The 112,851-nt window shown below is 42.0% G+C and overlaps 2 protein-coding genes across 2 annotated transcripts; both read right to left on the bottom strand.

The window, feature by feature from the left end:
- Nucleotides 1-3,374: 3,374 nt before the first annotated feature.
- On the bottom strand, nucleotides 3,375-95,486 carry uvrag (UV radiation resistance associated gene). The gene is made up of 15 exons (XM_026183038.2): nucleotides 95,141-95,486; nucleotides 88,641-88,758; nucleotides 88,266-88,300; nucleotides 86,975-87,136; nucleotides 85,120-85,194; nucleotides 84,908-84,993; nucleotides 75,345-75,450; nucleotides 71,217-71,343; nucleotides 64,631-64,715; nucleotides 61,975-62,062; nucleotides 60,070-60,130; nucleotides 57,293-57,458; nucleotides 46,846-46,921; nucleotides 15,750-15,841; nucleotides 3,375-5,742 (listed from the first exon to the last, which is right to left on the bottom strand). The coding sequence occupies exons 1-15, from the start codon at nucleotides 95,243-95,245 to the stop codon at nucleotides 4,890-4,892; spliced, it is 2,235 nt and encodes a 744-aa protein (XP_026038823.1). The 5' UTR covers nucleotides 95,246-95,486; the 3' UTR covers nucleotides 3,375-4,889.
- A 1,865-nt stretch (nucleotides 95,487-97,351) lies between these two features.
- On the bottom strand, nucleotides 97,352-107,216 carry dgat2 (diacylglycerol O-acyltransferase 2). Its single transcript, XM_026182233.2, has 8 exons — nucleotides 106,943-107,216; nucleotides 105,160-105,288; nucleotides 104,864-104,971; nucleotides 103,651-103,721; nucleotides 100,993-101,197; nucleotides 100,443-100,617; nucleotides 98,934-99,118; nucleotides 97,352-98,747 (listed from the first exon to the last, which is right to left on the bottom strand). The coding sequence occupies exons 1-8, from the start codon at nucleotides 106,980-106,982 to the stop codon at nucleotides 98,593-98,595; spliced, it is 1,068 nt and encodes a 355-aa protein (XP_026038018.2). The 5' UTR covers nucleotides 106,983-107,216; the 3' UTR covers nucleotides 97,352-98,592.
- Between the last annotated feature and the right edge of the window lie 5,635 nt (nucleotides 107,217-112,851).

The following is a 112,851-nucleotide window of genomic DNA, read 5'->3' as shown; positions in this document are numbered from 1 at the left end:
TTTGACCTGGGACTGTGTGTCGGACGATATGGCTGCTGTATAAATGAGCTGCTGATTTATTGCAGCTATTCTCCTTCCTGTGCGCTCTGTTTATCCTGCTCATGATATTTGCTAAGATGGATTCTTCTCAGTCACAGCATGGCCATGAGGATTTGACAGACAGGACAATTTAACCAGACTGTTTAAATCGATGATCTGAGTTAATGAGGACACTGCTGTGGACGGACACACACACACACACACACACACACACACACACACACACACACACACACACACACACACACACACACAGGGGTGTAAAGCCCAGAGACAGGGGCTTAGACAACCAGCAGTGCTGGTTTGGCTGATGTGTATTTTGTGAGGTGCCTGTGAAGATGAACAGCACAGCAGACCGTGTAGTTCAGCTGAGCACTCGGCCCAAAAATATCCGGACATCCTTGCGAGCGAGGAACGAGGCCTGCTTACTCTCATGCTCAGCGCCTCGGTTCATTTTTCTCATAAACTTTAAACTACAATAATAACCTGCAAACTCTCAAAACTAAAACCCATGCACCTGTGCACAGGCACGCACACGCACACTGCAGATCTGCCTTCCATAGTGGCACAAATGTCCCGTCTCGGCCTCAATGAAGTGTCATTACCAGAAGTGTTGAGGCCTGCTGACACCTGTGGAGCCAACAGCCTGCATAGGGCCACAAGAAGCTTAAAGGACTGAGAAAAAGGAAACTGGTTTATGTAAAGCTGCAAACAGAGAGGACACGGCAACAACTATGAACAATCCAGCCGGTGATTCTGAAAGAGGAGCAATTTCCATGAGTAATAAGTGAAAATATATTGATCTGCTTCAAAGAACTACAGGAGATGTGAATTAAAGGCACTCAGTTTGCTTCAAAGCCTTTAAGTTGCTGTTTTCCGGCTCTTAATGTGAACAAATTGATACATTACCTGAAGCAGGGACAAAAATGATGTGGTAATACCACCACACAGGCTGCACTTTACTCAGTTAAGTGCATAATGAGGTAAAGGAAAGCAGAAGGGTTTACTTCATTACAAAAGGGCTTACGTCAAGCACTGACTGCATTGCACAACCGTGTGTGTGTGTGTGTGTGTGTGTGTACACACTTAAATGTATTCAAATACACGGCCAATTGGAAAATGACTGACAAACTGTGTTTTGCTGTTAAGGCTATGGATGCCTGTAGTTTGGCATGGAATGGAAAAAAATCTCTCAATGAGTTGTGCATGTAGGACTGGTCACACAAGATCAGCTCAGGAGCAGACGCTTTCATGCAAAAAGAAGAATCAGAAATAATTTGCAGAAATTTGACCTACAAAAAACATTTTTTGTTCAGAACAAAGAAAGGGGGGAAAGGCAGAGTACACCCCAGGAATTACTCCTGCTAAAAGTGGCGATACTAGCTACTGATGCCATGGGTGTACTTTTGCACAGAAGAACATTACATCTATAGATACAAGTTTGTCGAGTGAATCATTGAAAAATCCCATTTTCTTTGTGGTGTCATCATGTATCACCATGCAGACGTAGTTCAAATTTAAAAGGAAAAACAAGTTGAATTCCATTTGAGAATGAGCTGCTCGTCTGAGATGTCTGCAAGAGTAAAACAAGGTTTAAATAATGATCCATGGCCCTGAAAGCAATATATTAATAACTAATTAATAACTAACTAACAAGGAATACAAAGTGCAGCTAAAGAACCAGTCAGAAGCACCAGGTGATAAAATGGCACGCAGCCATATGTGAAATATTTCACGTGGGATGTTTTCTAGACAAGTGCAAAAGATTAAAAGGCCATACCTGCCAGGTTAATGTGCTTTTGCATGTTAAAGGAGGAAGAACTCATTTCCCTGTCATTACATTATGAAGCAGTGTTGTCCTAACCATAAACATATCAACATGCTACATAATGCGATGTATTAAAGAGGCCCAACCTCCACATTATTAGGCTGCTTACGGATAATGAATACTTTTACTGTTGCAGAGCCAAACTGGCCGGTCAGTTCACCATGTCTGCAGCGAAACGTGTAAATAACTGCATGAAGATTCCACAGTAATTTTGGGAAAAGCCCACCTAGGGAGGGATTTGCCTCCCTGCTGGTAAAGATAAGTCAGGTTGACTTGTATTGAAATAAACATTTGATCGTAGCTCCCAGGATTCTTGTCCGACCTCAGGTCTGATGAGTGTGATACGAAAGGACAAATAATAGTCTCTCAAAGTTATAGTAATGATAGTTTCAATGTTGGCAGTCTACGGTGTTGCGAGGCATCCGCACAGGACGTAGCAGTGATGCATCAACACAGATTGGAATATCTATGGAAGCGGGCAGGTGGAGACTTGAGGCTTTTATTATATTAACTCATGCAGTAGAAATGTTTTCTGTTACTCGCCCAGTCTTAATGCATTTCCCACCAAATAATTACACGGAACAAATTTATGGCATTTACTTTTTGGATTTTTGGCATGCTAATGAGCCAGCCCACTTGTTGCTCACAAAGCGCACCAGCACTGAACATACAAACAGTAAAATAATCCTATTTTACCTGAGACACACAGCCAGATGCTGCTCTGGCTCAGCCGCCCCTGAAATGATTTCTCTGCCTCCAACTCTGCTAATAAGAGCTCAAACTGTCCCCCGACATCCTGAAATATGGACAAAAGTGGTTGTGATACAAAAAAACCTTTTTTGCAGTTTTCTTGGTAAATCTCAAGAAGCTTGGTCTGTGTGTACATTACACAACAAAGTCACATCTGGAAAATTTGGGAATTTCTGTTGATTTTTTAGCCATGGAGCTCCGTGTGTGGAGACCTTTAAATTTACTGTCACGCTGAAGCAACTAGCAGTGGGAGTGAAGGAAACCCACTGACCTCTACATGCTGGTATGGTAAATAATTATACTGTCAGCACCTACACGGGTATTTTGGTAAACAGCTTTGGCTGTGCATGTTGGCCTTTTGTCTACATGTGAACTGTGTTTGAGGTCACTGAAAGCAGAGAAAAACACCTCCAGGGGAAAACGTTCAAAAACTCAGTTTCGGTGCTTAGATGTGGACGAGGAAAACCAAGATGGTGTCAGTCAGTTGTTGCCCACTAGTGTCCGGTGTCAGCTGCAAAGGGATTATTACAAATCGCTTCATGGGGATTTTGAATGGATGGACAATCTTTGGAATCTCTTAGCATTCCCATGCTAGCTCAGGGCAGTTGTGCAACTGGAAAGTTGGTGGCTCCAGTTTCCCCAAACACTTCCATTGAAGTGTGAATGCTTCTGTGTGTGAATGAGATGCTTGAGACAGAATTACTGGTGTTTCTACTTTTGATAGGAAACATTCCAAACAAATGCAAACAGACGACTCTTAAATGGGATACATACACCCATGCCATTGGACCGCAAGTCTTTAATAACGCCCCCAAAAATCTCCATACAAAAGTATATGTACATGGTCACTTAATGAACTGTATGGTTATAGAAATGATTTAATATGCTTCACCTTTTAGTTTTAAATACAATAAATCCCAACAATCAGCAAACACGGTACTGCATCGGGAACACGACGTGCGCCGCCAGTGGAAAGTCCATCTTCATCAAGGCCAGCGGTGCAAAGCAGCTGTCCAAGTCTGGACCCGGATACTGGTTATGACATCAGTCTACTACATTTGACAACATTCATGAGTGAATTCAAACTAAATATTGATTTCTTCACACACACAGTTGCTGAGACATAAATAATGCAAAAACTGAATACCAGTGCAAGAAAGCGTTGGGAGCAGGGAGACGCTAAATCACAGACGGTGGGATTGAGACACTCGTTGACAGTTAGAAGAGAGCCTGAGTGACACTCCAACAGACGACGGACACGCAGTGACAGGTTTTGGTCTACTGAATGTAAGAATCAGCGGACATGTCGTTAAATTTATGCCGATGGGGGACGATAAACTTAAAAGGTAAAAGCTGAGGAAAAAAAGACACCGTATCCCTGCCAAGATCTGAAAGCTTCGACCTGCCACTCTTAAGATCCTCATTTGAGACCTGAAGGAGAAACTCGAGCCCGTGAGGAGAAGGACGAGTGGGTCAGCCTGTCGAAGCCGAGGAGATGCAGCGTGTCACAGTTAACGAGTCTCTGACTGGGCTACGGGTTCCAGCTCCCACCTCGCTCTGTGGTAGCAGAATACTGCTGTGTCCTTGGGGTCACTGGTGGGATTACTCCAACTGTGATTGTGTGACTATGATGACATGCTGATGTGTGGTGTGTGCACACTCACACACTTACTTCCAACTGCCCACTGTCATACACCCTGAATGAAGGCTCGGGAAGCATTTTAACATTTGCTTGTACAGTCAAAGGTGGAATTACTGGGACATCCGACTCTCAAAAGGAAAAACCGCACTAATTCAAAAGACTAGCAGAGTGATCAGGAGGGAGCTGTGGAGGTACTGAGCTGCACTCTGGCTGTGGATCTAAAAGGAGGCAAGGTCAAGACTGAGCGTCATTTTACTGTAATGGTCCCGTTTACTGGAACAACAGAGGGGGGATTACTTAAGCTGAGGCTAAATCCTTCTGTGAATCTAAAAGGTCTTAAAACTGCTTTCAATCTGTTTGTAAAATATATTAAAGTTTGCATGAACAGTAAGAGCAGTGCTTGTCCCAGTACTTGCACTTTCAACTGCTTCTTATTTAAATGTTTATTATGGAAATGTTTACAATAAGTGCAAATTGGTTGTTTTTCCAGAGGAGCTCCTACGATGTTTTTATGCTATGGTTAAGGAGCGAGCGCCACACGTCCTCCACGTCTCGCATGCCCTGCCTCGCATTTTTTCCAAAAGCATCTGTGCAAGTTTCCTGCCTTCGTCTCTCCTCGGGTCCTCAGCCTTACTTCTCAGAGTTCTTGCGTGGCCGACGAAAACTGGACATGTTCTCATTCAGTGCATAGATTCGCCTGGAAAACTCCTCGAAGCCAGCCATGTCCAGCTCTCCCAGCACTTGTTCGTCACACTCCACAGCTACGGCATGGTCTACGGGGATGCAACGGTAGTCATCCAGCCGGGCTTCATCTGCTAATCCCAACCCCATCCCCAGACCTAAACCAGTGGCCTCTGTGCCCATGATCTCCTCAGCTTGTTCCACTGAGCAGCGCAGCTCTGGGATCAGGCTGATGGGCGCCTGTTCTAATACTAAAGAGCCATTCATGGCACCTGGGTGCTGGGCAGCGGGCATCGTTTCTTCATCAGTGTCCTGCACTGCAGAAGAGTTTGGTATCATTGAGCTGCTGGACGGGTTCTCCTCCATCTCATCACTCTTGTTCTCTTTATGCCGTTCGCTCTCTCCTTCAGCAGTTTCACGTCCTTCTGCCTCCACCGCTGTGCCTCTAGCCTCCTGCTTCTCTTCCTTCTGCTCTTCCTCCACAATGGTTTCCGTATTCGTGGAGAGGTCAAGTGGGGCCTTGCTTGGATCAAGGGAGGATGACAGGTGTGTGGGTGATGGTGACGGCGAAGGCGGTCCCAGGCCAACCTGGGACTTTCCCTCACTGATGGCTGTATTGTAGCTGGGTGGAGGGGTTGCTGGCTTGTATTTAAGCTCTGCTTCAGCCTCTGAACTCGCTCTGTTCCTCAAGCCTCGGTCTGGGGAGCTGGTGTGGCAGGGATAGGCCAGCTCGGAAGCTGCAGACACACCGAGCTGAGACTTGGCGGGCACTGGGATGGAGCTGGAGACATGATGTCGGTCACTGTAAGGAGAAAAGAGAGATATCGAATAAGCAAAGACATTTAAAAAGCTACAATAACAAAGTGCCTCTCTATATAACGGCACCATGTTTAAGATGAAATATAGAGCTGTGCTCAGAGGTTTACATGCACTCATCATTGGTCTGAATAATTGTACACTGTACACCTTTAATGACAACAACTGCTTGAGTTTGGATTCATTTTCTCTGATCCACACGGTCAAAAGTACACAGGCCTACACTCACACACACTTAAATCTTTTTAGCACTTGTGCTGAAGGTTCAAACATTTAACCAAAGCTAATTTAACCAATACCAAGACCTCTCAACCTGTTTTTAGTGAACATGATTGATTTGCAGTTTCTCTTTGCCAGCAAGCATCAAAGGCATTTGTTTGACAGCACGTGGATGGACCAATATCAGGAGATCTAAGAAGAATGAATGACTTGCACAAGTTGAAAAGGTCTCTTTTTCTAAACAACTGCTGATTCCAAGATCATTAGATCAAATAACTGCATGCAAGTACATGTTAATTGGATGCGTCTCCACTTTTCTATGCTCTGGAAGAAACTGTCACCTTCAGATAAGTGAATGAGGCCAACATTAAGCTTGTGGAAGGGCCTGACCTCGTTAAAAAATTGCAGCCTATTTTTACAAGCAGAGTCTGTTGGAAAAAGAATGACCGTGACTGTATGTGCTGTAAACCTCTGGCCACATTTATAGTAAGTGGGGTATTTTAGAGTGAAGAGGCTGTTGCATAAATGTGATATTGTCAATGAAAGCGTCTGCAGGCCATCAACTAACAACACACAATTTTGTTAACATATATGCAGCCAGGTCAATTCAACAACGGCCAGTGCAATCTCCCAGAGCAGAGCGGACCTGATGATGAAGTGAGCAATCTAACGTCACAAGTAAAGCATAGAGTTATGGAAGAATCAAATGACACCACAACTTTCAGTGCTGAACTTTTATCATTGCTCCTCTTTGATAACAAACAGTATTTTTCAACGTCAAAAGACTGTTTTACACTGACACAGTTTGTTAAAATCTGTTATAACATATTGTTCGTATTTGCAACAGATCAAAGATCAATTCTGCAGCCAACAGAAGAAAGTATCCTAAGAAGTCTTTCCCCTGGTCCAGGAGAGCAGCAGCTGCAGCTCTTTGTAGGTCACTTCCCCTCACACCATTCAGAAAACATTTGTGCAGTCTGTGCGAGCACTATACATTCAACTTCTGCTTGCTGGGAAAAGCAGCAGGCGCCGACCCAAGTATGTCAGACATTTTCTTCCATCGCAGATAACAGTCTTCGGATCGCCCCGCCCATGAACTGGAGCCATAAATCTATTTAAACAGGCGCCTCGCCGCTTCTTCCGATAGCCAAGGCCACGTATACTCTGCTAAAAATGACCGTTCTGGTGCAGAACAGCCGGGGTTAAAGCTGAAGCAGGACCTTCCTGTGAATCGCGGGTAAATCTCTGATCAGTCAGACATGCAGTCGTAACAGACGTCCTTCCTGTTGCTGACACTCACCGAGGAAGTCTTCTTTGTAACATTTGACATCAGTAATGACAGCACTGGCTGACACGTGCGTTACCCAAAAGTCTGATGGACAGTTTCACCACCAAACCCATGACAGCTTGTAAAAAGGACCTTGGGTCTGACCCTCTCAGGCACCCTGCCAGGGTGGTCCTGACAGGGTTCACGGGCAGGACACCTCGCTAAGCAGAGTGGAGAAGCTCGTCTAGTCTTAAGAGAAACGTGTCAAACTTCAAAGTGCCTGTGATGCAGTAAATGAGAAACATTCACAGTCTGAAGCTCCAGTATGAAACTGCTTATTGTAACAACCTGGAGATACTGTCCCTCATGGCTCACATTTAAGCTAATTGGAGGCTTACGCGGAGATGTACACGTTGGATCGTCAAACAAGGCCAGGTTTAAAAAACAATAAAGGGAAGAGGTAATGACGTTATCCAGTGAAAGAGTTCCTCCCAAGTGTGGTCGACAGGAGCTAGGCTCTGCTTTACTTGGCAGTACAGGTCAACCAAAACACATCATCTGCTACAACTGCTCTCCTCCAACAGGCACATGGTCAGTCCTGAGGCAAAGCGTATTTGGGCAAATTGGAAACAATGTGCTCTTTACCACCTAATTTTCTGGAAAGATCAATAAGAAGAAGGAGCAGAGCGAGAAGCTGAATGATTTGCCATCTCAAACACTTATCTGTAACTTTCCAAATGGAACCATCATGGCCTCCTTGGAAGCCAGTTCAAAAAAAGATTCAAAACCTGAACCAGTGGAAACGCATAAAGACAGATGCCGTGAGAAGTCATTTTCCATTTAAGTAATTGGAAAATGTTGTTCAGACTGAATTGTAATGCACATTTGGAAACTGAAGAAGACTGAGTAAAAATCGGAAGATTTCCGCGCATCATTTATAACAAGCTAGTAAACGATTACTATGTTTTCTAGTTTGACCGATTGATGTCTGTTCGGCAGCGGCTGATTAGAAGCCTCTGACTTTAATTGTTATCGCTTATTTTCTTCCACTCCTCCCTCCAGCTGGCTCACCATTTAACCTGCCTGCTCCGATTTCATCTATGCCAGAGAACAATGCATTATTGACACTGGCATAGAATCACACGGTCACCATACAGTCTTTTACAGAATGAGGAGTTTTGTATTTGGACCGTGTTACTTTGTTCCACTCAGTTTCAAGGTTAGGCTCCTATTACTGTCATTACTTGTGTCAAATTGTGCGGCAGAGTATTAGCAACAGAGGAGACTGGGTGTGTCGGGGAGGAAGCCAGCCAAGAGAACCTACGAGCAGGAATACATTTCTCTTTTTCGTAAAACATTTTAACTGTTACAGCTATTTCGTGCTATTTAATACTGGCAATTAGGTTAAATGTGTATGACCATATGTGAGAATGTGTCGATTAATCATGCCATGAAAACACTTCCTAAAGCTGTCTGGAAAAGCCGGAACTTAAAGTGGTCGTATTTAAATAATGCCAAGTGCTTATAGTAAGCAGCACAGGACAATTATGTGTTGTTAAATAGATCCAGAGCTTATTATGAGTGGGTTTTTTTTCCAGGAATGGGGTGTTATTGTCTGTTTGGTTAGTAGACACTGACCTCTAGGTCTGTAGTATATGAAGATGTACTCAGGTAAGAAGTAAACTGCCTGCAGTGCAGTAAACCAAAGTTCTGCTTTATGGCACTTCCATTTGGAGTTACTATATAAAAATATCAGATTAACCTGAAATTCAACAGTTTTGTACGAGAACGTCAGATGAGTTACTAACCGCGGGTGACGCACAGATATTCTTCCACGCCTCGGAGCTCCTTTACCTCTGTTTAAACATATTTCAGATCACATACTTTTTTGGGCTTTTTCCAATAATAGTGAAGATGATGCTGGTGGTAACTTAGAAGTGCTGTCATTACATAATGCAGCTCTGACTCCATTGTTTACAGTATTCTCTGCAGTCTGCAGCACGTGAAGGATCACAGCAACCTGCCAACTGAATGCATTGCTGGAACATATATACAAACTTATTGTTTTACATACAGTATAAACACCAATGACACCATCTTTTCCTCTTTTTTGACACAATATACATATATAGTATGTATATATAGAGTACTGGCCTCCACGTGTACACCACTTATGAAGATGAGATGCTGTAATAGGCTTGAGGTCTCAAACTTTCTGTGCAGCTTGGACTCATACGAGGAGCTTGACATTTCACGCTGACTGGAAGAAGACCTGTTGCTCCCTAATGTATGCTGTGCAGCTCCACAGTTAGCACAAGCTGCTCACCTACAGGAGACATTTAAGTCTCACTGGGCCCCATCCTCAAACAAACTACACATTATAAAGGCTACGAACAGGCCTCTGTCTAAATCATCAAGCCGAAAACTTGACTTGCCAAGCCAGAAATAGCTGCCTTCCCTCTTAAGCGTTTTGCCTTCTCTCTTCCTTTCCACTGCTGTTGTCAAACCTGGCACATTTCAAGGCGATTCAGGAATTTGGTGAGTCAAGCCTTCTTACTGTCTAATCCCCTGACAGGCTTCACAACACGCCCCCGATCATATCCAAATGCTGCTATGGCGTCACAGGTTTTGGGCCAAAGCTAACAACAGCAGATAAGACTTGTGCGTTTGATGTGGTTTAGTCGTTTCACAGGGATTTCCCTAAAGTAAACATGACTAAAAACCTGATACGTGGTATGGAGGAAGCCAAGTTTTCTTTTTGCTTTATTAGAGTGGCTCTTATTGACTGTCTGGCCTTTGAAGACAGACTGACCACAGCACAGCATGTGGAACAAAAGCTGAGAACATCCTCGCACTACTCAATGGTGCTGATGTGCTACAGAAATTACAAAGACAAAATCTGCAACACTGATATACTGCGTATGCAGTATGCATGTTGCTATCGTCTTCCTGTGATCCAGTCCCCTCAAAACATCAGTACTCTCTACTATTTATGACGAGCAGTATACAAACCCCACTTATGATGCATAGAAAGCCTGGGTTGGGTCAGTGGCTGTCAAACTCAGGTGTCTGGGCCACAGACGACCACGCGGTGTGCGGAGGGGTATTTATATTTATCTTACATATTGTCAGAATGTAAGATATTAAAAAACCAAAACAAAAAAGTATCACAACTTTTAAAAAAAGGTGAGAAAGAGAAAATGTATTCCCAAATAAGGAGGAATGGACGCTTGGAGAACACGAAAAAGGAAATGATCAAAACCACAGAGAACCTGTCAAGCTTAACGTCCCTTACAAATGCTTATTTTAGGTGTATAACTCAAGAATTTCTCTTCCTTTTTTTTTGCACTGACAGGAGCGCAGCTGTCTAAATATTACAACCCTCGGTGTACTTCATGCAACACAAATCCTTTTGCTAACTTCAGTCACTGTGGGGTTTGGGGAAGATTCACATCCACCAGCTGTGGCGTTGAATGTGCATGGCTAGGCGCCCTGCCACACCTTGCTCCCCCCACACACGTGTACGTAGCCCTGCTTCCAGGCACCGGAGTGGGATTAGGACCCTGTGAACTTCTGCCAGGCCCTCAGCGGATGTGGAGCGGCAAATGGGACCATGTTGAACGTGTTTGCTTTGATGTCGACAGACTGCGTAGTTTACAAAGAACTGGTTTCTGGTGCTGTCTCTATATGCCTCTCGATAATAGATTCACCATTTCCCCCACTGTTTCCCATCCTTCAGCGAGATTAGAGGAGAAAAAAACTATACTGCTCATTTTTCACCAGGGCTGCATTGTATATACTCTGACATGTTATGATGTGTTTCTGAGAGAGAACTGTTTGGAAATCTATTAAGATATGATCAGCAGTTTCCCAGATGAGCATCACGAAGCCCACTGTATAAAAATGACATACGCTCTTTTCGATTCTTACACGCATTCTTTCTGCTTTTCCATTCGGTCTGTATAAAATATCCAAGATGAACCCACTATGCACCCGTGGTGTGGGTATGAATTATTTCTATATGTAGGAGGCAAATGTTTCCAAATCTGTTCTGGAAACAGTTCCCTCTGTCATAGCCTTCACCACATCATTCTTGTTTGGATGTGTGGAAGGAAGGAAAAGGTGGCAAAGAGGAGGATAGGCAGCTGATTAGCCTGCCTCTCACGGGCTATATAGCAAAATTACCTGCAGCTGTCACGTAGCCTCTTAAAAACATCCATATTTCATAAGCCGAGTCCCAGCTCCAGGCATTCCTTCTGAATTCAGCCTTTTTAAACCCGGCAGGAAGAAGAACCGGAACTGACACGGACAGAAAGCAACAGTGCGTCCAACAAAGCTGTACTTTTATGACAAAATGTGTGGGTCAACTTATTAAGTAACACAAATGAACAAATAAAATGTTGAAAACATACATGTACGCACATTACGATCAAGGAGCAATAAAGGTGGATAGTTTCTTTTTTCAAGCAGCAGTCAGAAGTTGACAGATTTGTTCATTCACACCACTTTACAGAGGATTCTTTCATCAGAGCCCTGTGTCAGGCCGGACTTTCATCTGGGCGAATCCAAAAAAGACGGAATGTTCCATTTATAGAAGTTATACAAGTAACATTACATCAGTGAAATACTGGAACGTTTGTCTTATGACTACACTTTGTTACTAAGCTGCTTTTTGCTGTTTTAAGATTTTCATTTTTCCTGTGACTTACTGCAGGTTTGGGTAACAGTAGGTTACAGAAGCAACCATTTATTTAGCCAGGGGCGCTCAATTTAGGTGGAACACCTAATGGAACGATTAAAGAAGGAATCTAGTTTTAGGAACGATTTTTTTGGGAGGCCTACAATTTGTTTTTATTCATTCCACAATTAGAAGAGGAGGCTGTGGTGCTCACAGGGACTGGTTTCTATTTGTGAAAGTCAGAGCAGAGGCAGAAAATCCAAAGAAAGAAACTAAAAAGTAGAAACTAATAAACTAAAAAGATGGAAATCTAAGGAGCTTAAAGTGGACTTCTTCAGGTTTCAGACGTTTCAGCTCCCATCTGAGAAGCTTCTTCAGTTCTAAGAGCTCGGTGGAGAGTCCGAGGTATTTAAGCCCTGATGGGAGTTGCTCCTTAAGAGGGTCCCTGACCCACTATTGATCATGTTCCTCATCATATAAGGCAGTGTGTGAAAACGGGTGTGGTCATTATCAGCAGAGGTTTCAGGGGACACCACTGTGAGACAGTTTCTGACCATTAAACTGACCTCACAGCCCGCTGTTCACCAGCGGTGCTAGCTTCAACTATGCAAACACAAACACTACGTTAGACGAACAGAATCGACTTCTTTTATTTGGTTTCTCTGTCCAAAATGTGAACATTGGCATCCTCGAAAGACTGACCCAATGTGGATCTGTCCATTCTGCTCACCCTAGCTGGTGTCTGACCTTCTTTACTGTGCATCTCTGCTGATTGGATGAAAGCCCAGTTGGGACAACCACATGTTTAAAGAGCTTTCTTTACATGCGTTCCTTTTCTTTCCCTTCTGCCTCAGAGGGGACGTTTTCTGCCCGGTGATGCAGAGTCCTGATTACTCCAAGTTTGTGTTCCGGAGGGTGGTGGGAGTCAAAGAGTCGATACTGGTCTGCGTGTGTGGGCTTCCGATAAACTTCAGCATTGAGGTTTCCATTCTCCTCAGTGTACACAGCACAGTGCAGAAATGGCAAACTATTATTCTTTGTATGGTGAATTTTATGTTTCTATTTACTGAGTTGATGTGAACAGTGACGGATTCTATTTCTTGGGTTTTGATTTGTCATCAACGTATTTGTACCAGTGGTTAGGTACTGTCCCTTCAAAAGAGCAAAGAGCCTCACTTTCCACTTCCACAAGGTTTGCCACAGTGGGTGACACTGGGGAGCCCGTGGCACATCCATGTTTTTGTCTGTAGAAACCTTTATTGTATTTCCACTGCATGTCTTTATCCTGTCTTCCTTCTCTCATCCCAACCAATCACAGCAGATGGCCCCGCCCCTCCCTGAGCCTGGTTCTACTGGAGGTTTCTTCCTGTTAAAAGGGAGTTTTTCCTTCCCACTGTCGCCAAAGTGCTTGCTCATAGGGGGTCATATGATTGTTGGGTTTTTCTCTGTATGTATTATTGTAGGGTCTACCTTACAATATAAAGCTCCTTGAGGCGACTGTTGTTGTGATTTGGCGTTATGTAAATAAAATTGAATTGAAAAATTGAAACTGAATATTTAAAATATTTGTTTGTAAGGCAGAGGTCTGACAGTGATGGGGGTAAAGCTAATTCTGTTTTCTAAGGCGCTGTCTTGCTGTAGTCATTTTCTGACCGTCTCCACTGTCTCAGTTTTGGGACTGCAAGTGAAGAGTGAGACCACAACAAAGGGCTCTATGGTTTCATCTGGATCAGTGTAAATGTCTGAGTTTCTGATTTGGTCTTTGAACTGAAGAAGCTTCTCGGATGAAACAGCATCAAACTCGTCTCTGAAACTCGTAGAAAACCATGACCTGTAAGGCTGGGAACCCACACCAACATAAATCCAGTGGAGTTGAGTCCCAGAACATAAACATGGACAGCATACCATTGTAGGTTTCATTTAAATATGTACATATTTATGTCTAATATTGGTTACAATTTCCTGTTGTACTCTGCTGTATTGAGTAGCTAAATGGCAAAATATCAAAACGTAACTAAAATAGTTTTGCTCAATATGTACGAGAGGTTTAAAGACGACTTAGTGTTGTGGCACGCCATCAATTATTAGTCTTCAGAGGTGCCTGTAGGCAGACAGAGTGCGCTTCCAGTCTTTGTGCTAAAATAAACTAATCAGCTGCTGGCTGCTTCATATTTACTCTACAGAAACGAAAGTGAACATCAATCTAGTTCGTACGTATTTTCTCCAAATGCCGAACCGTCTAATCGCTGTGGCAACATAGCTGAAGCTCTATATCTTCTGACAGTGCTAATGACAGATAAATCTGTAACATGTGTTTGTGGCTCAGTGCTGCTCAAAATGATGGGAACGGCAGTTTCTTTCACTCAGCTGATGGCTTCTGAGTCAGTACAGAGCAACTCCTCTCTGTCACTGTGGTCTCGTTGTCACACAAGAGCGTGGCTGTGGAAAACCGCTGCAGAAGACTTCCACTTTCTTTAAAACCTCCCATGCGCTCGCGCACACACAGCTCCAGGGTTAGCAGACCCACGCTTTCATCTCATCTGTCTTTGGGCTCTTCCACTTCCCGTGAAGATTTTTTGGGAGTGGGACAGAGTTGAGAGCTCGAGCTTTTCATGGCGTCTTTCCTTTCAAAACAAAAGATTATTCAATTAATGTGTGTAATACACATTTTCCCCTTTGCTGACCCTGGGAGAGGAGATCAAAGACAGCTTTTTCTTTTATAGGGAAGTGGAGCTGAAGTCTGATGGAGACCAACTCTCAGGTTTTAGTAAAGGGTTACTCACAGGCCATAAGACTGGAGCAGAGATCTAAGCATTCCAGTGGACAAAGTAGCTGCTGTAAAACTCATTACCCACTCCTTTTTTTAGATGTAGGGGAATGATGATGTGCAGGGACGTTACATCATCATAACTTAAAACAAAGTATTCTTTTAGCAGCACTTTCAAAGTCTTTTGTAAATAACAGTCTATGTGACAAACGCAACGAATGGCTGCATCAGATCTTTATTTTCATTTCCTACTAATGACCCGACTACTGCGCTGTATATTCTGTATTAATCTGTTGTTTAAGGCAGCGGCCCCCAACCATTTTTGTGCCACGGACCGGCCTGTAAGGTGTCGCGGATAAATACAACAAAATAAAACCGGTACCAAAAAAAAAAAAAAAAAGACGATTTATTCATAACATGCGGGAAAAGAGCCAGGGAAATTAAGTTAACGATAAAAACCCTGAAAACCATAAATGTCACACCCGAGCGTCAACTCTTGCGGCCCAGTGCCAAACGACTCGTGGAGCGATACCGGTCCATGGCCCGGGGGTTGAGGACGCTGGTTTAAGATACAAAACATGAATGGCACTATTGCTGAGTAGCTGACTAATTCAAAAGTAGTCTGTTTGTTTTGGCAGCAGTGCTATTAGCCTACTTTGGCCCATTTCATGGTTAAAATCACTAACAGGGACAAAAGTGTTTGTAAGTGAGTGTTGAAAAGTGTCAGACTGAAGACTTTGTCCTTTTTCTAATAGTTCAGCTTTTGAAAAACGTGCTGGTCATTACTTATGTAAATTGGCAGCTTGTGTGTTTAGAAATGTGTGCGTTGTTAGCAGATCTCCAGCAAAAATGTCGACTCCAAAGTTGCCGTTTTTCAGACTGTCCATGTCCATTTGCCCTGCTTAGTAAACTTTACAAACTATTAACTTGGAGCATGGCCTATACTTTGAATCTAGCTAATCACAGATTGCATGTGAAGCTGCATGTGTCTCTTGCAAACACAGAGCAGATTTCTGAATCATCTTTAGAACCCACTGTAGAAAGTGTCTGCGTCATTCTTACCATCGCACCATCAGCCCATGTTCCAGGAAGTTCTTCAGGTTGGGTAGTGTCTGCTGCAGGTCTGGGGTGGTCAGTCCATGTTGATATCTCAGCTGCAAGACAAGGGAGCCACATGCTGTGTCATTAACTCCTGACAACCTACCACGTTGTACTGAGCCACACGTAACCTTACACGTAGCGTATGGTGGGCCGGCACAGTCGCATTTAACTCTGACACATGTGCACAGTCTCCATGTTTATAGGAGATAGAAATATTACCTACAGAAGAAGTCTGCATTCTTTCACCATGACACAGTACTATTCTCCCCTTCAGACTATTATTCATCTGGACACAGAGTGGGCAGTCTTCCCTGATAACAGGCATGTGCGCTAATATGTAAAGTGTGTGGAAAGACAGGAGATGAGATGCGGGTGGCAAGAAACAGCAAACACGTTACTGAAACATCTGGATGAAATGGGGCAAAGACAGGACATTAGAAAGCCCATTACATTCTCCCATGATCTCTCTCTCTCTGACTTCTATATTTGGCCTTGAACAGTCCCCTCCTTTTAGCCACAGCACTTTATTTCATGATGATACAATCAAATCTTACAAAAAAAAAAAAAAAAAGAAAGAAAAAGTTTCAAGGCCACTTTGAACCTCCAGCACTCGTGTCTCCTCCAACAGTTGAGTGATGTCACAGCAAGCCATCAGTTGTCCCGGGGAGTTTATTTAACCTATATCACTGAACAGCAGAGGAGCATCATGCCACACGTCTAGCTTATATCTCAGAGGCCCCTCTATCACATACACACTGCCTACATCGGCTTACATCTGTTTTGTTTCCACTTGGGTGCCACAGCAACCACTCAAATTTCTTTTTTAAACACTTCTGTGGTGAAGAGATGAAGCGCACATGACTATGGCAGTCCACTCACTCAGGATGCACTCAGATGCAGCTCGTTGATATACGAGCACTTAATGGATAAGCGGCCTAACTGAAAAAGGAATTAAGGAGAAATAAATGTTGAGGCCTCTGAGGTCAAAGATTAGATTTACCTGAAGAAGAGAGATGTTTTCAAGGTCGTCAGCAGGCCTTCAGACACATCCATACAAGCTTTTTTTTTTTCTTGTGGTAAATTTTGTTGTAGTGGCACAGTAGCCACACCTAACATTTAGGTTTCACAATCCGGTGCTTTTGTGGGGCTCTCTTAAATGAAGTGTGCGAAGTGATTGTGGTTACAAAGCACAATTAAATAGTGTATTTTCTGCACTAAAAATCCTTTAATTTTCTCAAAAATCATCAGTGCGCCTCATGTATGAATTCTGGTCGTGCTCACTGACCTCAAACCGATTTTCTGTGCTACATGGTGCTCAAAACTCTGTCAAAAATGTTTTAGCACGACTTTGCTAAGCTACGAAGCCGCACCGCTTGATGGATTGTTGGAGCATTACAGCTACCGTAGTCAGGAGCCTCGCAGAGGAATCTGGGTCCTAAACTCCGTCCGTTTCAGGTCCCAAGTCAAGCGAACACTGCAGCATCACTGAGAGTTACAAACTGTCTAAATTCTTTCATCTTTAATAAAATCATCAGCGTTGCTGCTTTACCAGGTGTAACAATTAAGTTTAACATCCAGGCATCCATGAAAACAGAATGTATTACATCTAACAGAGTTAGAAGTTAGCAGGAAGTTAGCTCGCTAGCTTCCACCTAAGCATGATATAGCATGTTCTGACTGAGAGGTTTCTGAAAGAATTCAAACGTACAGCTCTGCTATCACTTCCAACATAAATGAAGACAGAAAAATAAACAGCAGTGACGTTTGTAGGGTTACTGAAGTTGGGCTAGCTGGTATACAATGATGTGCAACGTGATTGCTAGCTACACAGCTATGTTAGCATAACATAAACACAGTGAAGCTGGAGGATGAACGCTAACTTTTTTCCACTCGATAAAAGTTAACGTGAAGGTTCCTGGTGGTTAGGGACAAATGCAATCGCATGGCAGGATGCTGTAAACGGACCAAACTTCAGTCAGGAGAACAACTGAGATAATCCATCCACAATGCGAGGTTAGTCATTAATATACTGCAACAACATGGGAATAGAGCAGCTGCCAGAGAACGCAGCATTAATGAATCAATGGTACAGAAGTGGAGGAAGCAAGAAGAATGAGTTGAGGAAAGTTTGACTTATCTGACTGTTTTTGTTTCACTTAATGCGCCTTATGGTCCGAAGAATACGGTATACAATAAAAATTCCCCAAATTATATTTATATGCATTATTTACCCAAAGACATAAGTTTCACTGTGTAACCAACAGGAGAGCAGTGAGGCTTTGTAGAGGACTGCTGCACACTCGTCTCTCAGCTCACAACACAGAGACCAGTGGTAACTGTAAGGATATCCATCTGAAGCCAGATTAGGACCCGTAACAGCGTTGATGGAGCTGATCTGTTCAATTCTGCATTTTTCTGTGTCAGGATGATGTGGTACTGTCACCCCACCTGGCAGGTGGACGGTGTGAACACAAGTTGCGGTTTGATAAGGTTTAAAGCAAAAATATGTTTGGCAGTAGAAGCTCTTCAAATATGAGACACCCAGACAAAGACCAAGCGTGGCTCTTGTAAAGCTTGCTTAATAGCAAGTAGAGGCATAAAGGCACTGAAACAAAAAGGTCCACTCAACATAAATCCCCTTCAATGTCAACAGCTGCCAGAATAATGTGCACACTGTATGGCATGAAGGGTACAGTATGTGTATGATGGACTGAAGTGTTTTGCATCAATCTTGCAGTGTGTTTTTGCATGTGTGTGTTCTGGTCTCAAATGGTCCGTGTCTGTTAGGGGAGCACCAGAATCAACAGCTCTGACAGTATCAGAGGGAGGTTTTATCAAACACAGCTCATAGTGGGGGAGTCGGAGACAAGGGTGACACCTCAAAACCCAGCTGATGATGGAACGGTCCAAAACCTACGAGAACAACACAGAGATCCCATTCATGGATCAAGGTAAACATCGGGGTTCTGACCAAGAGATGGTGGAACTGGGTTTGAATCGGTAGGCCAAGATCAATAACACCAACAGATTTAGACCCAAAGAAGAAAAAGCACAGCAATGTCAGCAAAGTGGGGCTGGCTGCTAAATGCTACAAAAATTCAAAACCCTTTCCTACCTCACATCAGTCCCAGAGCTTTAAAAAGGAGAAAGCAGGAATCATGAATCAGATATAAGTATAAGGTTAAAGCCTTTGTAGAACATAATGTATGTTTTCCCTCTCAGTTAGGCAGCGTAACAAAACGCTATCTTTAAAATCCCAATACTTGGCCTGTGTGCTTGAGTGTGTGAAAAACACTGATGTCAAATTACATGGCTGTAAGTTCGAGTGCGTGTGGAGGAGGAAAAGCATGAGCCTGCATTTGGATTTGTTCCTTTTATTGTTTTCCTTATGATTAGAAAGTATGCGACGTGCAGCAAGCGGATATGAGCGAATACGAGAGACTGATGGGTGACGTCACAGTCTCGCTCCCAGTGATCTTCAGCACTGTGGAGGCTGCCGTGAGCAATTCAACTTCTGATGTGTTTGGTCTTGTTTTGTGCGACATACAGTCGACCCCCCGTCTACACCTGCCTCTGTATGACATCATTGAGAATAGGGCTGGGCCATATTATACCGTTCACGGTAATACCGGTATAATGTTAGGCAACGATAGGAAAATGAAATATCGCGATAGAATGGGAGTAAAACGCGCATGCGCAGTGCCTTTGTTTTCATACGCACATGGCCGATTGTTGAGTGAAACAGATGAACCAGAATTGGTTTGTAAAAATGGTGCAACTTCAGTGATGTGGAACTGGTTTGATGTTTGTCCGTCAGATACACGACAAAGCACATTTTTTTGCAGAACATGCAAGCGGCCGTTGTTATTGTCATATTTGTCGGACTAAGATGCTCTTAAATCTGGGAGTAATCTGGGTCCTAAACTCCGTATCCTTCAGGTCAAACAACACTGCAGCATCACTTAGAGTTAAAAACTGTCTAAATTCTTTCATCTTTAATAAAACGATCAGCATTGCTGCTTTACCAGGTGTAACTATAAAGTTTAACTTCCAGGCATCCATGAAAACAAAAGTTATTACATTTAACGGAGTTAGAAGTTAGCAGGAAGCTAGCGGAAGTTAGCTCGCTAGTTTCGCTAGTTACCTAAGCATGATATAGCATGTTCTGACGGAGAGATTTCTGGAAAAAAATCAAACGTGCAGCTCTGCTATCACTTCCAACATAAATGAAGACAGAAAACTAAACAGCAGTGACGTTTGTAGGGTTACTGAAGTTGGGCTAGCTGGTATATAATGATGTGCTACGTGATCGCTAGCGACACAGCTATGTTAGCATAACATAAACAGTGAAGCTGGAGGACGAACACTAACACTTTTCCACTTATAAAAGTTAACGTGAAGGTTCTTCATGGTTAGAGACAAATGCAATCGCATGGCAGGATACTGTAAACGGACCAAACTTCAGTCAGGAGAACAACTGAGATAATCCATCCACAATACGAGGTTAGTCAGTAATATACTGCAACAACATGGGAATAGAGCAGCTGCCAGAGAATTCAACATTAATGAATCAATGGTACAGAAGTGGAGGAAGCAAGAAGAATGAGTTTAATAAAGTTTGATTTATCTGACTGCTTTGTTTCGCTTAATGTGCCTTATAATCCCGTGCACCTTATGGTCCGAAAAATGCGTACTGCACACTGCAGTTTAATGTTGCAAAGCACCTCTTTTTAACTTCAGTGGATATTATACATGGTTATGCTCAGGATATGTCAGCCCATTTCTACTGGAAATGCCTTTTGGTTAAACTTTCAGAAAGGAATTTGCATTTGCACTGTTACATTTTTATAAAAGCTTTAATGTACAAAAAAACCAGCTTCTTGTTTAAGTGAAAATGAATGGAAGGTTGTCTTTTTGCGCTAGTAATGTTGTGGAGTTGTATTTTGTCTCGCATCAATTATATCGTCGGTTATATCGTTATCGCAAATTTTCAAATATATATCGTGATAAATATTTTTGGCCATATCGCCCTGCTCTAATTGAGAAAGAATATTCCTAATATAGTCACATCAGAAACATAAAGACACCTGTGGGCACAGAAACCGTCACTCTACCTGGTGTTCAAATCTTCTTTCTGCAAGGGGCAGCCAAGCAGAAGAAAGTAGGCTTAATAGGAAAGTAGGAGCGAACAGCTTGTTTCAGAGGATGAGGGACTGCACCAAGACGTAGTACGATGTAAGAAAGGTTATTACTGAACTGCAAATCATGCAAAACAGCTCTAGTACCATCTGTAAACAAATACATTGTGCTGGAAATGAGCACAGTTGGTATAAATATGTCCGTCCTGAGGAAGCCCATATGTGGTTGCCTTGTATTCTGATGAGGAACATGGCTGATCCTTTATAATGTATGCCTCCTACAAGCCAACGCTGAAGAATTCCAAACTCTACCTGCATGGATATTCACTCAAGCCAAATCTCTGCCAGTGTGCACCAACAACACTTGAGCTAAGTGTGTGCTTGGCAGCAGTGCAGAGCCACCAGTGCTGGGTGACTGCAGCTTCACACAGTCTCTGTAATGAGGTGTTAAACACATTCAGACAGTTTGTAAGGCTGAACGCATACAGCCCTACAGCTGACCCAGTGCTCAGCCAGCCAGACTATCAATATTCATAAACCAGTCTGGCCCTTCCTGGTAGAAGCTGCATTAAGTTTCTCCTCAGGGTTCACAGGGTATGTGTATATATATATATATATGAGTGCTGCTTGTGGCCTTTGTGTAGGGAAGACATTTTTCCTGTAAGCTGGCTTCCAAATATGCAAGCATCAACCCTCTTATTTCTTCTTCTGACCCGCCTTCTGATCTCTAGACACAAACAGAAAATCAAAAATGGAACGTAGAGAGCTGAAAATACTGCAAAAGAAGATGAAAATTGTGAGAACCCAGCAACAGCGGGCCACAGGCCTGGGATCAGCAAAGCCATGAAGCTATGGCAAAGAGGTGCTGAAGCTAGGTTAAGAAGAGAGGTGGTGATCAGTGAGCAGTGGTGTGGCTTCATACTGAGAAAGAACACTACAGATGTGATGTTTGTTTTGATTGATGGAGACGTATAGAGAAGTTAAGTAGGAGTTGCATTGTGTCTGTGGAGCTAAAGAAAGCATATGATAGAGTAAGACAGGAGCTGTGGTACTGAATGAGCAAGTCAGGAGTGGCAGAAAAGCATATAAGGCTGGTGCTGCACATGCATGAGGACGGTGAGGTAACATATGGGTTTAGAGGTAGAGGTGGGACTACATCAGGGGTCTGCGCTGATGTTTGCAATGGTAACTGACAGGCTGACAGACGAGGTCAGGCAAGAGTCTTTGTGGAGTATGATGTTTATGTGATCTGCAGTGAGAGCAGGGAGCAGGTGGAAGAGGGCCTGGAGAGGTGGAGGGATGTACTGGAGAGAAAAGAAACCAAAGTCAGTAGATGTGAGACAGACTACATATGTGTGAAGGTTTATGAGCTGAAATACCTTAGTTCAACCATCCAAAGCAACGGGCAGTGCACAAGAGAGGTGAGGAAGAGAGTGCAGGCAAGGTGGAGTGGGTGAAGATTAGCGTCAGGGGTGAAATGTGAGAGAAAGATAGCAGCAAGAGTGAATGAAAAGACTGGTAGAGATCTGCTATGGTGTATGGTTTGAAGACAGCTGCGCTAACAAAAAGAAGGAGGCCGAGCTGAAGATTAAGAGCGAGCAGAATGGACAGTATTAGAAATGAGTACAGAGATGACAAAGTTAGAGAAGCAAGGCTGAGAGAGTTTGCAGACCTCAGAGGAGGTTTACAGATGTAAAGTAAGAGGACATGAAGAAAGTTGGTGTGTCAGAACAGGATGCTGGAGATATGATGAGATTGACGCAGATTCACTGTGGTGACCCCTAAAGGGAGCAGCTGAAACAGCAGTAGTGAGAAAGACCTGATGCAGCTTAATGGCTTAAAGCTGGGTGTTATTTCCAACTCTGTGCTCCATGAAAGCTTCGACTGCAGGATGGAAACAAACATCTAAACAGGAAGGTTTAGATTCTGGTCTAAAAATTCAAACTGTTTTTGGGAGTGTGTCACTGACACCAAATAAAAAAGGGCTTGTTTTCTGCTGCACACAGCAGGATTGAACTTTTGCGCAAACCAACAGCATGCAGAAACAATCTCAGTGTTTCTGTTAGCAAATACAGAGCCGCTCAAACAATTGCTCAGAATCAGATCACTTGAGAGAGCTTGTCATTTCCAGTTTCCCTTTCATACCTCCTTGTGATTTATGCTGGAGTCGTTTACGTGTTTGTGCACGAGTGTGGATGCGTGCTTTCATGCTGCCCACAGGGTTCCTTGTAATAGGGCTAACCATGTCGTGGCAAGAAATTCCCAGGGCCCATTGAGGACAGCTGAAAGGTGAGAGGAGCTAGTTCGGGGTGGGGGGTTGGTGGATTGGGGACACCCACTGGGGCTTTTTCAAATGATGACATAGTGAAATCGATCTAGCAAGGGATCCTCCCTGCTGCACACGGTTGTGGGTATGTGTGTACATTCCCTTCAACAAAACCCACTCAGGGCTTTGGAGACTCTGCAGCGCGTCTAGTGGGTAATCAGTCTGTATGACAGCAGGGTTTATTATGAGTGTGTGAGTTTAGAGAACGAGTGCAACTGACCCATCACATCTGAGAATTTGGGGACTCATCCCTATTCATCATCAAGATAGAGGAACAGCCCCAAGAATGCAGCAGTGTATACAGGCCCAGCTTGCCAATCCACTGGAGCCATGACCACACACAAACACACGCAAGCTGAACAGGGCTGGCGGGAACCAGTCAGTTTACAGTACATGCCACCCATCATTTGGCAAAATCTGCTTGTTTGCTCTGAACTCTGTAAAGACACTAAACAAGCACAGTACTAATCACATTCAGATTAAAACCACTAATATGGGCGTTTGCTGAGAATTTTGAGGTTTATTACTGACGACGCGTTGCAGAAACGGTCGCCCAGGTAACTGGTTTCTGAAGTCTGATTTCGAAACCTCAAGAGAAGAAAAAACAAAAACAAAAGTCACCATATTTAGGTCAGACAGAGTCAAGTTATCAAGCCTGGTGAGCAAGCTGCATCCCTGGTGCTAAATAATAAACTAATAAAGTACTCGACTTTAACTCATCACAACTAAAGCACAAATTTTTTGAATGGACTATACTGCACAGCGAGACATATTATTTATCATGTAACTGTATTAAAATGCTCCAAAAGGCTGCAAAAGTGCAAAGGTGAGAGGTCCAGTTCAGACTCGAATTAGCAAAGGTGACGTCTAGCAGACAGCTACTGCCGACAGCTGAACACCTGTCAGTTACAGCACACTTCATTTTTCGCCCTGGATTCGCCTGCCATGAAAGGGTAACTATCTGTAGTGGAACCAGGCTACAAACATGCTTTTCATGTTAAGTTTAACATGATAGTCTCTGGGTTTCACCCGTTTTTCCACTCCAGGAAATGCCATTTTTGCCATTTTTCAACTAGCATTGTGTTTCAGGATCAGAGGTTGCTATCTGTTGCAGCCCAAAACCTGAACTTGATGAGTTAAAAGGTGAAAGTCTCCAAATGAAACTCTGCAGTATCATATGCATGACTAGCCTGTCCACTGGGGTAAAGCCAGGAACGGTTATTTTACAGAGCACATAGGTTTTACATGCTCCCTGGGGAAGGTAATCAGGGAGCTCATTAGGTCCTATGACAGCTTGTTATAAGGGGGCTAACCAGGGGTTCCTCCCTCCACTGTCCCTGTGGTCAGACTGTGTACGGGATACTTCAGCAGAGGCAGCGAGGCTGACCCAGGCATTCGTTTTCATACTTAGACCTCATATGTTGAGAATTGGAGCTTTGGGAGATAAGTTGCCACAGACAATTTTTCAGAGCCGTGCCTTTTCTGGTTAAGATGATTGATTCATGAACAGCTTACATACCAGTGAATTACAAAGAAACGGAGCATACGTAGAAATAATATTACAGGAGCTGAATGATATTTTGGTGTAGCAAAATCCCCTGTAACAAATGATGACCATTAGTGTGGACTAATTTGTTACAGCGTAATTAAACTGTTCCCGTCACTCCTCTCATCATGATAGATGGAATTCAGTAAAGCCTACAGTGCTGTTTGTTAAGCCAAAGCTAACACACAGACCAAGTTTTAAATTACTATTAAAATCTGGTCAATTCTAAAAAGCCCAATGAAACTGTGAAAAAGCGTTACTGTACTTAATGTTGCATTTACCTCAATTTGAACCAATATGGGTTGTGATGCATATGGGCCGTCCCTCTGTTCAAGTGAGACATGCAATAAAAACAGCAGTTTCTTGGCTGATTAGAGCAGCTTTGGGGCAGCTGTGGTGTCTTTTCGGGTCGTTTGGCTGGTGCGTGAAAATCACCCGCCCCACACGCAGCACGCGTGTGTGGCCAGAACTGCTTTGCAGATGATTTTGCTGTTCTCATTATAGCTGCTATTATATTAGCATCTGTGTTTTTGTACAACCAGCGCACGCAGTGGCACGTCAAAGTACATTTTGTTCATTTGTGTTTGCAGCGATCCACACATACAGCTCTGAATCTCTTTTCTCTGTTTGCCTTCGTATCTGCTGCAGCCAACGGCTTCAAGGTCGAGTCCAGCCTTCAGGAAATAAACATCTGATTCACCTCAGTGGGCTGATATGGTGGAAATGTCAGAACACCATATTTACATATGGGGAGATTTCATCTGATATGTTATTTTGATGTTTCAATAAACAGTTTAAGTCAGGAGAAAGATTACAGCACTGGCATTATCTTTGTGGCTAAGCTGCAAAACCAGGCCGCAAAAATGAACATCAGGAAGAAAACAAATTATTCTGGATTTATAACTTTGAAACTGAACCTGAAAGTGAAACTTTCCTAAAGGGACAACTGTGCCCTTACATCCCATTTGAACTTCCCTCTTTGCCATGTTTGCAGCTGTGAGCAACAATTAAAAATAAAAGCAAATGACATTTCTGCTCTTACGTGACAACGTGACACATCTGTGTTGCTGTTGATTCATCTTTTCTTTGTCTTTCTTGGCAACTGCAACCAGACAAGTGCATCGCTAAGAACGCTGAGTCTAAAGTCCTTCGGGGAAGTGTTCGCTGTTACCAGTGTTTCCCAGTGTTAACTGACCAAAATCTCATATCTCGATATAAGACATTTATCGTCCCGACAACAATATAAATCACAAACATGTTACATTTTCTGTAAATTCTGTGAATCTCGGGCAACTTGACTTGTGTGAAGAGTCTTCAGCTGGGCGTCGTGCACCTGGAGTCGAGTGTTTTGACTGATGCGTGAAACTGTACACTTTTAGACATAAACTGTAACAGCCACCAGTATCTTTGTATTTATTACACGGCGTGCTGCGGGGGAAAGCCTGTTCTAAGCTTTGAGTCTGAGGTCATTTGGAGCGCCCGACGGCTCTTTTTTTGCTTCTCGCCCATAAACTCTCTCCACACTCTTTCACGTGACTCTTGCGTAGGTGGTAGAAGATGTTTGTCGTGTCGAGTCTGAGGTGGGGGCCGGTTTCCTGCATAATTTGCAGAGTACAGTTTTCTGGTCCATGTCAGACTTTTGATAACCAACCCATGTCCGTGCTACAGAGGCAGCCCCTCGTTTAGGAATAAGGTCCTGGTTTGTTTTGACTGGTCCTTCTGTTTGTCATCATTTTAGTTTATTTTGAAAATCTGAACTGGATCTTCAGCTTTACTGTGAAAGGTTTATGTGGAAAATAAACAAGACGACGGCGGAGCCACACGCTGGGTTTACCATCGTTGTTGCTAACGACAACGCGTAAAAACAGTCGCTTGTCTGTCCGTAGTGTGGTTATTTTAAATATAAGAGAAAGAGAGAACTTTTAGAAATTAATATAGCTGCTGCAGTGACCATCAAAACGATGAAATATTGCCGTAAACAGTTTATTTTGGGACACCATGAAACAAACGATAGCGTAAAATGAAACGATGTTTTTATATCGTCATCAGATACATATCATCATATCGAACAGGCCTAGTTTGAACCTTCACTATCAGAAGAGCCATTTTTGAGCAATTTTTGATTAAAAAACAAAAGAAAAACTCAAAGCCTGAAGTACCATTGAGAAAACTGCAACGCACCAAGCCATGTTTTAAACACACACACACGCCGTCCTGTTTTCAGAGTGGTGACCTCATGACTCCCTTAATGTGATGCATTTCAGGGAAACCTGGAAACTGTAGCGGCAGAAAAAGCTTTTTTACTCTCTCTCCAAACAGGCTTGCTAGTAGTTGGATGTGAACTTAAATACATTACTGGCATGTTGTAAAGCTAGTATTAGCTTCATACTGGTGTAACTACGGCACCTCTAACAAATACCAGAAACCAGCAGTTACACTCAGAAATACCTTCTGGTCTTATCTCCAAGTTTTATCTTTTTTTGCCTTTTCCCCTCCTCAACCCCGTTTGCTTTCCATTAAACAGAACGTCCCCTCTGAGAATCTCTTTCTAGCTCACTGGTGGATTAGAAATGGTTGATTATGTTTGGTACAGTATGGTGCTCCTATGATTCCACCCATCTGGCCTATTCTATCCTACACAGTAGGCCCATAATGAAAATCAGCCTGTACAGCCATCAATCATCCACTAAATGAATTATATTGAAACGGTGGGCAGGATGCACGCAAAATGGCCGAGACAAAAGGGCAGCAGATGGGAGTAGTGAGAAAAAGTGACGTTTCACGGAAGGACGAGCATTTCTAATGTTGTACGTGGTCGTGTTAATCGCCGACCTGCTGTTTTTAGATTCTGCATTTGCGGCTTTGAGTTATCCGACAGGAAAAACGTCAAGTGGCGCAATGCAGGTTCAAAACCTCAACTGTCGTGCAGCACAGCGCACAACATGAAGTCCAAGTTGATTAATCACCAGAGCCTTTCATGTGTCTGAATAAATATACAGAGGAGGGCTGAAAAGTTGTTTGAGTCTGGCTAGGGTCATTCATTCACAACAAAAATTCACTTCCCTTAAGTTCCGAGCAGCTCTCCGGCCTTGAATACACGCCACGGCTATCATCATCCACTCTTTGAGCCAAGCTTAGAATTCATAAACACTGCGAGCGTTTGCTTACCAACGAGAAAGACTTCCCACATCTTTAGAGTTTCAAGAATCACCACCATGTCATTCACAACTTGTAAAAAAAAAAAAAAAAAAAAAAAGCATGACTATTTTCTAGCCTAAGTATTTCTTTTATTTCTTAGTTTAAAACATCAACCCAGTTACATTCGATTAGAAGTGGGCTGCATGCAAACGCAGGCAACTCCATTCATAGCTCAAACACCAGTGCAGGGCAGCGGTCCACCCACGTCACAGTTCGAGTGAACAGCTCCAAACAAGAAGCCAGTCGCATCAACAAAGCAGAACAGTAATATTTCTTCAGGTGTTGTATACTTCAAAAAAATGGTGCTTCACATGTTTGTTTGGTTTTCTTTTAGAAAAACACGATTTAATATTAGACTTCCTGTTGTCCTTCTGGACGTGCGTAACCATAGAGGAGAGGCTGAACAGCTACAGCGTCTGTGTGGCAAGGATAATGATTTGACTGTTATAGGAGCTCATAATTCATATTTCTATTTTAGGAGTTAAAGAATTACCTATTGCTTAAAAAAAGCAGTGTAGACTACTGAGTAATGTTGTAAGCCCTCCATTTCTTCTGTTTTTCTTGGAGGTGGGAGCATCTGCACCTTGGCTGAAATCGAAGCCCATATTGAGGCAAAAATGATTTGCGCCGCCACAAACACATACCGATTCAACACGAGTTGGATCGTGTCTTTCAAGTCATTATCAGATTTTTTGTCAACATTAAGCGCTGACCAGTTGATAAACTGCTTCCGTCAATTCCAGAAAAGTGTCAACACATGCAGGCCAGGCGCTATAAAAATAAGTTAGAGTTTTACTCTCACTAATTAAATCAACCAAACATTAAATCATGCTTTTTATTTTTAGACCTGCCTCAAAGCGGCTGATAGAAAACAGACTGAGACCACATTCAGGCTTAAACAATCAAATCCCTTTCTTCTACTGAGCAGCCCTTCATGTAGACGAGGAGGTGCACAGCATAAGCAACAGTGAGAACTTCCAAAGGAGCTGAAATGTAGCTAAATGTTAACATCTATCTGAAAAGATGTAACGCGACTCCTTCCGTGGTAAATGAAAGTCACGGGTTAATCATTGAAGACTTTATCTGCCCTTATCATCTAAAGCTCCACAGCTCAGCTCGCAGCGGCCTGTAACTAATCTACAGCACATAATGTCTAACATCCAGGATCCGGGTACCTGAGCGAGATCGGAGAAAAGTGACGGAAAGGAAAGGGGAAACAGTACTTATAGACTCTAAACATTTTACTTTAAGAATCCACTGGGGAAAAAAAGACAAAAACAATTGTGTCTCTAAATCATCTTGGGTGTGCCCAGACTTCAGCTGAGTGCAGGAGGCTCGACTGAAGCCTGGGTTACATTAGCTCCTACTGGCCGACATCCCTAAGCGTGTGACCACACCGTCAGAGGTCACGTTACAGTGTGGGTAATGCAAGTGGACGGTTTTGCAAACAAGAACCCCGAGGACTAAAGAAACAAAAGTCTCTCATTTTCCACTTTGCTACAGTTTAAAGTGTTACAGCACTGCATCCTCTAATGTGAAACAGTTTAAATGAGCTTTAAATGTCCTCTATCTACACACTTATACAGTGCAGCAGTATGTTTCAGGTTAAGGTTTTTGACCAAATTATTGGCTTTAGCACAGTGGCAGCATCGCTTAAAAATGCATGAAACCCAAAGCAAACCACTGATATCTTCATGGGAACTGCATGACTGCATATCGTCACACAAGAATTTGAAATTCCTCCTTTAACGGTTGAAATGCAGTCATTTTTGTCAGTTTTGTTCCCGTCTCTTGTGTCAAGCAAGCGTGTGATAAAACAGCTCTTAGTATTTCATACTGAAAGCTCTCCCACTGCATTTAACATTTTTTAACTGTGTTGGCTTTCTCCTTTTCCCCTCTCCGCTCCCTCCCTCTGTCTCCTCCACACTCTGGTAATGTAATACAGGTGTGGTGTACTCACTGAGCCTGGGTCCGGTTCAAATAGAGCCCTAATTCAAACCAGATTCTTCTGTCGCATTACTTGTTGTTACACTTTGCCGAGTATCGTGTTGCTGCCAAATTCAGTCAACAGATTTACATAATTACGGGAAAGGCTGTATGAGACGAATAGGAAATTCAGTTAGGGACACCACTGGTGGCAAGAGACCAATGGTAGTCTCCTCTGAGCCCGAGCACTGCGAGGACAAGGTGGGTGCTGCAGTGCCATGATGTGGTTCCTGAGTGAGTACTGATCAGTGCAGCAGGCAGCTTGTCTAACGTGCTACAGAGTCACTTATTAGAGGTGCCACCCTCCTCGAGCGTCGCTCCGGCCCTCGAGCTAATGACCCTCGCCACTGTAACACTAGACAAACTAAGAAACCCAACACCTACGCGTGCTAGCTCTCTGTGTGAAATCACAACACCGACTCCAATTTCCTGTCAGCAGTACTGGCATGGAAGGCTATCATCAATCCTCCATGGCAGCTCTCATAAGGACTCCCGGTGCTTGGATGAGGCACACCTAGCAGAGTATGGTAATTCACTACTTTGTAGTTTCTAGTACAAAGCACACAAAGCTCGTGAAGCCACACATGTCCGTGGAATGAACAGCAGCTGGTGCCAAAGAATGAAGGGCACAGGAAACTGGAGCTTCATCAGAGCTCATCGCACACATCGACCGTACTCTTCGTTAGACGTAGTGATCCAGTGAAGGAGGACGCTTCTCCTGAATCGACCACAAATACTCACGACAACTTACTTATTTCAAAAATAGCGCGAGTCTGATCACACTCGTTTTATTACTTGGAATTAAAGCGCTGCGGTGTTTTACAGGGGAAATTTTTCTCTCCCTGTTTTTTAATACATGTGTTTCCACAAGGCCCCTGGAAAATACTAGACCAGAGGATGAATATATGGTTTGTGGGCAGGTGCCTCTCCTAGCTTCACGCTGCCCACATGTTCTCTCCGAGTCTATTTAACTTCTGGTGAATAGGGCATATTATTTTCTTTTCGTTTCCTCTTTATTTTGTGCATGTCTTTACGACTGAGATTTTCTATTAATTTTACCGCTGGATCCGAGGTCACAGGGAGAGCCTGGGCTGGAAAACTCTGTGCACATTTTTCATCTGTCCGAATTACCAGCTTGGAAATGTATTGCTTTCAGAGTGATGCTTGAGAGAGCTACTTATCCAAATGTCTGCTTAGTTTAACTGTCTATTTTTAAGTCTAAAGCATGAGTGAGCCATGACAAGAACTGAAGAATGAATAATAAATGATGTGGGCTTTGGTTTGGCTGTTTAAAAACTATTTCACACTACATAAAAACAGCAAACATTTGCATCTGGCAGATAGTGTTAAAACCTCTTTCAGCCTACGTCACCGAAACAGTTTGTCAAGTATGAATACAACCTCGATGACAGTAAAATGACTACGTCTGGGCTGCAGTACAGCTCGCTGGCCAAGTACATGCCCTATCAAAACAGTAAGCAGAAAGCTGAAGATGAAATCTTAGACTTTCAATATTTCAGAGAGTTCAAAGGGACTTGCAGTCAGATCCTGCTGCGAGTTTACTGGATAAAACGTGCCACATTAAACTGCCCCGTGGAGCAATTTGACTCTGTGAGGATAAAAGGAAAACAAGAAGAATTTCATATATCCACTGTATGTGTACCACTTGTAATATGGACATCTTCAGTAGAAAAACTGCACTTTGGATTTGAATAATAGTCTAAAAATGTATTTATACATCAGCCACGAAGATGCAAATATTAAATATTACCAGTAGATTGTAGTAAGAACTACAGGCAAAGACAAAATCTTCATTATGCTTGAGAAAGGACACTTATGTAAAAGACTTCTAATGGAAGGATTAAAGACTGACTTGTGTTAATGTCGTTTGGGATTTAAACCATCAGATGGCACATGAGTAATTAAAGTGCCGCAAACCAGGACCGACAAATACGACTATGAACAAAGTGTGTTGTAAAACACAGCAAATACAGTAATGCACGAGAAAAGGAGAAGCCTCGGCTTTCACCGGTTCCAAGTATCAAATTAAAACCTGCTACGACATAGGAAGAGGATCGGCTCGGTCCCGTTTATTTTGGAGAGCCCGGAGCATTCCCGATCATCTGGGTTCGTTCAGCTGTGACCCAGCAGAGCGTTAACCATGTTTAAACTGTTTTGTTTTTTTTACATTGCCAAAGGGTTGAAATGTTTGAATATGAAGCAGTCCAATAGAGAGAGAAAAAAAATCGCTGATTACAACTTTGTAATTCAAATGACATCATATTTGATTACACCTGGATGTGGAGTGTTTAATGCATGATTTGCTTCACATCAGGTGAGGATTAGGATCTAATCTGGAAGTAGAATGTCTGAGTCATACTTCTAATTAGTTTTTATTTCATTTTTATTTTCTGTTTATAGTTTTTAAATTGTATGAAAATATTAGTTTGAGTGTTAGTTTTGGTCTTCAATTATTATTCGGCATGTGTCGGGGGCAAGATTTAGGAAAATCCGTTCATGTACAACAATACAATGAAAATAATTAAAATGTTTTCACATCTGGTTAGGTTACTATAACAACCATCATTGATACCGTCCTCTGACCTGCTTGACTGTGTGCTTAGTAAAAACTGTTCACGGCTCTTTATCTACCTAGAATACAATAATTTACTCAACTTCCTGTTGAGTAACTGCCAGCCTCCATCTGCTAAGGCAAGACAAATATACACACAATATGAAACGCACATCAAACATTTCATACCTTTAAGTTTAATCCCACAGCGTGAAAGCACCAAATAACTTTCCCAGACACATCTGAAGTGCATTGATTACTTACAAAAACACACACTTGAGATTTTCATAGTAAGAAAACCAACATATTTTTAAGATATGACCTAATTCCCAACCAACCAACCATGCCTGGGATTTAAAGAGAGAGAGCAGAGATGGAACAAGGAACAAATAGCTATTGTGTGGACAAGTCCCCCCCCAACACACAGACACACTTATGTAGGCCAACTATGTAGATTGTTCCATTAATTCAGCATGAGGGGGGAAAGTGTGAGGCTGAACGTGCGGTTTCAAACTCTCTACTAACCTGGACGAACGCCACCGCTGCACTGAAGGCTGCAGTGAAATGTGAGGGAATCCAGCTCTCATAAAACTGCAAATTCATCGACCCGACTAAAACATCTTCTCACAAAGAAAGACGAAAATTGATCTGATGAAATTTGACAAAATAAAAGCAAAGCCAGGTAATCCAAATAGCTGTTCACACAGCACATCTCATTGGAGCTGCTCCAGCTGATCACAACTCTAAAAAGTGCCAATAGATGAGGCCATCAAGTGGAGACAGCCAAGCAGACACAGCAATGCATTTTCACTTAAACAAGCAGCTGTTTTTTATCTGCATTAAAGTTATAGAAAAATGTAACAGTGCAAATGCAAACTCCTCACTGACAGTTTAACCAAAAGGCATTTCCAGTGGAAACTGGCCGACATATCCTCAGCATAACCATGTATAACATCCACAAAACTTAAAAAGAGGTTATACACACACAATACGGTAACATTATGTTGAAGCACAGTACATATCACTCCGCGAGGCTCCGCCTACGACAGCCGTAATGCTCCGACAATCCATCGAGCGGTGCGGCTTCGTAGCTTAGCAAAGTCGTACTGAAACATTTGACAGATTTTCGAGCGCCGTGCACATAAAATCGTTTCGAGGTCAGTAAACACAACCAGAGTTCATACATAAGGCACACGGGATTATAAGGGGCTCTGTCGACTTTCAGAAAAATCAAAGGATTGATTTTAAGTGTGCTGTATTTTCCAAACAACACGGTAATAACGACGGCCCGCTAGCATGCGCTACCAAAAATAGTGCTTTGTTGTGTATCTGACGGACGAAAGCCAAACCAGTTCCACCACTGAAGCTGCAGCATTTTTTACAAACCAGTTCTGGTTCATCAGTTTCATTCAACGGTCCGCTTTCGCCCTCCTCTTTCTCCGTCGCCGGCATGCTTTTTCCGCCATGTGCGTATGAAAACAAAGGCAGTGCGCCTGCGTGTTTTACCCATATTCTATCGCCATATTTCATTTTCTTATCGTTGCCCAACATTATACCGGTATTACTGTGAACGGTATGATATGGCCCAGCGCTAGTCCTGACAGGTGAACTTCTCTGGTCGTTCAGCTCTCCCAGCAGTGGTAAAGAGAGATACCCTCCAGCTCTCAAGAAACACTAACCTGCTTCACTCTGACTGCTGTAACAGTTGTAAGGCTGAGGCTCCAAAGACATAAAAACATGTGCGCTGACGCAGGATTACACCATGTGTATTTGTGTTTATATTTATAGTTGGATACTGAGGCAGGACGCAACCGAACTGCTCTGAAAAGCACGAGCCAACAACTTGGCTGAGACATGTTTTAGCATTCAAAAAAAGGTTGGTGGGTGTTTCCATGGCACTGGTAGTAATTTGTCCACTAAAATTTTAGAGATGTCTGCTTGGCGTCATAACGGGTGAGTAAAAACCTGAAGCACCAAAACAAACACAACAGTTGATATGCAGTAAAGTAAAGCTGAATATATATATGTAATATAGCTTATGTAGAAGTAGAAAGAGGGACATTATAAGAGAGAAATGTAGAACTCAAAGACTCCTCAGCAGAAATCTAAAGAAAAATTACACAGTGCAACGACTAATTAAGTGTACTTATAGTTTTTCTTGGCAATTGGTGGGGTGGGTATTAAGAAATTTGACTAATTATTCTATAGATGCAGTTTTCCTTCCTCTAAATAAGTGTGTTGCCATTATCAGGATGGCTGTTAAATGGAAAGCCTTTCCTCTAGAAGGAAGTTAAAGAAGGGGACTTCCTCTAACAGTGATCATTACTAACAGCTGAACATGCATAAGTAAATATTACGGTTAAATCTACACCGACAGCTCAGAATGTTCAAACTGAATTTGCCTAATAGGCTATTGGTCCTTTGCGTGGCTTCATCCCACTGCTTAGAAGGTGCCCTGTGGTATCTGGCAACAGGATCAGAGCAGCGGATCCTTTATATCCCACAAGTTTTGAGCTGGACCCACTGCAGATCAGACGTGGTTCAGCACATCCCCCAACATGATGCTGAATTGGACCACTGTCTGTAATTACTCAACACTGCTGGTTGAGAGCAGCCCATGAGCCGAGGTGTTCTGGCTATAACAATTTCACCCTTGTCAGAACAGATAAAATCTTTACATAAGTCCTGAGCTTCCACGGTGAGTATGTATGTTTCAGCTCATCAGTGTGCAGCTGCTTCTTGCACTATATATCTGATCGTGCATATGTTTGCATCATGAACTAAAGCTGTAGGTGTCTGCAAGTGCTGGGAAAGTCTTGTCTCAAGACCACGGTGAAAGAAAATACGTTATTTAGATTTACAGAAAACAGCTTAGACGAATTATTTTCAAAGACAGAACTCCCTCAGTTTTTTGGTTTTTTTTTACGTGAGCTGGTGTTTATTTAACAGCTCTTTCATGAGCCACTTAGCCTCTTTTCTTCAACAACTGTAAAATGGTTACGTGACCTCTGGGGCAGCAGGCTTGGGCGCATCATAGACGCTTCATTAATTAAAAAAACAAAATAAAAAAAGCTTAGCTATGGCTGGATGGCAGGGATGATGACATGACAGTAAGGACACTCCACCCACATCCTCTCACCTTTGCCAGCTAATTGAAGCTGACACCAGGGGCTGATGGAGAGACACTGCCCTAATGAGGTGAGACTGTACATGGCAGACGGGAGTGTTGGAGAGAGTGGCATTTCAAGAAAGAGACTAATTCTGAGATTCACTTGACAAACCTAAATTAGTGATAGAGGCAGCGATTTTGCGATGATAAGCGCCCAACGTACAGACTTTGTGGACCACAGCCGCGGTGCTAATTCAGATCAAAGGCTGCCGACTGGCCAGAGTCAAAGGGCTGTAATGAAATCCACATGGAGGCAGGAAAAGCACCGGCTAGAGGCACGAACGCAGAGCTGGAATGGCTGATATTTTTTCAAATACTGACCACCTGGGGCCAGCATTGTTTTATTCTCAGAGCTGTTTAATATCACTGAGCTGTAATGAGGCCAGCACTCAAGAACAAATACCTCTACTCACATAAGCCCATATGAGAGCACACAAGAGGCTTGATGAATTAAAAAGGAAAACAAATTGTTCTAAACTTGCTGATATAAAATACACTCGTTCTCTGCCCCGTCTTCTCTTACGACGAGTTAACAGGGACCTCTGGTGCTAAGCTTGGCCTCCAAAAGCAGAGAAAATCCTTTGGTTTGTGTGCTTTGGTCTGCTTTTCAAGAGGGAAACAGAATGGATCCAAACACTACAGATACTGTAACACACCATCAAATAACCACGATCAAAGGAAGTGATAAAACCTCCAGTCAAACCCCCGGCTTCCTCCCATTCCATTAATCTGTTGAGAAGTTTGTTTAATTCTAACCTAAGTCAGCATTTTTAGACAAAAGAGGAGAGAGGCTTCGACGCTCTAACAGAGTGCTAGTGAAACGAGGCGAGCTCCAAACACACAGGCCTCGGCTACAAATTCCAACCAGCTGGAAACTGCAGACACACTATTAAGTAAATGATGGAGCAGAGCAGCCAACACTCTCTAAACACCCAGAATCTCAGCAAAGCCCTCGTTTTTTAGACCGCCGTGCCAAAAAATCCACAGCCTGACCTGTGGGAAAAATACATTTGAAGATAACCATAACACGACTGCACCGATTGATTATAAAGGATGATACACAAAAGCAAATGAAACATGGCACAAGATCGCTGCTTATCATCCGTGGATCTCAACCTATTATTTTAAATTCTTTATGCAGATTACTCGACGACATGTAGGTCCCCCTCCGCCCAACGAGTGAACCTACACACCATCAGCTTTTGCACGTAGCAAAACTGTGTGGCTTTCACTAACTAGAGACACGACACACTGGCTGGGGCTTAAAAACAATCTCAGTACTGCTCCTCATATGGAATTCTTTCCAATCACTGACTTTCCCTTATACACAGACAGGATTAACATTTACTTTTACTCTTCTCTGTAGTGGAACTAGCTCCTGTGGTACCTCTTTGCGGCGAAGGACAAACCTAGAACTACCAACCACGAAATGTGGAAATTCAATTAGACGAATTTAAGTGTTTCATAAAGTCATAGGTGGCTGTCCAGAGGAATTCTCATAAAAGCTCAGAGCTCAGGCATAATCGCTGTGCAGTGACAGCCTCGCTACGTACACACGCCCATAAGTGGAAACCGCAGAACAGTGACATACACTTAGAAATGTGGTCTGAGACCTGCTTGTAAATCTCGAGGCAAGTTAGAGCTGACAGACTACAAAGGTGGCTTTCTTCATTGTCCTGGTCAGCTCTGGAGCATCTATCAATTCCCAGAAACGGTATCTGAGAGCAGAACGTCAAACGCCACAGCCAAACTATCGCAATCTCCGTGGCACAGCAGGATATGGTAAATATCTGTTTATAGAAACGGGTGCTCCCACTTTTGGGTTGTAAAAAGGGTCCCGCCAACAACTCTCTCTGGCCAATAAGTGGCAGTGGATGCAAGCTGTAGCTAACAACAAAAGTTTGTGATGGAAAATAGGGACCACACAGTAAGGCTACGAAAACCCAAGGGCAAAGAGGGGTGTACATTAAAGTCTGGCGTTGGTTAATGGATAGCTTGAATATGGCTTTCCAGAGAAACGCAGAACAACTAATCCACAAAGGAGCTTCCCCCACAGCCTCTACTCCAAACATCAGAAGAACTGGTGTAATTTCTCAGTAGCTGTTCTTCCGGTTCTGTAGCAGTGAGATGATCAAGTTTCACATCTCCTGCAGATAGACCGCTAGCAGCTCCCAATTCATGCGGCAAAACATCCGTTCAGTTTGGTCCAAGACGGCAGCCGTGAATATAGCTGCTTCCTTTTTACAGACATGCAGGAACACGCACACATAAATGTAACAGACAAAAAGTTAAAGTTTGGTTAGAAACCTTTCATGTGACCTTTGGACTCTTCCCACATCATTAACTTCATTTTATTCAAATGCTTTCAATTCAGAAGGTGAAACATTCAGACGATGTGTTACACCTTACTCCTACGAGTGTTCGATCAATATATCGATTACCTTGATGGATTAATGCTAATCAAATGTTTTCTAAGTAATCCGAGTCATTCAACTAGGAGGGTGAGTAATGATTTTTTATCATAATACAAATTAAATGTGCCCAAAAAATAAAAATAAAACCCAACACAGGCAGTCGCTCCAATAATCCAAAGTTGTTTCTGTCTGACACAACATGAAAGCGCAACAATTTAACTACAATCTGCATTGTTTCACACAAAATTGCAAACACCCTGTTCTTGTTATAATTCATATATTATCTGTCCAACACATACAAAGCACAATCCAAATGAGATCACGGAGCAGTGCAGGCTACAGACTCGACCTTTTCGCTTCAGCTCGGCCTGTCGGCAATTTCATTATACAATCTATGCAGCTCTCAACTGAACCTGCTTATAAGCTGCCAGCAAGAATTTCTCACTTGAAATGTGATAAACAAAGTAGAATAATGAAGTGAAGTAAAGACATGTTGTTAAAAGTGGCACCTTAATGGCCTTTAAATGCATAACACATTGTTAAACTTTGGCTCAATAACTTCTCCTCTATTAGATACGAGCGGATGATTATCCAACATTTGTATAGCATGTGGCCACGTGGGAGATGATGCTCAAAGCTTAGCGTTTCAAGCTCTTGCTCACCAGCCTGGAGGAGAACAGGCACGTTTATGGCCTAAAACAGAACGTCACCTAGTACCTCATTTCTTCTTTCCTGTTAAGGTGAAAGTGACGGATACGCGATTGATTTAGAGCTGTGTACTCCGGTGCCTGTCCTGCCCATTATCTGTTGTATCATATTAATGCCTTTGAAATAGAAAGCGGATGTGGCTGTTATGGAATGATGAAGACAATGAGTGGCAGCCGGCAGTTGAAATGGTCTGATTACTTCCAGGCTCCGTCTGTTCCAGAGTAAAAATGGTGGCAGAGCCTGGAGAGCCGCGGTCCAGGGTTCAGGTAAACAAACAGCATACAGTGGGCTGCGTTACAATTGCTGAACATCGAGGGCTCTTTTTGTTGAGATGAGGTCTGCACTGAGGCAGCCGGACCGGAGAATGATCGCTGTTGTTTTGGGTGGAGGGGGCGACAGTGCAGATGTAATCGGCCGTTTCTCTTCCTAGATTTCTTTTTGCTTTTGGGAATGTTCTCTGGTACGCACCAAAAAGTGAGTCATAAACCGCAAAGTCATAGCTGGATGAGGAGAGAAACACCAACGGATTTCTGAGGGAAACAGAATAGTTTCGTCTAAAACGCTTCCAAATTCTCAGAAAGAGCCTTTGGAGAAACAGGCTGAAGATCCAGTTTCTGCTCTCATTCAAGGGAATCTGAGCTGTGCAGAGGCGAAAAAAAAAGGATAAATACTGCAGATAAGGCCGGATACAGGAGGACTTTTCTTGTGTAAGCAGTGCCTCGGAAACTGAAAGATAAATCGCTGCCAAACGTTGTCTGTTTTTCTTTGTTTTTCTTTATAAACGTGAAAGCCTCAAAGTAAGCTCGGGATCTGGGTTCCACTGCTACTTTATTCAGTTTGTTTAAGAATGAGGAGATGTTGCAAGATGTGGCAAAAAACTGAAATTAGAATCCCTGCATTTACACTATACATACACACAAACATAAAAGTGGGCAGCAAGAACACACATTTTGATCATTTACATGTGACTACTAAACAATCAGTCATTGTATACCACCACCTCTGAATACCTCTGGCAGACGGAGTAAACACAAAACTGTTCGGAGGAATGTCAACTATGGAAAAACTGAGTTCGTGAGCAAATACGGTCCACCCATTGTTTCTTTAAAGGGAAAACCCGGTCAGCCATCGACCTGTACCATCTCCAACATGTGCAATACTAAAGAAAATAAGGTAATAGCTGGAGATAGTTTCCCATGGAGAATTTTAACCATCGTGACAACTCAGTCTGAGGTGGAGGGGAGTTATGAGGTGGAAGGGAGCTGTGCAATGCTCACTTTCTGCGTGTCTTTGAGTGGGTCATATGGTTTTTATCGAAGCGCAATCACATGAGCTAATGGCAGCAGAGGGCTATGCCAAGATTTTGTCCCATCTCTTGTGACTTGGGGTCAAAAACTCTGTCACAGAGGCAAAGAGATGGAGGGTCTAAAGCTTGGACTGGAGCATGGGAACTGAACAGAGATGAATGAGAGAAGAGCAACAATGAACAAAAGAGCCGATCAGGTCAAAGGGTTTCCCTGCGCACACCTCACCATAAGCTGAAGAGACACAGTAACGTTTCCATGTTCTTTTTTAGGATGGCAAAACGAGACCAGTTTCCTGCCAGCTCACATTTTATTTACAAATCTGTCAGACTTCTGACTAACTTTGGTTTCAGCGGCGTCTGTGAGGGGAAAAAGGACAATTTCCCCTGTTGTATTTTATCCAAACACGCTCGCTGTGGATGGTTGAGATAAGCAAAATATAAATTTCACTATTAGGGGCTGAGTGACCATACAACACAACCGCAACACTGTATGCTCTGATTTATGTTCATAATCCTTAACTTTGAAAATTAGTTTGACATGTTTTTAGAATATATTTAGTATTAAATCTCCCATTTCACTATTTATCCAAAGTTAAGGAACTCACACTAGGTGACAGCATATATGAATGAAGCAGAATCAGCTTCCTGTGAGCCTCGTTCCCATCATCCAACTGTAAACACCAACTCTTGTATACTGCTGTAATTTTAAACAACCTTTCCAAAGGAGCTGCACCAAGAATACCTCCAGCCAACCAGCTCGTGTTGCGCTTGCTGCCACCTCCACTAACCACTAAATGCAGTAGGCTCCCCCATGAGTCATAGCTGTGTTTTATGGAGCCACAGTTGCCGCTCTTAATGACAGCAGGCGCTCTGACGTATGCCCCAGACCACCGCTATGGCACTCTGCCTTTAGACCATGGTGTGAAATTGCCCAGAGACTTGGCAGGTGGAAGAATACAAGCGACTTTCTCCTGTAGACAGAAATAAAGGTGAACCCCGGGGTGACCTGCTTGGGCTGCAACAGATTTAAAGTGTTTTAAATCCCAATACTTGGTTTCCTGTGCCTGAGGCCCACAAAATATGATATACCAAGCACTGAGTCTGAGAACTAGCTGTTGTGTTGACCTCTTCCTGTTGAAAGCATGGCTCCTTCGTGTAGCATCAGTTGTCATCTAATAAGCCCCACATGCCTGTTTCCCAAAAACAGAGCATGGTGGATAAAGCTGGCAATCTGGAAACGCAGCACATGACAATAAGCCGCTCCACTCAGCCACCCTAACTCGGTGGGTTTTTCTGTGTATAGATGAGAGGCAGACTTTAACACTTATGCCTCCCTGTAGATGGATACATCAGGCCCACTTACATACTATTAAAAAAACTCATGTAATTCATTCATGTAACAGCCAAGCAAAGAGAGAAAAACTCTTCTCACATCCTCTCCAAACGCTGAGGTTTGGGGATCGGCTCAGTTTGGAATAAAAGAAAACATACATGTTAACAAAAAAGGCAAAGTTTCCAAACAAACATTTGTGACTCACTCAAGCGTTGCAAATTTTGCAATATTTTCTGATTACACAAGAAATAAAAGAGGGAATTGGGGAGAATAGCTGGACTTTAGCCCGAACATTCCTCAAAGCCTTTTGTTTTTAAACTTCTTATCCTCAAACAAATTAAGCTGAACGAGCAGCACAGGAGCCTGTTATCAGCTGACGTCCAGGATGCTCAGTGCATCTTCTCCATCCCAATAGGAGCAAACGTTCCCCTCTGCCACATCAAAGAAGGGTCGCCCCGCTACGGCACAGATCCTTGGCCAGCTTCGACGGTATCACTTTCAAACACGGCCGCACAAGGCAATTTAATAGTAGACGGACAGCTAATGTATCCCACCCAGCGTCCAGTCACCACCAAAGCAGCCAATCAGACCTTCAGTCGGGCCTGCTGTGAAACCAGACCTCTGCTTGTCTGCAAAGCCAGACTTTGGACAAGCTGTGCATGACTGCTTAACGTGGCTGATTCAAAACAAGGAGGCCTCCAAAGACACAAAGAAAAATTTAAAAACCGCAATCTCAATAATGACTCTCTGCTGCAACTAGAAAAGCCGTCTGTTTGAAAATAATATTAGCCAGAGAAAACCACAGCTTAAAGTGTAGGGTCAATAAATGAGCTATTTCCCAGTAAAAGCCCCAATAAGAACCTCGACAGGAAACATAGAGCAGTAAAAGTAAAAAGTCAAAGTCAGCCAGCTGATAGAGTGCTTGACAATCACAGTTAATGACTTCTAATTAGATTTAAAGGAGACATTACATACGAGTTAAGCCTGCATTTCCCGGGATTAAGTCCTAAACCCTGAAATTTTGTGATGCGAGACCACAAAACTGATAGCTTACATTCAGAGAAGTGAACAGCTTAATGTGGAGTTCAGAAATCAGCCAAACTGGGAGGAAGAAGCTCCGTTTGTGGAGCGTTGCATTTTATTGACTGTGACATGTTTACCACTTCTTCAGTTTTTTCAGGTTTTAAACAATCGCAGCATCGAGCTGGACTACTCATGTGGCACAACCATACTGCTCTGGAGTCAAGCTGATAACTCATCCATAATGTGGAGACGCACACATGGAATGTATAAGGAAGTGCTTTGAACGAAAGCTGAAATTTTATCCTGTAAAAATAGTAACGCTCCTCTGAGCTGCTAGAGGCACATTTCTCAAGGTCAACAAAGCAAAGACAAAGTGTTTGGATCTCTCCTAAACAAGAGGCCACAGCAGCAAAGAGAACTTGGGAATCTACATGCAAGGCTTACACTTATTGTGTAGCGAATTCTGTTACTGCACAGATGAGGCTTTGCGAGCATTGCATATCGGCAAATAGCAGGCGTGCCGCCTTTTTATTAATTCGTCATTCCACAGATTCTTTTTACAAAGTTATCGTGCACTCTGCACATGTACCCACCTGTGCTGTAGCTGAAGGCTTCCATCTGGATTCAAACCTTTAATTTGAATCTTTCTGCATTGGTTTCATGGACACTGGTGAGGACGTCCAGCTGTCTGGAACTCATTGTTCCTCTGCAGTGGACCAGATTCCTTTGAAGCACCATATATAAGGCCAGTTTCATCATTACAAAAGGAATGTGTCTAAAGAATACGCTTTACTCTTGAAATCCCAAAAAGACCTCTCTATGAATCACTGCCACATTTTGAACCGACAAATTCAACAATATTACTTGACAATATCTGCATTACGGATAAGCTGATTTCGATTAGGAATATTTCTCCTGCAGCCAAGCCATCCTTGCATGTGCCTTCAATCAGTGGGCAAATTAAACTTTCAGCAGGAGAGAGCATGCTGTGCTGCATCTGATGTCACTATGTGGTTGAGCCTGGTGAAACAAAGCTGATGTGTGGCTCTGATAAAAAAAACTAAACTGAGATGATTGCACACCAAATGATCTTCCAGTCAATTTGAATCCACCTACGATACAACACCAGAACATAAGACATCCTGCACATAAACTTGCATACTTGTATATGTTCATCTGAGCTTTACTGCAAACTTTTCCAAGGCTTTGCGAGTGTGAATGCATGACTGTGCACATATGTGAGTGCTCGAACATGTGCATGTGTGTTTAGCCCTGACAGTTATTACAAAACAGTAAAATCCAGAGAAAAATACAGACCTCAGCCCAGCAAATATTTCACCTTTGACAAGATATCGCTTAGACTGACAAGCAGTGATGGAATGAGTGCTGGATTAGTTTGGCATTAATCAACAAAGAACACTGACCTAACAATGTGCATTCTGCTATTAACGTGAATAATAGCTTCCCTTCTGAAATCATGAGACACAAATCATCATTTAGCTACATGACACGGTAAAACCAGTGAATTCCATTTAGTGGTTTTAGACAGCACTTATTTTCTTTTGCCGTCTAAAATGTTTTCTTATCTCACTTATTTTCTTATTCTTGGATGCTGTTGGAAAGATGGCAGATTTTATTGCTGGCTAGAAGCTCGTGGTGTAGCATTAACACTGAAACCTCCCAGTGCGCCGCGTTCTGAAGTGAGCCACCTGTTAGAGCGAGTGGCCCAGTTAAGAGGTGGAGAGCTCCGTCATCCTCGGCCGAACGAGGAGGAAAACAGGGAGTGGAACGCAAACTGTTAAAAGTCGGTGCCAAATGACTCGAGGATAACTGGAGGGCGTAACTAAGGTCAACACATTAAACGTACTTCAATAAACCGAGACGGGTCAAGAGTTCAACAGATCACATGAAAAGACCAAATCCAAAAATAAATTGTTCCTGCTATTAAGTATATACAGTCACATATAAAGATTTAAGCTGTTTTTTCCACACTTGCATGTTTCAGATCATCAAACAAAAATAGATGATGATATTCAAAGTCCTCAAAATATTACTTTGTACTGCAAAATAATGAACCTCTGATTATTGAAAAACCGCCTCTGTAAGATGCTCTTTATAGCAAATCTTGTTACTGAGCTGCTGCAAATTCAACCAATTCGTTGCAAAATGTTCTTTCAGCTGTTTGTTTTCAGTGGCTCTTATTTTCCATCCCAAATTTGAGACCTGCTGCTAGGGCTGTGCGATACGACCAGAATCTCATATCCCGATATAAAACAGCTATCGTCCGATAACAATATAAATCACAAATTTAATATTTTCTGTAAATTCTGTGAATCTCGGGCAGCTCGACTTGAAGTGTTTCCAGCTGGGTGTCGTGTAGCTGGAGTCGAGTGTTGTAACCGATGCATGAAACGATACATTTTTAGACATAAGTTGTAACGGCGCCGTTTTCTTTGTATTTATTACACGGCGTGCTGCGGGGAGAAGCCTGTTCTAACGTTTGAGTCTAAGCTTTATTTTTTAGCACCTGGCGGCTCTTTTTTACTTCTCATCCGTAAATAATCTGCTCTTTCACGTGATTCAGTTTATTTTGAAAAGTCTCAACAGGATCTTGAGCTTTATTGTGAAAGGTTTATGTGGAACATAAACAAGCGGACACGCGAAGGTTTTACCGTCGCTGTTGCTAACGACAACGCATACAAACAGGTTCTATTAAATATAAGAGAAAGAGAGAACTTTAATAAATGAATATACCCACTACAGTGACCATCAAAATAATGAAAAAATATTGCTGTAAACAGTTTATTTTGCGACACCACGAAACAAACGATAGCGTAAAATGAAACGGTAGACGTTTTTATATCGTCATCCGATATATATGGTTATATCGAACAGCCCTGCCACTAAATTTAAAATGAGCTAATAGTTAAAAACATCTGAAATGTTTTCCATGTTCGACTGGTAATCAAATATGGGTTTATGAGATTAGCAACTCATCTCATTCTGTTTTTACTTTTACACAACGTCCAATTTGACATGTGAGATATGACATCAAAAACCAGTTTCATCCTATCCTGGAATTATAAATTATTCCTGGATCTACACGCAGCTCGATTCCAAAATTGCACATCTGGTAAAATTTCCATGCAAATCATCCATAACTTTGAGTAACCCTGCTAACAAACACAAACTGAATCCATTACATAACTTCCTTGGCAGAGGTAACGATCACAGATTAACACTTGTAAATTGGCGCTAATTTAAAAGTGTTAATGAGTCGATGAGTGTTGTGAGCTTTGCATGTCTTATTGCATTGGAGTCACACTGGGTTAAATATGTACACTTGGGTTTTAAGGGGTATTTATTATTTTCTTCTTTTTTTTGGGTTGTATGGAAGCCCCAAACGCAATTTCATTGTTCTTGACAATGACAATAAATAAATAAATACTAAATACTAATATACTGTCTCTTCAACTGACTAACAGCATCATTCATTACTTTTACATCAAGGGCGTAAAAACTTCATTCCACATTAGTCCACATAGATTGCAATAATTCAGCACTTACTAATATTTAAATTAAGCCTGACTAAAAGGCTTTTACAGCTGTTTCAGGAATTTCTTTATGACTAACACCTCCATTAATAACAATCAAGCTTTTTAATGACCAACCAGATGTTCCTGGAGCAACACACAGACTGGGGAAGTCTGCAGGTGTTGCAATGGATTAATACACAATGGTTTTGTTGTTTTCATGAGACAATTTGACGACATGAGACCGATATAATATCATCATCCTTTATAGTGATGGCAGAGTGTAAATGTATTAACACCTGTATGTCAACAGCAGGTCTCGACACACTGAACGCCGTATTGTGAAACTTAACCTCCTAGGACCTGCGTCCACATATGTGGACATCACATTTTGGCTTATTTAGACCAAAATACTCAATTTTGCTCTACAAGGGCCTGATATCCACTTACGAGGACATTATCCTGCTACTGTTCTATCACAATTTTAAACGAATATCCTCATATGTCGCTCTTATTTTTCTTAAAAACAAAAATAAGGTAAAAAAAAAAAAAAAAAAATCTGGTAATTCTTTGTTTTTACATTCATCGGGCCCCAATGTGCCGAAATATCAAAGAGAAATTAAAATTGCTGCCGTGGAAGAGTTCGGGTCTTAGGAGGTTAATGGACGAGACGCTGCACTCGGTACTAGCAACTTTTAGAAACTGCAGGACAACTTACAGTTACAAATTAGTATGATTTTTAAATAAGTTTTCAAGTCTAAAATGTCGTCAAACATGTTTAGCGCGTGTGCATGCAATGGATTACCTGGGCGATGTTCTTGTTGAGTAAGTAGACGCCATATTCAAAATGAAACCGCTCTCCTCTGGGGTACAAAGGGAATCTGTGAAATGCAGAAGAAAAAGAAACACTTAAAGAGGATTTTACTGTTTGTGATCCAGTCAGAGAACGTCTGCAAGCCGGCTACATTATATCCATATTACACATCAAAATATACTACACTTCCATCTACCTCGTTCTCTCTGGCTTCGCCACAGGAACGATTTGACTCGCATTGTTGAAAGTGTCCGATAATGTAGCCGGCAGTGTTTACATTGGGTGATACTTGCAGATTGCTCAGGAATCGAAGTCTGAGTCTATGATCCCTTCCCACAGATGCCACCTCCGTACGGCGCTAAACTGAAATATCAAACAGCAGAGGCGTCCAAACAACGTGTTTATCCGCCCCTGAACAGGAACAAATTTTCTTTTCAGCATGGTGGGAAAGTCCCATCGGCGCCAGTCGCATGTCTTAGGTAGGACATGCAGGGAATGCTCATGAAGGAGATCCGGGAGATGCCCTTGGGTGCTGGCGTGGGGTAGTGAGGTGAATACGCTGACATGCAGAGAGATACGGTTGGGGATGTTAAGGCCGGACTCATCCCTTTCAGTCATTAAGTGCTTATGCCTCCTGATCTCCCACTGAGGAGGCTTCAGCATGATGAGAAACGAGCTCCACAGAATAAGCAGGGATTTACTCTGAGCAAACACACACATACTCAAACCTGTGAATACTTTCAGGGACTACATTCATATCAGAGCTTTATCTGAAGAGCCCTTCAAAATTCTTCACCTTTACCTTTGGAGGAACCTAACCCCAAGTCTGCTCTTAACCTCTCACCCAAACGCTGAAGCAACGTGGGAGGAAATATGAGTGAACTTTGGAGTTTTAGCGTTTTCTGGCTCATGACATTCATCAGCAGAGTTGAGATGTTACATGTTGAGCTGATAAGAGGCCAAGTCAAATATAAACAAGGTTGTAAAGATAAAAATGAATAAAGCTTGTGCTTTAGAAATTTCACTTGAGGTGTAAATGTTTTTCTTTACTAAAAGAATAAGGTGGAAAAGTAAAAGAATTAAAAAACCTACAATACACACTCACTGTGACTAATTGCTTCTCATCTATTGGATAGTATTCCCGTGTGTGTGCCACAGGGAGGTCAGAGGTGATCTTAATCCTGTGCAGGAATAAAGTAGAAAAATACAGCAGAAACTCTGCAGCTTATAGGATATTACACGTCCAGATTTCACTGTATGACATTTGTGTTTTAGCATTTCCTCTCGATAAGAAGAACATACAGAACTAAGGGATTTTTAACAGCTCTCTCTCTTTTATTTGGCTTTTATCCACATCCTGAAAGTTTGCTTTACATCATATCTGCGGCTGTCTGGACATGTCAGACAACATTCTGACTGCAGGGTTCACTGTAAACACCTCCTCACTCACGCATCGCACTGCAGATCCGGGAAGGTTGAGAAGTAAACCTCGAACACATGGAGATCTTTGCAGCCCCGAAAATGAAATTTAACAGGATGTTGCTGCAAAAGAAAAGTGCCGGTGTAGCCCGAGGGCCACACAGCCCGTCGCTCGTTAGACCTCCGTATCGCCGACATGCAGCCAAGGCCCCGCGGAGAAGGCGACACGCCAGAGGTCATATCTCAGCATTCGGAAATAACTAACAGGGAGAGGAAGAACAGCACAACAGGCATTCCCTGTGCACTGCTGGCAGAGCCAACATCACTTCCCCAAAAACAGATAGGATTTGTTTGCTGATGAGCATGACTGAAAGGGAAACAAAGCTACCTTCAACACACACAAACGCACCACGTACACTCCTGTACAGTGCGGTGATTAATGACTGCTGTCCGCTGTGTCTGAAATCACACTGCAGAGAGACTCTGGTTCACCAAACACCAGGAATTCCTCACGGGGACGTCCCGTAACGCCAAATATATTATTACACCGCAGCGGCGGGGAGGATCGAGTCGAGGGGAGGAGGCGCTGAAGGAGAACTTCAGCTAGAGAGCACTTTTAATTAATGCCGTTTGTTTGTCCGTCAGCGAGAGTACACAAAGAGCGGCGAGCACAGTTTAATAAAAGCCGGTGGAGTGGTCGGGCAAACGAAGAACCCGTTAAGTGTGGATGACTTGAGAAATCAAACAGAAACACCAGCGTTCAATGGTTTGTTCTTATTTGCTGTGTTTCGTTCCAGAGTAAAAAGGAAATCGCTGTATGAAATAACAGCCCTTGAGAACAGACTGCCATTGCCATTATCTCTGCTACAGCAGGAAAAATCTAAATGACGTGTCTGCGAGAGACATACGAGTATGAGGAGGCCGGACGCCGTTTTTAATCACTCAGCCGGCAACATAAACTGAAACAGTCCTCTGCACTAAACAGGATGAAATAAATTACAGTCCTAAAGGCCTACCCGGGCCAAATCGGTGCCCCGTCTGTCCATCAAGACACACAAACAGGCCCAGAGATGACCTGTGTGCGGCACCGGTTACTCGCTGAATTCCCAAACAATTTGTTCTCATTTTATCTCAAGTTAGCTCAGGCCTTTTTTTGCCTCTCGTGCACAATGTACGTGGTTCTTTTGTTTAATTGTGTTTTACATGTAAATCAAATCAAATCATCTCTTTCCCAGAAGGCCTCCGCACATTTCTTCACTTTCCTTGATCAGGCAGTTTCTTCCGTCAGCACATCCCTCTCCCGCTCCCCTCGGCGGCAGCGCCGCTGAAGGGTCACGTCTATGATACTAACACAGCAAACTGAAAACGACAGGCGCCGTAATCAACACGCCCACTCACTTAAGGGTGCATTCAAAAGACTGATTACTGAAACATGAAATCTGCTTTCATTTAGCTAATATTCAACTCTGGATGCACCGGACAGACAAAAAAAAAAAAAAAAGATGACAAAGAATAACAGTGATTTGAGGGTAGACGTAAATCTGTCATAAAAAAAATAAAATGCACTTCTCTTTCCTTCTCATCTAAAGAGCATCCCAACCACAGCATAGTTAATGTGCAAGTGCTGGCTCTGGGTGTAGACCTGAAAATATGTAATTAATAAGTGTGGAGCCACGACATTGTAAAAAGACAAAAGCAGTATCTTACAGGAAAGTCCCCGGGTTTTATATGAATGCCCCCAGCCTGCCAGCGTTTTAACTGCAGGGTCTAGACAGCCTTTATCCACAGACAGCCTTCAAATATAAAGCTGGGACTCTTGTTAAATGAAGGAAACAACCAATAAACACGTAGTTACAACGATGGGATGAAGCAAAGGAAGGCTCGCTGCTCTCTCTCTTCCTGTCCATTTCTTTTTAAACTCACTCCTTGTCCTCCCTTTTATTTCTGTTCAGGGATCTTTTAATAGCAGGCTGACTTATAATGCTTTCATCTGTGGTTGATGCACGACCAGTGTCTCCGCACCGTCTGCCTGTACTGTACTCTGGGGCCTGCTAGCAGGTGTCAGCAGCACATGACGTTTTTTATAGTTAAACGACCACATTTGTGGGCGATTTGCGCAGTGAGGAAATGTTCCTGCAGCACAAAGATGTACAAGCCTGTTTAAAACAACCATTGACTTCTGGAGATTTTACAACAATAACAAAGCTAAAATAGAGGGCACCGAGTCCATCTGAGCTCTGTTTTCTTTCTGTCAAAATTGCAATGTCTCTATAGACACCTTGTTAAAAGCATTAAAAGCAGCCAATTAGAGAACTGGGGCCACAAGGTCACAGGGCAAACCTACAAAATCTGTATATTTAAGCATTTTCTGGTACACGACTGCTCTCACTCCCCTTCCGAGTCCACTGGATGAAACGGAGGAACATAAGGAAGACACAGCTATGCAGGTGGGTGGTCGAGCGTAGCTTTAGCGCGGTTCATGAGAATATGGTGGGAAGGCTCCTAGTGACTGACTGACTGACCTGCTGAAATGTATACACTGGCTGAAGTGTCCACATGTGTTGGCTTGCCTGTTTAGACATTCTAATTAATACTCCAAATGTGCAAAACAACAGATCTGGCTCACATGCCGGAGCCGAGGCTTGGCCGGTATTTAAATGGTGGTGTGGGCTGCTTGTAAGTTTCACAATGTCTTTAATGTGCAATTTCAAATGCCAGGGGACCATAAATCATTTGGACTTGCTTTAAAAAGAAAAAAAAGAAAAACAACCTACACCTGCCTTGCAACTGTTAAAGATCTGATGGCAGCGGTTACTCTATAAATCACCGGGAGCTGTAATTTCCAATATCTGAGAAATGATTACACTGAGCATCTGTCACTGAATGCTATTTTAATGACTACTGCTGCACTTAAGACCCCGGCATAACCATTTCACCATCTTGGTCAACGCCGTTAAGGCGTCTCCTGAGTGATGTGGTGGCTGCTTGCTCTGTCACACTGGGTTTTCATCACGGCTCTTAAGAATATCCAGGGGTCTGCTGACCCCGGCACCCAACCCCCACACACTCCTCTTTCCCCGTTTCCTTCTGTCTTCTTCAGCTCCCTTGTTTTCTCAAGGGGAGCTGACCATCGCACCAGTCCAAAATGTTATATCGTGTATGACGATGAACACCACTTGCACTTTATCGAACTTCCCAGCACTGTGGCAGCTCCATCAGACAGACGAGCATCTCTGCAGACGTGCTGTTTGTGTGGCAAAAACAAAAAACTATCACACATGCAGCACAGATGCTTTTTATTAACTTTTTAATGAAGAATGGATAAAAAGTGCTTGTATAGGCTTCACAGCAGCAGGACACCAAGATGAAGGGCTGCTTACGCAACTCAGCTGTCAACCTAGAGGAGCCTCACTGACTTCTTCAGAGCCATTAAAAACATACCAATCCTGCCTTTGGCCTTGAGCGATATGACAGAAAACCTCAGAAGACAAGTAAACACTCTGTCCAGTCCTCGGGTGCCTTTGTAGTTGACGTACGTACCTAAATAATGAGCCATTCTCAAATTTGATTTAAGCCCTCATGGCTTCCCAGTTGATCGCCTCATTCATCTCTCGTATGAAGAACACAGCAACTATGCAACCGAACCACTACAGAACATGTGCGTATCACACCAGCGAAACCACAACATTTATTCTATAATACCAAGAGAATGTGTTTACTTGTTTCTGTCACTGTGGAGCCCAGTGTCGTTTTATACTGGACAGGACACTCGTTTCATCCTGGAAAACAACACAAGCAATTTAAAATGCACGAAATCTCCAACACATTTAAACTGTAGTGAGAATCTAGAGGAGGACTAACTGTCATTCTCTTCATCTGCACTGAATGAGCTTAAGTGCAGGAGAAAATGAAACCAATCCATTTGCAAAATAGCCACCAGGGGTGCATACTGTTTTCCTTTTTATTAAATCGTTTGGGTGAACTGCTCTTTTAACTTATTTACTGATCCTGAAACAACTTAAATGGAACAATAAAAAGTTACTCTCCTCTCGTGGGCGTGCATGCTTCCCAGTAACGTAGGTCACCCTGTAAACCGGGTGTTTAGCCTCACACTGCTTTGTCTTGTCACTGCTGTGCAGCTTCAGGCAGGCAGAGCAGCGGGGGGGTTATTCCCACTCTTCTCCTCTTCACATAGTCCATGTTAAGAGGCATGAAACCGCTGGAGGCCTGGAACAATGACCGCTTTTCTTGGTGTTCGCAGGTTCCTCTCGTCTTCAGCTGGTATCCCTTCCCTGGCAGCAGCTCTGTCTTTTAAATTTGAAGCGAGCAGCGATGCGTAAATCCCACTTACATCGACTTTTCTCTAACCAGCGATAGTTTAAAAGAAAAAAGCTGATGCGCTCCAGTGCTTTGGTTGAACAACTATATGACTCAGTTCGTGTTTTTTTAATGGCCAGGCTCTGGTCTCAATCAAATGCGGGACATCTGGATCACATCTCCCTCCTTCTCCCCCTCGCAATCAGCAACTCTGGAACTGTGCTCAACACGAGTCCAAATGTGGGTGCAACATGTTAAAAGTCCAACAATTTTTGAGAACATCTCTGACCCAGAGGACAGCGATCCCTGAAAAGGTCAAATTGTACTTGTCGTTAAACAGTCCAGTCATATTCCACACCCTGCTTTCAAACACTGTTGCAGGGCCAGATTCAAACTCTGGCCTTTGCCCAGTGTTGGAGTTTAACACAGTTCAGAGCAACAGAGGCCTCGTCTGATTTTCTTGGACTAAAATATTTTGGTCTTTGTAATAAAACTATTATTGTTGTTTTAACCCACAGGAGGAAAAGAATGAGGTAACAAACTCACAAGGTAAAATATTTTCAGATTCTTCTCTCACCAAACTAAAGCTCTGCTTCTTGTAACATTTAAATTAACAGCGACAATAGAAAAATGTTCTTGCTCAGCTCCGGCCGTCGCTCTTAACGGCTTAAGGAGCAGGATTTTCTGCTAACAGAGTATATCTGTAATCTGGACTCACACTAGTTATAATATGCTGCAGTAGAGAATGAATGAAGATGTTGAGACTGAGATGAGAACTACAAACATGGCTCACATAGTAAAACTAGCCGTTTAGGGAAAGCCAAGTAAGTGCAATTATCATTTAACAGCAGAAGGTGCAACCAAGACACCTCCAAGTGTCTATGTGCACGCTATTAAAAGTGGCTTTGCTAATCCTGAAGCTGATCGCACACCACCTAACTTATCACCACTAGCCGGCCTTTTCCGACACTTTAATCGCCCCTTTTTTGTAAACTGTCAGAGCCCGGCTGGGTGCTTTCCATCTCCCCACACGTCATTTTGTTGTATGTCTGCAGCCCACTGGGGCCTCAGCAGTCATTAACGTGTGCAGGGGGTGGGGTTTGCTGGAGTGCATGGCCCCACGCGGTAAAGAGCAAAGTTGGACTGTTGTGTCTTTGCGATATCCATGGACGCCACAGGTTGTTGACGGATGCTGGTGTAAACACGCTTGGTAGGACTGGAAACGAGTAACGCAACTCACAGGGAGTCTCTCTATTGTCTTGACGTGTTAAGCCACTGAATTGTTTCGGCTCCACACAATGCTTTCCTCTTTTTATGTGACATGTGGATGTGAAAGAGGCAGTGCTCAGCGACATCAGCTCCACACGCGTGCCTCCACTGCAGACATGTAAAGACAAAACAAAGCCAGTATTTTTGGCGGCCATGTGTGTTCATTTGCAGTCAACTACATAACAGCGACTGATCCATTCACGTTGTGTGACTGAAAGGCACGGGCAATGCTTAATGCAAAAGCAGTAATAATTTATAGGTGCTTTCCTGCAAAATTATTGCAGATGAGTATTTCAATGAATTCTCCCACAGTGCCTCTGTTCAGCATCGCAACACGAGACAAAATGATGGCATCAAAATTAATCCAGAAACAACAAACATCTGATCATTGACTGAAATATTCCACCGATATCAACCAGGAGGCAACAGGTAAAGAGCTGATGAGCATAAGCAAGACTGTGGACTTCATCATACTCTATAATAAAGTGCGACATCCACGGCCATCAGCAGCACTACAGCCAAATCTCGCTCCACGCCGGTCACGTATTGGAAGGCCTTCGTGTGGAATGTCAGTACGTATGTACATTCCTGAGCGCGTGTGTCCCGAGTGTGCAATTATCATAACAGAGAGGGGTTTTTTGTTTCTCATTTTTTACATTATTTTTCTGACTTGATGCATAGTTACAAGAGCATAACACACACAAATAATAATTTCATCACATTAGCCGTCGCTGCTCCTCTGTGCTTCCTGACTAACACAAAGGGTCCTGGCAAACCCCCAGATCAGTTTATCATTTGTCACGCTCTGTGTCAACATCGTGACTGAACAAAAAGAAATGTAAAAAAAAAAAAAAGATACAATGTGGCGAAGGTAGGAAGCAAAGTGGTTACAACCGTAGGGTATGACTGTGAAAGGCTGCTGTGTGATTTACAGTCTGTTCCCTGTGAACACCTGAGTAAACCCAGTTGCTACCATAGGCAAAACAAAACAACTTCGAGGGACGACTCAGGCGCTTTCTTCACCGACCAGCTATGCATGTGTTAACGTGAAACAACAAGTATCCATACTGAGGTTTTTGTTCAGCAGTCATTTCCAAATCAGAACAGTATTTCAGATTTGGACGCGCGTCTGAATCAAGAAGCCAACACAGCCGTCAAAACGGACTACTGACGCTACTGTGTGGTCTGTGTGTGATTGTGCACTGATGCACTCGTGTGGAGCTCATGACTACCAAATCTGTGTTGTGTTTGAGAAATTCAAACTCAACTCGGGGGGTGGACGAAAAAAAACCCCCCAAAACGCTGTTTTAGTCAAACACAGCTAAGAAGCACAGGTCCACACAAACCGCTGTGCAACACGATCGGGCTAGATTCAGCACACAAACCAGTCGATTCAGTAAATAAAGGTGACGATTGTGGTTCCTTATTCTCTGTCACATACTCTACATGCTGCATGCACTGTTACAGTGATGCATGCTAACATTAAGGCCAAAGACTCAAGCAATGAGGTCTGCAGCAGGATTCACTGATCCAACACTTTCCACCTGAGACGCAGAAACTTTGGCTTAAGATATCTGCAGATCTTCTATCCATCATTTGCAGACATTCACAGTCAGATGGTTGCATAAGGGTTAGTATCCCACGCAGAAAGGGAACACTCAGGGATTGAACTACCAACCTTCCTATTTGTAGATAACCTGCTCTACCTCCTGGGCTACAGCCACCTCAAAGCTGTAACAACTGTAAAAACTTGGTAACAAATCCATGGATACTACCGCGTGGAAAGTTGAATTTATCATCTGTAGGAAATCTAAAGCCTCAAGGATGGTAATTTACCAACTTTAATAAAACTTCCACGTATTCATTGTGGCTCCGTAGGTTTGAGGAGACTGCTGAAAGTGTGATGCAGCTGGTTCCAATGGTGGTGACAATCACTTTAAACAATACTTTGGAACGTTGTGATGTTTTTCCAATAAAACATTCTTGTTAACAATGTTGAAATGTTACAAATGTTAAAGGCTTTTGTTGAGTTAGAGACCAGCACCGACCGCACAGTCAAAAAAATCTACTGGTGTTGGAGTAAAGAAATACTAACCAAACAAGACTAATTTTAGCTGAAAACATGCAGGGACATGTTTGTAGAAGACGGTTTGGACGTGAACAAGGCAGAATGTTTGGACACAAAACAAATATAAGCTGAAATACAGTAAATAAACTTTTTGAAAGAGATAATTTAATTTTGTAGAAACTAAAACTGAGATAAGTAAAAGAGACAGAACAAATAACCAGTGCTTGTGCAGCAGCGGCAAAAGGAAAGAAAGAAGAGAATGATTTGCACAGTTTTAGATGGCAAAAAGCATAAATATTTTTCCCGTCCAGGAGCACAACACAAAAAGAGTTTGTTTGCAACAGAGTAAATTTAACAGCCAGTCTCATCTGCAATGGGAGGCATGGACTCTGCTCAAACTGCAGTAAAGTCTAAATGGTGGATTTCACAGTAAAAGCGCTTCATTTATCAGAGTGTCACAGTTTAAATCTGTACATTTACATATTCACAAAGTAAACAACATTCATTCTTCTTGAGAGAAGAAAGTCAGACTTTATTCCCTCTGTTTTATTCACGGCAATTTACATCAACTGCTTTCTTCAAAGTCTGGATGCATATGATAATGTGATGATTCTGACTTTGCAGAGAGAAGCAATTTATTTGAAGGACCCTCCATGAGAAACAGATGGCTTATTTTCATCCATCTGCTGAGCTGATCTCGTTCATAAAAGGGCAACGTTGGAATAAGAAGAAATGTCCCAAACATCACTGTCGCTGTTCTGCTGTAACTTTGCTGTTTTTCCTTTTTCTGTGTCTTCGTTGATCGCCCTGTCTGTGCGACTTTGTTATTGGTCTCTCTTTCTTTCTGTATTATTTTGGAGATCATTCCCATGTGTGTCTTCCTGCCTTTTGACTTCCTCCTTTTGTTCTCGTCTCGCCCTTGTTACTGTCTGATTGAGTTCACCTTGCTCAGTCTATATTTTGTCTGCGTGCTGTCAGTCAGCTCACTGAATTATCCACCACTTCTTCCCCGTGTCTGGTTCGCATGTTTCCTCTAACAAATTTTATTTTCCTTGTTTTTTGAGAGAATTGGATTTCCTCAGTTTCACTGCAGCCGAATAAACGTGCTCGTGCCAAATGTTGACTCCCAACCTTGTTAGAATTGTACAAATTCTGTTTTTGCTTTATATGGATTTCTTTGCACGTTTGCATATTTTAAATAAATTACACTAGAAAAATACAAAGACGTGAGGAGTGGCTCGAGACTTTTGCGCAGTGCTGTATACTATATGTACAGATCGTACAGTAAGAAAGAGAGCTCAGCATTTGTGATGTGGATATTTCAGGTTTTTGCTAATATTAGGTGTGTTTGTAAAGGGTACTTACTCTCTCTCTTTCTCAGTGAGTCTGTCAGTGATGGTGTCCTTGATAGAAGAGCGTGAACCCTTGTGGATCACCGGATACCTAAGAGGGATCTGCAGGAAGCATGAGATCATGAGGACCAGGTGTGCTGTGTAACCCAAGGCGACTGCTATGCTCCCATCATCCTTTGCTGCAGGACACAAAGTGAAAAAGATGCTCTGCTTATCACATATTTAAGGTTTGGTCACAAATGAGACGTTTCCTGCTCACTTGTTAAGTGCGCCTTTTAGTTATTATTACTTTGGTATATTATTATTATTATTATTATAATAAACCAAAGTGTTTAAGAATCTCACTCAATGAAAACTGAGTCAAAATAGTAACATTTTATTATGGTGAAAACCTCAAAGCATACAGTCAATGTCAGGGCTGTTTGTCTACATCTTATGACCCCCAAACTGTACGAACATCCAGCTAAAGATAACTTGGTAACAAAGTATTTGCTGGAAGGAGAGTAGTCGCATTCATGTTTTTAATGCGTTGCAGTACGTGGCACAGCACACAGTACCAAAAAAACACTGGCTGCGCTGAGATTCCCATTTTCTCTGTGATATGTGCTTAAGAAGCAAAAGCATCACGTACAGCTAACCCCTCCGAGTCCAAATATCTGTTAGTGTGGAAAACTGGATGCCTCCGTGAACATTTGACGGACTGGGAAAGAAACTGCAAACCAACTCACTGTAAGCACGAGAAATTGTTTCAAGACAAAACACAAAGTGGTTTCACATTCTCAGAAGGACACTGCTCGAGGCTAAGACTTAAAATCACTGTGGTTTTTATCTTAATGCTTTGAAATAATAAACTATGGCAACAGAGTGGTAGGCTCTTTGGCTCAAAATGTGTGTTTTTCAACTTAGCACAGAACCCCTGGATTATATCGATGTCCTTCCTGTCTTTTCAGTCCAAAGGGTTAAAGCCCATGGAGAGAACGACTTCCTGCCCCCGAGGAATATCAGGTCAACTGAAGGACACAAGTTTAAGTGACACCTCTGGGTGCTAATGGAGCCTGCAGATACCTCATGAGGCTGAGCTCACAGGGAAGGCTTTGGGGTAAACGTGAAACATGGATGGGCTTCAATGTCCACCTTGACTCTCTACAGGATTAGGACGCCAACTAACCCTAATCCTGGGCTCTGATGTGAAATATTCCTCCCCTGCAGGCTTTTTCAAACCGGCTTTGACACACAGACAGCTCTGGACTCTGAGACCTCTAACTGCAGAAGACTAAAGAGAAATGAAGAGAAATGAGTAAAGTGGAGGTGGGCAGTCCATGTTTCTCCATCTGTCCTGACTGACAACACATGCAGTACATCGTTTTCCTTTTGAATCAGTATTAAATTTAATCTGCCTCACTTTAGCCTCACACCGGTAACAGACGACTTCAGGGCTGTGGTTCATGCTCGCACTTTTATAGATGTGTCTGAAAGGACCGATCGATCATCTAAAACTGAGAGAACACAGGATTCGGTCTGTGTGTCAAATTTTAAATTGAGAACAAGTAATGGCTGCCCATCTCTACTGTGTATGTAAAAGATGTTAACAGGTGGGGAGCGGCAGCAGGGAGCGGAGGAGTCGAGGCTAGTGTTGCTGAATTACGGCCTCAGAGGCTTGCTGGGTTTCACCAGCTGTGAGGAAGGGGAGCCCGAGAATGCGGCGTGGACAGTGGAGGTTGTGTTCCCTGTGTTGGACAAGTGGTCCTGACCAAAGCTCAGCATTCAGAAACCCATTCAATTCTCATCCCCCAACTATTAAGAGGTCATACAGTCATCACATTTCTCTTGCTGTGACTGCAAATCCAATTTGTCACGACACATACGATGCGACCTTTACTCCAACCTTCCCCACCAAGCTCATAACGGGAGCATTGTGTGCGAATGTGCCTGCTGACACAACTTTTTTAATGCCCCGCAGTTCACTAATGTGTCTTTTATACCATACCATGTGGTTTTTGTGGCTCTTTTCTCACTGGGACGGTAGAACCGGATAAAAACCATCTTGTGACAAGACTCTCTTAGAATGTGGTGGCAGTGAACAGCTCCAACAGCTACCAGCAAGAGATCAGCAAGAATGCAAACTAACCACGCTGCATCTCATCAGGGCAAAACGACCAAATCAACAATTCCCTGCAGAAACTCTCATTGCCCTCTATAACTGATCGTAATTAGATCAGTATGGAGCAGTCTTCCTCCTTTTGACATGGCGCACTCCATGCGTAGTTCGTGCTCCTCTTTTGAGGCTTACTTGTGCATGTCTACCTATAAAGGGCTGTGCATGTCTCTGTTAATTTGATCACTGATGTCATGCACAAGACGAGACGTGCAGCAGTGGGTGTACTGTGATTTCAACTGAGCAGACCGAGTGAATGGGAATATCAATCATCTGCAGCTTCTACAGCTATTCTCCCCTCATTTAGGCTACAATTATGTCATTATGCCCTTTATGTATGAAAATGACAAACTATCAATTATCGCATTCGTGCACAGTACGACAAAGGTTATGGTACCTTAACAGTAATAGCTTTTTGCAAAATTGCCATCTGCAATAGCCAAAACTATGATATCATAGATAACTGTCTATGAAATCATCAGCCTTCATTTATCCTTCAGTAAAATGTTAGATTGCTTCACTTCACGACATCTGCATCTAACCACAAGCGTCGAATGCAAGACAAAACATTTGCACAGCATACCACTTATCCTCCTGTAACACTTAAATAGGCGGGCAGGCACATAATCAATTACCTTGAAAGTCTTCCGAGTTTGGCAGCTTCACTCCACAGATGACATAATCCGACTGATTGGTCTGTGGATTTAAAGAAGAGCTTTCACATGAAGGACAGAGCAACTGGACATCAGCAACAGATCCATAATCAGCCGGCAGAGGGACGGGCCTAAAATCATTCAGTTAGTATACAAACTAAATTTATCTTTGGAATAAACATGGAAATCGCTGCACACACTACAGTGGGGCAAAAAAGTATTTAGTCAGCCACCGATTGTGCAAGTTCCCCCACTTAAAATGATGACAGAGGTCAGTAATTTGCACCAGAGGTACACTTCAACTGTGAGAGACAGAATGTGAAAAAAAAATCCATGAATCCACATGGTAGGATTTGTAAAGAATTTATTGGTAAATCAGGGTGGAAAATAAGTATTTGGTCACCTCAAACAAGGAAAATCTCTGGCTCTCACAGACCTGTAACGTCTTCTGTAAGAAGCTTTTCTGTCCCCCACTCGTTACCTGTATGAATGGCACCTGTTTGAACTCATCATCTGTATAAAAGACACCTGTCCACAGCCTCAAACAGTCAGACTCCAAACTCCGCCATGGCCAAGACCAAAGAGCTTTCGAAGGACACCAGGAAAAGTATTGTAGACCTGCACCAGACTGGGAAGAGTGAATCTACAATAGGCAAGCAGCTTGGTGTGAAAAAATCAACTGTGGGAGCAATCATCAGAAAATGGAAGACATACAAGACCACTGATAATCTCCCTCGATCTGGGGCTCCACGCAAGATCTCATCCCGTGGGGTCAAAATGATCATGAGAACGGTGAGCAAAGATCCCAGAACCACACGGGGGGACCTGGTGAATGACCTGCAGAGAGCTGGGACCAAAGTAACAAAGGTCACCATCAGTAACACACTACAACGGCAGGGAATCAAATCCCGCAGTGCCAGACGTGTTCCGCTGCTGAAGCCAGTGCATGTCCAGGCCCGTCTGAAGTTTGCCAGAGAGCACATGGATGATACAGCAGAGGATTGGGAGAATGTCATGTGGTCAGATGAAACCAAAGTAGAACTTTTTGGTATAAACTCAACTCGTCGTGTTTGGAGGAAGAAGAATACTGAGTTGCATCCCAAGAACACCATACCTACTGTGAAGCATGGGGGTGGAAACATCATGCTATGGGGCTGTTTTTCTGCCAAGGGGACAGGACGACTGATCCGTGTTAAGGACAGAATGAATGGGGCCATGTATCGTGAGATTTTGAGCCAAAACCTCCTTCCATCAGTGAGAACTTTGAAGATGAAACGAGGCTGGGTCTTCCAACATGACAATGATCCAAAACACACCGCCCGGGCAACAAAGGAGTGGCTCCGTAAGAAGCATTTGAAAGTCCTGGAGTGGCCTAGCCAGTCTCCAGACCTCAACCCCATAGAAAATCTGTGGCGGGAGTTGAAAGTCCGTGTTGCTCGGCGACAGCCCCAAAACATCACTGCTCTCGAGAAGATCTGCATGGAGGAATGGGCCAAAATAACAGCTACTGTGTGTGCAAACCTGGTAAAGACCTATAGTAAACGTTTGACCTCTGTTATTGCCAACAAAGGTTATGTTACAAAGTATTGAGTTGTATTTTTGTTATTGACCAAATACTTATTTTCCACCCTGATTTACGAATAAATTCTTTACAAATCCTACCATGTGAATTCATGGATTTTTTTTTCACATTCTGTCTCTCACAGTTGAAGTGTACCTCTGGTGCAAATTACTGACCTCTGTCATCATTTTAAGTGGGGGAACTTGCACAATCGGTGGCTGACTAAATACTTTTTTGCCCCACTGTATATAACCCCCTCCAGCATCTGTGCTTCACCAAAGTCTTACATTTGTAACCAGATATTTCTCTGCAGTTGCCCAACTCACCACATCGATGGGGTAGATGTAGGAAAGCTCAGAGAGGAGCTGACGACAACGGAAGGTGAGCTGGGCGTTGGACTTGAGGAACTGCTCTCTGATGGAGACAGAGCAGAGGTCAGTTAAAGAGATGGGAACAGATGAAAATCAGAGGGAGGACAGGGTCCCAATTAAAGCCTTAAAGGCCTGACAGCTACTGCCTATATAAAAGGGATCAAGACAAAAGATGCAGTATAATATGGCAGTTTAATGTTGGAAAAAAAAGGAACAAAAATAGCATGATCTGGGGGTTTTCTCCTCTCTCTTCATGTGACAATGTACTGTTCAAAATTGTCATTACAGGTCAGTCCTTTTTAGTAATGCAGGGTCTGTCTATGGCCACTAGGAAAAATCATTCTTAATGGCTGTTATCCAGGTTTTAGTCTTTGACCTATGCGTATAGCTCCGAGGTGACACAGACTGAAACTAAAGGAAGCTGTGGAGCTAAGTGAAACCTACCACGATTCCCCTTTTCATTTTTTTGCATTTAAAATGTTGTTACCTGAACTTTTATAGTTAAAAGTCATGAACATGACTGGATGCCTTTGTATGAATACTCTCTAAATGTGTATGCTTACATTTAAGTGAGTCTGTTCGCATTTTAAACTCATGCCTCTACTTGTGGATCAGTGTGGATAATACCAAAGCATTTCATGCAGATACCTCTACGTTCTTCCATTAATGTGTGTGAAATCTCACCACTAGATGCTATTGGACTGCAGATTGTGCATAATCGGTGGCCACTGTAGAACAAACAGCTCGAACCACTTTCTGTGCATGCTGTGTTTGTAATGAGTGCAGGCTGTCAGTCCTGTATCCCTCAGCTATCACACGTGTCCACGTCTGTTTGCTCTGGACGAGGCTGGAAATGTTTGTGCAAAGAGTCTGACACAAACTGATGAGTCAGTGAAGCTCACATCTGACCAATAGCAGCGATACCGAGGCGAGTCGTCGAGGACATCACCGAAGTTCTCGCTCAGTAATCCATCAACACCTACGAGTCCTCTCCTGCTCCGTCTTTAGCAGACTACACATGTGGCTGGTCTCTAGTCACATAGATAAAAATGCGATCAGGGTATGAATGCCATGCCTGTCTCAAGACAGTCAGGCAATATGGTGTCTTTTACAAACCGGCGCCTTGTCCTGTGTATGTTTAATGGACTCATTCTAAGTTTATGAGAACACATCAATTTGGAAGATGTCATTACATAATAACCAGTGTATATTTATGAATTCAACATTCGTACATTTAAAAATACATGTTTGTTTAAGCAGTTACTCGTAAAATACGCCAACCTAAACACTTTGTGTATACACCAATCCTGCGTCACAGAAGGAAGAGAAAGAAGAAGTTTAGTTCTCAATAGTAAAAACTTCTTTCTGTTTTTCTGATAAGTTAACTGGGTGCTGACTTTACTATTAGAACATATTAGATAAAAGTGGGATCGATCTTCTCTTTAAATGAGCAAACTGTTAACTCCGCTGTTATTGTGCAAGATACAGTGAAACTAATGTTACACTGTATCAGTAAAGATTTTCAACATGAACTTTTCTTTCATGAAGGTCCAACATGTCATTTAAGTGTTGCTTTTATGTTTTTGGCTTTTATTCTATGTTTGATTTGTTTTTGAGCACAACAGTTTTCGTTGTCTTATATAGTTGTGTCATGTTGGTTTGCTGTGTTGTAACTCTTTGCTTAACTGCTTTTTTCCTACAAAACTGCGATTAACGTGACCTCTGCTGCGAGTTTCTCTGGACAAAACCATCTGATGAGTTCAGAAAAGAAATATTTCTTTGGCTGAACTGCCAACATGTGGAAATGTGGAATGTCTTAATTAAAAGTGCTCTTAACTCAAGAAAGCTGTCACACAATAGTTTAACCTTTAACTATAAATAAATTAATAAATCGCACATCCTGTCTTAGTACAGAAGAATTCAAAAAAAATGCAGCTATAAAATAGTATCATGAAAACACTGACGTCACATTTTCAGAGTAACACGATTGAGTAAATGTACTTGTAACTTTCTGGGGATCGAAGCCATGACAAGATTCAAATAATATTAAACAAACGTGGAAAGGCTGAGAAAAAGTGTGTATGCTCAGTATAACATTCCCTCGCTAAACACTATAAATGAAAAGAGACACTTTCATGAAAAACAAACGACAAGTTATTTCCAAGGAATGGATGTTAAGCAGATACAAGTGTCGGTGTTAATTTCCTGTTTGCTGGGTCTCTTGGCCCCTGCTGGCCTTCCTGGGGCTCTGGCTTACCCTCTGCGACTGCCAGGTACTTCTCAGATAAACAAAAACGTATCCAGAATGTGTGCCCGCCGCACACACGTCTCACCGCAAGCCAAGGCAAACACCGGCCAAACGCCTTTTTAGCACAATGTGCAAACTCTTGGTCGAGAACACATAAACAGGGAGCAGCGGCCACAAAAACAGGCCATTGTTTTGAAAGAGTAAGGTGCAGGGTGCAATCTTATACCTGTTAGCTCAATTTAATGCAAGTGACTAACACACTGAGCATCATCATTCAGAGTGTCCATCTGATGGGGTTCAAGCTTTTAAATCGTTTTCCTGTGCAGCAAACACAGAAACGGTTAATTGTGGTTTGATACACACCTCTTGGCTGTGCATTCCTTCTGCAGCTTGGATAAGGACTCTTTCTCCTCCTTCAGACACTCGTGCTGAGCAGAAAACGAATCCTCTGACAGAGACAGAAAAGAAAAATGTAAATTATTAGGTGTGCGTTTGTTCTGGTCTATCTGAACAGCCAGCCAGGTGGGCTTGTGTTTGGTTGGCTGCCATCCACTGTTAAACCCGAGCAAGATCAAACAGCTGCTTTGATGAGCCCAAAACATTTCCTTCTGACACAACATAAAACCTAATGACATATGTATGCAGATTATAGGATTAGTCAGACAGTAAATACAGAGTTGGGGAAATGAATAAAATCAGACAGAAAAGTGACGGGATGATACAGAGTGAGGAAGTGGCGTTACCGCAGCATTGGCAAGCTCACAGTATGCACGTGAAAAAAGCAGAACGATAACGGCTAATTAAAGGTTCGAACAGCATGTCTCTCGGATAGAGCATCACATAAGATTGCGGGTAAAAGCAGTAGAAATGCATTGCATTCTTTTTCCTTGAACTCAATGTTTACAGTTTTTTTGGCTTGTTTACACAGCGAACGATTTAATTTTTATCCCTTTCAAATTATGAATAATAATCATTACAAAGGAAAGCAGCGCTGTTTGCTGCGTGACGGGGTGAACTGCAGAGACGTGCATCAATCTAACATTTCACATCAACTTAGCAAAGCAGTCTGTGCGTTACGTTCTGGCTTCACCACATGAGAAACGTTGGAGTGTCTCGTCTGGTATCCCGTACAGTACTCACAACAGCGTTCTGAGTCGTGTGAATAAATAGCATCCTTTCATGCAGATAAAAAGGGATTTTGATGGGAAAATTGTTATTGGATGCGACGCGTCCTCCCATAAAGGCTCCTCTCCTTTCACATGAATTTCCTCTTCAGGTTTGCCTGTGGTTAGCAGCCTCTTATCGCTTCTAATTCCTCAGTGGGAAGCAGTTTTGTTTAACTGTAAGAGGAGATGGACAGACGGCTGATCTCAAATCACACGCGTCTAACATTCTTGGCTTCGTCTAACTGGTTAAGCCGTGATGGCAGCTCCTTCTGAAGTTTTTCTATAACTCTAGTTCCTCTCAATGTATGCCATCAAACAAAGAGTTCAATCTTTAACACATTTGCAGAATTAAACACACATTCTAGCTTAGAATAATTCACATTCTGGCAAATGCAACTCATTTTCAGAGAAAGAAGAATTTAAGTGAAACACATTTTGTTTACAGTAAATATGTAGTCAAGCACATTTAAGTGGTACTGAATTCAGTTTAGTTCAGTGTCTGCATGAAACCACCAGAACATACAGAACAGACTGTATACAACGATGGACACAGCATACCGATCTAAAAAATGAAACCAAAGCAGAAGTTATGTTAAATCTTTCCAACAAGCAACAGAGGGCGAACATCCTGGTTGCAAAGGTCTAGAAGAAAATGACTGTGCTGCTTATAGGTGCTATTGTGCAGTTGTCAATGTGTTAATGCTGTGTCCGTTTGCTTACAGAGAGGGTATACGACCCATCTATAAAAACAGGAACACATAGGCAGACAAAGATGAAGCTGTGCATAAGTCGAATAGACAGACTTCAGTTCTTTGCCTACTTTGGTTTTTCCCCTCCTTGCAGCTGACTAAAGAACCAACAGAACAAGCAACAATAACCCACAGACCGATGTTTGTGACACTGCCCCTTGGTGACAGTAAAGAGCTACAACATGCAGATAATGGCTCCAAAGCTGATCGTAGGGTCTGCTTAGGCCAGAGGTCACCAACCTGCGGCTCTTTAGCCCCTAAGCTGTGAGGGGCTGCTAACTGTGACGTTAACAAAACACCACTGTTAAAGAGTTCGAAAGAAATCAGGTTTTTCCTTTAAATGTCAGCGTATTAATGAATGCTATGAAAAATTAGTGCATGCTTCCAACATGCGCCACATCACCACAGCTGCATCTGGTGGGATTCAGACGTGACACCTGTCTACTTTATTGTTGTTATCAGTGCGTTTTGTATTAAGCATTCTAACAGGAGAAGACCTGCACCTCACCAGTATATCCAGTATGAACAGAAACAACGTAGCACATGTCTAAATATTCTCCCATACAATTGTTTTTAAATGCACTGTTATTGCGAGTAGACAGGAAAATCCCTCACAACGCTCATGTGTGAAAAAAGACTGTTGCCCTCTTGCTGAAATTTGAATCTAAATAAGTCAGCAAAGAGCAGCGAGCACAAGTGAGAGTTTGGAGTAATAAAGCTTATCAAAGCACGTGCGATCAGGTGGATAACAGGATTGCTTTGATCGCATATTTCCACTCATATCCATGATTGTCCAACTGACATCATAAGGGTATGAGGTGAGAGGGCATAGTGCACACAGAGCAAAGGAGAAAATACAGGTACTTCATCAGATTAGGAAGAAAGGCAGATAGCGTAAGACAGAGATCACAGGCCATCGCTCTGCTGTGAGAGATCACACGAAAACACTGTAACCCAGATTCCACGGTCTTCTACTGCTGCTTTCATGTAATGCCCACTTCTGTCCTATCTGCTCTGTCCATCCATCGTCTCGTGCTTTCATCCCACTAATCTGTTCCACGGTATGGAAAGACAATATACAGTAAAGACACAGCAGAGAATATGCATCGTCCTGTCCACTGGTCTCTCACTACACCATCTTCCATATTAAACGTGGAATAAAAACCAAAAAAAGTACTCTAAAAATAACTATTCTGACACTGGACAGACGAGTCCCCTCTGGACAATTTCCTCCTGTAAATCAGACAGAAGACTTATTGAGACTGGCCTGAGCATTTGTGAGTACAGTACCACGAAAGAACTGTGTTCCTGCACTGGGTAAAGCCTGGACAACAAAAGCGATCCTCTGATCCGTGTAAACATGCGTCAGTGGCATTCAGGATCAGTCACCATCAACTAATGCACAGAAGCTACAAGTGGCTTTATCACGTGACGCTGTTGTGGTATGCCTTACAAAAATAAGGATCCTCTGGTTGCACGAGAAAGGGGACACAGCGTAAAACTAACATGTGAGGTCAACTCTAGTGACAAGCAGCAAAACGCAGCTTCTTTGATCTCCTTTACTATATGGATGGTTATATATTACTTCCCACCATCAAATTGGGCTGTCTGTGGCTCCTGAAATACCGGGCGCTTGGCACCCACGGTACAGAAATACTTTGAACGTGCAGGTCAAAGCTAGTCAGAAGGTGCATGCAAAGTTCTCAATGAAATGATTTAAAAAGGTACATTAATCTAATATACACTGTAAATAAGCTTGGTTTTTATACCAGCATTTAACGCACATGAAAAGCTCAGTGGAAAAATATCAATTATTAGGACAAAATATAAGAAATTTCTGACCTCGACATAGAAATGTCAGAGGGGTCAGTAAGTATAAAAAGGCAGACGGTTGGCCTGTTAAGCAGTGTCTGACTCCAGTACCTGTCAACCTTTACCCTGACTCAAGATGGCAGCCAGCTGGTTGAAGTAAATGTGTAAAGCGGAGCTGCTGCTAAAAGAGCTCTAATGATGATCGCTTCAATATGAGACCTTTTTCACTGAGGTGACAAATACCTCCACACAACATACCTTCACAAAACCTGGAGAAACCCAACCGCTGACATTTATTGGTCAGGAGCCCTGGCTGTGTGGCAGAGCGTGAGAATAACTACTGTTACCAAGTACAATAAACGCTGCTCACAGGCCTGATTTATGTCATCTGCTCAAGGTGGGAGGAGGGAAATTAGACAGGCGGAAATTGTGACAAGAGTGTGACCCCACAGAAACCAAAGTGATTGATTTCAGAGGGAGGACAGAAAGACTTACTTTCAATTCATAACTTGAAAAAAATGGGGGGGAAAGTGATCATGCTGACATGTGACATGGCGTGTGCGCGTTCCCACGCACAGAAAAACAAACTTTTACTTTCCTGCTCTGATTTCCCTGGAATTACATTAATCAGCTGGTTAAACCAAACAGGCTCTAGCAAGTCTAAAGGAAGATTCGAATAGTTCAACACTCGAGTCGTTTTATCTGGTTTCTCACAAGTTCAACACACGAGAGGAAAAAAGCAACACCTTCTCTACGTTTGGGTTTTCTGCACCTGCTGTTTTGTTAGGGAGGCCCATTCGGTGGGAACAACAGGTTGATAAGAGCTATTTGCTAATGGGCCCTGTGAACGTGTGGGAGACAACGAGACCACACGGCCAGGTACGGATGAGGTCCTAAAGAGCGTGACGAAGAATGGAGCTTACCAGCCCATCTGTGGTGCCCACGGGGGACATATTTCATAGCAACATACTTACACTCGCTGTAAAACTGTCAATAAAATTTGAAGGTAAACCTGCAACTTATAAGCACTGGAATGTGTGAAAGCTCAACAAATGAAACACTTGCTTCTGATTAAAACAACAGTGGCATATGAGATCGCCGCTCAGTCGCACGCTCTTGTGATTTTGCTGAACAGGAACCATTTTTGGCTCAAATCTGTCCATTTCTCACGGGCTTCTCGGGGAAATTTCTAAATGAAATTTAGCCTGCGATTGATAGAATCATATGCGTTTCAAAAGTGAAAGACGAGATCATATGAAACAAACACACTGTGGTGCCAATCCAAATATAATCAGACAGAAAATCAGCTGCTGTACGAAGCACTGTAAACACCTGTCTCCAACAGTATCCTGTCCTGTAATTAATGCACACTTTTTTCCAATCTTGAAACAAATGAATGTCTGCTGGCTGATTAGAGGAGTTAAACAACAAGCTGGAAGTACAGCTCAGCAGCATATGGCTTTTGGATTTTGACTTATGAGTCTGGGAAAAGCAACAAGACTTCAGCCTGGCTGTCTTTACATATAGCATTTCAATTTATCCTAAAAGACCAGATTTTCCCCTCTCTTTTTAACCAGCTAAAGGAATTTTCCTTCTATTTTTTAATAAGCACCTGTCCCGTCTGGAAAAAGGCCTCTATAGAGCTGCGAGGCAGCAGAGCCGTGAGTTCGTTTGGCTGCAGACAGAGTGGTGACAGACAAAGAGGAAGAGAATTAATGGTCATTTTTCAGAATCGTGTCACAAAGGCAACCTCTCCCTGAAGCGCTCTTAGAGCTCTTTTATTATGTGACAGCGTATGTATGAGTGCAGACTTCACGCTAATCACTTCCTCAGATCGGTGATTCAGTGATCTGTCTTTGCCAAAGAGCGAGCTGATCTTAAAGGACACAGAAATCAAGATACATCCTGTCAATTCATTGTGAAAAGTTGCACTGGGCTTATTGCATCAGAACATGTGACTATAGATATATAGATGGATATATCCATCTCTAAGATGGAAACTTCATAGGGTTAACTAAGTGACAACTGCACAAACACTTCTGCTTTATCACAAACTGCAGGAAGTATCTGTGTACTGCAGATCTGCTTGTGTTAAGAAACTCCATCTTCTGACTGGACCAAGACCACGTTGTGGAATATGCTAAAATGATCTGCCTGCTGCTCTGACAACATGGAAACCTTGACCGAGCCGTTAAAAAGAGCAGATTTCTCTATAGATGTGTAAGACAAATTATTAACACCGTTTCAGGACCTGAATTTATGGAATCATGGGTGTAAAATCCATTAGTTTGGTAACAAGCTTCACTTTCTCTCTTTCAACAACTAAAACTGTCACATTACTGAAAGAACACATTTGGAAGGATTGGTGTAATTCGTTTTATTAAAGAAATGCAAATTATGTGCAATTTATTTCCATAAGCTGTGTGTGACCAATGCTGGATTTTTGATACCAAAATGTATTTTTAGAAAAACACTGACATCTATATACTGATCAACAACTTTATATTAATGCATTTGGCCAAATATAAGACTAACATTCAAGCAGCGGATTTTCTAATAAAGACAACCATCTGTCTGTTCAGCTACAGTATTTCCAAATTCTTGTTATTTTGTTGTTTGCTTTTTGCATTGTGGATGTGAATTCATATGTTTGAATGTGCCAATTGCACTACATAAGTGACAGGCTAACATCTCCCAGCTATTACATGAGTGAGCCAAAGCAAACTCACTATTGTTCTAAATGAACACGCAAACGGTCCTGGTTAGACCTGTGCGTACCACAATTTAAACAAAATAGTCAAACTGTCAGAACTACTTTTATATTCTGTTCTCGTTACAACTGGTAGCTGCAGCAGAGCCTTCTGTGGATTATCATGAAAAGATCTGGGGATTTCGTTGGAATTGGGAGCACATGTTTTTACCATTATATTAAGTCTTCTTCCACAAGCAGGATCTGAGTGACGCAGCACCACTGGAGACAGCAAAATGAGTTGCAGAGGGAATAACCGATCATTTGAAGTTACTTTTATATAAGACCAAACTGAGCCTTTAATTTTTCTTATTGCTCGTGTGTTCATGTTTTCACCCACTAGTTACTGCAAGCAAGCACTAAACGGTGCACACAATAGCATCAAACAATATTAAAAGGTGATTTATGCATGGTGGTGTGGTGTTAACACTTTCCCCAGGTGCATATGCAGCATGTCCACCTATTCCGTTTACCTTTCTTCTGCAGCAGTGCCCTCTCTTTCTGTCGCAGGTCTCTCTCCCTCCCGAGTGCCTTCCTCTGCCGCTCCAGCTCACTGTGAAGGACCGCTATACGCAGCTGCATGCACTCGCGCTCCTTCTTCTGCTCACACAAAGCGGCAGAAAGGAAAGAGAAAAAGACAGTGAAAGAAAATATTTAGCATGTGGTCACAGCAACCTTTTATAAAGACCCCAAGATTCCTACTAGCTCCCACAAAAACAAACACTGTTTTTTAGGCTGATCCCATATCGCGCTGATTTAATGCACAACCACTGAGCCAATGCTCACTGTTAGCAATAACAGAAAGCACTGTCAACAGCTAATGATAACACAGAAAGGAAGATTTGCGTGTTCAAAACGTCTTACTGAGCCCTGGAATCATCGTTAATGTTTACTAATGAGCCCAAGTCATGGGAACGGCCGGCTCCAAGGTAAGTAGTACTGAGTTCCACGTTCAAACAGCTGGTCTGAGGTGAGCAGATGAGGCCGGGTGCCGAACCTGCACCAGAACCACAGTGAATAAAGTCTTCTCCCTTTCAGGCCTCTCACATAGAGCATATAATTTACAAATCATCTACATAACACATCTGTCCTCGTATGCAGTCATTTGTTCCTTTTTAAATCGTTACAGCTGGGAAAGAAGGTGTGTTTTGTAATATGTCTCTTACCATTTATTTCATTTAAACAATGGCCCGAGCATGTTTTTGGTTTGTTCCAATTTCCTTCTGTCTCCTACTAAACCCAACTTCACAGGTCTATACACACAGAGACAAACAGGTGTTTTCACTTATTGTGGCTGCTAAGGCCTATTTCTCATGTTTGCATAGCTGTGCACAGACTGTGACTGATTGACAGCAACCTGACTCACCTGTGAAAGTGAAAACATTCAATCTTGTTTATACAGCAACAAACCCCAACAACGGTTGCCTCAAGGTGCTTTACATATTTGGATGTAAACCTACCCTGCAACAATACAGAGAAAACCCAACAACCAGTCTGTGAGCAAGCAACTGGTAACAGTGGGAAGGAAAAACTCCCTTTCAACAGGAAGAAGCAGCCCTCGGCAGAACCAGGCTCGGAGCTGGGCGGCCATCTGCCGGAAGCGTTTGTGGGTGATGGGAGAAAGGCAGGATATACTGTGAAAATAACAAACGTCAACTAATTCTTATTTATTCGTTTAATATTTCCCACTTGGAGTCATGGAAAGTCATAGCTTTCCATGACTCCCAGTTTAACTTAATTCATCTAATACTGGGACTCCGTTCGGCCCCTGAGTGCATCCTCTGTCTCAAGCAAACCATTTTCTTCTAAACAGCTATCCCTGTCAAACTAAAGGTTTGAAGCTATGTCTGTAGCCTGACGCCTGAGCTTCTGGATGAAAATTACTACCTAATAAACTGAACTGATCCCAGTAACAGACTGGTAACAATATACAGCTCAACAATGACTGAATCACAAACATGGCTGGTTGGGTGGATGGAATCCAAGTACACTTTAATTAAAATGAGAAAAATGAAAATATATGTATATTTACTTAATTTTACACAGTTTATTTTAATACTGTGTTTTGATTTCTCGACTGTTTGTGTAACTTTCCTCTGCCATATGATATTGCTTTATTACTGCGATATTACATAGAAAAAGAGAATAAAATAGAGCCAGGACAGTTATCTGGAAGCTGAGGAAACAGCTGTCTCCAACAGCAACCTGAGCAGATTTGTAGTCATGCAGGTGTCAACACAAAGCCATTCTTAAACTGATGCAGACAGTGACATTATCTGAGTGTTGTCTCAGGAAAGAATGTGTTATGAGTGGCAGCAGTGGAAGTTAGAAATATGTACGCTCAACATTTGGAGGAAATTGCTTGTGCATGGATTCGGCTGGGAGAACGTGAATGTGAAGTTGTAGCTGTGGGTTTGTTCATCAATTAAAATGTAAGAAAGGCTAAAGAGTAAGACGCCACATGAAAGTCTCAGAACATGCAAACAGGAAGACGGACACAAACCCTCAAACATAACCCGAAGCAAAAGACCACAATAAAGCCCAGCGACTCGAGATGAGTGACCGCCCCGAATTAAAACTCCTGCCAGGAGGCGCCTCTCCACCCCACATCCCTGCCCACCAGCGCCATCAGAGCGCAGGTCATTAGTCGTAATCTAAGCCTCTCCGAGCGGCGTCCCTTCATCATCTTCATTTCTCTATCTGGTAAAGAGGAGTGTGAAGTGGGCTCACCCTAATCATCTAATAAGGAACAGAAACAGGGGTTGATGGATGCACTTGCACAGTAGATGAAGGGGAGAGAGCAGCGACTGACAAAACCACTCAACGAAAAATGATCCATTCAAAACAGGAAGACGGATTTAGGGGGATTCAGGAGGGCAGCACAGTTGCTGAGACAGAAAAAAAACTATACACATACACACTTGTAATAAGGAGATGGAAGACACAAACAGGGAACTGATAATGATGTAAGATTAGGGAGGGAGGAGCGGGGACTTTGGCATCTCACACACATTCGCTTAGATAAGAGATCGCAGCCTGGATCAGAGCAAAAACAGATATGATACAGATTTTTTTCTTCCTGTGGGTACCGTGGAGAAAACACGGGGAAAGAGATGACTGATAGAGCCTCTATCTGTCCAGTGTGTCGCACCCTGACACTTGCATGTTAACCACAACTGGCTTTGGCACGAACCACGAGCCTCCTACACTTTCACTGAGCACCAGAATTAACAAGTGGGTTGCTGTGATGTGTGAGTGTGTGTGCGAGACAGAGAGGGAGAAAGACTGTACCTAACCAGCAGGGTCTGTCTGATGTCTACTGAACATCAAACAGCAGTGGGTCAGCTGAGTAAATAAGCAGCAGGCGTGGGGGTGGGGGGGTGGGAGCGTGTTATAACTGAGCAGATTAATGGCAGAGTGTGGGTGAGAGGGTGAAAGGGGCATGTGCTCGGCTAGGTGGCCTCCACTCCATCGCCCTTTGATGCATGTTCACCATGACGCATACAGAAAGATGGTACAGAGCTCTCCAAAGTGGGAAGCCCTTAGAAGAATCACACAATGCTCCACTCACTCCAAGATGGGGGGGGGGGGCTTTTACAGAAAGGTAGAAGATGAGGATTATGTGATTTATTGGCAGATTTGAACTCTGAAAAGGGGTTTGAGGAATGTTTCACTGAGAGGGAAATATCAGAGAAAAGTTCTTGAAAGGGATCCTTTGTGGCGAAAAGAATGGAGCCTCGATGTTTTTGTGGGAAAGCTGAGGCTATAGTAGGGGGCTGCCTTAATAAGTAGGGTGAAGGCCTAAGGAAAGGAACAAAAAATAAAAAAATAAAAAAAATCAGGGATATCAAAAACTCATGAGGAGCAGCAAGATAGAAAGCAACAGCTGTAACAGCTGTATAAAGAGGCTCACTAAGCAGACATTCAGATCGCTTAAATCTTCTACCAGCACACATACACACTCTCAGAGTCCAGTTGGACTGGACACAAAAGCAGCCCAGTTGTCCACAATTGTACCGTGCATGGTGAGTGAAAATGCTTTTTTGTGCCGCCTACCTGGGGGACAAAAATACTAAAGTATCATTGCCTCCGGGCTTGTATAACACCAGAAGAGAGGGGATGCTTTTGAAGTGAATTTTTACAGTAAACACAATGTCAGACCTGGGATCGGTACTGCGTTTTCACAGCTGTGCGCCTGACAATTCCAAATATGTTAAACACGCTTCTTTAGCGTATTTGAGCACATTACAGGAGGTGGAAACATAAACAAGGCATTTTGGCGCAGGCATCATCACTGAGGAGCTGAGCTATCAAAACAATCACAATCGATGGATTTTCAGATCTCACATTTCTTTACGTTACAATTACATTTGGAGCTTTGTGTGAGACAAGCTCTTAAATCCTTGTAAGTATCAAGCACGATTCTGATGTTTATTATTGGTGGAGGCCAGAAACTCCGTTATCGCTGATCACATCAGTTGTGGTGTTATACATGGTACTTCCTCTGAAAACAAACTTCACACCAACTTTCAAGCTACTGAAAACATCTAAACCAGTCGCTGATGAGCTGGAATTTGTTGCCGAGGGGCGACCACGCTCACCCGCTCTGTGCAGGCCGCCGTCGTCCTTAGCTTCTCCTCGATCTCCTTCCCGATCTTCTGCACTGTGACTTGGGTCTGTTTGATGGCTCTCTGGGCTGTGTGAAGCCTGCCGAGGGAGTAGAACACAAAGTCATCATCCACATCATCTTAACCACACATCAGACCACAAGAACAACTCAGCGCTGAAACTGAGTTTCCAGGAGACCATTAAATTGATGGGCTGGCTAAAAGTTGAGAGTCAGTTATGATTACACCAGCAAATCATTCTTTTTAGCTTGGATGTTTACACCGACTGTTTGTAGGGCACAATAAGAATAATGATCGTCCCCATGTGGGGAAGACTCATTGTGCAGTGTGTTTGTCATCCCTCCCAGTTTCTTTTTCTGACTTGGGTTGACCTTCATTGTTCCAGACCAATTGTTGAGTCTCTTAAACTGTAAAAGCTATTGAATAGTTCTGCCATTAAATAAGGACATAAACAATATTGAGAACATTCCTAATAATAAAAAAAGAGCAGCGAGAACAGACGGGTCAAGTTCTAAAGTACAGAAATACGACCGCAAAAGTTTAATCACTAATATTGTCTAATAATGGAAACAATACCGCCTGAGATCAAACGGCTCCAATAGACCTGAACCCAAGCGTGCCAGAGAGCAGAGAGAAACCTCAGCAGCCCCACTAATTAACTAAAACCACAAAGATGGAGGCCCACGTCCAAATTCCATGTCGCTGTCATCACTGAAATAGGAAACAGCAACATCAGTATACAAATGACAAGCAAGCACATTATTTAGACCATCGATCACAGAAGCATTTAGCTTCGGAGAATGTTTTCGTCAAGTCGCACAAAGATAGACAAAAACCCCTCATCACAACCCCTGGGACTCAACAACTCATCAACAGACGAAAATCCCACATGGTGGGAACTGGCAGCTAGCAATCCAACTGTCACTCTGGTGTTAAATCATCTGCTTCATGCAAAATGTGTCAGTGGCGTTCATACGCCATAAGCTATGATTGGACTATAATGGTTACAGTTCTATTTCCATGCACACAAAGTGACCCTTAAAAATGAAATTGCATACGGTTTGCCTCACTCTTAGAAGCCATCCAGCATGGTTGGGTTTGATGTAGGGATCCAGTACTTGGGTCATATATTGTAACAAAGAGCTCATCAACTCCCTTTATTTGATTTGTGCACCAAGAGCAGTGCATCGATTGTCAGCTCTCATGTTAGCAATCGCTGATTCCAAAAAAAGGGAGTTGATGTTACAACAATGTTACTAATGTTACAACAACCAACTCAAAAAGCTGTTTTACGGCCTGGTAGCAAGAACTGTTTTTGCCCCCTTGTGCAGCTTTTAGTGCAACTCTGTCCTAGAAAATGGACTTAGGGGCGTGGCTACACAGAACGGTAGGTATCCCAGGATAGGCAGTTGGAACCAATCAGCATCCAGGCCTCATCCAGTACTTTGAGTCACCGAGTGTCACTGTGGGTGTGTTGCTGGTCTCTTTTATGGTATTTTTATCTAAATAATATTATGGCTTAATGTGCGGGACAGACCATCCAAGAGGTTTGGGCTTCATTCTCGGTGAGTGAAATTTTTGTGTTTTAATAGACTGTAACTTAAGTTCTTATCAGCTGTTAGGTGTGTCTGAGTATTGCGCACACACACGATGGAGTAATGCAGCTTGCTAGTATTAGCTGATAAATCAGCACTGCAACCTTTTATCCATATAAGGCAACTTCTGGCTCAAAGACAAAAGAAAACAAAAATAGAAAATGCTGTTCAAGTGCCTTACACATGAAATAATGACACTAGGTCTCTTCATCTAAATGAGGAATAAAGCATAATAATTTCAGACCGGGGAGGCTTTTTGTAATGAAAATATACTTCTTCAAGAACCAAAACAACAACAAAAACGCTTCTATAATGATGTAGATAGAGCTGTAAGTAGCTGTCCTGCAGGGGAACCACACCTCTTAGATTTTTTTAATCTGTCTGAGGTGACAGTGATAAGAGTTGTTGATAATCTTTTGAAAGATCAGGATGAATCTGTTTTGAAAGCTTCATCTGTTTAGGTGATAGCAGTGCGTTCCCTCAGGTGAGAGCTGTTATCTCCTCTCTCCTTTTCACGCATGTCTGCTCCGTTATCTCTCCATGAGCCTCGGTCTGAAGCACAGCAATCACTGCAGCAGAGGGGAGGCAGGGGGTGTTCACGCTGTACGCTCTCAGTGGGTCTCTTTAAGATCCGAGTAACTGTCCAGCAAACACCAGCTCATGTGGCCATTGTTTTCATGCCTGACAACTCTGCTGTGGACACGCAGGAAGTTATGACTGAGGCTCTGCGCTCAACCCTTCGTAATGATAAACATCGGACAAACAACAGCATCTGCTCCTTGGATTCTAGATACGATGAGGTGTCGCATGAAACTCGCACCCAGATTTTTTTGATAAAAAAAAAGAAGGCACTGTTGGAAACTCTGGGTAAAGGTTTACAGAATAAATTCAATAAATGCTAAGTATTTTTTGATAACAGGAAGGAAACTGGAGGGGAGGGGCTGCCTCCGTGCAACGCAGCTTTTGTTTTCTGTTCATTTACCTTTGCTGATTATATTGAAATAAACATTTGCAGCCATGATGTAGTCCTGAATCTGCACTTTTGTAAATGAGGACTGAGAACGAATCAGCAAATACAGATGTGTCATCTGGCTTACAAACAAGAAGGCACCTGGGAACATGTCGTTTCTCATCTGAAAGAACGTGAGAGCTAAACTTCAAGGGTGGCCTTGTGCTGCTCTGTTACTCGGGCAGACGACTCGAAAAGAGGACATCACTATGCAGTGGCTGTAGTTAGCTGAATCTTTTCTATCATTTGCATGTGCAGGCGATCTTTCAGTTTCTTACAATATCAAGTAGTAGAGCTGCTCTTGATTCTTTCAGGTTTCGTTCATCAGGAAACACTAAAACAAAATGACCGGAGCACAAATAGGTCTTAAAATTACAAATTCAACCTCAGATGAACAACAACATTATTTTACAACATGTCATTCTTTATTTAACAAAAACTACGCAGAAGCAGTTTGTGAAAAATGTAGTACGTCCTTACTGCTCCCGCTGGAATTAAGAGGGGAGAGAAGTAGCAAGGTGCTGCTAATCAAATCCACTCGGTTAATTGATAATTAAGTGTGCCTACTCCCATAAAAGCAGAGGTTTTGGCAGTTTGAGTGTGGGAGTGTATGTTAACACAATGCCTTCCCAGGAGTGGATGTGCCAACAAATGGTCACACCGTGCAAAAAACCCAAGAGCAACACCTCAGACTCTAGAGGGTTCCTTTCCTTCGGGTACACGAGACCACAGTGGAGTCTGGCACAAGAAGGAGAAACAGATGTAAAGTGACTAAATGTATGTTGTGATTCGTTTCCTTTCCTGTGTGGTTCAATTAAATCTACGCCGAGGGCAACTCCTCAAAGTCTCCTGCAGGGGGAATCCAGTCGATTATGTGAGAGCTGTCAGTCAGCACCCTCTCAGCAGGCTTTTCTCTCTCTCACAATTTACATTTTTTTAAATCACCTATTTTTTCCTCACACTTTGTAATTTTTAAAAATATTTGGGTGTTTGGCTGGGTGGTTGATAACACGTTTCTGTGGTGTGACAAACACATTTCTTTCTGCTTTACACTGACTGTAAAGGAGTACTCACTGTGTGGCCTGCCCAGACTTCCACCTGTTTATCCCATGTAAGTGTACCCAATGCATTTGTCAAACAATCCTGGATCAAAGGAAACAAGCCCACAGATTAACGACTGTGCTGCATTCATTTCTAGCAACCAGCACAGGGTGAACAGGGCCGCCCAATTAACCCATTGAAAACAACAAATGGAGGGTAAGATCCCACTACACACCTCTGCCAGGGACAATACAGAGAACACAACGTAGGAAAATCACAGCAAACAACTCTTCTCGCCGCTGCCTATATCTCACAGCGAAAGAATGTCAACACATTTAACTACTTGCTATTCACATCACCTCTCCATTGTCTCCATCCACATGGACTGAAAGATAAGATTACTGCTGAGAAGTTTCTTTGGCGAGCCCGTGTATGTGCTTCTCCTGCTCCGGGCTGGTGTTTTTGTGGGGATCTGTTGCTATAAGCCATGTTTACACGAGCTACAACAAAGATGCAGGGAAGCCAGAGAGATCTCGAGGAAAGATATGTTTAGTCTTGAAAGGGTCAAAAAGGGGTCAAGCATTTAGACAACTCTGGAAGGCTGGATTGCCGTGATGAGTCACAAGTGTAGGCTCCTTACGCTGGTCTTACTCTAAAAGTGTCAAATTATTAGTTATGCTCACTTAGGCTGGTGTAATTAGCCTTTTTCTTTTTTAAAACGTCCGAACGCTGTTAGTCAAAGCTTGCACTCTTTTGTTTAAGAAGCCAGGAAACAGAAAGAGAGACTATAGCTTAGTACTGTACATGTGGAAGGAGTAATCCTTACGTCAACAAGCTGAGATAAAAGCCTGCAATGCTAGGCACACACCAGAGGGGCTGTAACGCTGCAGACAGTGAGAGAAAATCGGACGAGTAATGGGCAGCGTCAGGAACAGCAGACAAACTGGAAACATGGATCTCTGGAGGAAGCAATCTCAGGCTGAAAGATGTGTTTCGGAGGACAGGCAGTGAGGTAAATAACTGAAACAAAATGACACACGCAGCATATCTGAAATAACGATTGGTCGTGTTGCTCCAGAGGAATGAAACAACCAGCAGGCTTGCTGACCTCAGGGGCTGCCTGCAGGAAAGCATTAGCACCTCAACAGTCTCTGAAGGCACGAAGCCCCTCCCCCCATTGAGTTCAGCAACACTGTGCACGGCTTCCGTTGACACACACCGGACGTACATGTAGTCCACGTACGAGCATACGCAAGGAAGTCAGGAGACAACATGTGGCTCTGACCACCAAGAAGAAGAGAAGCCTCCCTTTTAGGCTTTGGGCGTTTGAGACATTATGCTAACCTGTGAAAAGTTCTGCTCCAAGAACCATGTTTACCATGTGTCACATCATCATAAGGCCAGCAGGGTTTACAAGTGCATGACTCTTTAAACTGGTTTCAGAGAGCAGGGACCACGACGTGCACACTCTCACTTCACACTACTTCGGTGTGACACAAGTTTAAACTGCAAAACAATTAGAATCATGAGTTGGTGATATCAAAATTAAAACCAAGCTACAAGCTTCCACCCTGTCCTACCAAATAATTATTCCACTTACAAGCTCTGCCAGGACAGACAAGCATACTTGGGGGGTCAAAGAATATCTGAACCTTTATTAATAGTCTCTACATAAAGGGGGGGCTTTGTTGAACAGCTGTCACATTTTTTTTCTACCCACACAGGGGCCTTGCTCTTTGTAGGATGTGGCCTGCCCTCTATCACAGCCTCACTGAAAGAGACAGGCGTTTGCTGATTGATGATCTGTTTGCTCCCTCTTCATCTCACCATATGAGATGTGTTGTGTTGGCTAGCTCACATCAACATGTTACTCACACAAGCGAAGGGTGCTGGAGCCAGGCCGAAAAAGCACACTATGAATCTGCTGACAAATTACCGCCATTTATCAAGATCAGCAAGCTCTCTGTGAAGCCGCCCTCATCAATTTCCATTAACACACAGCATTAACAAAGACACGCTGCGCCGGGCCAGAAAGGAGAGCCGGAGAGAGCTGGGCCAGATCTCGACACTGTGGGTGTTTGCAGTGGACATGCACAACTGCTGTTTGAAGACATTTTTTTTTTATTTATATATATATATATATATATATTGTAGTATATATATATATATATATATATATATATATATATATATATATATATATATATATATATATATATATATATATATATATATATATATATATATATATATATATATATATATATATATATATATATATATACTACAATATATACTACAATAGTGCACCATGTCTGATGAGTCATGTTATAGTACATAATAATAATAAATCATGTGCATGTGAGTGCACCAAGCCAAAAAAAACACTGACAGAGGTGGAAGCTGCAGACAGAGCAGTGTGAGGAAATAGAAGGGATCAACCCACAAGAGTGGGCAAGATATCGCGAGTTAAGAAATCAAGTAACTAAACTGAATAGGCACAAGAAGAAAGAATATTATCAACTTAAGCTCAAGGAGGCCAGTAAGGACAGCAAGAAGGTGTGGAAAGTTTTAAATAATATAATGGGTAGAGATCTTGCTCCGGTGGTGTCTCACATCTACACGGGTGGAACGTTTATAAGTAAAGCTAAGGACAATTATTTTGTGAATAACTACAGCAATAAAATAACAAATTTAAAATCTAATATGAGCAGAGGCGATCCCACCTTATCACGTCGTCTTATACAGGATGTTATCGTGAATAATAAGCAATGCCAATTTAAGTTTGAGGCAGTGAGTGTGGAGATGGTAGAGCGCTTATTGATATCACTTCCTGACGATACATCCTCCGGCTCTGATAACACAGACAGCAAACTGCAAGTTTGTGTCCCTTCCTATATGTCCCATATGTAATAGATCTTTGGCATGCAGCTTATTTCCATTGCAGTGGAAAGAATCGAAAATAATTCCCATCCCTAAAAACAAGAATGACGTTTTTAATGGTGTCAATAGCAGATCTATTAGTCTGCTCCCCGTTCTAAGTAAAATTATGGAGAGGATTGTCTATGAACAAATTCAACATTACCTAACAGAAAATCAGTTACTCGCTCAGTTTCAACATGCCTACAAACCTGGTTATTCCACCAGCTCAGCTCTCAGTCACATGACAGATAACTGGTACAAATATCTAGATAATGGGAATTTGGCCGGGGTGGTATTTTTGGATTTTAGTGCTGCATTTGATTTGATAAATCATGATCTTTTGATAGATAAACTAAAATGTTATGGATTTTCACCAGCTGCTTTGTGCTGGATGGAAAGTTATTTGTCTGGAAGAAGGCAAAAGGTTTATTATAACGGTTATTTCTCGGAGGGCTGTGAAATGAACTGTGGTCTACCCCAAGGCAGCTGCCTCGGTCCACTTCTGTGTTCAGTCTTTACAAACGATCTGCCGTACGTCCTGGATAAATCTCATCTTGTAATGTATGCTGATGACTCCACCGTGTTTTATTCAGCCAGTAGCTACTCTGAATTGACCAGCGTGTTACAACTAGATTTGCTGAACGTGTTTGACTGGATAAGTAAAAACAACGTGATTTTAAACGTGTTTAAATCCAAAGACATGTTAATAGGAAGTAGAGGACGCTTAGTCAACAGCCCACAACTAAATCTTTCCATAGCTGGATCGGTATTAGAACAGGTCACCCAGACTAAATTACTTGGTGTTACCATAAACCACCACCTTTCATTGTCTCAGCACATCAACTCTGTTATTAAGAAAATGGGACAGGGCATAGCTATAGCTAGGAAATGCTCCTTTTATATTACTTCTTCAGTTATGAAAGATGTCATTAATGCACTAGTATTATCTCATCTAGAGTATTGCTCAGTCATTTGGTCAGCAGCTAAATCTGAACAGACTTCAGTTAGTCCAAAATAGGGCGGCCAGATTAGTGTTAAGGTGTTCATATTATACAGATATTGATAAAATGCGCGGTAAACTTTCTTGGCTTTCTGTACAAGTTAAATTATACTATGGCTTACTTGTATTTTTAAAGAAAGCAATACTGGTAAACACACCACACTTTTTTATGCTCAGTTGCAGCATCCAGATGAAATACATAATCATGCCACACGATTCTCAACTAACCACAATTTAGTGACTCCTCGAGTTAAAAGTAACTTTCTGAAAAACTCTGTTATATTTAAAGCATCTTTTCAGTGGAATAAGTTGCCTTATGCAATTAGAGAATTGGCTTCTATTCATAATTTTAAAAATCACCTAAAAGCCTATTTAGGCAGTTTTTAATTTATTTGTAAAAATTGTAGAGGGTAATGTCACTTGTAATGGAAATTGTGTATTTTGTTTGAGTGTTTTTTATATTTTTTAATATTTACGTGCTTATATTTTCAGAATTGTAAAACCTTATTGTGGATGTAAGAGCCAAATTATGTGGATATTTTGCATCCAATTCATTGTGTAACATTTTATTCGATGGTATTTGATGGTTTGGGCCCCAGGAAGACTAGCAACCCCTGTTGTGGAAGCTAATGGGGTTCCTTAAACAAATAAACAAACCTAAGTGTGGTAAACCCCACAGATCCCATGTGGTGTGGATAGAAAGAAGAGGATGGAGACGAAGGCTACGATAATAGAAGAAGCCAGAGCAGAGGTCATAAAAGTTGTGATTCAAACTGGGCTTTTTCTCCTTCAAGCTGCTGGAGAGGCGATGGTCTCCACTCATATAACCATAAACCATGACCACTTCTAGACTGTTAAAGTTCAGACAGCTTTGGCATAACTCCATTTACTTGACATTGCAAAGGCCTGTGACGCATTTATGGCCCCTTATTTAATTCTTAAAGGAGGAAAATCTTAGTGCAAGCCTTCATAATGCACCTAATGACAGGACCGTTATCTTATTTTGGAAACATCTAACTTGAAACTTTCCAAATATATATTTATTTAGACAAAACTGGGGGTAATTACACGATTGGTAAACAGAGGGTTTCCCCTTGGGGAAGCCCTGGTGATTCTGTAAGTGCTGTTTACGTTCTACCACATTTAAATATAAATGCAGAACAACAAGCCTGTTTGTCAACAGATGCAGCCGGCCCTTATGTCTCAAGTTCCTAATTACTGAACCAGGGTTTCTCCCAACAACTAGCAACTTACTCGGCAAATTTTTGTCTCCCTCCTGTGGCGTAAAAATGCATTGCAATCCTTTTTACACTCCATATCCTCAAGTACCCCACAACCACAAGACTGCCACAGACCTAATGAAAAGGTGATTAAAATCTGTAATTCAATAGTTTTATTTTGTCTGAGACCAACAGTGTTCACTCTGGGATGTATGAGTTACTACCAAGTTGCAGAGCTTCCCTCACAACGACTCTAAAATAAAACTGTTCCTCTGGCACCATCTGCTGGACAGCAAATACCCAAGTAAAACCCACAAAAGGCAAGTAAAACACAGGAAATGTATTGAAAATATTTATGATAAAAGCAAGAAAGACCTATTTAATAAAAGTAATAATAAGAAGAAGAAGAAGAAGAAGAAGATGGCCCCGCCCCTCCCTGAGCCTGGTTCTGCTGGAGGTTTCTTCCTGTTAAAAGAGGTTTTTCCTTCCCACTGTCACCAAAGTGCTGCTCATAGGGGTCATATGATTGTTGGGTTTTTCTCTGTATGTATTATTGTGGGGTCAACCTTACAATATAAAGCGCCTTGAGACGACTGCTGTTGTGATTCAGTGCTGTATAAATAAAACTGAATGGATCTATTTGTCAGCAGAAGATGCTCCCCATAAAACGTGATTCACTACATTTGATTTAAGGCCAGCTCCATAAAATGAATATGAGATGCGACAATGCTGCACAGCTTGAATCTTACCTGAGCAGAGAAAAAACGCTGTACGAGTTCCTGACTGAACTCTGGTCAACCTGAAGCAGGCTGTTTTTCTTACGCTCCGACTGATCCTGAAACAGCCACATGTCTGAGTTTCAGCGCAGAAGCCAAACAACGTCGAAACAATGCTAACAAGATTTGAACTTGGTATTCTATTGTCATGCAAGAAGCTTTAGAAAACAGGCGAAAGGACATACCTTCTGATCAAAGTCAGCTGCATAATAGCCATCATTCAATCCAAATATGATCTCATTTGGATTTCTGGATCGAATCTGTGGACAAAGCAGGGCAGAAAAGGCTGATTGTACGGGGACAGAGTCTCAGAACAAAGGACGGCTGCATCTGGATGTGCATGAGACTGTGCTGTTTACCAACCTCCAATGCAGTCTGGATTTGAATAAATTGGAATAACATTGAGTTCTTCATCAGCATTTGAACTGCATTTACTATTTTGATGAAGGCTTTGAATGGGCCAAACTTTTCACGCAAAGAGCCAAACAGACAGCTAGATTCTGAAGCTCTAAATCACATTTTCACATGCAGACATTTCATATTACTACTGAATCAATGCAGCATGTGGCGCATTACACTAATGAGCAGCCTGCTACATAATCACTGGTTGTTTCCCTACCACTGACATATATGTGGCATGCACGGGAAAAGAGAATTGTATTGAAGACGATGAGGAAGAGAATTGCAATTTTCTTTGATTACTGTCAAAATATAAAGCACTAAGCATTTGTTACACTGATGGAAGTTATTTACAATCATGTAATGTAACGTATATACGCTCGGTGCATTTTTAGATGATTTAACTCTGAGTGAAAGAACATTTGGTGTAACCGAATAAAAGAGTGAACTGACGCAACGACAGACAGTCACAATAATCATTTTACCTAATGTTAGCAACTAGATGACATTACAGTAAAATAGGCACCAATAAATTTATTCTATATGACTGAAAGTAATTTAGAAAGTTTAATGTTTGGGGACTTGTATTTCTAACCACAGTTTGTTTCTACTGCGATTATTCACATTTAATAATGTGCATGCAGTACTTAAACTTATTAGACCACATAGAGAAAAATATTGAACATATTTTAGAAAGTTTAAACTAAAAGCATGTTGTTATTTATTAAGCAAATAAACTGAATTCATTTACTGTTACACCCAATCACACTGGACTTCTTTGATGATTTTTTAAAAATGGAAATAAATCACTGTAACTCAGCATCTTAATAAAAAATAAATAAATGTTTCTTTTCTTAAACAGTAAATTTGAAAATTATTTTATAACAATAGTAACTATATTTTAGCATTAGAAATATCATTTTGATTAAAGAGTTTGCTCATAAATGCCAATTTAAATGACAGAAACATTAAAAAAAATTATTTTGTAAATACTAAAACTGTTCATTCAGGCCAGCTGTGCCATAAATCTTACACCAACAATCAGTTTGTTAAGCACTGCATATAAGACCCCTTTAAATTGACAGAAAGATTTCCATTTAGTGAACTACTTAGTTTTCATGTTCAAATATTTAGAAATTAAAACTCAAACGCAGATCCAGAGTTAAATGTTCAACTCCAAATATGGCTCACCCCACATTCACTCGCTCACAGCAGTGAGCATCACCTCAGCCTTGCTACCTTTGAACTAGATTCATCCACTTGTATAAATTCCAAGTAGATGAAAAATATTTCATACACAGAACTGTGCAGCCGAGTCCAAGTGATCATTTTACACATAAACTTGCTAAGAGCACAGCAACAGCCCTGCTCATAACTACTGATATGTCATGAAGTAACGTAAACCACATGGACAGAACGGAAATGCATGCATCGCGCTCTTAGAAGGATTTAATTACACATTCAGCTATTCAACATTTAACACATGTGTCAGATCATATCCAACAAATCCTTTGTAAAGATCAAAACTGTACTATTAGATTTTTGCAGTAACAATTCACTTTTTCAAAAGCCACACAGAAAGCCTCAGGAAAAATTATATATTGTGTTGCTACTTTGTTGCTCTTGGGTGTGTTTGCTGACCTGCTGCCCCGTGTATCTGAGGCCGTCCAAATTAACCTTCCATTCGATGAGGAGCTGGTACTGTTCCTTCTGCCCTCCCCAGATTCTCACCACAAAGCAAGACACTGAGGTGTCCAGAAGGTCTGGGAGCATGCCAAAGTCCAGGCTCCGCCAAGTTGGATTCTAACAAAGATCCATAAACACACACATTTCAAAAGGAACAGCAGTCACATCTTAAATCTTTTCTACTTTCTGACTTTTTGTTTTTAATGGGAGGATAGGTTCAAGAGTTTGAAATAAAAATCTGAGAGCAAAATTTATGTTACCTCTTAAATCCATACAGTGATCCTTAACCACTGCAGAGTAACTGAATCATTCTGTTCTGCATTAACCTTAAAGTCTGATCCCCATTTCTGTTTGTAGTCTGTCCCTGAACGTTCAGAACGACAGCATGACCGCTGGTTCAGCGGCACACAACTGGAGTCATTTACATCATTTAACTATGTACCATTTCCCTTCATCATACAGAAAAATCTCTTTTTCCCTGGGTAACTTTCATGGACAGGCAGGAGAGGAAGGCCAAAAGCAGAAGTACAATCCACAGGTGAAGATAAGAACTAGCATTAGAAGCAGAGGGGAATGAAAACAGGAAGAGCAACAGGAAACAGTTCCTTATATGAGCGATGACAGGAAGGAGATGGAATAGCCGAGAACGCCAGCACAGATGTTAAATAAAACAGGAGGAAGTTGTGCTGGGAGACGACAGGAGTCATGACTCCTGAAGTGCATTACACTGTCTGTCTGCTGAAGGTACTGACGAGTACGCCTGGAAAGCAGCTTAGGTCAGCTCATGGCTCGGCAGCAAGCCCAAACAGTAATTGTAATTGGTTACGTCTGTAGTTTTGTGCATAGCTGTGTCTGCATCACAAATAAAAGTGGAAATTAAAAAAAAACAAAAAAAACAAAACCACACACAACGACAAGGTAATACGACACAGCACGGTCATTTGCACAGCTTAATGATGCATGCAGGCCAAAAGAAAAAGCTGTTTAAGAGAAACACGGATCAAATTTTATTCATGCCGACACACGCCTGATATTTTATTCAGCAAATCATGTTAAACAAGAGCTGGCTACATGTGTGACTGGCAAGAAGGGATCAGATAAATGCCAAGCTTAGCATTCATAAAATACAGCACTGCTTCGCTGCTCGTAATGAGTACATTCTCCAACAGCAGGCTACAGGAAATGACAACATACTGGACCTATCCCAGGACGCGGAGAGGAAGCGTCTGAGGGTTAGTTTACTCACCAGTGAGTCTCGTATGACTTCACTCTTGTAAAAATCTAAGAAACATGAAAGAATGTTGATTAATGCACAATAAACAGGAGGAACTAAACCCTGAACATGTTTTGCTGAAGCTCAGCTGGACACCAGTTACACAAATCTATCACATACAAATTTTGCACTGACTGCATGTTCCAAAATCAGAGGAACGGTACAGTGTTAGTGCCACTTTCAAATGCATTTGCCTGAGATACTAAACTACAACTTGCTGCAAGTACAAAATAAATATAAATATGCGCACTGCCCATTTAACTTTATTTAAAAGCCTCTTGATAAAAAAAAAAAAAATTGTACAGGATAAACATGATCAGTAGTGTGTGAGAGGACGTTAACACCGACCTCTAGAAATGCGGTCTCCTATACAAAGGTGGAGGGTGAAGTACGTGTCCAGCAGTGGAGAGCCATTCCTGTTGACAATGTTTCTGGCTGCGATGCTCCGAAGATGACGCAACCGTCTCTGTTTGCCAGGAGGAAATAGAGAGGGAGAGAGACAATGAGAAATAGTGACGATTATTGATAACAGAGTTCTGTAACCAGCTTAATTTGGCTCATGTGATTGGTCAAATCTATCCCACATATAAAACAGCTTAAAATAGCCGTCCTTTCTCATGCACAGAGGCAGCATAAGTAATGGAGGCGTTACTCATCTTCATTGTAACATTATGTCAGTCATCAGTTACTTTTTAAATCAATCCAGCAACACTTTAAGACTGGATTGTTTGAAGTTTTTGAAGTCAAGGACTTTGTTAGTGAACAGTCTTTTCAATCTACTAAAAATCTCATGTCTTGATCTAAAAGATTCCTGGGAAATCTTTTAGATCAAGCGCTTTTCGAGACCCTCAAAGCACTTTACAATTCCACTATTCATCCACACACTGGTGGAGGCAGCTACAGTTGTAGCCACAGCTGTCCGGGGGCAGAATGACAGAAGCGAGGCTGCCATATCGCGCCATCGGCCCCTCTGGACGGCACATCCTACAGTCTAACCTTTCCCTTGAATGGCCGGCCCACCTCCTTCCTGCAGCCATAGCGAGGACAAATCTAAGTCATGGGATTTCCCAAAAGATTAACGACTTCAAAAACAAACAAATGATTGTTCTCCAGGGGACTTTTAACCCTCTCCTTATTAATTTTATAATGTACATTTCTCAACAGGAAACATGGACCACATGGAAAACAAAAATAAAACAGCAAAATTATTCAAAACAGTTCAAACATCAGAGTCCTCTCAGACTACGCTCGAACAGAAGAGCACTGCAAAGTTGACCGCATGTTATAAAACGACCATACAAGTCTGATGGTGACACGTGGCTTGTAATCTGGGTGACTAGGTGGTCACAAGCCTTCTGTTATTCATGAGCATGCAGACATTATTTTGGAGCAGGACACCGGCCCTCGAGACCTGGAGTCGCCAACCCCTGTTTTACAGAGTGGACTGACCAAACTAAAGCAGATACGACAGGTAGCCCTGATAAGAAAACACACTTGAATGCCAGTTTATTAAGTACAGACAGTTAAAACTGATGCCAACTTTATGCAAGAGGCTTCCAACAAATCCCCACTCTCATACATTTAAAAATAAACGTAAGCTTTTTTCATATATGAACTGCAGCACTGAAAACTAAACCCAGACACGTATAGGTGAGAATGCAAATGTTCGAATAAGTGGGACAGGACAAATGGTCCTAAAAGCTCTTCTGATTGCCCAAGAAGTTTATGTAATGTGACATTTATGCATGAGAGGGTAGGGCAAATAAGTGTCAAGTTATTTCACAGCAAGCAAATTGGTATCATGTGTACTGCATAAACCAAACTCAGTATTTCCAGTCATCTGAAGTGGATTATCTCCTCTTATTAACTACACGCAAGGGACCTTTTGGTCACACACATAAAAAAGTGTGACCGAAAAGTTCCTAGAATCTACGTGCCATATAAATCTAAAATGACTTAACTAAATGCAATTTTCCCTTCAAAGTTTTCATGTCATGCACTACTGGACCAGTTTCTGGACTGCTGCTAATTTAAACTCCCAAGTACCAGTTTTGCCCATGTGTACCGAGTGGGATGCAAATGCATGTAAGGTGGATTCATGGACCTCAAACTCCCCTGAATTTATGTCATGGATCATAGCTGCTGATGAGAGCTGAATCTCAGGTTATGGCCCAGAGATAAAGCGACAGTTTTCACTTAGTCCACAGTAGTCAACCCCGAAAACAGTGCATCAGGTCAAAGTGCATGCTTGTTGTTTGCTTTTCACAATTATAGTATATACACACACACACACACACACACACACACACACACACACACTTACTTTGTGGAGTACTCAAAGTATTCAAAACTGCTCAGTTAAAACATGTATTATCTAGCCTGAGATTAGCACTGATTATAACCTGTAAAGTGAGTCAGTGTTTACTCAGTAAACAAGTAAACCAGTAAGGTCACAGAGTTTCAAACTCCCTTCTAAACTGGAAAGATTGGTGCACATTTAAGAATTTAAATGATGTCCCATTACAATTTCGCATTAGCGTACCAATAAAGTAAGCTTCACTCATGCCACCAATAGGTCGACTGTCCCACCAGGAAATAGAAGATTCTGGTGCTATGGAACTGTCAAAGATGACGACACTGATTCCGCTTCTAGGGGCGTCTGATCGTAGTGTGGTTTATCCTGTCTATGAGAGGCTACTGAGACAGAAGAAAGACCCTACACTGACATGACAATGTGTGGCCGGGCTGCTTTGACTGCACTGTATGGGAGGTCTTTGAGAGTGCTGACATTAATGATCACACTACACATGTGACTGATTATATTCATTTCTGTGTGGACTCTGTGGTCCCAACCAAAAGGATTAAATGATGCGAATGACAACCCTTGGGTGTCAAACAAGTTCAAAGACCTTATAAGACAAAAATGCTTTCAGGAGCTACAATGATACAGCCGGAAGGGACCTTTAGTACAGTTAAAAGACAGAAGGCACTTTGTCATCAAGAAAGCCCAGAGATGCATTACTCTAACAACCAATGCCCCACATAAGGATAGGGGATAGGCTTCGCTTGACCTGCATGGTCGAATCTGAAGATTTTTAGATCATCTCAGTCTTGTGATACTAAATATTTAAATTTGGAAAGTATCCATAATTGTTCCTGTTCCTAAATCTCCTAGACCTTCAGGTCCCAAAGACTTTAGACCTGACCTTGCATCACTGGTCTTGTACATGGGATCATAAACTTGGCATCAAAGAGACCGCTGCAATTTGCCTACCAACCCTGTATGAGGGTGATTTATTGAACTATTTTACGTATTGCACACACTACTTGTATTTGTGGCCATTTCCCCGCCTTTTAACTACGAGTTGGGTTAAAAAATTGATCTTTAATTGATGAAAATTGGTCTTTAAGTCTGACGTCATTAGCCGTTTCCAAGTCCAGATCTTATAAATGGGCTAAACTTCAGTCAGGAGAACAACTGAGATAATCCATCCACAATACCAGGTTAGTCATTACTATACTGCTGCATGGGCTGGAGTTACATCGTAAGGGTTTAAAAACTGAGCTTTAAAAGTAACAGTGGTAATAAAAACCGAGAGAGGCCAACAGTGATCACTGACTGTTTTAGGGGCTTGTTCAGATTAAATAGAACAAGATACAAAGCATTAAAACATGTTTAAAACACAACAGACTTATTAAACACAGAGTAGTTTGGACCCAGAAGCAGGATTCATCACATCATCACTTAAAAACCGGATTGTGATAAATAGCATGGAGGTATTCTATTGATATAGAGACGCCAAATCTCCGTATTATTTAAATAAAATACTCTGGGAATACTACAAACAAGAGGGTTAATCTCATGCACCGTCATCCTTCAGGAAGGTTAGCTGAGCAAACATACATGAAATCAGTGCAACCAAGAAAACCATGCAACACTGGACACACTTAGCTTGACAGAGCATATCACAACATGTTTAAAAAAAGTAATAATCCCAATATATCGTATTGTGAGTCAAGTATTGTGATGATATTGTATTGTGGGGTGTCTGGTGATTCCCACCTCTACTTTTAACAGTTTTACTGAGTATTTTAACAGATAAAAGGGAAACAGAATTTTCACTTCTGTCTTGTTTAGCTTTCGAGATCAAGGATTTCCCTGGTAGTTAAACCAGAGTAGGAACTTTACTTTCAGACAAACTGACAACTTCCACAGGCTCCCCTCAGGACTGTGTTTTCTCTCTTGTGTTGTTTATTTGGTACACCAATTCCTGCACAAACACTACTACCACTTCAGTGAATCTCCTACATGATGGAAAGGAACAGCAGGGACCAGATCCGGACAATTTCATTAAATGCTGTGAGGTCAGGCCTTGTTCTCAACGCAGCAAAGATTTCAGGGGGCAACAATCATCCCAGCACACTATCACCAAACAGCTGATCCAGTCTGTGACTGAATATCAGTACCTAGGGGTTATTCTTGACCACATGTAAAGAACTTTTCAAGGAAACTTGTATCTTTCAAAGCGGGCTCTAAAATGCTCCACATGTTCTACTGTGCTTTTACTGAAAGTGTTCTGACTTTCTTAATCTTTTGTTGGTTTGGAAATCCCTCTGAGGAACACTAAAAATCTGTAAGAAAGACAGTAACAGCATGAAGTGAATTGCATTACAGAGTTAGGAACGCATTTATAGTTATGGTGTTAGATGTTAGGCAAATACTGTTGTGGGTGACGAGAGGCATCCATTTGCCTCTTCTTTTAAAGTGAAACCATCTGGGTGGCGCTATTACCCCCTGTGCTTACAAAACACAGGCCAAACTGTAATTTATTCCTCACGGCACTTAATAGAGCATTTGTAGCAACAGATGTAGAGGGTACCAATAACAAGGTTGTTGGATCAATCCGCAGTTCATATTTTGAAATATACTGAACCCCAAGTTGTTCCCAATGCATCCATCAGGGTGTGTGTGAATGTTAAGAGTGCATAAAGCGTTTAGGTATAGATAAAAACAGGGTTTGGATGCATTTGATTGGGTGAATGAGGCTTGTAGCAGAAAGTGCTTTGAGTGCTCAAAGTGAGTGGAAAGGCACTATACAAGTACCAGTCCATTTACCAGTTCAATTTTTAAACATGGGAAACACATACGTTTCCCAGCTAGTTTGGACAAATCATCCTGTAAGGTCCAATGAAAGGGTCTTGATGTATTGTATGCTTTTATGCTGATGTGTTTGTTCTTTGTTGGTGTATGGAAATGCCACGTGGTTTCTGCAATCCAATTTTCTCATCATGACAAAGGTATTTATCCATCTAGGTCTCATGTGGTTAAAATGAATGTGCATATAGCCTGCATTAAGAGGTCATCATCAGGTTTTTTAATGAGATCACAGATAAACAAGAGGACCCATGTTAATTAAACAAATACAAAGGAAAAGTGTTTTAAATGAAATCTCTGATACTTTTTAGCAATTTATGGCCCAAACACAAAGCCAGTTGGTTTCCACTGTAATGCAGTAACTGCACACGATTAAGAGATAGAAAAACCCAACTATTTGCATGGCCAGAGTTCACAGATAAGCGTAAACAACAAATTGGTATACTGATTCTTTAAAGAGCAAGTAATGTGTGTATTTAGCTGCAGTTTAAGTAAAAGATTTTACTTACACACCACCCTCAAAAAACTGCATATCAGAGACTTGTGGTTTCCCAAAGTAAAAACAAAAACACCCAGTATACAGGATAAGATTGGAATATGTCGATAGTACTAAAATGAGGACATAGTTTGAATCATTCCAAATTGCATTATCAAAGTGTCCATCTAATCGATCCAGCACCTATCTGGGGGAGAAAAGAGTTACACTTAGTGGTGTAAATACATTATACTGTCTGTCATTTCACTGAGAAAAGAAAATCTAATGGTGCATCAGTGACACCCACGTTATGAATCCCAAGAATTTGCAAATGTCAATACACATTTGCGAGGTTTAACTACCATTAAGTAATAGTAGTAGTAGAAGATTTAAGTTTGAGGATTCATTTTATGCTGTAGGTTAACTCCATATTTTGGTTCCTAATGTTCAGTTTAGTGGTCTGAAGCAGGATAACAGTTGAAACAAGTCCAAGAGGTTCCTGCAGCACACAGACCTCTGGCTCACTGAAGCGAGGAAGTGTCATTTATCTCAACCCTAATAAAGATATTTGAAAACAACATGTTTTCTACTACAAATAATACCCAGCCAGTAAACACTGACGGAGATCTGTCGGTAGGAGACTTAGTTCCGGTTTAAGGTACGTAATCACAACGAGAGAAGCCTACATGTCAAATGAATGAAAGCACGGAATTTAAAAGTCTTCCACTTAATCCCCGGGGTTGAACGGACCAATAACGCATTCAGTCTTGAAATGCTTCAAATCACATTAAAGCAGCCGTACGAGAGCGTTTAGTGTCAAAATAATGACACGCTGTATGCTGATTTTACTTAGCTGTCACCTGCGTGCTGACATGACGCCAAGTTAAGTTACCATTAGCAGAAGCAGCTTTGTACATAAATATGTAGAAAAATAATGCGATATGGCAGTACCATGAAAAGGCTAGGCTCCAAAAGCCAAACTGCGACCTAACTGGTTTCGGCGTGTCTGGCGAGTCAGACACACTTCCATTTATTTCCAACGGGCTAGCTAACTGCAAGCTAGCAACTGCTAGCTAGCTAGCCTGCCAGGCCTGCTGTGGACCTCCGGGCAGCAGTTACAAACTAGTACATAACACAATATGGGAGCCCGGTCCAAGTTTTCCCGAGTTCACCTGAATGAGTGTGATGACAACGAAAGCTCATGGGATTTGCATTTACCTGCTGGGATGTGAGCTCCACATGTAGGGCTCGAGAGGCTGAAGCTCCAGAGTTGGTGACAGAGGCGGCGGGGATAGCAAGAACCCGACCGGTGATGGAGTTCATCCTCCTGTCGGCATCTAGCAGCAGCCCCTCATTCAATAAAGCATCCCATCTCAGACATTCACGACACTTGGCTAAAAGTTGACGAAGTTCCGGAAAACTAACAAAGACATGCAGACACGAGTGTTTCTGTGAGGAAAGCGCTACAACAGCTGTCAGCTAACCAACAGGACGTAAACAAACTCTCGGCTATTTCGCTACGTTCGGAAATCCGTCTACGGAGAGGAGGCGCGGAACTTCAGTTGCTGATTGGCTCAAACCAATATCCGTCGCGTAAAGGCGGTGCCTGGTCGTGAAAATTCGCGTTTCTATTGGCGGTATCATCTGTTTGTCTCCCTGGAGGGGACGAGCATCCGTTGAATTCTGTCAAAGCTGCAAAATATGAGGAAGTTGTATGGTACAGCGTGACATGCAGGTGACAGTTTAAACGGTAGCACTGATCTCATAATCTCTACTGGTACAAAGACAGCCAGCGATCAAAGCATTTAAAATGTATATGCAAACTGATATGAACTTTTTTCGCTAACTTTCAAATCACAGACAGTATAATACGAATACACAAATAGACAGGAACTAACTGCAGAATACGCGGGTAGCTTAGGCAATGTAAAACTTAAACACACATATTTAACATATTAGCAAATTAGTCGATGTTATATTTGTTAGGCCTCTCTTAACGTTGCATGCCAATTTAGATTCTGGTCTTGTGTTTTGCGTGTAACTCAGTAGTGTAAAGTTGAAATTCATCTTTAAGTACGATGACTTGTAAATCCACCACCTACATGTGAGCAGCACAGTCAGTTATTTCAGCTTCATTCACACTGACTGCAGAACATTAAGCAACCACTAGGGGGCTGTATCAGCCACATTAAATAGTTGCGCTTCTAAAGGGCCAGGAGACTGAAGGCTGCAGTCAGATAACGACCAAAAGTAGCTCCTATCTATCCACGTTGTCACCTTGACAAAAAACGTTAAAATGTAAAAGAACTTAGGGAAAATAAAAATGGACGTTCTCGATGGACTAGTCATACACTTGATGTGTTCTTATTGGTTTTTTAATAATGTTGAAGATGTTTTAATAAAGTCATATAAAAGAGAACCAGTAGCAAATAATAATAATAATAATTAACAAGGTTGTAATTCAGATAAATAGGAATACAAGGCATATAAAGTGAAATAATTGCATTTTGCACTGAGATGTGTTGCTCCTGTCATATTTTTTTTCCAGCTGATAAAAGGAGCCAGAGTACTTCCTGTCTTTATTAAGGCTTTCTGAGACTAAAGTCAAATTAACTAATGACCGCACTAAAAAAGGCCATAAGAACAAGTATAACTAACAGAAACTGAATAATGGAAAACCTTAAATGAACTTTGCGCACAGGCTTTATTCCTCAAACATTTTCAGTTTCACTTCTGAAAACAAGGCAACGACTCCATAAGCAGTAGATACAATGTTTATCATTCCGTTGTAGGTTTAACAATTTCAAAACATGACATACACAAGAGTGTATATGGTTAGTGCATAAAATGGAAAACATACAATTAACATTTACACGGTCACTTTTCATGTTGATCGTTTTTAAATGGGGTGGAATAATCCTCAAAAATATTCAGTTCAGTTTTATTTGCATAGCACCAGCAGATGTGGAAGCTAAAGTTTAAAATGGTCCCAGTGGTAATTAGCAGCAGTAGGAGCTGTAACCCTGAAATTGGAAGAGTGGCTCCAGAAAACTCCAGGTATAACATCAGAGGTGTCGGTCCAGAGGAACAGACAAAGTACGGCACAGAGCCCTAAACTCCCAGGTCTCTGGTAGAGAACGCGAGCTTGAGGATCACATCTATATCACCTGCAGGGAGGGATGAAAGGGAGGTTTTTTCCTCCCATAGAGGTAAATTGTGGTTTCAGAGGTATACTGTATGGCCCAGCTGGACTTTGAAAGTTTTTGCTGATAAGAGAATTGTGGATAATATTAAATACTCTCCAGCCAAATACTGTTCAAAACAAAGCATATATTTGGTGGGCGTGCTCCCTACACAGCACATACATAAGACTCAGATTTAGTAAAACATTGACATAAATGTGGGAAAGACTTCAAAGACACACCACACTTTTTTTCTGAAAACTTACAAAAGTTTAATTTAAACATCAGCAGAAAGATTATGCAACTCATCACACAGACAAGTCTCGCTGCTTATTGCTTGCAAATCCATTGCACAGGTATCACACTGCTCCATAGTAGTCATCACAATGCTCAAACCAGTGAAAATTGCATCTGTAAATTCAGCCAATTCTGTTACACTTTATTCCCATCGACATGACGCACGCTTGCTTATTTTAAATGATTCCCTGAAAGATTTTTTATAAAACTCACTGTAAACTGGAATCATCAAACATCAGGATTCCATCCATCCATCTTCACCCGCAAACATCAGGATTTTCACCCACAAAACCATTTTATCCTTTTCAACTACAGCTCAAAACCTTCCAAGACACTTAAGTTACAAGAAATCACGTAGTTTACACTGCATACATTAAATGTATCCACCCAGATAGAAACCCTGTCACCAGTATGAACATAAAAAAGAAAAAGAAATAAGCCAAGCAGAGCAGTGCCTGTCTTGGGGGGGTGGGATCTTTGAGACTAAAACCTCAGAGGGTGATGTAAAACATCAAAAGTGCACCAGAAATATTTGTTGAGACAAATGCACTAAAATAGGCATTTCCTTGCTACAGAATTCAATTAACACTGTAAGGCTTTTCTACAGTCTTATGCGTTTGTGCATTCACCATACCTGGTAGAATTCCTTCACTTTCGGCCTTTAACCAGCAGGAATCACCACATGTCTGTGGACATCATATGTCTTTGGCTCGATTAATCTTTGGGCACTACCCAGTGATAAAGTGGTACCTTTCATTTGCATTGTTTGTGCGTTCAGCGTGTAGAGTTGTAAAGGAGCTCAGGAAGAAGTCCTGCAAGTTACCTTCTGGCTCCATCTAGTGGAGCTTAGCGACCACTGCCTGAAAGAAGCAGTTAAAACGTGACGCCCAAGTTTTAAAAGAAAACTGGGAGGGGAAAAAAAGGCACTGATGAGGCACTGTGGGCAACCAGACAAGAGCAGCTGGGAAAGGCCACCATTCATTAAACCTGCCATTGCCTGAGAAAGCACTATGCGTGTGTGTGAGATGGCGCAGTGAGCAAAGGTTTCTTCAGTAAACATGCAAAATGTGTCATCTGCAGTCCAGAGATAATCTAGGCACCCAGGTGCGATGACGAAGGTGACGAAACGAAGACGAGGCGAGGGGTTTGGAGATGCACAGTTCGGGCCATTAGCAGCGACCCGTCATCTTCCTAGTGGATGTGCAGGATGTCACTCTCTTTCAGACCAAAGCGGGTCTTGTACTTGTCAAAAAGGCACTGGAGGGACTTGATGTACATTGCATGGTAGAGATCCACCGCTTCCTCTGATGCATCCTCAATTTTTGGCACAGTGATTGGCTCCCCAACTATTAAAAAAGAAAAAGAACACAGGAGACAAACAGTTAAAACAAACAGTTGAGCAAATATTGACTGTGTCCTATGAACTGTTTGGTTGGTCACTGTCCTACAAAAACTTTAGTAACACAGCCATGTCGAGGTCAGAGAAAACTAATCTGTACCGTACAGTCAAAGCAAACACGAGACAAACTTGCCTATGGTAGTGATGGGCTTGGAAAAAGGCACAATGCCCCAGGAGCTTCCAAAGAAAAGGCACGGGGCAAAGCCCAACATCTTCTGTAACTTCTTTTGCAGAGACCTCCAGACGGTCCCCTCGTTGAAGATCACCTGCTTGTAGGCGTCGTTCTCGCCGAAGGAATAGACTGGAACCAGATCAGCCCTGAGGGAACAAAGCAAGTGACTCAACACACCTGCCCGACCGTGAAAAAGAACAACACATCTATGCGAAACATCTAGAACACATAAAAGGTCATTGAGACTTATTTGAGAAAAATGTCAGTTAATAAACAAATATTTGTTCACTGTCCTCTTGCTGAAGCTTTGCAGTTGTTGTTCACATGACCAGAAATGTGGTTTTATGGTTATATTATAATCCTATCTGTGAATCTCCTGGTTTTAAAAGCAGCAATAAGAACAGAGTTTGAAGCGTTGCACACGTGTGATAACCACCACGTTCCTTACATGTCTCTACTTGCCTGAACGGCCAGCTTCAGTTTACCAAATATTCAAAAATAGCCAACAGGTTTGGATTTATGGTGCAATGTGCACCATCAGGAATCGGTGCAAGGAACACGGACAGTTTGTAAAAAGCATTCAATGTCCCTGTGGGGAGGAGCAGCCACGTTTTTGTATAACAACTGTGGAAGGTGTTATGTGATCGGGAAATTTCTTAAATCCACCCTGATCTGTAACTAAGCTAGAGTCTGAAGGTTTGCAGGGGCCGTTTTTAGACCACAGAATCAGTCGTTTTTAGAGAGAGATTTTTTCCAGCTGTTTGTGAAAGATTCAATCTGGTTTTCCATCCAGTATTTTAGAAGAAACAATCAGAGCATCAATCCCTTTGACCAAAAATAAACAATAAATATATTTGTTAAAGCGGACACTTGTTTTGTGACGACACAACACATCATTCAGCTGGTTGCAACATCGTCTCTATTTCATAAGCACTGAAACAAAGCCTTAGAAGTTCCACAAAATCAATCCAAAGTGACCCAAATTCACATTTGAGGCTTACATCAGCTGCTGTGCTAGCCTAATTGTAACGAATAAAGGTCTGCATAACTGCGTGTCTTTTCCAGCGCGTTCTAAGCTTCTTTGGATAGGGTGCACCCACTGATATGATAATCCTCGGCTGTATTTGTGAAGGAATGGGCTTGTTTGGGCTGGTGAGACAAACCGAGGGCCCTTCACGCTGCAGTCTGTCTCATTAACGCATAGCCAAGGGGGGAGCTCAAACTGCCCAGCCCCTGAAAGTGAACTATATGTCACGAGGAGCTGAGCAGGGACAAGACTGCACATTCATAGAATGATTTAGCAGCTCTCTCTTTGCAAGCATGTGGCCTTTCTGGGTATAATAATCTAGGATTTTGTTATTCCCGTGAGGTGCCGCAGCTCAGGGAATGACATTTTCCCATTCAACAACATATTGTGCGGGTCAGTGAAAACCACACGTGCTCGTGTCTGAAAATGCGCAGCCGACTCACCCTTTCCGCAGCGCTAGCCTAACGAAGCCTTTACGATTCTTCAGGGTGACAGAATTCAAGCCGGGTGTGCACTGCAGAGACTCGGCTGCCCCTCCGACAACGATAATCACAGCATTTCCCGTCCCATTCTGTGACAACAGGTAGTCGATGGAGTTCCTGTTCACAGGGCAGATACCTGTGGGGGGGCAAAATGTAGGTAAACTGCTCATTACAACTCAGATTCACTGAGTTTTAAGTCTCTGTACGAGTTACACACCAGCCTTTTGTATGCTTTCTATACCATATTGTGCATTAGGCAAAATCCACCAATATGCAGAAGAAATGTTAAACATTCAAAAAAGAAAACAAGAACTTATTCCACATGTAAGGGGCAAAAATGAAGCCTGAAGAGCAAACAGGCCCTCCAAACAGATGAAGCTCAGAATCAGTCGATCGATGTCAACTGAAGCCGCAGCAGGACAAAGGTCAGCTCTCCCAGCGCTAGTTATCACTTATTTTGACATTTTAAGAATTCAAACAAGAATTTCTGGCTTCTTCAGTCAAATCTCACCTCCAGACATCAGATAGTCTCGCAGGATGGGAAAACGAAAGTTTCCTGCTAGGGTTGCAAGGGAAGGCTTGATGCCAGGGAATTTCTTAGAGAAGCCTGTGGCCTCCGTCCCAAAGTTGCAGAAACCACCAAAACAAAAGATGCCGTGGGGATGGTAGCCAAAGATGTAGTTCCGGCTGGGCAGCAGGTCGTGAGTTTTAATTAGCTGCAGGACAAAAAGGACAAAGAGTGGATAAACAGTGTGAGACCGATTCTCAGACGAGGACAAAAGTTTGATGAACATGGATTTATTTTTCTGCTTTTATCATGCATCAAACGGATAAGGTGCAAAAACTGAAACAGACTTTAGACGAAAACTAAAGCCACTGCATGATAAATGTGATTAAAGGTGGAACCCCCTCCCCTCAAAAAAATAAATAAATAAATACTGAAATGAGACCGATGTTCAGCGCCGTAATAGCAAGAATGCTAGCCTGAAATGGTGTGTTCAAGAATTTGTGATGTCTAATAGCTTACAAGGGTCAGATTCACCCTGGGCACCTTTATTCTAGACCACTGCGATGTGAACTAAATGGCATTTGGCTCGAGGTGCTCGAAGCTCAAAAAGAAAAATTAAAATTGAAGCATTCACCAGCAGCGCATGTTTCCAAAGATCACGGCCTGATTACTCAACAGTTTAGGAACTAGCTTCTCTTTTATCAAACTTTAATCACCAACCATATTTCTGTTCAGCAGAAGCATCCTGTAAAAAGAAGCTTATGACATCATCTGAACTGTAATATTTACTAGCTTTTTGTTTGTGAATGAAGGAAAAAAAACAAAACAAAAACAAAGATGGTTCAATTATACACAAAGCAATTCATGAATGAGAATCCAAGACAGTAAAGCAAAGTCCTGAAATATGAAGAACATAAATGGGTTCCAGTAACAATGTTAACAATATACGATCATAGCTGTATACTTTAGTGATTTTCAATATGGTAAATGGCCTGTATTTGTATAGTGCTTTACTCATCCAGTCATCCACCCATTCACACACTGCTGATGGCAGCTACATTTTAGCCACAGCCACCCTCGGGCGCACTGACAGGCGATAGTAAACATTATTGTAGGTATATTTTTTAACACTACATGTGAACATGGATGTGTAGACAGCCATTATTCATTGCACACACACACAGTATGATGTATACTGCTTTAGTAAAACTAGGACACTCTTATCAGCCAGACAGCACATACAATCATAAAATTAGGATCCAGTGTGCACCTGTTCAGGCTGACAGCAGTGATGTGTCAGCATTATCATCAAACCCATCATTGCACAATAAAGCTGTAAAGGTGAACATGGCCCATAAGAAAAGTGTGCTCTGATGTGCAGTGCAGACTTGGATCCATCACAATGTGTAAACAAAGCTCCATTAGTAGCTAGTCCAAAATAACAGTTGTGTAATCACATTAGCACAGGAGAACCCATTCAAGCTCTCCATGGCAGCGCAGGAGACCACCTGGCATATGTGGAGGATTACAGTGGGACTAGGGCAGCAAACACAGCACTTAACCCCTCGTACAGATCCAAGCAGAAGAAAAGAGAAGGAGGAAGAAGAGAGTCACTCGTTTCAAGAAGGAGCAGCAGTAATATAAAAGAGTACCTGATTCTAGTATTGAAGCAGACTTGCACATCTATCCGTGCAACACATTTCATAACAAGTCTCACTTCGGACTTCCTTCGGTCCTCACCTCAACTTCAGTGTTGGCTCGGACTTTGACCGGTTGTTTCCAACTCATAAATCATCAATACTCGCCCTGTGACTAACTCATGTGTTTGTAGATAATTTCAGGATATTTTGAAGTACAAAAAACAGTAAATCCCTCACTTTGACTGTGAATGTAACAGCTTCACATGAGCGAATAACTAATACAGTGGCTTCATCTGTGTTAAACATGAGGTGGTGACATCAATGAGAAAGGCCCAACTACAGTGAAGCATCTAGATGACAAAGAATGAATGCTTGGTTCATCACCCTGGATTTAGCGCTCTTTGTTCTCAAGATCTGACCGACTTCAACATATTTGTTTAATAAATAAATTAAATAAGTAAATATATATTGCTCCTGGATGTTAGAGAGTGGAATGTTGGCCCTGTATTTTTATGACTACTGTGTAATGTGTAAGAAGACAGCTATCCTCCCTTTAAGCATGCTTTAACCGTGACTTTTGACTTCTTGTGTGACAGTATAGTGAGGAACAGCTACTAAACATCTGTACCATCCAACACAAAGCCCTTTAGCCTGACCAAGGATTTTATTGTCCCCTACACTGCGGAGTACCTGATGAGAGAAAAGCTTAGCACTGCTTCTTAGACCTTCAACTGGGGCAAAGTCTGAAGCCAACATCATACCCTCATCTTAATCAACACAGGACAAGTAAGAGTACAGAGCAGATGGCTCAATGCAGCCCCGATAAGCCTATCTGTAATGTTAAACGTGCACAACTAAACACATTTCACACAGGAGCAGCTTCATCTGACATAAGGGAGATGTTTAGGACCCATTTCCTGGAGTCCTGGCACCACCGTCGCTCTGCAAAGCTCCAGATTTCCCTATATTACAGATGAGTGCGTCAGCAAGGGAGCATCACAAAGATGACACATTCACCCACCCTGATTGGAAAGTAGTCTCGGAAATACGTCCACACTGTCCAGTTCCTCACCCAGGAGGACCTCCTGCCACCTGAGGAGAAAGTTACACATGAGTCACTCAGAGCATGCGCACAAAAATAGAACTAACCGTAATTTTTCGTAACAATTCAACCTTAGTTTTTTTATTATACAGTTTATTAATCTGTCATTTAATTAGTTTTGCCCGGAAGTGCAGAGTGACGTCTTCAAATATTACCCAGTCAAAATAATCCGAACAACTGTCCTCTCATTAAGATGCTGAGAAATGAACCGAATATGCCTGAATAATAAGTTTCCGCACTACCCAAAATTCCCTTGAGCTCTACGTTTACATGTGCTGCCATGCTAGGGGTACAGTAAGGCTGTACACGGCAGAGCACTGTGTTGAGCTAAACCAGCATGCTAACATAAGCTAAGCCAGTAGTCTAACATGCTAATGTATAGCATTTTAGCATGCTAACATATAGCATGCTAACATAAGCTAAGCCAGTAGTCTAACATGCTGATGTATAGCATTTTAGCATGCTAACATATAGCATGCTAACATAAGCTAAGCTAGTAGTCTAACATGCTAATGTATAGCATTTTAGCATGCTATACTTTAGCTAACATGCCAATCTATAGCATGTTAGCTAAAGTACAAATTTTTAAAATGATGAAAAAGAAAAAGAAACTCTTTAGCCGGATTAAACTGTCATTTCAAAGAATTTGGCACCAACAGGTGGGCAATTCTTTGTCTAAGACTCAAGGTTATTATAGTTAACAAAAACTAAAAATTAAAACTAGATGTGGAAAAATGTAGTTAACCAAAATGAAAATAAAAACTAAACTTTTGAAAAAAAAAATTAACTAATGAAAACAATTTGTGAACTTGTAAAGCTTATTAAAGTAAAATAAAAGGCAGAGGAAATAGCATTAGTCTAAAGCTTTTCTATCACCGGATGCAGAAATCCTCATCAAACGTGCCTAAAATCTCAACATTGTCATTTCACAAATCTCATTTTGGTTACTTCAAATAAATGAAATCATAAAAATAAAATCAAGAATTATAAGCAATTATTTTAGTTAAACCGCCACACTAGTTCACAGTGCCAGAAAGTCTCTCATTAAGACCTATAGTCCGGTGCAGCCAAAACTCAAACCATTAGGTAACAGTTTTGTTTTGTTTTTAAATTGACATCTTTCGTGGCTTGCCTTGTTTTGGGGTGTTCCAGTCAAAAATAAGCCAGGCTATATAAATGGCAGCAATCAGCCAGCAGTCAGTGCAGAAGATGTAGATCAGTAATGCAGTGCAGGCAGCACCTGGGGGGAGACGGGGAAATAGTCACTAAAGTTAAACCTGAATTCATCACAAAGGGTTAAGGTAATCCATCATCAGGGTGTAATCACACGAAAGAAGGCCAACAAGCCATCAACGAGTGTGTGTTCACTTTAAAGACTGATCTGACCTCCTTTACTTGTGACACTAATAAGTCAACTCTCTCACTCACCCAAGGCTAAGAAGGAGATGACCCACTGCATCACAGAGATCACCTGCAGATGCTTCTCCATCTTGGATGTGCAGGGCCATAACCCTGAGGGGAGGTCCTGCAGAGCGGAGAGGATGCTGGAGCCAGTGCCTTGAGACAAAAACAAATCAATGGATCAGGTATAAAAACAGAAGGAAGAGATAAAGATCACGCAAAAAAAAAAAATCTAGTCAACATTTCCCAGAAGAAATTCTTGCCTAGAGTTGATTTGAGTTAAACAAAGCCAAAGGTGGACATCAATCAAAACAAAGAGTTAATGATTTACTCCAGAACGGATTGCACCGACCTGTCCTACATCAATAATACAGTACATTTCCAGCGAGTCCAAAACTACACAGCCTCAGCTACTCACCAGGCTGAAAGAGTGAATCCACGCAGCTACGTGTGAGAAAGAAGCGCAAAGCAACATTAAGAAGCAACTAACGTGAGTCGAGGCCGTGTCACAGCGAGCCAATAAGAAGCTCTCGCACTCCAGGAAAACGCTGTCCTCTAATCCCATCTGTCCTCACTGAAAATAACCTGGTACCGGGGCTCGGCTGGTAATGCCTGCAAACTATAATGCTATGAGTCCTTGAGACTATCACAGCTTAAATGTGTGGCAGAGAAGTTGGCTGGAATTCAGCAGTGATGGTTAAACCAGCCTGCTTAGAGCTAGATCAAACTGGTGGGTAAAAGCTGAAACCAAACAAACAGTGTGATCTCCTGGAGAACAGGGGGCACAACAGGGGGCCCACGTGCTTGGCTTTCAAGAGCCATCCTAGACCTAAACAGCTAGAATTATTGGACATGCAAGTAGTCGCCTCTAAATGCAAACAGCACAACGTTTTGTAATTAACACAATAACAGGCCCACATAGACACATCAGCTTGTGTTTGTATAGTTTCTAGTGTTCGTATAGTTTCTAGTGTTCATTTAAGCCAGGGGTGCCCAATCCCGGTCCTCGAGAGCTACCGTCCTGCAGCTTTTAGATGCATCCCTACTCCAACACAGCTGAATCAAATGGTTTGATCTCTACAGCATGCCATCATGTTTGGCAAAGGCCTGATAACAAGCCATTCATTTGATTCAGGTGTGTGGGAACAAGGATGCATCTAAAAGCTGCAGGACGGTAGCTCTCGAGGACCGGGATTGGGCACCCCTGATTTAAGCTATGAATCATATTTGATACACAGAAACCAAATGGCATGTTTGGATACAGTAACACAACAGGGAACCCCCCACTACCACTCCTCCACCCCCATTCCCACAATAACCCCACGAATTATAAGCAAGATGCATGCAGAAAGCATGCGATTATGAGAGGTATGGTCACTTACATCCGTGTGTCATTATTCCATCAACTTTGAGCTAACTTGCAGCTGTCACTGTGTGGTTTAGGTTAAAAGCCCGAGTTTAGTTCCTCTCAACCAAAGACCATTCAGAGTGGAAGCGTGTTATAAGTATTCACAGAACACAAATCAAACACAGTGATTAGCAAAATACATAATAGCAAAATTCTTAGACAGTATTTTGAGCTTCTCCCACTGTGTCCAGATGAACAGAATCAACCTTTGGAGATTGATTTACCAGGATGATTGAGCATAGCAATATCCTATTAATTTCATTTCTGTTATCATAGTAAGTATTAAACTCCCGTTTTGTTTTGCATGCATTAAAACAAAACTCCAGGCTTGTTTGCGTTCCTATTCGTTTCGCTCCTTCACGCCCTTGGGACACTTTTGAAGACCCCAAATAACCATCTTACCTTTGATGAATCCCGAGTATGCAGCAAGTATGGTTTTCATAGCTCAGTCTTCTTGTTGGCTGATCAAAGTGCCCGAAAAACCTTTGAAATTATTTTTTAAACAATAATAAAATAAGTTAAAACATCAGGAGCTCCGAGCTTACAGCTCCGCTGTCATGACTGCGTTTAACAGCAGCTGACTGAAGAGTCCAGCGGGCATTTAATCAGCGCGGGGAGGAGCAAGAAGCCAGGAGGTTCTGCGGAGGCAAGACTGCAGGTAACGTGGAGGAGCAGTGCTGCCGCTGAGCTGCTCTCTCTGTATTTATGAGGCCAGTCACGTGGGTCAGCGACCCGTTCAAAACATGTATTGACCATTCGTGCCACAGCTCTTCAGCATGCCTCATGGGACAGAGGAGCTGTGTACAAACATGTGTCCAGCTGTTTTATGGCCAGAAGCCAAGTAATAAACGGTCCCTTTCTCCTTATTTTAAAAAAAGTGTTTTGTTTTGGGGGTTTTTTTGTTGTTGTTTTTTTAGAAAGGAAGTCTGTTTTTAATCGAATTAAACTTTTATTCTTTATTATTATTATTTTTGTCTAAAATTATTTGTTCATAGCTATAAACCTTAAAATCATTAGTTTTACTATATTTAAGCTGCTTTTTAATTTTTAGTTATTTTAATAAAGCTGCTTACTTTATATCAGGGTCGTAGGTATTGACTGATGCCAAAAGCAACTCTTGCAAAAGAAGTTGCACCGGCCTTACATCATTCGAGAGATGTTGCACCCTCCGCATACAGAGTTCAATGTTCTGTCTCCAAATTGCCAAAGCTAAGTTACTCGCTTGTTTAAACGCAGTCGGCAACTATTTATAGCTGCGAATCATTTTCCTAAGATCTAAGATTTAACACATATGTAATCTATGTACAGTATTGTGCAAAAGTCTTGCGCTATATTCCTTTATATTTTGCTGGGAAAATGGGAAATATGTGCAACGATTTATTGACACGTGCAAACATACATTGAAATAAAATAGACAAGAAAACGTTCTAATAATTATATTGAACTTGAAAGTCAGTATTTGTTATGACTGAGTTCTTCAGCACAGCCTGAAGCTTATAGTTTCCTGTCGGAGACTCAAAGCTCTTCCTTGGATGCTGCCGTCTCCGTTTCTTTGTCAAGATGATCCCACACTTGTTCAGTAATGAAGTCCAGGCCAATCCATGACTGACTTATCTAAGTTGTTCACCATGTGTAGACACAACACTGGTTCATCCCTTGAGTTAGATTCCTTTTTTTTGCTTGAACGATGCATAGGTCCGTGTTAAGGAGCTTAACAAAGGAAAAAAAAAACAGTGCGTGACTGAAAATGGATGAAAAGGCGGCTGATGTCCGAAAACATCAGCTTATATCTTGCTTTCAGAATCCTTGGAAGCAAGATTTAAAGACTTATATCACTTTTGACTTTTCCACAATATTGTATTTATTCTTTTATTCTCGTGAACTGGAATGTGCTCTGTATCAATGCTGCAACCAAATCACCAACATCAGACCTTTAAAAAAAACTGAACTGAACCTGCTGCACTGAAAAGTGCTCAATATGTCATGACATGACTCCAAACACGGGCAGCTGTGGGTTGCATTGTGTAACAGGTTACAGAGGCAGCCATCTGTCCAAGAAAGCGCTCAGGTAAATCCTCTGCACTTGGCACTGCAGAGATACTCACCAAGCCAGACCCAGCAGGACACATGACTAAAGTAAAGCTGCTGGCAAACAGCTGAAAATGTGAGCCCACCCGTGGAGAAGGTAAACCACCAAAATCACAGTGTAAAAATATCTACTGTTTACTATGTAATGGCATTTAGATGAAATAGCACAAGATACTTGAAGTTTAAATAGTAATATCGATGGGGGCATATTACCATATAGGATGCTGGATGTGTTGTTTTAGATCTTTAGCTTTGATTGTGCAGCAATTGAGCCTGAAGATTTCAATGAAGTCATGTCTGAGCTCATGATCCTGCTGAAGTCATGCTTTTTAATGTTTGCTCTTTGGCTTTACCTCTTTTGACTTCAACAAATTAAATATAATTTCCTGTCTGTTCCAGTAAAAAAGAAAAAAAATCTCTTGCACTTTGTATCTAATGTGCTTCATCCAAAAACTGATATCGCATATCTACAGGGACCCAGCCAAGAAATATAACAGCTTCTGGATTAATCAATTATATAGTCCTTGACATCAGGTCAGTGTTGAGAAATAATTCAGGGCAACAGCATCAGCAGCAGCAGCGCTGGAATAATCTGCTTTTAAAGTACAGTCTTTAGTATTGTTTATTCTTTCTTCAGTGCCGCCTCTGGCTGGCTTTTGATTGTGGTGTGAGGAGTTCGAGTGTTCAGCTCCAGTTTTTTCTGCTGTGGTGACAGTTAATTCTGAAATTATGCACCACCTGCAATAATCCATCCTGCTTACCCCAACTGTTGCAGAATTTCTTGTTCTCATATAATAATAATAATCTGTAGAACAGATATCCCGTTATCTACAGATATGACTTCCTCCCCTAATATAATAAGGTCTCATGTAAGCTCTCTGCTCTAAAGCAACTTTTCATTTCTTAAAATGCTGTAATTCATTTGGGACGATAGAGCCAATATTACGTTATATTTTAATGAGTATTTAGATCGTGACGCTTAAAAGCCACAAAGATAAGATGTGCCCTGTAGGATTCTGTACTTTGACCACTGTCTTCAAAAATAAGTCAATAATGTTGTTATCCTGACCTCACTCACACCCCACACCCACCTAACGGCAGCTTGAGACCAAACAAACATTGAAAGCATTGTCTACTGTACTGTATGAGTACAATCTACAACACACTAACAACATACTTAGCAGGCAAGGACTGTTTCCAAAGCACAAAACATGCCCCATTAAATTTTCATCACTTTACACTGATAAGACTAATAACAGGATCATCACGCCTGGTGGATTACTGGTGAATTCTGCTGTTTCGGCTTTTGTGAAACGTGAAACACTTTGTAAGATTTAAAAAAAAAAATCCCACTGCAGAGATTTGCAACTGATGAATAATTATTTAAACCTCTTGTTTATTTGACGGGAGAGAGGAAATATGAGCTCATTTTGAGTTTATTGGCAGCAACATTTTCCCACAGACATGTTTGCCACTACGCTGCATCACATCTTCATTCAACACTAAACTTAAACTGCTCAGCAGTTCGAGGCCTTCCATGGGATACTGTTCGTTTAATACTATGCTTTGTGTTTTCAATAGTGGGCTGTTTGGAACCTAAAATAAGCCAGTTTAGCAACTACACTGCTTTAATATAGAGCCATTATGTTGTTATAAGTGTAAACGTGGTTTAGCATCATTACTGTCTTGATCCCTCATTTCTTTATTCATTGACGGAGAAATGCAGCATATAAGGCAAAAACAGTGTCTTTCAAATTCTTGCAAGCTTGAAAGTCAATATTTGATATGACTGCTTTTATTCTTCAGCACAGCCTGAACTCTCAGTGTTTATTGTCATTCTTTAAGCAGTCTTTGAGAATAGTTCTGCAGGGTTCTTGACAGACATCCCAAAACTTTTCTTCAGCTGTTGGCTGCCTTTTGTTCTGTTCTCTGTCAAGATGATCTTACACTACATCACAGTACAGGTACAGGATGTGGGGAGGCCAGTCGGTGACTATAGTGTTCTGTCCAGACAAGACAGAAATGAAAAACACTGATAGATCTCAGAAAGCCTGGAGAACTATTGCTCAAGAGCACTTTAGAAATTACAACAAGGTTGGATCCTTGCAAGCATAAAATAAAGAAACGAGGCATTACTCAAGACTTTTGCACAGTGCTGACAGCAGAGGTCTTGCTGACAGTATCAATGTCTGATGTGCGTTAATGCCTCCTGATAACAGATACAGGATTTTTAAATGGTACGCTGACATTAGTCTATAGACAAGCTCATAATTTCCAGCGAGAAATCTAAATTCTGATTCATGTTGTACTTTGTAGAGTTGGACACAAGACAAGGTTAAAAGGGACTCGCTATATTACGTGCAGACTGCTTTATTTAAAGATGATCTCTTTCTTATTCTCTACCCACATCTGCTCGTCCTTTAGTCAGCATTTTTGTCAGCTCATCACACACGTACACACATACAGTATATCTTGCCTGCTCTGTGTTGAAAGGAGCAGGGCATTGTCCAGTCTGTCAGTTATTTCATTTGGAAATATCAGAATTGTGCCATGTGATATAAAAGTCACCTGCCAAAGTTCACAGACACTCTTATCATTTGGGACTCAGATTAAAAAACCAGACACCCTTTAACCTGTGATTTCTAATAATACAATAAATCACACACACACACTCATATTTATTCTCACGTCTCACTTGGTAATAAAAATATATATAAGAATTTTAAAACGATCATTAAGACTGTTCTCAATAGTACTGACTAGTGATGGGATTTCCGGCTCTTTTTAGAGATCCGGCTCTTTCGGTTCGGCTCACTAAAAAGAGCCGGCTCTTTCGGCTCCGAACCGGCTCTTCAGGTTGTTTTGTTGCTTTAATTAATTTATTATTAACAATAATATAAAATTATGCACAAAAGGAATTACTAACGTAAAAACAAGTGGTTTTATTTATATATGTTTATATATAAATATATGCGGTGGCCCCTAGAGACAAAACACGTACAAACTCCAAAACACATTTCTAGCATGAACTGAACTTCCAAAGCAGAGCTACTAGATCACTTAAATGACACAATTGAAAGCATGTGTGTATTGTTTGTGTATTTATACACAGGCACTCATATATATATTCAAATAATTTAAAAAAAAGTTCATTTACCTGTTATTACCACACACCAAATCCGGTCGTTGGTACTTGCTGGCTTGTGTAGCCACAAGATAACAAAGGCTCAACACTGCGCCCAGCATCCTGGAGCACTTCTGTTGTCTTTTGTACGTGTTTTGAGTTTTTATGTGCTTCTGAGTTTTTATATGCTTCTGAGTTTTTACGTGCTTCGGAGTTTGTACGTGTTTTTACGTGTTTTTGGAGTTTTTACGTGTTTTGGAGTTTGTACGTGTTTTTACGTGTTTTGGAGTTTGTACATGCTTCAGAGTTCGTACGTGATTTGAAGTTTGTATGTGCTTTGTCTCTAGGGGCCACCGTAAATATACTTTTATTTATTCACTCCACATAAAATGTAATAAATAAATCATATAATACAAAAATCAACTATTCACATTTCAAGTTTTAACTATTTAAATTTTCAGCTTTTTCCTTTCACAAATTTAAAGTGAAAAGAACACAAAACACTGCAAACCACAACACAATTAAATATAAATTATAATATGAAAACTAAAAGAACATGCATATTCTCTGTCATATGGACCTGCATGAATAAACTTTGTCAATCCTTTATCATCTGCAACCGAAAATAGTTGTGGATGATTACTATACCTTTCTAATGTTGCTGTCCCTGCCTCTCTTTCTCTCTCTCTGGCTCTGTTCCTGTGCTACTGAGTGTAACTACCGCCCCTCCCCCCTCTGCCCAGCGTAAAGCACAAGGCTCGCGTGCAGAGTGCAGCGGGAAAAAAGTGCGAGAGAGAGGCTGAGAGAAAGAAAAAAAAAAAACCCCACGTGACGGCTCGCGATAAGGAGCCGGCTCGCGTCGTTCACGTCAAAGAGCCGGCTCTAAGAGCCATTTCGTTCGCGAACGACCCATCACTAGTACTGACGGCCTGAAAGGCAGACACTGAAGGAAGACGCTTGGATGATTCCTTGCCAACAATTAAAAGCAGCTCCAGGAGATGGTTGGGTTTTGAAAACCACAGCTCAGCCAGCCAAAGGCACCACATGTACAGCTCCTGTACCTAACAGTATAAGTAAAAACAACCATGATGGGTGAAAT

This window comes from Astatotilapia calliptera, chromosome 10 (assembly GCF_964374335.1).
Source record: "Astatotilapia calliptera chromosome 10, fAstCal68.1, whole genome shotgun sequence".
Taxonomy (NCBI): domain Eukaryota; kingdom Metazoa; phylum Chordata; class Actinopteri; order Cichliformes; family Cichlidae; genus Astatotilapia; species Astatotilapia calliptera.
This window is presented reverse-complemented; position numbering and strand designations above follow the sequence as displayed.

Coding starts and splice junctions, on each gene's coding strand:
- uvrag (XM_026183038.2), bottom strand. CDS start 95,245: ATGAACTCCATCACCGGTCGGGTTCTTGCTATCCCCGCCGCCTCTGTC. Junction 85,195..86,974: donor TCAGATACACGGGGCAGCAG/GTCAGCAAACAC, acceptor CTTTGTCCACAG/ATTCGATCCAGAAATCCAAA. Junction 46,922..57,292: donor CTCACTGAGAAAGAGAGAGA/GTAAGTACCCTT, acceptor TGCATTTCACAG/ATTCCCTTTGTACCCCAGAG.
- dgat2 (XM_026182233.2), bottom strand. CDS start 106,982: ATGAAAACCATACTTGCTGCATACTCGGGATTCATCAAAG. Junction 105,289..106,942: donor ATACTCGGGATTCATCAAAG/GTAAGATGGTTA, acceptor TTTTGTCTCAAG/GCACTGGCTCCAGCATCCTC. Junction 100,618..100,992: donor AGACTATCTGATGTCTGGAG/GTGAGATTTGAC, acceptor GCCCCCCCACAG/GTATCTGCCCTGTGAACAGG.